This window comes from Miniopterus natalensis, chromosome 11 (genome assembly GCF_054644295.1).
Source record: "Miniopterus natalensis isolate mMinNat1 chromosome 11, mMinNat1.hap1, whole genome shotgun sequence".
NCBI lineage: Eukaryota > Metazoa > Chordata > Mammalia > Chiroptera > Miniopteridae > Miniopterus > Miniopterus natalensis.
In genome coordinates, this window is record NC_142091.1 from 887715 (window position 1) to 1031893 (window position 144179).

A 144179-nucleotide genomic window follows, 5' to 3' on the forward strand; every position below is an offset into this window, starting at 1 on the left:
CAACATAACCCTAACCCTAGGTCCAATCGGAACCCTAAAAGGATCTCTTCCCCAGCCCTCAACATAACCCTAACCCTAGGTCCAATCGGAACCCTTACTGGATCTCTACCCCTCGCCCTCAACATAACCCTAACCCTAGGTCCAATCGGAACCCTAACCGGATCTCTACCCCTCGCCCTCAACATAACTCTAACCCTTGGTCCAATCGGAACCCTAACCGAATATCTAACCCTAGCTCTCAACATAACCCTAACCCTAGGTCCAATCGGAACCCTAACCGGATCTCTATCCCTAGCCCTCAACATAACCCTAACCCTAGGTCCAATCGGAACCCTAACCGGATCTCTAACCCTAGCCCTCAACATAACCTTAACCCTAGGTCCAATCGGAACCCTAACCGGATCTCTAACCCTAGCCCTCAACATAACCCTAACCATAGGTCCTATCGGAACCCTAACCGGATATATAACCCTAGCCCTCAACATAACACTAACCCTAGGTCCAATCGGAACCCTAACCGGATCTCTAACCCTCGCCCTCAACATAACACTAACCCTAGGTCCTATCCGAACCCTAACCGGATCTCTAAACCTAGCCCTCAACATAACCCTAACACTATGTCCAATCGGAACCCTAGCCGGATCTCTAACCCTAGCCCTCAACATAACCCTAACACTATGTCCAATCGGAACCCTAACCGGATCTCTACCCCTCGCCCTCAACATAACCCTAACCCTTGGTCCAATCGGAACCCTAACCGGATCTCTACCCCTCGCCCTCAACATAACCCTAACCCTTGGTCCAATCGGAACCCTAACCGGATCTCTACCCCTCGCCCTCAACATAACCCTAACCCTAGGTCCAATCGGAACCCTAACCGGATCTCTAACCCTCGCCCTCAACATAACACTAACCCTAGGTCCTATCCGAACCCTAACCGGATCTCTAAACCTAGCCCTCAACATAACCCTAACACTATGTCCAATCGGAACCCTAACCGGATCTCTACCCCTCGCCCTCAACATAACCCTAACCCTAGGTCCAATCGGAACCCTAACCGGATCTCTACCCCTCGCCCTCAACATAACCCTAACCCTTGGTCCAATCGGAACCCTAACCGGATCTCTACCCCTCGCCCTCAACATAACCCTAACCCTTGGTCCAATCGGAACCCTAACCGGATATCTAACCCTAGCCCTCAACATAACCCTAACCCTAGGTCCAATAGAAACCCTAACCGGATCTCTAACCCTAGCCCTCAACATAACCCTAACCATAGGTCCTATCGGAACCCTAACCGGATCTCTAACCCTAGCCCTAAACATAACCCTAATCGTAGGTCCAATCGGAACCCTAACCGGATCTCTAACCCTCGCCCTCAACATAACACTAACCCTAGGTCCTATCGGAACCCTAACCGGATCTCTAAACCTAGCCCTCAACATAACCCTAACCCTAGGTCCAATCGGAACCCTAACCGGATCTCTAACCCTAGCCCTCAACATAACCCTAACCCTAGGTCCAATTGGAACCGAAAACGGATATCTAAACCACGCCCTCAACATAACCCTAACCCTAGGTCCAATCGGAACCCTAACCGGATCTCTAACCCTAGCCCTCAACATAACCCTAACCCTAGGTCCAATCGGAACCCTAACTGGATTTCTAACCCTAGCCCTCAACATAACCCTAACCCTAGGTCCAATCGGAACCCTAACAGGATCTCTACCCCAGCCCTCAACATAACCCTAACCCTAGGTCCAATCGGAACCCTTACTGGATCTCTACCCCTCGCCCTCAACGTAACCCTAACCCTAGGTCCAATCGGAACCCTAACCGGATCTCTACCCCTCGCCCTCAACATAACCCTAACCCTTGGTCCAATCGGAACCCTAACCGGATCTCTAACCCTAGCCCTCAACATAACCCTAACCATAGGTCCTATCGGAACCCTAACCAGATCTCTAACCCTAGCCCTAAACATAACCCTAACCCTAGGTCCAATCGGAACCCTAACCGGATCTCTAACCCTCGCCCTCAACATAACACTAACCCTAGGTCCTATCCGAACCCTAACCGGATCTCTAAACCTAGCCCTCAACATAACGCTAACCCTAGGTCCAATCGGAACCCTAACCGGATCTCTAACCCTAGCCCTCAACCTAACCTTAACCCTAGGTCCAATCGGAACCCAAAACGGATATCTAACCCTAGCCCTCAACATAACCCTAACCCTAGGTCCAATCGGAAACCTAACCGGATATCTAACCCTCGCCCTCAACATAACCCTAACCCTAGGTCCAATCGGAACCCTAACCGGATCTCTAACCCTAGCCCTCAAAATAACCCTAACCCTAGGTCCAATCGGAACCCTAACCGGATATCTAACCCTAGCCCTCAACATAACCCTAACCCTAGGTCCAATCGGAACCCTAAAAGGATCTCTTCCCCAGCCCTCAACATAACCCTAACCCTAGGTCCAATCGGAACCCTTACTGGATCTCTACCCCTCGCCCTCAACATAACCCTAACCCTAGGTCCAATCGGAACCCTAACCGGATCTCTACCCCTCGCCCTCAACATAACTCTAACCCTTGGTCCAATCGGAACCCTAACCGAATATCTAACCCTAGCTCTCAACATAACCCTAACCCTAGGTCCAATCGGAACCCTAACCGGATCTCTATCCCTAGCCCTCAACATAACCCTAACCCTAGGTCCAATCGGAACCCTAACCGGATCTCTAACCCTAGCCCTCAACATAACCTTAACCCTAGGTCCAATCGGAACCCTAACCGGATCTCTAACCCTAGCCCTCAACATAACCCTAACCATAGGTCCTATCGGAACCCTAACCGGATATATAACCCTAGCCCTCAACATAACACTAACCCTAGGTCCAATCGGAACCCTAACCGGATCTCTAACCCTCGCCCTCAACATAACACTAACCCTAGGTCCTATCCGAACCCTAACCGGATCTCTAAACCTAGCCCTCAACATAACCCTAACACTATGTCCAATCGGAACCCTAACCGGATCTCTAACCCTAGCCCTCAACATAACCCTAACACTATGTCCAATCGGAACCCTAACCGGATCTCTACCCCTCGCCCTCAACATAACCCTAACCCTTGGTCCAATCGGAACCCTAACCGGATCTCTACCCCTCGCCCTCAACATAACCCTAACCCTTGGTCCAATCGGAACCCTAACCGGATATCTAACCCTAGCCCTCAACATAACCCTAACCCTAGGTCCAATAGAAACCCTAACCGGATCTCTAACCCTAGCCCTCAACATAACCCTAACCATAGGTCCTATCGGAACCCTAACCGGATCTCTAACCCTAGCCCTAAACATAACCCTAATCGTAGGTCCAATCGGAACCCTAACCGGATCTCTAACCCTCGCCCTCAACATAACACTAACCCTAGGTCCTATCGGAACCCTAACCGGATCTCTAAACCTAGCCCTCAACATAACCCTAACCCTAGGTCCAATCGGAACCCTAACCGGATCTCTAACCCTAGCCCTCAACATAACCCTAACCCTAGGTCCAATTGGAACCGAAAACGGATATCTAAACCACGCCCTCAACATAACCCTAACCCTAGGTCCAATCGGAACCCTAACCGGATCTCTAACCCTAGCCCTCAACATAACCCTAACCCTAGGTCCAATCGGAACCCTAACTGGATTTCTAACCCTAGCCCTCAACATAACCCTAACCCTAGGTCCAATCGGAACCCTAACAGGATCTCTACCCCAGCCCTCAACATAACCCTAACCCTAGGTCCAATCGGAACCCTTACTGGATCTCTACCCCTCGCCCTCAACGTAACCCTAACCCTAGGTCCAATCGGAACCCTAACCGGATCTCTACCCCTCGCCCTCAACATAACCCTAACCCTTGGTCCAATCGGAACCCTAACCGGATCTCTAACCCTAGCCCTCAACATAACCCTAACCATAGGTCCTATCGGAACCCTAACCAGATCTCTAACCCTAGCCCTAAACATAACCCTAACCCTAGGTCCAATCGGAACCCTAACCGGATCTCTAACCCTCGCCCTCAACATAACACTAACCCTAGGTCCTATCCGAACCCTAACCGGATCTCTAAACCTAGCCCTCAACATAACCCTAACACTATGTCCAATCGGAACCCTAACCGGATCTCTAACCCTAGCCCTCAACATAACCCTAACACTATGTCCAATCGGAACCCTAACCGGATCTCTACCCCTCGCCCTCAACATAACCCTAACCCTTGGTCCAATCGGAACCCTAACCGGATCTCTACCCCTCGCCCTCAACATAACCCTAACCCTTGGTCCAATCGGAACCCTAACCGGATATCTAACCCTAGCCCTCAACATAACCCTAACCCTAGGTCCAATAGAAACCCTAACCGGATCTCTAACCCTAGCCCTCAACATAACCCTAACCATAGGTCCTATCGGAACCCTAACCGGATCTCTAACCCTAGCCCTAAACATAACCCTAATCGTAGGTCCAATCGGAACCCTAACCGGATCTCTAACCCTCGCCCTCAACATAACACTAACCCTAGGTCCTATCGGAACCCTAACCGGATCTCTAAACCTAGCCCTCAACATAACCCTAACCCTAGGTCCAATCGGAACCCTAACCGGATCTCTAACCCTAGCCCTCAACATAACCCTAACCCTAGGTCCAATTGGAACCGAAAACGGATATCTAAACCACGCCCTCAACATAACCCTAACCCTAGGTCCAATCGGAACCCTAACCGGATCTCTAACCCTAGCCCTCAACATAACCCTAACCCTAGGTCCAATCGGAACCCTAACTGGATTTCTAACCCTAGCCCTCAACATAACCCTAACCCTAGGTCCAATCGGAACCCTAACAGGATCTCTACCCCAGCCCTCAACATAACCCTAACCCTAGGTCCAATCGGAACCCTTACTGGATCTCTACCCCTCGCCCTCAACGTAACCCTAACCCTAGGTCCAATCGGAACCCTAACCGGATCTCTACCCCTCGCCCTCAACATAACCCTAACCCTTGGTCCAATCGGAACCCTAACCGGATCTCTAACCCTAGCCCTCAACATAACCCTAACCATAGGTCCTATCGGAACCCTAACCAGATCTCTAACCCTAGCCCTAAACATAACCCTAACCCTAGGTCCAATCGGAACCCTAACCGGATCTCTAACCCTAGCCCTCAAAATAACCCTAACCCTAGGTCCAATCGGAACCCTAACCGGATATCTAACCCTAGCCCTCAACATAACCCTAACCCTAGGTCCAATCGGAACCCTAAAAGGATCTCTTCCCCAGCCCTCAACATAACCCTAACCCTAGGTCCAATCGGAACCCTTACTGGATCTCTACCCCTCGCCCTCAACATAACCCTAACCCTAGGTCCAATCGGAACCCTAACCGGATCTCTACCCCTCGCCCTCAACATAACTCTAACCCTTGGTCCAATCGGAACCCTAACCGAATATCTAACCCTAGCTCTCAACATAACCCTAACCCTAGGTCCAATCGGAACCCTAACCGGATCTCTATCCCTAGCCCTCAACATAACCCTAACCCTAGGTCCAATCGGAACCCTAACCGGATCTCTAACCCTAGCCCTCAACATAACCTTAACCCTAGGTCCAATCGGAACCCTAACCGGATCTCTAACCCTAGCCCTCAACATAACCCTAACCATAGGTCCTATCGGAACCCTAACCGGATATATAACCCTAGCCCTCAACATAACACTAACCCTAGGTCCAATCGGAACCCTAACCGGATCTCTAACCCTCGCCCTCAACATAACACTAACCCTAGGTCCTATCCGAACCCTAACCGGATCTCTAAACCTAGCCCTCAACATAACCCTAACACTATGTCCAATCGGAACCCTAACCGGATCTCTAACCCTAGCCCTCAACATAACCCTAACACTATGTCCAATCGGAACCCTAACCGGATCTCTACCCCTCGCCCTCAACATAACCCTAACCCTTGGTCCAATCGGAACCCTAACCGGATCTCTACCCCTCGCCCTCAACATAACCCTAACCCTAGGTCCAATCGGAACCCTAACCGGATCTCTAACCCTCGCCCTCAACATAACACTAACCCTAGGTCCTATCCGAACCCTAACCGGATCTCTAAACCTAGCCCTCAACATAACCCTAACACTATGTCCAATCGGAACCCTAACCGGATCTCTACCCCTCGCCCTCAACATAACCCTAACCCTAGGTCCAATCGGAACCCTAACCGGATCTCTACCCCTCGCCCTCAACATAACCCTAACCCTTGGTCCAATCGGAACCCTAACCGGATCTCTACCCCTCGCCCTCAACATAACCCTAACCCTTGGTCCAATCGGAACCCAAACCGGATATCTAACCCTAGCCCTCAACATAACCCTAACCCTAGGTCCAATAGAAACCCTAACCGGATCTCTAACCCTAGCCCTCAACATAACCCTAACCATAGGTCCTATCGGAACCCTAACCGGATCTCTAACCCTAGCCCTAAACATAACCCTAATCGTAGGTCCAATCGGAACCCTAACCGGATCTCTAACCCTCGCCCTCAACATAACACTAACCCTAGGTCCTATCGGAACCCTAACCGGATCTCTAAACCTAGCCCTCAACATAACCCTAACCCTAGGTCCAATCGGAACCCTAACCGGATCTCTAACCCTAGCCCTCAACATAACCCTAACCCTAGGTCCAATTGGAACCGAAAACGGATATCTAAACCACGCCCTCAACATAACCCTAACCCTAGGTCCAATCGGAACCCTAACCGGATCTCTAACCCTAGCCCTCAACATAACCCTAACCCTAGGTCCAATCGGAACCCTAACTGGATTTCTAACCCTAGCCCTCAACATAACCCTAACCCTAGGTCCAATCGGAACCCTAACAGGATCTCTACCCCAGCCCTCAACATAACCCTAACCCTAGGTCCAATCGGAACCCTTACTGGATCTCTACCCCTCGCCCTCAACGTAACCCTAACCCTAGGTCCAATCGGAACCCTAACCGGATCTCTACCCCTCGCCCTCAACATAACCCTAACCCTTGGTCCAATCGGAACCCTAACCGGATCTCTAACCCTAGCCCTCAACATAACCCTAACCATAGGTCCTATCGGAACCCTAACCAGATCTCTAACCCTAGCCCTAAACATAACCCTAACCCTAGGTCCAATCGGAACCCTAACCGGATCTCTAACCCTCGCCCTCAACATAACACTAACCCTAGGTCCTATCCGAACCCTAACCGGATCTCTAAACCTAGCCCTCAACATAACGCTAACCCTAGGTCCAATCGGAACCCTAACCGGATCTCTAACCCTAGCCCTCAACCTAACCTTAACCCTAGGTCCAATCGGAACCCAAAACGGATATCTAACCCTAGCCCTCAACATAACCCTAACCCTAGGTCCAATCGGAAACCTAACCGGATATCTAACCCTCGCCCTCAACATAACCCTAACCCTAGGTCCAATCGGAACCCTAACCGGATCTCTAACCCTAGCCCTCAAAATAACCCTAACCCTAGGTCCAATCGGAACCCTAACCGGATATCTAACCCTAGCCCTCAACATAACCCTAACCCTAGGTCCAATCGGAACCCTAAAAGGATCTCTTCCCCAGCCCTCAACATAACCCTAACCCTAGGTCCAATCGGAACCCTTACTGGATCTCTACCCCTCGCCCTCAACATAACCCTAACCCTAGGTCCAATCGGAACCCTAACCGGATCTCTACCCCTCGCCCTCAACATAACTCTAACCCTTGGTCCAATCGGAACCCTAACCGAATATCTAACCCTAGCTCTCAACATAACCCTAACCCTAGGTCCAATCGGAACCCTAACCGGATCTCTATCCCTAGCCCTCAACATAACCCTAACCCTAGGTCCAATCGGAACCCTAACCGGATCTCTAACCCTAGCCCTCAACATAACCTTAACCCTAGGTCCAATCGGAACCCTAACCGGATCTCTAACCCTAGCCCTCAACATAACCCTAACCATAGGTCCTATCGGAACCCTAACCGGATATATAACCCTAGCCCTCAACATAACACTAACCCTAGGTCCAATCGGAACCCTAACCGGATCTCTAACCCTCGCCCTCAACATAACACTAACCCTAGGTCCTATCCGAACCCTAACCGGATCTCTAAACCTAGCCCTCAACATAACCCTAACACTATGTCCAATCGGAACCCTAGCCGGATCTCTAACCCTAGCCCTCAACATAACCCTAACACTATGTCCAATCGGAACCCTAACCGGATCTCTACCCCTCGCCCTCAACATAACCCTAACCCTTGGTCCAATCGGAACCCTAACCGGATCTCTACCCCTCGCCCTCAACATAACCCTAACCCTTGGTCCAATCGGAACCCTAACCGGATCTCTACCCCTCGCCCTCAACATAACCCTAACCCTAGGTCCAATCGGAACCCTAACCGGATCTCTAACCCTCGCCCTCAACATAACACTAACCCTAGGTCCTATCCGAACCCTAACCGGATCTCTAAACCTAGCCCTCAACATAACCCTAACACTATGTCCAATCGGAACCCTAACCGGATCTCTACCCCTCGCCCTCAACATAACCCTAACCCTAGGTCCAATCGGAACCCTAACCGGATCTCTACCCCTCGCCCTCAACATAACCCTAACCCTTGGTCCAATCGGAACCCTAACCGGATCTCTACCCCTCGCCCTCAACATAACCCTAACCCTTGGTCCAATCGGAACCCTAACCGGATATCTAACCCTAGCCCTCAACATAACCCTAACCCTAGGTCCAATAGAAACCCTAACCGGATCTCTAACCCTAGCCCTCAACATAACCCTAACCATAGGTCCTATCGGAACCCTAACCGGATCTCTAACCCTAGCCCTAAACATAACCCTAATCGTAGGTCCAATCGGAACCCTAACCGGATCTCTAACCCTCGCCCTCAACATAACACTAACCCTAGGTCCTATCGGAACCCTAACCGGATCTCTAAACCTAGCCCTCAACATAACCCTAACCCTAGGTCCAATCGGAACCCTAACCGGATCTCTAACCCTAGCCCTCAACATAACCCTAACCCTAGGTCCAATTGGAACCGAAAACGGATATCTAAACCACGCCCTCAACATAACCCTAACCCTAGGTCCAATCGGAACCCTAACCGGATCTCTAACCCTAGCCCTCAACATAACCCTAACCCTAGGTCCAATCGGAACCCTAACTGGATTTCTAACCCTAGCCCTCAACATAACCCTAACCCTAGGTCCAATCGGAACCCTAACAGGATCTCTACCCCAGCCCTCAACATAACCCTAACCCTAGGTCCAATCGGAACCCTTACTGGATCTCTACCCCTCGCCCTCAACGTAACCCTAACCCTAGGTCCAATCGGAACCCTAACCGGATCTCTACCCCTCGCCCTCAACATAACCCTAACCCTTGGTCCAATCGGAACCCTAACCGGATCTCTAACCCTAGCCCTCAACATAACCCTAACCATAGGTCCTATCGGAACCCTAACCAGATCTCTAACCCTAGCCCTAAACATAACCCTAACCCTAGGTCCAATCGGAACCCTAACCGGATCTCTAACCCTCGCCCTCAACATAACACTAACCCTAGGTCCTATCCGAACCCTAACCGGATCTCTAAACCTAGCCCTCAACATAACGCTAACCCTAGGTCCAATCGGAACCCTAACCGGATCTCTAACCCTAGCCCTCAACCTAACCTTAACCCTAGGTCCAATCGGAACCCAAAACGGATATCTAACCCTAGCCCTCAACATAACCCTAACCCTAGGTCCAATCGGAAACCTAACCGGATATCTAACCCTCGCCCTCAACATAACCCTAACCCTAGGTCCAATCGGAACCCTAACCGGATCTCTAACCCTAGCCCTCAAAATAACCCTAACCCTAGGTCCAATCGGAACCCTAACCGGATATCTAACCCTAGCCCTCAACATAACCCTAACCCTAGGTCCAATCGGAACCCTAAAAGGATCTCTTCCCCAGCCCTCAACATAACCCTAACCCTAGGTCCAATCGGAACCCTTACTGGATCTCTACCCCTCGCCCTCAACATAACCCTAACCCTAGGTCCAATCGGAACCCTAACCGGATCTCTACCCCTCGCCCTCAACATAACTCTAACCCTTGGTCCAATCGGAACCCTAACCGAATATCTAACCCTAGCTCTCAACATAACCCTAACCCTAGGTACAATCGGAACCCTAACCGGATCTCTATCCCTAGCCCTCAACATAACCCTAACCCTAGGTCCAATCGGAACCCTAACCGGATCTCTAACCCTAGCCCTCAACATAACCTTAACCCTAGGTCCAATCGGAACCCTAACCGGATCTCTAACCCTAGCCCTCAACATAACCCTAACCATAGGTCCTATCGGAACCCTAACCGGATATATAACCCTAGCCCTCAACATAACACTAACCCTAGGTCCAATCGGAACCCTAACCGGATCTCTAACCCTCGCCCTCAACATAACACTAACCCTAGGTCCTATCCGAACCCTAACCGGATCTCTAAACCTAGCCCTCAACATAACCCTAACACTATGTCCAATCGGAACCCTAACCGGATCTCTAACCCTAGCCCTCAACATAACCCTAACACTATGTCCAATCGGAACCCTAACCGGATCTCTACCCCTCGCCCTCAACATAACCCTAACCCTTGGTCCAATCGGAACCCTAACCGGATCTCTACCCCTCGCCCTCAACATAACCCTAACCCTTGGTCCAATCGGAACCCTAACCGGATATCTAACCCTAGCCCTCAACATAACCCTAACCCTAGGTCCAATAGAAACCCTAACCGGATCTCTAACCCTAGCCCTCAACATAACCCTAACCATAGGTCCTATCGGAACCCTAACCGGATCTCTAACCCTAGCCCTAAACATAACCCTAATCGTAGGTCCAATCGGAACCCTAACCGGATCTCTAACCCTCGCCCTCAACATAACACTAACCCTAGGTCCTATCGGAACCCTAACCGGATCTCTAAACCTAGCCCTCAACATAACCCTAACCCTAGGTCCAATCGGAACCCTAACCGGATCTCTAACCCTAGCCCTCAACATAACCCTAACCCTAGGTCCAATTGGAACCGAAAACGGATATCTAAACCACGCCCTCAACATAACCCTAACCCTAGGTCCAATCGGAACCCTAACCGGATCTCTAACCCTAGCCCTCAACATAACCCTAACCCTAGGTCCAATCGGAACCCTAACTGGATTTCTAACCCTAGCCCTCAACATAACCCTAACCCTAGGTCCAATCGGAACCCTAACAGGATCTCTACCCCAGCCCTCAACATAACCCTAACCCTAGGTCCAATCGGAACCCTTACTCTATCTCTACCCCTCGCCCTCAACGTAACCCTAACCCTAGGTCCAATCGGAACCCTAACCGGATCTCTACCCCTCGCCCTCAACATAACCCTAACCCTTGGTCCAATCGGAACCCTAACCGGATCTCTAACCCTAGCCCTCAACATAACCCTAACCATAGGTCCTATCGGAACCCTAACCAGATCTCTAACCCTAGCCCTAAACATAACCCTAACCCTAGGTCCAATCGGAACCCTAACCGGATCTCTAACCCTCGCCCTCAACATAACACTAACCCTAGGTCCTATCCGAACCCTAACCGGATCTCTAAACCTAGCCCTCAACATAACCCTAACACTATGTCCAATCGGAACCCTAACCGGATCTCTAACCCTAGCCCTCAACATAACCCTAACACTATGTCCAATCGGAACCCTAACCGGATCTCTACCCCTCGCCCTCAACATAACCCTAACCCTTGGTCCAATCGGAACCCTAACCGGATCTCTACCCCTCGCCCTCAACATAACCCTAACCCTTGGTCCAATCGGAACCCTAACCGGATATCTAACCCTAGCCCTCAACATAACCCTAACCCTAGGTCCAATAGAAACCCTAACCGGATCTCTAACCCTAGCCCTCAACATAACCCTAACCATAGGTCCTATCGGAACCCTAACCGGATCTCTAACCCTAGCCCTAAACATAACCCTAATCGTAGGTCCAATCGGAACCCTAACCGGATCTCTAACCCTCGCCCTCAACATAACACTAACCCTAGGTCCTATCGGAACCCTAACCGGATCTCTAAACCTAGCCCTCAACATAACCCTAACCCTAGGTCCAATCGGAACCCTAACCGGATCTCTAACCCTAGCCCTCAACATAACCCTAACCCTAGGTCCAATTGGAACCGAAAACGGATATCTAAACCACGCCCTCAACATAACCCTAACCCTAGGTCCAATCGGAACCCTAACCGGATCTCTAACCCTAGCCCTCAACATAACCCTAACCCTAGGTCCAATCGGAACCCTAACTGGATTTCTAACCCTAGCCCTCAACATAACCCTAACCCTAGGTCCAATCGGAACCCTAACAGGATCTCTACCCCAGCCCTCAACATAACCCTAACCCTAGGTCCAATCGGAACCCTTACTGGATCTCTACCCCTCGCCCTCAACGTAACCCTAACCCTAGGTCCAATCGGAACCCTAACCGGATCTCTACCCCTCGCCCTCAACATAACCCTAACCCTTGGTCCAATCGGAACCCTAACCGGATCTCTAACCCTAGCCCTCAACATAACCCTAACCATAGGTCCTATCGGAACCCTAACCAGATCTCTAACCCTAGCCCTAAACATAACCCTAACCCTAGGTCCAATCGGAACCCTAACCGGATCTCTAACCCTAGCCCTCAAAATAACCCTAACCCTAGGTCCAATCGGAACCCTAACCGGATATCTAACCCTAGCCCTCAACATAACCCTAACCCTAGGTCCAATCGGAACCCTAAAAGGATCTCTTCCCCAGCCCTCAACATAACCCTAACCCTAGGTCCAATCGGAACCCTTACTGGATCTCTACCCCTCGCCCTCAACATAACCCTAACCCTAGGTCCAATCGGAACCCTAACCGGATCTCTACCCCTCGCCCTCAACATAACTCTAACCCTTGGTCCAATCGGAACCCTAACCGAATATCTAACCCTAGCTCTCAACATAACCCTAACCCTAGGTCCAATCGGAACCCTAACCGGATCTCTATCCCTAGCCCTCAACATAACCCTAACCCTAGGTCCAATCGGAACCCTAACCGGATCTCTAACCCTAGCCCTCAACATAACCTTAACCCTAGGTCCAATCGGAACCCTAACCGGATCTCTAACCCTAGCCCTCAACATAACCCTAACCATAGGTCCTATCGGAACCCTAACCGGATATATAACCCTAGCCCTCAACATAACACTAACCCTAGGTCCAATCGGAACCCTAACCGGATCTCTAACCCTCGCCCTCAACATAACACTAACCCTAGGTCCTATCCGAACCCTAACCGGATCTCTAAACCTAGCCCTCAACATAACCCTAACACTATGTCCAATCGGAACCCTAACCGGATCTCTAACCCTAGCCCTCAACATAACCCTAACACTATGTCCAATCGGAACCCTAACCGGATCTCTACCCCTCGCCCTCAACATAACCCTAACCCTTGGTCCAATCGGAACCCTAACCGGATCTCTACCCCTCGCCCTCAACATAACCCTAACCCTAGGTCCAATCGGAACCCTAACCGGATCTCTAACCCTCGCCCTCAACATAACACTAACCCTAGGTCCTATCCGAACCCTAACCGGATCTCTAAACCTAGCCCTCAACATAACCCTAACACTATGTCCAATCGGAACCCTAACCGGATCTCTACCCCTCGCCCTCAACATAACCCTAACCCTAGGTCCAATCGGAACCCTAACCGGATCTCTACCCCTCGCCCTCAACATAACCCTAACCCTTGGTCCAATCGGAACCCTAACCGGATCTCTACCCCTCGCCCTCAACATAACCCTAACCCTTGGTCCAATCGGAACCCTAACCGGATATCTAACCCTAGCCCTCAACATAACCCTAACCCTAGGTCCAATAGAAACCCTAACCGGATCTCTAACCCTAGCCCTCAACATAACCCTAACCATAGGTCCTATCGGAACCCTAACCGGATCTCTAACCCTAGCCCTAAACATAACCCTAATCGTAGGTCCAATCGGAACCCTAACCGGATCTCTAACCCTCGCCCTCAACATAACACTAACCCTAGGTCCTATCGGAACCCTAACCGGATCTCTAAACCTAGCCCTCAACATAACCCTAACCCTAGGTCCAATCGGAACCCTAACCGGATCTCTAACCCTAGCCCTCAACATAACCCTAACCCTAGGTCCAATTGGAACCGAAAACGGATATCTAAACCACGCCCTCAACATAACCCTAACCCTAGGTCCAATCGGAACCCTAACCGGATCTCTAACCCTAGCCCTCAACATAACCCTAACCCTAGGTCCAATCGGAACCCTAACTGGATTTCTAACCCTAGCCCTCAACATAACCCTAACCCTAGGTCCAATCGGAACCCTAACAGGATCTCTACCCCAGCCCTCAACATAACCCTAACCCTAGGTCCAATCGGAACCCTTACTGGATCTCTACCCCTCGCCCTCAACGTAACCCTAACCCTAGGTCCAATCGGAACCCTAACCGGATCTCTACCCCTCGCCCTCAACATAACCCTAACCCTTGGTCCAATCGGAACCCTAACCGGATCTCTAACCCTAGCCCTCAACATAACCCTAACCATAGGTCCTATCGGAACCCTAACCAGATCTCTAACCCTAGCCCTAAACATAACCCTAACCCTAGGTCCAATCGGAACCCTAACCGGATCTCTAACCCTCGCCCTCAACATAACACTAACCCTAGGTCCTATCCGAACCCTAACCGGATCTCTAAACCTAGCCCTCAACATAACGCTAACCCTAGGTCCAATCGGAACCCTAACCGGATCTCTAACCCTAGCCCTCAACCTAACCTTAACCCTAGGTCCAATCGGAACCCAAAACGGATATCTAACCCTAGCCCTCAACATAACCCTAACCCTAGGTCCAATCGGAAACCTAACCGGATATCTAACCCTCGCCCTCAACATAACCCTAACCCTAGGTCCAATCGGAACCCTAACCGGATCTCTAACCCTAGCCCTCAAAATAACCCTAACCCTAGGTCCAATCGGAACCCTAACCGGATATCTAACCCTAGCCCTCAACATAACCCTAACCCTAGGTCCAATCGGAACCCTAAAAGGATCTCTTCCCCAGCCCTCAACATAACCCTAACCCTAGGTCCAATCGGAACCCTTACTGGATCTCTACCCCTCGCCCTCAACATAACCCTAACCCTAGGTCCAATCGGAACCCTAACCGGATCTCTACCCCTCGCCCTCAACATAACTCTAACCCTTGGTCCAATCGGAACCCTAACCGAATATCTAACCCTAGCTCTCAACATAACCCTAACCCTAGGTCCAATCGGAACCCTAACCGGATCTCTATCCCTAGCCCTCAACATAACCCTAACCCTAGGTCCAATCGGAACCCTAACCGGATCTCTAACCCTAGCCCTCAACATAACCTTAACCCTAGGTCCAATCGGAACCCTAACCGGATCTCTAACCCTAGCCCTCAACATAACCCTAACCATAAGTCCTATCGGAACCCTAACCGGATATATAACCCTAGCCCTCAACATAACACTAACCCTAGGTCCAATCGGAACCCTAACCGGATCTCTAACCCTCGCCCTCAACATAACACTAACCCTAGGTCCTATCCGAACCCTAACCGGATCTCTAAACCTAGCCCTCAACATAACCCTAACACTATGTCCAATCGGAACCCTAACCGGATCTCTAACCCTAGCCCTCAACATAACCCTAACACTATGTCCAATCGGAACCCTAACCGGATCTCTACCCCTCGCCCTCAACATAACCCTAACCCTTGGTCCAATCGGAACCCTAACCGGATCTCTACCCCTCGCCCTCAACATAACCCTAACCCTTGGTCCAATCGGAACCCTAACCGGATCTCTACCCCTCGCCCTCAACATAACCCTAACCCTAGGTCCAATCGGAACCCTAACCGGATCTCTAACCCTCGCCCTCAACATAACACTAACCCTAGGTCCTATCCGAACCCTAACCGGATCTCTAAACCTAGCCCTCAACATAACCCTAACACTATGTCCAATCGGAACCCTAACCGGATCTCTACCCCTCGCCCTCAACATAACCCTAACCCTAGGTCCAATCGGAACCCTAACCGGATCTCTACCCCTCGCCCTCAACATAACCCTAACCCTTGGTCCAATCGGAACCCTAACCGGATCTCTACCCCTCGCCCTCAACATAACCCTAACCCTTGGTCCAATCGGAACCCTAACCGGATATCTAACCCTAGCCCTCAACATAACCCTAACCCTAGGTCCAATAGAAACCCTAACCGGATCTCTAACCCTAGCCCTCAACATAACCCTAACCATAGGTCCTATCGGAACCCTAACCGGATCTCTAACCCTAGCCCTAAACATAACCCTAATCGTAGGTCCAATCGGAACCCTAACCGGATCTCTAACCCTCGCCCTCAACATAACACTAACCCTAGGTCCTATCGGAACCCTAACCGGATCTCTAAACCTAGCCCTCAACATAACCCTAACCCTAGGTCCAATCGGAACCCTAACCGGATCTCTAACCCTAGCCCTCAACATAACCCTAACCCTAGGTCCAATTGGAACCGAAAACGGATATCTAAACCACGCCCTCAACATAACCCTAACCCTAGGTCCAATCGGAACCCTAACCGGATCTCTAACCCTAGCCCTCAACATAACCCTAACCCTAGGTCCAATCGGAACCCTAACTGGATTTCTAACCCTAGCCCTCAACATAACCCTAACCCTAGGTCCAATCGGAACCCTAACAGGATCTCTACCACAGCCCTCAACATAACCCTAACCCTAGGTCCAATCGGAACCCTTACTGGATCTCTACCCCTCGCCCTCAACGTAACCCTAACCCTAGGTCCAATCGGAACCCTAACCGGATCTCTACCCCTCGCCCTCAACATAACCCTAACCCTTGGTCCAATCGGAACCCTAACCGGATCTCTAACCCTAGCCCTCAACATAACCCTAACCATAGGTCCTATCGGAACCCTAACCAGATCTCTAACCCTAGCCCTAAACATAACCCTAACCCTAGGTCCAATCGGAACCCTAACCGGATCTCTAACCCTCGCCCTCAACATAACACTAACCCTAGGTCCTATCCGAACCCTAACCGGATCTCTAAACCTAGCCCTCAACATAACGCTAACCCTAGGTCCAATCGGAACCCTAACCGGATCTCTAACCCTAGCCCTCAACCTAACCTTAACCCTAGGTCCAATCGGAACCCAAAACGGATATCTAACCCTAGCCCTCAACATAACCCTAACCCTAGGTCCAATCGGAAACCTAACCGGATATCTAACCCTCGCCCTCAACATAACCCTAACCCTAGGTCCAATCGGAACCCTAACCGGATCTCTAACCCTAGCCCTCAAAATAACCCTAACCCTAGGTCCAATCGGAACCCTAACCGGATATCTAACCCTAGCCCTCAACATAACCCTAACCCTAGGTCCAATCGGAACCCTAAAAGGATCTCTTCCCCAGCCCTCAACATAACCCTAACCCTAGGTCCAATCGGAACCCTTACTGGATCTCTACCCCTCGCCCTCAACATAACCCTAACCCTAGGTCCAATCGGAACCCTAACCGGATCTCTACCCCTCGCCCTCAACATAACTCTAACCCTTGGTCCAATCGGAACCCTAACCGAATATCTAACCCTAGCTCTCAACATAACCCTAACCCTAGGTCCAATCGGAACCCTAACCGGATCTCTATCCCTAGCCCTCAACATAACCCTAACCCTAGGTCCAATCGGAACCCTAACCGGATCTCTAACCCTAGCCCTCAACATAACCTTAACCCTAGGTCCAATCGGAACCCTAACCGGATCTCTAACCCTAGCCCTCAACATAACCCTAACCATAGGTCCTATCGGAACCCTAACCGGATATATAACCCTAGCCCTCAACATAACACTAACCCTAGGTCCAATCGGAACCCTAACCGGATCTCTAACCCTCGCCCTCAACATAACACTAACCCTAGGTCCTATCCGAACCCTAACCGGATCTCTAAACCTAGCCCTCAACATAACCCTAACACTATGTCCAATCGGAACCCTAACCGGATCTCTAACCCTAGCCCTCAACATAACCCTAACACTATGTCCAATCGGAACCCTAACCGGATCTCTACCCCTCGCCCTCAACATAACCCTAACCCTTGGTCCAATCGGAACCCTAACCGGATCTCTACCCCTCGCCCTCAACATAACCCTAACCCTTGGTCCAATCGGAACCCTAACCGGATATCTAACCCTAGCCCTCAACATAACCCTAACCCTAGGTCCAATAGAAACCCTAACCGGATCTCTAACCCTAGCCCTCAACATAACCCTAACCATAGGTCCTATCGGAACCCTAACCGGATCTCTAACCCTAGCCCTAAACATAACCCTAATCGTAGGTCCAATCGGAACCCTAACCGGATCTCTAACCCTCGCCCTCAACATAACACTAACCCTAGGTCCTATCGGAACCCTAACCGGATCTCTAAACCTAGCCCTCAACATAACCCTAACCCTAGGTCCAATCGGAACCCTAACCGGATCTCTAACCCTAGCCCTCAACATAACCCTAACCCTAGGTCCAATTGGAACCGAAAACGGATATCTAAACCACGCCCTCAACATAACCCTAACCCTAGGTCCAATCGGAACCCTAACCGGATCTCTAACCCTAGCCCTCAACATAACCCTAACCCTAGGTCCAATCGGAACCCTAACTGGATTTCTAACCCTAGCCCTCAACATAACCCTAACCCTAGGTCCAATCGGAACCCTAACAGGATCTCTACCCCAGCCCTCAACATAACCCTAACCCTAGGTCCAATCGGAACCCTTACTGGATCTCTACCCCTCGCCCTCAACGTAACCCTAACCCTAGGTCCAATCGGAACCCTAACCGGATCTCTACCCCTCGCCCTCAACATAACCCTAACCCTTGGTCCAATCGGAACCCTAACCGGATCTCTAACCCTAGCCCTCAACATAACCCTAACCATAGGTCCTATCGGAACCCTAACCAGATCTCTAACCCTAGCCCTAAACATAACCCTAACCCTAGGTCCAATCGGAACCCTAACCGGATCTCTAACCCTCGCCCTCAACATAACACTAACCCTAGGTCCTATCCGAACCCTAACCGGATCTCTAAACCTAGCCCTCAACATAACGCTAACCCTAGGTCCAATCGGAACCCTAACCGGATCTCTAACCCTAGCCCTCAACCTAACCTTAACCCTAGGTCCAATCGGAACCCAAAACGGATATCTAACCCTAGCCCTCAACATAACCCTAACCCTAGGTCCAATCGGAAACCTAACCGGATATCTAACCCTCGCCCTCAACATAACCCTAACCCTAGGTCCAATCGGAACCCTAACCGGATCTCTAACCCTCGCCCTCAACATAACACTAACCCTAGGTCCTATCGGAACCCTAACCGGATCTCTAAACCTAGCCCTCAACATAACCCTAACCCTAGGTCCAATCGGAACCCTAACCGGATCTCTAACCCTAGCCCTCAACATAACCCTAACCCTAGGTCCAATTGGAACCAAAAACGGATATCTAACCCACGCCCTCAACATAACCCTAACCCTAGGTCCAATCGGAACCTTAACCGGATCTCTAACCCTAGCCCTCAACATAACCCTAACCCTAGGTCCAATCAGAACCCTAACTGGATTTCTAACCCTAGCCCTCAACATAACCCTAACCCTAGGTCCAATCGGAACCCTAACAAGATCTCTACCCCAGCCCTCAACATAACCCTAACCCTAGGTCCAATCGGAACCCTTACTGGATCTCTACCCCTCGCCCTCAACGTAACCCTAACCCTAGGTCCAATCGGAACCCTAACCGGATCTCTACCCCTCGCCCTCAACATAACCCTAACCCTTGGTCCAATCGGAACCCTAACCGGATCTCTACCCCTCGCCCTCAACATAACCCTAACCCTTGGTCCAATCGGAACCCTAACCGGATATCTAACCCTAGCCCTCAACATAACCCTAACCCTAGGTCCAATAGAAACCCTAACCGGATCTCTAACCCTAGCCCTCAACATAACCCTAACCATAGGTCCTATCGGAACCCTAACCGGATCTCTAACCCTAGCCCTAAACATAACCCTAATCGTAGGTCCAATCGGAACCCTAACCGGATCTCTAACCCTCGCCCTCAACATAACACTAACCCTAGGTCCTATCGGAACCCTAACCGGATCTCTAAACCTAGCCCTCAACATAACCCTAACCCTAGGTCCAATCGGAACCCTAACCGGATCTCTAACCCTAGCCCTCAACATAACCCTAACCCTAGGTCCAATTGGAACCGAAAACGGATATCTAAACCACGCCCTCAACATAACCCTAACCCTAGGTCCAATCGGAACCCTAACCGGATCTCTAACCCTAGCCCTCAACATAACCCTAACCTTAGGTCCAATCGGAACCCTAACTGGATTTCTAACCCTAGCCCTCAACATAACCCTAACCCTAGGTCCAATCGGAACCCTAACAGGATCTCTACCCCAGCCCTCAACATAACCCTAACCCTAGGTCCAATCGGAACCCTTACTGGATCTCTACCCCTCGCCCTCAACGTAACCCTAACCCTAGGTCCAATCGGAACCCTAACCGGATCTCTACCCCTCGCCCTCAACATAACCCTAACCCTTGGTCCAATCGGAACCCTAACCGGATCTCTAACCCTAGCCCTCAACATAACCCTAACCATAGGTCCTATCGGAACCCTAACCAGATCTCTAACCCTAGCCCTAAACATAACCCTAACCCTAGGTCCAATCGGAACCCTAACCGGATCTCTAACCCTCGCCCTCAACATAACACTAACCCTAGGTCCTATCCGAACCCTAACCGGATCTCTAAACCTAGCCCTCAACATAACGCTAACCCTAGGTCCAATCGGAACCCTAACCGGATCTCTAACCCTAGCCCTCAACCTAACCTTAACCCTAGGTCCAATCGGAACCCAAAACGGATATCTAACCCTAGCCCTCAACATAACCCTAACCCTAGGTCCAATCGGAAACCTAACCGGATATCTAACCCTCGCCCTCAACATAACCCTAACCCTAGGTCCAATCGGAACCCTAACCGGATCTCTAACCCTAGCCCTCAAAATAACCCTAACCCTAGGTCCAATCGGAACCCTAACCGGATATCTAACCCTAGCCCTCAACATAACCCTAACCCTAGGTCCAATCGGAACCCTAACCGGATCTCTATCCCTAGCCCTCAACATATCCCTAACTCTAGGTCCAATCGGAACCCTAACCGGATCTCTAACCCTAGGCCTCAACATAACCCTAACCCTAGGTCCAATCGGAACACTAACCGGATCTCTAACCCTAGCCCTCAACATTACCTTAACCCTAGGTCCAATCGGAACACTAACCGGATCTCTAACCCTAGCCCTCAACATTACCTTAACCCTAGGTCCAATCGGAACCCTACCCGGATCTCTAACCCTAGCCCTCAACATAACCTTAACCTTAGGTCCAATCGGAAACCTAACTGGATCTCTAACCCTAGCCCTCAACATAACCCTAACCCTAAGTCCAATTGGAACCCTAACCGGATCTCTAACCCTAGCCCTCAACATAACCCTAACCCTAGGTCCAATCGGAACCCTAAAAGGATCTCTTCCCCAGCCCTCAACATAACCCTAACCCTAGGTCCAATCGGAACCCTTACTGGATCTCTACCCCTCGCCCTCAACATAACCCTAACCCTAGGTCCAATCGGAACCCTAACCGGATCTCTACCCCTCGCCCTCAACATAACTCTAACCCTTGGTCCAATCGGAACCCTAACCGAATATCTAACCCTAGCTCTCAACATAACCCTAACCCTAGGTCCAATCGGAACCCTAACCGGATCTCTATCCCTAGCCCTCAACATAACCCTAACCCTAGGTACAATCGGAACCCTAACCGGATCTCTAACCCTAGCCCTCAACATAACCTTAACCCTAGGTCCAATCGGAACCCTAACCGGATCTCTAACCCTAGCCCTCAACATAACCCTAACCATAGGTCCTATCGGAACCCTAACCGGATATATAACCCTAGCCCTCAACATAACACTAACCCTAGGTCCAATCGGAACCCTAACCGGATCTCTAACCCTCGCCCTCAACATAACACTAACCCTAGGTCCTATCCGAACCCTAACCGGATCTCTAAACCTAGCCCTCAACATAACCCTAACACTATGTCCAATCGGAACCCTAACCGGATCTCTAACCCTAGCCCTCAACATAACCCTAACACTATGTCCAATCGGAACCCTAACCGGATCTCTAACCCTAGCCCTCAACATAACCCTAACCATAGGTCCTATCGGAACCCTAACCGGATCTCTACCCCTCGCCCTCAACGTAACCCTAACCCTTGGTCCAATCGGAACCCTAACCGGATCTCTAACCCTAGCCCTCAACATAACCCTAACCATAGGTCCTATCGGAACCCTAACCAGATCTCTAACCCTAGCCCTAAACATAACCCTAACCCTAGGTCCAATCGGAACCCTAACCGGATCTCTAACCCTCGCCCTCAACATAACACTAACCCTAGGTCCTATCCGAACCCTAACCGGATCTCTAAACCTAGCCCTCAACATAACGCTAACCCTAGGTCCAATCGGAACCCTAACAGGATCTCTAACCCTAGCCCTCAACCTAACCTTAACCCTAGGTCCAATCGGAACCCAAAACGGATATCTAACCCTAGCCCTCAACATAACCCTAACCCTAGGTCCAATCGGAAACCTAACCGGATATCTAACCCTCGCCCTCAACATAACCCTAACCCTAGGTCCAATCGGAACCCTAACCGGATCTCTAACCCTAGCCCTCAAAATAACCCTAACCCTAGGTCCAATCGGAACCCTAACCGGATATCTAACCCTAGCCCTCAACATAACCCTAACCCTAGGTCCAATCGGAACCCTAACCGGATCTCTATCCCTAGCCCTCAACATATCCCTAACTCTAGGTCCAATCGGAACCCTAACCGGATCTCTAACCCTAGGCCTCAACATAACCCTAACCCTAGGTCCAATCGGAACACTAACCGGATCTCTAACCCTAGCCCTCAACATTACCTTAACCCTAGGTCCAATCGGAACCCTAACCGGATCTCTATCCCTAGCCCTCAACCTAACACTAACCCTAGGTCCATTCGGAACCCTAACAGGATCTCTAACCCTAGCCCTCAACATAACCCTAACCCTAGGTTCAATCTGAACCCTAACCGGATCTCTAACCCTAGCACTCAACATAACCTTAACCCTAGGTCCAATCGGAAACCTAAACGGATATCTAACCCTAGCCCTCAACATAACCCTAACCCTAGGTCCAATCGGAACCCAAAACGGATATCTAACCCTAGCCCTCAACATAACCCTAACCCTAGGCCCAATCGGAAACCTAACCACATATCTAACCCACGCCCTCAACATAACCCTAACCCTAGGTCCAATCGGAACCCTAACCGGATCTTTATCCCTAGTCCTCAAAATATCCCTAACCCTAGGCCCAATCGGAAACCTAACCACATATCTAACCCACGCCCTCAACATAACCCTAACCCTAGGTCCAATCGGAACACTAACCGGATATCTAACCCTAGCCGTCAACATAACCCTAACACTAGGTCCAATCGGAACCCTAACCGGATCTCTAACCCTAGTCCTCAACATAACCTTCACCCTAGGTCCAATCGGAACCCTAAGCGGATCTCTAACCCTAGCCCTCAACATAAACCTAACCCTAGGTCCAATCGGAACCCTAACTGGATTTCTAACCCTAGCCCTCAACATAACCCTAACCCTAGGTCCAATCGGAACCCTAACAGGATCTCTACCCCAGCCCTCAACATAACCCTAACCCTAGGTCCAATCGGAACCCTTACTGGATCTCTACCCCTCGCCCTCAACATAAACCTAACCCTAGGTCCAATCGGAACCCTAACCGGATCTCTACCCCTCGCCCTCAACATAACCCTAACCCTTGGTCCAATCGGAACCCTAACCGGATATCTAACCCTAGCCCTCAACATAACCCTAACCCTAGGTTCAATAGAAACCCTAACCGGATCTCTAACCCTAGCCCTCAACATAACCCTAACCATAGGTCCTATCGGAACCCTAACCGGATCTCTAACCCTAGCCCTAAACATAACCCTAATCGTAGGTCCAATCGGAACCCTAACCGGATCTCTAACCCTCGCCCTCAACATAACACTAACCCTAGGTCCTATCGGAACCCTAACCGGATCTCTAAACCTAGCCCTCAACATAACCCTAACCCTAGGTCCAATCGGAACCCTAACCGGATCTCTAACCCTAGCCCTCAACATAACCCTAACCCTAGGTCCAATTGGAACCGAAAACGGATATCTAACCCACGCCCTCAACATAACCCTAACCCTAGGTCCAATCGGAACACTAACCGGATCTCTAACCCTAGCCCTCAACATTACCTTAACCCTAGGTCCAATCGGAACACTAACCGGATCTCTAACCCTAGCCCTCAACATTACCTTAACCCTAGGTCCAATCGGAACCCTACCCGGATCTCTAACCCTAGCCCTCAACATAACCTTAACCTTAGGTCCAATCGGAAACCTAACTGGATCTCTAACCCTAGCCCTCAACATAACCCTAACCCTAAGTCCAATTGGAACCCTAACCGGATCTCTAACCCTAGCCCTCAACATAACCCTAACCCTAGGTCCAATCGGAACCCTAAAAGGATCTCTTCCCCAGCCCTCAACATAACCCTAACCCTAGGTCCAATCGGAACCCTTACTGGATCTCTACCCCTCGCCCTCAACATAACCCTAACCCTAGGTCCAATCGGAACCCTAACCGGATCTCTACCCCTCGCCCTCAACATAACTCTAACCCTTGGTCCAATCGGAACCCTAACCGAATATCTAACCCTAGCTCTCAACATAACCCTAACCCTAGGTCCAATCGGAACCCTAACCGGATCTCTATCCCTAGCCCTCAACATAACCCTAACCCTAGGTCCAATCGGAACCCTAACCGGATCTCTAACCCTAGCCCTCAACATAACCTTAACCCTAGGTCCAATCGGAACCCTAACCGGATCTCTAACCCTAGCCCTCAAAATAACCCTAACCATAGGTCCTATCGGAACCCTAACCGGATATATAACCCTAGCCCTCAACATAACACTAACCCTAGGTCCAATCGGAACCCTAACCGGATCTCTAACCCTCGCCCTCAACATAACACTAACCCTAGGTCCTATCCGAACCCTAACCGGATCTCTAAACCTAGCCCTCAACATAACCCTAACACTATGTCCAATCGGAACCCTAACCGGATCTCTAACCCTAGCCCTCAACATAACCCTAACACTATGTCCAATCGGAACCCTAACCGGATCTCTAACCCTAGCCCTCAACATAACCCTAACCCTAGGTCCAATCGGAACCCTAACTGGATTTCTAACCCTAGCCCTCAACATAACCCTAACCCTAGGTCCAATCGGAACCCTAACAGGATCTCTACCCCAGCCCTCAACATAACCCTAACCCTAGGTCCAATCGGAACCCTTACTGGATCTCTACCCCTCGCCCTCAACGTAACCCTAACCCTAGGTCCAATCGGAACCCTAACCGGATCTCTACCCCTCGCCCTCAACGTAACCCTAACCCTTGGTCCAATCGGAACCCTAACCGGATCTCTAACCCTAGCCCTCAACATAACCCTAACCATAGGTCCTATCGGAACCCTAACCAGATCTCTAACCCTAGCCCTAAACATAACCCTAACCCTAGGTCCAATCGGAACCCTAACCGGATCTCTAACCCTCGCCCTCAACATAACACTAACCCTAGGTCCTATCCGAACCCTAACCGGATCTCTAAACCTAGCCCTCAACATAACGCTAACCCTAGGTCCAATCGGAACCCTAACAGGATCTCTATCCCTAGCCCTCAACATAACCCTAACCCTAGGTCCAATCGGAACCCTAACCGGATCTCTAACCCTAGCCCTCAACATAACCTTAACCCTAGGTCCAATCGGAACCCTAACCGGATCTCTAACCCTAGCCCTCAACATAACCCTAACCATAGGTCCTATCGGAACCCTAACCGGATATATAACCCTAGCCCTCAACATAACACTAACCCTAGGTCCAATCGGAACCCTAACCGGATCTCTAACCCTCGCCCTCAACATAACACTAACCCTAGGTCCTATCCGAACCCTAACCGGATCTCTAAACCTAGCCCTCAACATAACCCTAACACTATGTCCAATCCGAACCCTAACCGGATCTCTAACCCTAGCCCTCAACATAACCCTAACACTATGTCCAATCGGAACCCTAACCGGATCTCTAACCCTAGCCCTCAACATAACCCTAACCCTAGGTCCAATCGGAACCCTAACTGGATTTCTAACCCTAGCCCTCAACATAACCCTAACCCTAGGTCCAATCGGAACCCTAACAGGATCTCTACCCCAGCCATCAACATAACCCTAACCCTAGGTCCAATCGGAACCCTTACTGGATCTCTACCCCTCGCCCTCAACGTAACCCTAACCCTAGGTCCAATCGGAACCCTAACCGGATCTCTACCCCTCGCCCTCAACATAACCCTAACCCTTGGTCCAATCGGAACCCTAACCGGATCTCTAACCCTAGCCCTCAACATAACCCTAACCATAGGTCCTATCGGAACCCTAACCAGATCTCTAACCCTAGCCCTAAACATAACCCTAACCCTAGGTCCAATCGGAACCCTAACCGGATCTCTAACCCTCGCCCTCAACATAACACTAACCCTAGGTCCTATCCGAACCCTAACCGGATCTCTAAACCTAGCCCTCAACATAACGCTAACCCTAGGTCCAATCGGAACCCTAACCGGATCTCTAACCCTAGCCCTCAACCTAACCTTAACCCTAGGTCCAATCGGAACCCAAAACGGATATCTAACCCTAGCCCTCAACATAACCCTAACCCTAGGTCCAATCGGAAACCTAACCGGATATCTAACCCTCGCCCTCAACATAACCCTAACCCTAGGTCCAATCGGAACCCTAACCGGATCTCTAACCCTAGCCCTCAAAATAACCCTAACCCTAGGTCCAATCGGAACCCTAACCGGATATCTAACCCTAGCCCTCAACATAACCCTAACCCTAGGTCCAATCGGAACCCTAACCGGATCTCTATCCCTAGCCCTCAACATATCCCTAACTCTAGGTCCAATCGGAACCCTAACCGGATCTCTAACCCTAGGCCTCAACATAACCCTAACCCTAGGTCCAATCGGAACACTAACCGGATCTCTAACCCTAGCCCTCAACATTACCTTAACCCTAGGTCCAATCGGAACACTAACCGGATCTCTAACCCTAGCCCTCAACATTACCTTAACCCTAGGTCCAATCGGAACCCTACCCGGATCTCTAACCCTAGCCCTCAACATAACCTTAACCTTAGGTCCAATCGGAAACCTAACTGGATCTCTAACCCTAGCCCTCAACATAACCCTAACCCTAAGTCCAATTGGAACCCTAACCGGATCTCTAACCCTAGCCCTCAACATAACCCTAACCCTAGGTCCAATCGGAACCCTAAAAGGATCTCTTCCCCAGCCCTCAACATAACCCTAACCCTAGGTCCAATCGGAACCCTTACTGGATCTCTACCCCTCGCCCTCAACATAACCCTAACCCTAGGTCCAATCGGAACCCTAACCGGATCTCTACCCCTCGCCCTCAACATAACTCTAACCCTTGGTCCAATCGGAACCCTAACCGAATATCTAACCCTAGCTCTCAACATAACCCTAACCCTAGGTCCAATCGGAACCCTAACCGGATCTCTATCCCTAGCCCTCAACATAACCCTAACCCTAGGTCCAATCGGAACCCTAACCGGATCTCTAACCCTAGCCCTCAACATAACCTTAACCCTAGGTCCAATCGGAACCCTAACCGGATCTCTAACCCTAGCCCTCAACATAACCCTAACCATAGGTCCTATCGGAACCCTAACCGGATATATAACCCTAGCCCTCAACATAACACTAACCCTAGGTCCAATCGGAACCCTAACCGGATCTCTAACCCTCGCCCTCAACATAACACTAACCCTAGGTCCTATCCGAACCCTAACCGGATCTCTAAACCTAGCCCTCAACATAACCCTAACACTATGTCCAATCGGAACCCTAACCGGATCTCTAACCCTAGCCCTCAACATAACCCTAACACTATGTCCAATCGGAACCCTAACCGGATCTCTAACCCTAGCCCTCAACATAACCCTAACCCTAGGTCCAATCGGAACCCTAACTGGATTTCTAACCCTAGCCCTCAACATAACCCTAACCCTAGGTCCAATCGGAACCCTAACAGGATCTCTACCCCAGCCCTCAACATAACCCTAACCCTAGGTCCAATCGGAACCCTTACTGGATCTCTACCCCTCGCCCTCAACGTAACCCTAACCCTAGGTCCAATCGGAACCCTAACCGGATCTCTACCCCTCGCCCTCAACATAACCCTAACCCTTGGTCCAATCGGAACCCTAACCGGATCTCTAACCCTAGCCCTCAACATAACCCTAACCATAGGTCCTATCGGAACCCTAACCAGATCTCTAACCCTAGCCCTAAACATAACCCTAACCCTAGGTCCAATCGGAACCCTAACCGGATCTCTAACCCTCGCCCTCAACATAACACTAACCCTAGGTCCTATCCGAACCCTAACCGGATCTCTAAACCTAGCCCTCAACATAACGCTAACCCTAGGTCCAATCGGAACCCTAACAGGATCTCTAACCCTAGCCCTCAACCTAACCTTAACCCTAGGTCCAATCGGAACCCAAAACGGATATCTAACCCTAGCCCTCAACATAACCCTAACCCTAGGTCCAATCGGAAACCTAACCGGATATCTAACCCTCGCCCTCAACATAACCCTAACCCTAGGTCCAATCGGAACCCTAACCGGATCTCTAACCCTAGCCCTCAAAATAACCCTAACCCTAGGTCCAATCGGAACCCTAACCGGATATCTAACCCTAGCCCTCAACATAACCCTAACCCTAGGTCCAATCGGAACCCTAACCGGATCTCTATCCCTAGCCCTCAACATATCCCTAACTCTAGGTCCAATCGGAACCCTAACCGGATCTCTAACCCTAGGCCTCAACATAACCCTAACCCTAGGTCCAATCGGAACACTAACCGGATCTCTAACCCTAGCCCTCAACATTACCTTAACCCTAGGTCCAATCGGAACCCTAACCGGATCTCTATCCCTAGCCCTCAACCTAACACTAACCCTAGGTCCATTCGGAACCCTAACAGGATCTCTAACCCTAGCCCTCAACATAACCCTAACCCTAGGTTCAATCTGAACCCTAACCGGATCTCTAACCCTAGCACTCAACATAACCTTAACCCTAGGTCCAATCGGAAACCTAAACGGATATCTAACCCTAGCCCTCAACATAACCCTAACCCTAGGTCCAATCGGAACCCAAAACGGATATCTAACCCTAGCCCTCAACATAACCCTAACCCTAGGCCCAATCGGAAACCTAACCACATATCTAACCCACGCCCTCAACATAACCCTAACCCTAGGTCCAATCGGAACACTAACCGGATATCTAATCCTAGCCCTCAACATAACCCTAACCCTAGGTCCAATCGGAACCCTAACCGGATCTTTATCCCTAGTCCTCAAAATATCCCTAACCCTAGGTCCAATCGGAACCCTAACCGGATATCTAACCCTAGCCGTCAACATAACCCTAACACTAGGTCCAATCGGAACCCTAACCGGATCTCTAACCCTAGTCCTCAACATAACCTTCACCCTAGGTCCAATCGGAACCCTAAGCGGATCTCTAACCCTAGCCCTCAACATAAACCTAACCCTAGGTCCAATCGGAACCCTAACTGGATTTCTAACCCTAGCCCTCAACATAACCCTAACCCTAGGTCCAATCGGAACCCTAACAGGATCTCTACCCCAGCCCTCAACATAACCCTATCCCTAGGTCCAATCGGAACCCTTACTGAATCTCTACCCCTCGCCCTCAACATAAACCTAACCCTAGGTCCAATCGGAACCCTAACCGGATCTCTACCCCTCGCCCTCAACATAACCCTAACCCTTGGTCCAATCGGAACCCTAACCGGATATCTAACCCTAGCCCTCAACATAACCCTAACCCTAGGTTCAATAGAAACCCTAACCGGATCTCTAACCCTAGCCCTCAACATAACCCTAACCATAGGTCCTATCGGAACCCTAACCGGATCTCTAACCCTAGCCCTAAACATAACCCTAATCGTAGGTCCAATCGGAACCCTAACCGGATCTCTAACCCTCGCCCTCAACATAACACTAACCCTAGGTCCTATCGGAACCCTAACCGGATCTCTAAACCTAGCCCTCAACATAACCCTAACCCTAGGTCCAATCGGAACCCTAACCGGATCTCTAACCCTAGCCCTCAACATAACCCTAACCCTAGGTCCAATTGGAACCGAAAACGGATATCTAACCCACGCCCTCAACATAACCCTAACCCTAGGTCCAATCGGAACCTTAACCGGATCTCTAACCCTAGCCCTCAACATAACCCTAACCCTAGGTCCAATCGGAACCCTAACTGGATGTCTAACCCTAGCCCTCAACATAACCCTAACCCTAGGTCCAATCGGAACCCTAACAGGATCTCTACCCCAGCCCTCAACATAACCCTAACCCTAGGTCCAATCGGAACCCTTACTGGATCTCTACCCCTCGCCCTCAACGTAACCCTAACCCTAGGTCCAATCGGAACCCTAACCGGATCTCTACCCCTCGCCCTCAACATAACCCTAACCCTTGGTCCAATCGGAACCCTAACCGGATCTCTACCCCTCGCCCTCAACATAACCCTAACCCTTGGTCCAATCGGAACCCTAACCGGATATCTAACCCTAGCCCTCAACATAACCCTAACCCTAGGTCCAATAGAAACCCTAACCGGATCTCTAACCCTAGCCCTCAACATAACCCTAACCATAGGTCCTATCGGAACCCTAACCGGATCTCTAACCCTAGCCCTAAACATAACCCTAATCGTAGGTCCAATCGGAACCCTAACCGGATCTCTAACCCTCGCCCTCAACATAACACTAACCCTAGGTCCTATCGGAACCCTAACCGGATCTCTAAACCTAGCCCTCAACATAACCCTAACCCTAGGTCCAATCGGAACCCTAACCGGATCTCTAACCCTAGCCCTCAACATAACCCTAACCCTAGGTCCAATTGGAACCGAAAACGGATATCTAAACCACGCCCTCAACATAACCCTAACCCTAGGTCCAATCGGAACCCTAACCGGATCTCTAACCCTAGCCCTCAACATAACCCTAACCCTAGGTCCAATCGGAACCCTAACTGGATTTCTAACCCTAGCCCTCAACATAACCCTAACCCTAGGTCCAATCGGAACCCTAACAGGATCTCTACCCCAGCCCTCAACATAACCCTAACCCTAGGTCCAATCGGAACCCTTACTGGATCTCTACCCCTCGCCCTCAACGTAACCCTAACCCTAGGTCCAATCGGAACCCTAACCGGATCTCTACCCCTCGCCCTCAACATAACCCTAACCCTTGGTCCAATCGGAACCCTAACCGGATCTCTAACCCTAGCCCTCAACATAACCCTAACCATAGGTCCTATCGGAACCCTAACCAGATCTCTAACCCTAGCCCTAAACATAACCCTAACCCTAGGTCCAATCGGAACCCTAACCGGATCTCTAACCCTCGCCCTCAACATAACACTAACCCTAGGTCCTATCCGAACCCTAACCGGATCTCTAAACCTAGCCCTCAACATAACGCTAACCCTAGGTCCAATCGGAACCCTAACCGGATCTCTAACCCTAGCCCTCAACCTAACCTTAACCCTAGGTCCAATCGGAACCCAAAACGGATATCTAACCCTAGCCCTCAACATAACCCTAACCCTAGGTCCAATCGGAAACCTAACCGGATATCTAACCCTCGCCCTCAACATAACCCTAACCCTAGGTCCAATCGGAACCCTAACCGGATCTCTAACCCTCGCCCTCAACATAACACTAACCCTAGGTCCTATCGGAACCCTAACCGGATCTCTAAACCTAGCCCTCAACATAACCCTAACCCTAGGTCCAATCGGAACCCTAACCGGATCTCTAACCCTAGCCCTCAACATAACCCTAACCCTAGGTCCAATTGGAACCAAAAACGGATATCTAACCCACGCCCTCAACATAACCCTAACCCTAGGTCCAATCGGAACCTTAACCGGATCTCTAACCCTAGCCCTCAACATAACCCTAACCCTAGGTCCAATCGGAACCCTAACTGGATTTCTAACCCTAGCCCTCAACATAACCCTAACCCTAGGTCCAATCGGAACCCTAACAGGATCTCTACCCCAGCCCTCAACATAACCCTAACCCTAGGTCCAATCGGAACCCTTACTGGATCTCTACCCCTCGCCCTCAACGTAACCCTAACCCTAGGTCCAATCGGAACCCTAACCGGATCTCTACCCCTCGCCCTCAACATAACCCTAACCCTTGGTCCAATCGGAACCCTAACCGGATCTCTACCCCTCGCCCTCAACATAACCCTAACCCTTGGTCCAATCGGAACCCTAACCGGATATCTAACCCTAGCCCTCAACATAACCCTAACCCTAGGTCCAATAGAAACCCTAACCGGATCTCTAACCCTAGCCCTCAACATAACCCTAACCATAGGTCCTATCGGAACCCTAACCGGATCTCTAACCCTAGCCCTAAACATAACCCTAATCGTAGGTCCAATCGGAACCCTAAACGGATCTCTAACCCTCGCCCTCAACATAACACTAACCCTAGGTCCTATCGGAACCCTAACCGGATCTCTAAACCTAGCCCTCAACATAACCCTAACCCTAGGTCCAATCGGAACCCTAACCGGATCTCTAACCCTAGCCCTCAACATAACCCTAACCCTAGGTCCAATTGGAACCGAAAACGGATATCTAAACCACGCCCTCAACATAACCCTAACCCTAGGTCCAATCGGAACCCTAACCGGATCTCTAACCCTAGCCCTCAACATAACCCTAACCCTAGGTCCAATCGGAACCCTAACTGGATTTCTAACCCTAGCCCTCAACATAACCCTAACCCTAGGTCCAATCGGAACCCTAACAGGATCTCTACCCCAGCCCTCAACATAACCCTAACCCTAGGTCCAATCGGAACCCTTACTGGATCTCTACCCCTCGCCCTCAACGTAACCCTAACCCTAGGTCCAATCGGAACCCTAACCGGATCTCTACCCCTCGCCCTCAACATAACCCTAACCCTTGGTCCAATCGGAACCCTAACCGGATCTCTAACCCTAGCCCTCAACATAACCCTAACCATAGGTCCTATCGGAACCCTAACCAGATCTCTAACCCTAGCCCTAAACATAACCCTAACCCTAGGTCCAATCGGAACCCTAACCGGATCTCTAACCCTCGCCCTCAACATAACACTAACCCTAGGTCCTATCCGAACCCTAACCGGATCTCTAAACCTAGCCCTCAACATAACGCTAACCCTAGGTCCAATCGGAACCCTAACCGGATCTCTAACCCTAGCCCTCAACCTAACCTTAACCCTAGGTCCAATCGGAACCCAAAACGGATATCTAACCCTAGCCCTCAACATAACCCTAACCCTAGGTCCAATCGGAAACCTAACCGGATATCTAACCCTCGCCCTCAACATAACCCTAACCCTAGGTCCAATCGGAACCCTAACCGGATCTCTAACCCTAGCCCTCAAAATAACCCTAACCCTAGGTCCAATCGGAACCCTAACCGGATATCTAACCCTAGCCCTCAACATAACCCTAACCCTAGGTCCAATCGGAACCCTAACCGGATCTCTATCCCTAGCCCTCAACATATCCCTAACTCTAGGTCCAATCGGAACCCTAACCGGATCTCTAACCCTAGGCCTCAACATAACCCTAACCCTAGGTCCAATCGGAACACTAACCGGATCTCTAACCCTAGCCCTCAACATTACCTTAACCCTAGGTCCAATCGGAACACTAACCGGATCTCTAACCCTAGCCCTCAACATTACCTTAACCCTAGGTCCAATCGGAACCCTACCCGGATCTCTAACCCTAGCCCTCAACATAACCTTAACCTTAGGTCCAATCGGAAACCTAACTGGATCTCTAACCCTAGCCCTCAACATAACCCTAACCCTAAGTCCAATTGGAACCCTAACCGGATCTCTAACCCTAGCCCTCAACATAACCCTAACCCTAGGTCCAATCGGAACCCTAAAAGGATCTCTTCCCCAGCCCTCAACATAACCCTAACCCTAGGTCCAATCGGAACCCTTACTGGATCTCTACCCCTCGCCCTCAACATAACCCTAACCCTAGGTCCAATCGGAACCCTAACCGGATCTCTACCCCTCGCCCTCAACATAACTCTAACCCTTGGTCCAATCGGAACCCTAACCGAATATCTAACCCTAGCTCTCAACATAACCCTAACCCTAGGTCCAATCGGAACCCTAACCGGATCTCTATCCCTAGCCCTCAACATAACCCTAACCCTAGGTCCAATCGGAACCCTAACCGGATCTCTAACCCTAGCCCTCAACATAACCTTAACCCTAGGTCCAATCGGAACCCTAACCGGATCTCTAACCCTAGCCCTCAACATAACCCTAACCATAGGTCCTATCGGAACCCTAACCGGATATATAACCCTAGCCCTCAACATAACACTAACCCTAGGTCCAATCGGAACCCTAACCGGATCTCTAACCCTCGCCCTCAACATAACACTAACCCTAGGTCCTATCCGAACCCTAACCGGATCTCTAAACCTAGCCCTCAACATAACCCTAACACTATGTCCAATCGGAACCCTAACCGGATCTCTAACCCTAGCCCTCAACATAACCCTAACACTATGTCCAATCGGAACCCTAACCGGATCTCTAACCCTAGCCCTCAACATAACCCTAACCCTAGGTCCAATCGGAACCCTAACTGGATTTCTAACCCTAGCCCTCAACATAACCCTAACCCTAGGTCCAATCGGAACCCTAACAGGATCTCTACCCCAGCCCTCAACATAACCCTAACCCTAGGTCCAATCGGAACCCTTACTGGATCTCTACCCCTCGCCCTCAACGTAACCCTAACCCTAGGTCCAATCGGAACCCTAACCGGATCTCTACCCCTCGCCCTCAACGTAACCCTAACCCTTGGTCCAATCGGAACCCTAACCGGATCTCTAACCCTAGCCCTCAACATAACCCTAACCATAGGTCCTATCGGAACCCTAACCAGATCTCTAACCCTAGCCCTAAACATAACCCTAACCCTAGGTCCAATCGGAACCCTAACCGGATCTCTAACCCTCGCCCTCAACATAACACTAACCCTAGGTCCTATCCGAACCCTAACCGGATCTCTAAACCTAGCCCTCAACATAACGCTAACCCTAGGTCCAATCGGAACCCTAACAGGATCTCTAACCCTAGCTCTCAACCTAACCTTAACCCTAGGTCCAATCGGAACCCAAAACGGATATCTAACCCTAGCCCTCAACATAACACTAACCCTAGGTCCAATCGGAAACCTAACCGGATATCTAACCCTCGCCCTCAACATAACCCTAACCCTAGGTCCAATCGGAACCCTAACCGGATCTCTAACCCTAGCCCTCAAAATAAACCTAACCCTAGGTCCAATCGGAACCCTAACCGGATATCTAACCCTAGCCCTCAACATAACCCTAACCCTAGGTCCAATCGGAACCCTAACCGGATCTCTATCCCTAGCCCTCAACATATCCCTAACTCTAGGTCCAATCGGAACCCTAACCGGATCTCTAACCCTAGGCCTCAACATAACCCTAACCCTAGGTCCAATCGGAACACTAACCGGATCTCTAACCCTAGCCCTCAACATTACCTTAACCCTAGGTCCAATCGGAACCCTAACCGGATCTCTATCCCTAGCCCTCAACCTAACACTAACCCTAGGTCCATTCGGAACCCTAACAGGATCTCTAACCCTAGCCCTCAACATAACCCTAACCCTAGGTCCAATCGGAACCCAAAACGGATATCTAACCCTAGCCCTCAACATAACCCTAACCCTAGGCCCAATCGGAAACCTAACCACATATCTAACCCACGCCCTCAACATAACCCTAACCCTAGGTCCAATCGGAACCCTAACCGGATCTTTATCCCTAGTCCTCAAAATATCCCTAACCCTAGGCCCAATCGGAAACCTAACCACATATCTAACCCACGCCCTCAACATAACCCTAACCCTAGGTCCAATCGGAACACTAACCGGATATCTAACCCTAGCCGTCAACATAACCCTAACACTAGGTCCAATCGGAACCCTAACCGGATCTCTAACCCTAGTCCTCAACATAACCTTCACCCTAGGTCCAATCGGAACCCTAAGCGGATCTCTAACCCTAGCCCTCAACATAAACCTAACCCTAGGTCCAATCGGAACCCTAACTGGATTTCTAACCCTAGCCCTCAACATAACCCTAACCCTAGGTCCAATCGGAACCCTAACAGGATCTCTACCCCAGCCCTCAACATAACCCTAACCCTAGGTCCAATCGGAACCCTTACTGGATCTCTACCCCTCGCCCTCAACATAAACCTAACCCTAGGTCCAATCGGAACCCTAACCGGATCTCTACCCCTCGCCCTCAACATAACCCTAACCCTTGGTCCAATCGGAACCCTAACCGGATATCTAACCCTAGCCCTCAACATAACCCTAACCCTAGGTTCAATAGAAACCCTAACCGGATCTCTAACCCTAGCCCTCAACATAACCCTAACCATAGGTCCTATCGGAACCCTAACCGGATCTCTAACCCTAGCCCTAAACATAACCCTAATCGTAGGTCCAATCGGAACCCTAACCGGATCTCTAACCCTCGCCCTCAACATAACACTAACCCTAGGTCCTATCGGAACCCTAACCGGATCTCTAAACCTAGCCCTCAACATAACCCTAACCCTAGGTCCAATCGGAACCCTAACCGGATCTCTAACCCTAGCCCTCAACATAACCCTAACCCTAGGTCCAATTGGAACCGAAAACGGATATCTAACCCACGCCCTCAACATAACCCTAACCCTAGGTCCAATCGGAACACTAACCGGATCTCTAACCCTAGCCCTCAACATTACCTTAACCCTAGGTCCAATCGGAACACTAACCGGATCTCTAACCCTAGCCCTCAACATTACCTTAACCCTAGGTCCAATCGGAACCCTACCCGGATCTCTAACCCTAGCCCTCAACATAACCTTAACCTTAGGTCCAATCGGAAACCTAACTGGATCTCTAACCCTAGCCCTCAACATAACCCTAACCCTAAGTCCAATTGGAACCCTAACCGGATCTCTAACCCTAGCCCTCAACATAACCCTAACCCTAGGTCCAATCGGAACCCTAAAAGGATCTCTTCCCCAGCCCTCAACATAACCCTAACCCTAGGTCCAATCGGAACCCTTACTGGATCTCTACCCCTCGCCCTCAACATAACCCTAACCCTAGGTCCAATCGGAACCCTAACCGGATCTCTACCCCTCGCCCTCAACATAACTCTAACCCTTGGTCCAATCGGAACCCTAACCGAATATCTAACCCTAGCTCTCAACATAACCCTAACCCTAGGTCCAATCGGAACCCTAACCGGATCTCTATCCCTAGCCCTCAACATAACCCTAACCCTAGGTCCAATCGGAACCCTAACCGGATCTCTAACCCTAGCCCTCAACATAACCTTAACCCTAGGTCCAATCGGAACCCTAACCGGATCTCTAACCCTAGCCCTCAAAATAACCCTAACCATAGGTCCTATCGGAACCCTAACCGGATATATAACCCTAGCCCTCAACATAACACTAACCCTAGGTCCAATCGGAACCCTAACCGGATCTCTAACCCTCGCCCTCAACATAACACTAACCCTAGGTCCTATCCGAACCCTAACCGGATCTCTAAACCTAGCCCTCAACATAACCCTAACACTATGTCCAATCGGAACCCTAACCGGATCTCTAACCCTAGCCCTCAACATAACCCTAACACTATGTCCAATCGGAACCCTAACCGGATCTCTAACCCTAGCCCTCAACATAACCCTAACCCTAGGTCCAATCGGAACCCTAACTGGATTTCTAACCCTAGCCCTCAACATAACCCTAACCCTAGGTCCAATCGGAACCCTAACAGGATCTCTACCCCAGCCCTCAACATAACCCTAACCCTAGGTCCAATCGGAACCCTTACTGGATCTCTACCCCTCGCCCTCAACGTAACCCTAACCCTAGGTCCAATCGGAACCCTAACCGGATCTCTACCCCTCGCCCTCAACGTAACCCTAACCCTTGGTCCAATCGGAACCCTAACCGGATCTCTAACCCTAGCCCTCAACATAACCCTAACCATAGGTCCTATCGGAACCCTAACCAGATCTCTAACCCTAGCCCTAAACATAACCCTAACCCTAGGTCCAATCGGAACCCTAACCGGATCTCTAACCTCGCCCTCAACATAACACTAACCCTAGGTCCTATCCGAACCCTAACCGGATCTCTAAACCTAGCCCTCAACATAACGCTAACCCTAGGTCCAATCGGAACCCTAACAGGATCTCTAACCCTAGCCCTCAACCTAACCTTAACCCTAGGTCCAATCGGAACCCAAAACGGATATCTAACCCTAGCCCTCAACATAACCCTAACCCTAGGTCCAATCGGAAACCTAACCGGATATCTAACCCTCGCCCTCAACATAACCCTAACCCTAGGTCCAATCGGAACCCTAACCGGATCTCTAACCCTAGCCCTCAAAATAACCCTAACCCTAGGTCCAATCGGAACCCTAACCGGATATCTAACCCTAGCCCTCAACATAACCCTAACCCTAGGTCCAATCGGAACCCTAACCGGATCTCTATCCCTAGCCCTCAACATATCCCTAACTCTAGGTCCAATCGGAACCCTAACCGGATCTCTAACCCTAGGCCTCAACATAACCCTAACCCTAGGTCCAATCGGAACACTAACCGGATCTCTAACCCTAGCCCTCAACATTACCTTAACCCTAGGTCCAATCGGAACCCTAACCGGATCTCTATCCCTAGCCCTCAACCTAACACTAACCCTAGGTCCATTCGGAACCCTAACAGGATCTCTAACCCTAGCCCTCAACATAACCCTAACCCTAGGTTCAATCTGAACCCTAACCGGATCTCTAACCCTAGCACTCAACATAACCTTAACCCTAGGTCCAATCGGAAACCTAAACGGATATCTAACCCTAGCCCTCAACATAACCCTAACCCTAGGTCCAATCGGAACCCAAAACGGATATCTAACCCTAGCCCTCAACATAACCCTAACCCTAGGCCCAATCGGAAACCTAACCACATATCTAACCCACGCCCTCAACATAACCCTAACCCTAGGTCCAATCGGAACACTAACCGGATATCTAATCCTAGCCCTCAACATAACCCTAACCCTAGGTCCAATCGGAACCCTAACCGGATCTTTATCCCTAGTCCTCAAAATATCCCTAACCCTAGGCCCAATCGGAAACCTAACCACATATCTAACCCACGCCCTCAACATAACCCTAACCCTAGGTCCAATCGGAACACTAACCGGATATCTAACCCTAGCCGTCAACATAACCCTAACACTAGGTCCAATCGGAACCCTAACCGGATCTCTAACCCTAGTCCTCAACATAACCTTCACCCTAGGTCCAATCGGAACCCTAAGCGGATCTCTAACCCTAGCCCTCAACATAAACCTAACCCTAGGTCCAATCGGAACCCTAACTGGATTTCTAACCCTAGCCCTCAACATAACCCTAACCCTAGGCCCAATCGGAACCCTAACAGGATCTCTACCCCAGCCCTCAACATAACCCTAACCCTAGGTCCAATCGGAACCCTTACTGGATCTCTACCCCTCGCCCTCAACATAAACCTAACCCTAGGTCCAATCGGAACCCTAACCGGATCTCTACCCCTCGCCCTCAACATAACCCTAACCCTTGGTCCAATCGGAACCCTAACCGGATATCTAACCCTAGCCCTCAACATAACCCTAACCCTAGGTTCAATAGAAACCCTAACCGGATCTCTAACCCTAGCCCTCAACATAACCCTAACCACAGGTCCTATCGGAACCCTAACCGGATCTCTAACCCTAGCCCTAAACATAACCCTAATCGTAGGTCCAATCGGAACCCTAACCGGATCTCTAACCCTCGCCCTCAACATAACACTAACCCAAGGTCCTATCGGAACCCTAACCGGATCTCTAAACCTAGCCCTCAACATAACCCTAACCCTAGGTCCAATCGGAACCCTAACCGGATCTCTAACCCTAGCCCTCAACATAACCCTAACCCTAGGTCCAATCGGAACCCTAACTGGATTTCTAACCCTAGCCCTCAACATAACCCTAACCCTAGGTCCAATCGGAACCCTAACAGGATCTCTACCCCAGCCCTCAACATAACCCTAACCCTAGGTCCAATCGGAACCCTTACTGGATCTCTACCCCTCGCCCTCAACGTAACCCTAACCCTAGGTCCAATCGGAACCCTAACCGGATCTCTACCCCTCGCCCTCAACATAACCCTAACCCTTGGTCCAATCGGAACCCTAACCGGATCTCTACCCCTCGCCCTCAACATAACCCTAACCCTTGGTCCAATCGGAACCCTAACCGGATATCTAACCCTAGCCCTCAACATAACCCTAACCCTAGGTCCAATAGAAACCCTAACCGGATCTCTAACCCTAGCCCTCAACATAACCCTAACCATAGGTCCTATCGGAACCCTAACCGGATCTCTAACCCTAGCCCTAAACATAACCCTAATCGTAGGTCCAATCGGAACCCTAACCGGATCTCTAACCCTCGCCCTCAACATAACACTAACCCTAGGTCCTATCGGAACCCTAACCGGATCTCTAAACCTAGTCCTCAACATAACCCTAACCCTAGGTCCAATCGGAACCCTAACCGGATCTCTAACCCTAGCCCTCAACATAACCCTAACCCTAGGTCCAATTGGAACCGAAAACGGATATCTAAACCACGCCCTCAACATAACCCTAACCCTAGGTCCAATCGGAACCCTAACCGGATCTCTAACCCTAGCCCTCAACATAACCCTAACCCTAGGACCAATCGGAACCCTAACTGGATTTCTAACCCTAGCCCTCAACATAACCCTAACCCTAGGTCCAATCGGAACCCTAACAGGATCTCTACCCCAGCCCTCAACATAACCCTAACCCTAGGTCCAATCGGAACACTTACTGGATCTCTACCCCTCGCCCTCAACGTAACCCTAACCCTAGGTCCAATCGGAACCCTAACCGGATCTCTACCCCTCGCCCTCAACATAACCCTAACCCTTGGTCCAATCGGAACCCTAACCGGATCTCTAACCCTAGCCCTCAACATAACCCTAACCATAGGTCCTATCGGAACCCTAACCAGATCTCTAACCCTAGCCCTAAACATACCCCTAACCCTAGGTCCAATCGGAACCCTAACCGGATCTCTAACCCTCGCCCTCAACATAACACTAACCCTAGGTCCTATCCGAACCCTAACCGGATCTCTAAACCTAGCCCTCAACATAACGCTAACCCTAGGTCCAATCGGAACCCTAACCGGATCTCTAACCCTAGCCCTCAACCTAACCTTAACCCTAGGTCCAATCGGAACCCAAAACGGATATCTAACCCTAGCCCTCAACATAACCCTAACCATAGGTCCAATCGGAAACCTAACCGGATATCTAACCCTCGCCCTCAACATAACCCTAACCCTAGGTCCAATCGGAACCCTAACCGGATCTCTAACCCCAGCCCTCAAAATAACCCTAACCCTAGGTCCAATCGGAACCCTAACCGGATATCTAACCCTAGCCCTCAACATAACCCTAACCCTAGGTCCAATCGGAACCCTAACCGGATCTCTATCCCTAGCCCTCAACATATCCCTAACTCTAGGTCCAATCGGAACCCTAACCGGATCTCTAACCTTGGCCTCAACATAACCCTAACCCTAGGTCCAATCGGAACACTAACCGGATCTCTAACCCTAGCCCTCAACATTACCTTAACCCTAGGTCCAATCGGAACCCTAACCGGATCTCTATCCCTAGCCCTCAACCTAACACTAACCCTAGGTCCATTCGGAACCCTAACCGGATCTCTAACCCTAGCCCTCAACATAACCCTAACCCTAGGTTCAATCTGAACCCTAACCGGATCTCTAACCCTAGCACTCAACATAACCTTAACCCTAGGTCCAATCGGAAACCTAAACGGATATCTAACCCTAGCCCTCAACATAACCCTAACCCTAGGTCCAATCGGAACCCAAAACGGATATCTAACCCTAGCCCTCAACATAACCCTAACCCTAGGCCCAATCGGAAACCTAACCACATATCTAACCCACGCCCTCAACATAACCCTAACCCTAGGTCCAATCGGAACACTAACCGGATATCTAATCCTAGCCCTCAACATAACCCTAACCCTAGGTCCTATCGGAACCCTAACCGGATCTCTAAACCTAGCCCTCAACATAACCCTAACCCTAGGTCCAATCGGAACCCTAACCGGATCTCTAACCCTAGCCCTCAACATAACCCTAACCCTAGGTCCAATCGGAACCCTAACCGGATCTCTAACCCTAGCCCTCAACATAACCCTAACCCTAGTTCCAATCGGAACCCTAACAGGATCTCTACCCCAGCCCTAAACATAACCCTAACCCTAGGTCCAATCGGAACCCTTACTTGATCTCTACCCCTCGCCCTCAACATAACCCTAACCCTAGGTCCAATCGGAACCCTAACCGGATCTCTACCCCTCACCCTCAACATAACCCTAACCCTTGGTCCAATCGGAACCCTAACCGAATATCTAAACCTAGCCCTCAACATAACCCTAACCCTAGGTCCAATCGGAACCCTAACCGGATCTCTACCCCTCGCCCTCAACATAACCCTAACCCTAGGTCCAATTGGAACTCTAACCGGAACTCTAAACCTAGCCCTCAACATAACCCTAACCCTAGGTCCAATCGGAACCCTAACCGGATATCTAACCCTAGCCCTCAACATAACCCTAACCCTAGGTCCAATCGGAACCCTAACCGGATCTCTATCCCTAGCCCTCAACATAACCCTAACCCTAGGTCCAATAGGAACCCTAACCGGATCTCTAACCCTAGCCCTCAACATAACCCTAACGCTAGGTCCAATCTGAACCCTAACCGGATCTCTAACGTAGCCCTCAACATAACCTTAACCCTAGGTCCAATCGGAACCCTAAACGGATATCTAAACCTAGCCCTCAACATAACCCTAACCCTAGGTCCAATCGGAACCCAAAACGGATCTCTAACCCTAGCCCTCAACATAACCCTATCCCTAGGTCCAATCGGAAACCTAACCGCATATCTAACCCACGCCCTCAACATAACCCTAACCGTAGGTCCAATCGGAACCCTAACCGGATCTCTAACCTTAGCCCTCAAAATAACCCTAACCCTAGGTCCAATCGGAACCCTAACCGGATATCTAACCCTAGCCCTCAACATAACCCTAACCCTAGGTCCAATCGGAAGCCTAACCGGATCTTTATCCCTAGCCCTCAACATATCCCTGACCCTAGGTCCAATCGGAACCCTAACCGGATGTCTAACCCTAGCCCTCAACATAACCCTAACCCTAGGTCCAATCTGAACCCTAACCGGATCTCTAACCCTAGCCCTCAACATAACCTTAACCCTAGGTCCAATCGGAACCCTAACCGGATCTCTACCCCTCGCCCTCAACATAACCCTAACCCTTGGTCCAATCGGAACCCTAACCGGATATCTAACCCTAGCCCTCAACATAACCCTAACCCTAGGTCCAATAGGAACCCTAACCGGATCTCTAACCCTAGCCCTCAACATAACCCTAACCATAGGTCCTATCGGAACCCTAACCGGATCTCTAAACCTAGCCCTAAACATAACCCTAACCCTAGGCCCAATCGGAAACCTAACCACATATCTAACCCACGCCCTCAACATAACCCTAACCCTAGGTCCAATCGGAACCCTAACCGGATCTTTATCCCTAGCCCTCAAAATATCCCTAACCCTAGGTCCAATCGGAACCCTAACCGGATCTCTAACCCTAGCCGTCAACATAACCCTAACACTAGGTCCAATCGGAACCCTAACCGGATCTCTAACCCTAGTCCTCAACAAAACCTTCACCCTAGGTCCAATCGGAACCCTAAGCGGATCTCTAACCCTAGCCCTCAACATAAACCTAACCCTAGGTCCAATCGGAACCCTAACTGGATTTCTAACCCTAGCCCTCAACATAACCCTAACCCTAGGTCCAATCGGAACCCTAACAGGATCTCTACCCCAGCCCTCATCATAACCCTAACCCTAGGTCCAATCGGAACCCTTACTGGATCTCTACCCCTCGCCCTCAACATAACCCTAACCCTAGGTCCAATCGGAACCCTAACCGGATCTCTACCCCTCGCCCTCAACATAACCCTAACCCTTGGTCCAATCGGAACCCTAACCGGATATCTAACCCTAGCCCTCAACATAACCCTAACCCTAGGTCCAATAGAAACCCTAACCGGATCTCTAACCCTAGCCCTCAACATAACCCTAACCATAGGTCCTATCGGAACCCTAACCGGATCTCTAACCCTAGCCCTAAACATAACCCTAATCGTAGGTCCAATCGGAACCCTAACCGGATCTCTAACCCTCGCCCTCAACATAACACTAACCCTAGGTCCTATCGGAACCCTAACCGGATCTCTAAACCTAGCCCTCAACATCACCCTAACCCTAGGTCCAATCGGAACCCTAACCGGATCTCTAACCCTAGCCCTCAACATAACCCTAACCCTAGGTCCAATTGGAACCGAAAACGGATATCTAACCCACGCCCTCAACATAACCCTAACCCTAGGTCCAATCGGAACCCTAACCGGATCTCTAACCCTAGCCCTCAACATAACCCTAACCCTAGGTCCAATCGGAACCCTAACCGGATCTCTAACCCTAGCCCTCAACATAACCCTAACCCTAGTTCCAATCGGAACCCTAACAGGATCTCTACCCCAGCCCTAAACATAACCCTAACCCTAGGTCCAATCGGAACCCTTACTTGATCTCTACCCCTCGCCCTCAACATAACCCTAACCCTAGGTCCAATCGGAACCCTAACCGGAACTCTACCCCTCACCCTCAACATAACCCTAACCCTTGGTCCAATCGGAACCCTAACCGAATATCTAAACCTAGCCCTCAACATAACCCTAACCCTAGGTCCAATCGGAACCCTAATCGGATCTCTACCCCTCGCCCTCAACATAACCCTAACCCTAGGTCCAATTGGAACTCTAACCGGAACTCTAAACCTAGCCCTCAACATAACCCTAACCCTAGGTCCAATCGGAACCCTAACCGGATATCTAACCCTAGCCCTCAACATAACCCTAACCCTAGGTCCAATCGGAACCCTAACCGGATCTCTATCCCTAGCCCTCAACATAACCCTAACCCTAGGTCCAATAGGAACCCGAACCGGATCTCTAACCCTAGCCCTCAACATAACCCTAACGCTAGGTCCAATCTGAACCCTAACCGGATCTCTAACGTAGCCCTCAACATAACCTTAACCCTAGGTCCAATCGGAACCCTAAACGGATATCTAAACCTAGCCCTCAACATAACCCTAACCCTAGGTCCAATCGGAACCCAAAACGGATCTCTAACCCTAGCCCTCAACATAACCCTATCCCTAGGTCCAATCGGAAACCTAACCGCATATCTAACCCACGCCCTCAACATAACCCTAACCCTAGGTCCAATCGGAACCCTAACCGGATCTCTAAACTTAGCCCTCAAAATAACCCTAACCCTAGGTCCAATCGGAACCCTAACCGGATATCTAACCCTAGCCCTCAACATAACCCTTACCCTAGGTCCAATCGGAAGCCTATCCGGATCTTTATCCCTAGCCCTCAACATATCCCTGACCTTAGGTCCAATCGGAAACCTAACCGGATCTCTAACCCTAGCCCTCAACATAACCCTAACCCTAGGTCCAATCTGAACCCTAACCGGATCTCTAACCCTAGCCCTCAACATAACCTTAACCCTAGGTCCAATCGGAACCCTAACCGGATCTCTACCCCTCGCCCTCAACATAACCCTAACCCTTGGTCCAATCGGAACCCTAACCGGATATCTAACCCTAGCCCTCAACATAACCCTAACCCTAGGTCCAATAGGAACCCTAACCGGATCTCTAACCCTAGCCCTCAACATAACCTTAACCATAGGTCCTATCGGAACCCTAACCGGATCTCTAACCCTAGCCCTAAACATAACCCTAACCGCAGGTCCAATCGGAACCGTAACCGGATCTCTAACCCTCGCCCTCAACATAACACTAACCCTAGGTCCTATCGGAACCCTAACCGGATCTCTAAACCTAGCCCTCAACATAACCCTAACCCAAGTCCAATCGGAACCCTAACCGGATCTCTACCCCTCGCCCTCAACATAACCCTAACCCTAGGTCCAATCGGAACTCTAACCGGAACTCTAAACCTAGCCCTCAACATAACCCTAACCCTAGGTCCAATCGGAACCCTAACCGGATATCTAACCATAGCCCTCAACATAACCCTAACCCTAGGTCCAATCGGAACCCTAACCGGATCTCTATCCCTAGCCCTCAACATAACCCTAACCCTAGGTCCAATCGGAACCCTAACCGGATCTCTAAACCTAACCCTCAACATAACCCTAACCCTAGGTCCAATCGGAACCCTAACCGGATCTCTAACCCTAGCCCTCAACATAACCCTAACCCTAGGTCCAATCTGAACCCTAACCGGAACTCTAACCCTAGCCCTCAACATAACCTTAACCCTAGTTCCAATCGGAACCCTAACCGGATCTCTAACCGTAGCCCTCAACATAACCCTAACCCTAGGACCAATCGGAACACTAACCGGATATCTAATCCTAGCCCTCAACATAATCCTAACCCTAGGTCCAATCGGAACCCTAACCGGATCTTTATCCCTAGCCCTCAACATATCCCTAACCCTAGGTCCAATCGGAACCCTAACCGGATCTCTAACCCTAGCCGTAAACATAACCCTAACACTAGGTCCAATCGGAACCCTAACCGGATCTCTAACCCTAGTCCTCAACATAACCTTAACCCTAGGTCCAATTGGAACCCTAACCGGATCTCTAAGCCTAGCCCTCAACGTAACCCTAACCCTAGGTCCAATCGGAACCCTAACTGGATTTCTAACCCTAGCCCTCAACAGAACCCTAACCCTAGGTCCAATCGGAACCCTAACAGGATCTCCACCCCAGCCCTCAACATAACCCTAACCCTAGGTCCAATCGGAACCCTTACTGGATCTCTACCCCTCGCCCTCAACATAACCCTAACCCTAGGTCCAATCGGAACCCTAACCGGATCTCTACCCCTCGCCCTCAACATAACCCTAACCCTTGGTCCAATCGGAACCCTAACCGGATATCTAACCCTAGCCCTCAACATAACCCTAACCATAGGTCCTATCGGAACCCTAACCGGATCTATAACCCTAGCCATAAACATAACCCTAATCGTAGGTCCAATCGGAACCCTAACCGGATCTCTAACCCTCGCCCTCAACATAACACTAACCCTAGGTCCAATCGGAACCCTAACTGGATCTCTAACCCTAGCCCTCAACATAACCCTAACCCTAGGTCCAATCGGAACCCAAAACGTATATCTAACCCACGCCCTCAACATAACCCTAACCCTAGGTCCAATCGGAACCCTAACCGGATCTCTAACCCTAGCCCTCAACATAACCCTAACCCTAGGTCCAATCGGAACATTAACCGGATATCTAATTCTAGCCCTCAACATAACCCTAACCCTAGGTCCAATTGGAACCCTAACCGGATCTTTATCCCTAGCCCTCAACATATCCCTAAACCTAGGTCCAATCGGAACCCTAACCGGATCTCTAACCCTAGCCCTCAACATAACCCTAACACTAGGTCCATTCGGAACCCTAACCGGATCTCTAACCCTAGTCCTCAACATAACCTTAACCCTAGGTCCAATCGGAACCCTAACCGGATATCTAACCCTAGCCCTCAACATAACCCTAACCCTCGGTCCAATCGGAACCCTAACCGAATCTCTAACCCTAGCCCTCAAAATAACCCTAACCCTAGGTCCAATCGGAACCCTAACTGGATATCTAAACCTAGCCCTCAACATAACCCTAACCCTAGGTCCAATCGGAACCCTAACCGGATATCTAACCCTAGCCCTCAACATAACCCTAACCCTAGGTCCAATCGGAACCCTAACCGGATCTCTAACCCTAGCCCTCAACATAACCCTAACCCTAGGTCCAATCGGAACCCTAACCGGATCTCTAACCCTAGCCCTCAACATAACCCTAACCCTAGTTCCAATCGGAACCCTAACAGGATCTCTACCCCAGCCCTCAACATAACCTTAACCCTAGGTCCAATCGGAACCCTTACTTGATCTCTACCCCTCGCCCTCAACATAACCCTAACCCTAGGTCCAATCGGAACCCTAACCGGATCTCTATCCCTAGCCCTCAACATAACCCTAACCCTAGGTCCAATCTGAACCCTAACCGGATCTCTAACCCTAGCCCTCAACATAACACTAACCCTAGGTCCAATCGGAACCCTAACCGGATATCTAACCCTAGCCCTCAACATAACCCTAACCCTAGGTCCAATCGGAACCCTAACCGGATCTCTATCCCTAGCCCTCAACATAACCCTAACCCTAGGTCCAATCGGAACCCTAACCGGATCTCTAACCCTAGCCCTCAACATAACCCTAACCCTAGGTCCAATCTGAACCCTAACCGGATCTCTAACCCTAGCCCTCAACATAACCTTAACCCTAGGTCCAATCGGAACCCTAACCGGATCTCTAACCCTAGCCCTCAACATAACCCTAACCCTAGGTCCAATCGGAACCCTAAACGGATCTCTAACCCTAGCCCTCAACATAACCCTAACCCTAGGTCCAATCGGAACCCAAAACGGATATCTAACCCTAGCCCTCAACATAACCCTATCCCTAGGTCCAATCGGAAACCTAACCGCATATCTAACCCACGCCCTCAACATAACCCTAACCCTAGGTCCAATCGGAACCCTAACCGGATCTCTAACCCTATCGCTCAAAATAACCCTAACCCTAGGTCCAATCGGAACCCTAACCGGATCTCTAACCCTAGCCCTCAACAGAACCCTAACCCTAGGTCCAATCGGAGGCCTAACCGGATCTTTATCCCTAGCCATCAACATATCCCTAACCCTAGGTCCAATCGGAACCCTAACCGGATCTCTAACCCTAGCCCTCAACATAACCCTAACCCTAGGTCCAATCTGAACCCTAACCGGATCTCTAACCCTAGCCCTCAACATAACCTTAACCCTAGGTCCAATCGGAACCCTAACCGGATCTCTACCCCTCGCCCTCAACATAACCCTAACCCTTGGTCCAATCGGAACCCTAACCGGATATCTAACCCTAGCCCTCAACATAACCCTAACCCTAGGTCCAATAGGAACCCTAACCGTATCTCTAACCCTAGCCCTCAACATAACCCTAACCCTAGGTCCAATCGGAACCCTAACCGGATCTCTACCCCTCGCCCTCAACATAACTCTAACCCTTGGTCCAATCGGAACCCTAACCGAATATCTAACCCTAGCCCTCAACATAACCCTAACCCTAGGTCCAATCGGAACCCTAACCGGATCACTACCCCTCGCCCTCAACATAACCCTAACCCTAGGTCCAATCGGAACTCTAACCGGAACTCTAAACCTAGCCCTCAACATAACCCTAACCCTAGGTGCAATCGGAACCCTAACCGGATATCTAAACCTAGCCCTCAACATAACCCTAACCCTAGGTCCAATCGGAACCATAACCGGATCTCTAACCCTAGCCCTCAACATAACCCTAACCATAGGTCCAATCTGATCCCTAACCGGATCTCTAACCCTAGCCCTCAACATAACCTTAACCCTAGGTCCAATCGGAACCCTAACCGGATCTCTAACCCTAGCCCTCAACAAAACCCTAACCCTAGGTCCAATCGGAACCCTAAACAAATCTCTAAACCTAGCCCTCAACATAACCCTAACCCTAGGTCCAATCAGAACCCAAAATGGATATCTAACCCTAGCCCTCAACATAACCCTAACCCTAGGTCCAATCGGAACCCTAACCGCATCTCTAACCCTCGCCCTCAACATAACCCTAACCCTAGGTCCAATCGGAACCCTAACCGGATCTCTAACCCTAGCCCTCAAAATAACCCTAACCTTAGGTCCAATCGGAACCCTAACCGGATCTTTATCCCTAGCCCTCAACATATCCCTAACCCTAGGTCCAATCGGAACCCTAACCGGATCTCTAACCCTAGCCCTCAACATAACACTAACACTATGTCCAATCGGAACCCTAACCGGATCTCTAACACTAGCCCTCAACATAACCCTAACCCTAGGTCCAATCGGAACCCTAACTGGATTTCAAACCCTAGCCCTCAACATAACCCTAACCCTAGGTCCAATCGGAACCCTAACAGGATCTCTACCCCAGCCCTCAACATAACCCTAACCCTAGGTCCAATCGGCACCCTTACTGGATCTCTACCCCTCGCCTTCAACATAACCCTAACCCTAGGTCCAATCGGAACCCTAACCGGATCTCTACCCCTCGCCCTCAACATAACCCTAACCCTTGGTCCAATCGGAACCCTAACCGGATCTCTAACCCTAGCCCTCAACATAACCCTAACCATAGGTCCTATCGGAACCCTAACCAGATCTCTAACCCTAGCCCTAAACATAACCCTAACCCTAGGTCCAATCGGAACCCTAACCGGATCTCTAACCCTCGCCCTCAACATAACACTAACCCTAGGTCCTATCGGAACCCTAACCGGATCTCTAACCCTAGCCGTCAACATAACCCTAACACTAGGTCCAATCGGAACCCTAACCGGATCTCTAAACCTAGTCCTCAACATAACCTTAACCCTAGGTCCAATCGGAACCCTAACCGGATCTCTAACCCTAGCCCTCAACATAACCCTAACCCTAGGTCCAATCGGAACCCTAACTGGATTTCTAACCCTAGCCCTCAACATAACCCTAACCCTAGGTCCAATCGGAACCCTAACAGGATCTCTACCCCAGCCGTCAACATAACCCTAACCCTAGGTCCAATCGGAACCCTTACTGGATCTCTACCCCTCGCCCTCAACATAACCCTAACCCTAGGTCCAATCGGAACCCTAACCGGATCTCTACCCCTCGCCCTCAACATAACCCTAACCCTTGGTCTAATCGGAACCCTAACCGGATATCTAACCCACGCCCTCAACATAACCCTAACCCTAGGTCCAATCGGAACCCTAACTGGATTTCTAACCCTAGCCCTCAACATAACCCTAACCCTAGGTCCAATCGGAACCCTGACAGGATCTCTACCCCAGCCCTCAACATAACCCTAACCCTAGGTCCAATCGGAACCCTTACTGGATCTCTACCCCTCGCCCTCAACATAACCCTAACCCTAGGTCCAATCGGAACCCTAACCGGATCTCTACCCCTCGCCCTCAACATAACCCTAACCCTTGGTCCAATCGGAACCCTAACCGGATATCTAACCCTAGCCCTCAACATAACCCTAACCCTAGGTCCAATAGGAACCCTAACCGGATCTCTAACCCTAGCCCTCAACATAACCGTAACCATAGGTCCTATCGGAACCCTAACCGGATCTCTAACCCTAGCCATAAACATAACCCTAATCGTAGGTCCAATCGGAACCCTAACTGGATCTCTAACCCTCGCCCTCAACATAACACTAACCCTAGGTCCTATCGGAACCCTTACCGGATCTCTAAACCTAGCCCTCAACATAACCCTAACCCTAGGTCCAATCGGAACCCTAAACGGACCTCTAACCCTAGCCCTCAACATAACCCTAACCCTAGGTCCAATCTGAACATTAACCGGATATCTAATTCTAGCCCTCAACATAACCCTAACCTAAGTCCAATTGGAACCCTAACCGGATCTTTATCCCTAGCCCTCAACATATCCCTAAACCTAGGTCCAATCGGAACCCTAACCGGATCTCCAACCCTAGCCCTCAACATAACCCTAACACTAGGTCCAATCGGAACCCTAACCGGATCTCAAACCCTAGCCCTCAACATAACCCTAACCCTAGGTCCAATCGGAACATTAACCGGATATCTAATTCTAGCCCTCAACATAACCCTAACCCTAGGTCCAATTGGAACCCTAACCGGATCTTTATCCCTAGCCCTCAACATATCCCTAAACCTAGGTCCAATTGGAACCCTAACCGGATCTCTAAATCTAGCCCTCAACATAACCCTAACACTAGGTCCAATCGGAACCCTAACCGGATCTCTAACCCTAGTCCTCAACATAACCTTAACCCTAGGTCCAATCGGAACCCTAACCGGATCTCTACCCATCGCCCTCAACATAACTCTAACCCTTGGTCCTATCGGAACCCTAACCGAATATCTAACCCTAGCCCTCAACATAACCCTAACCCTAGGTCCATTCGGAACCCTAACCGGATCTCTACCCCTCGCCCTCAACATAACCCTAACCCTAGGTCCAATCGGAACTCTAACCGGAACTCTAAACCTAACCCTCAACATAACCCTAACCCTAGGTCCAATCGGAACCTTAACCGGATATCTAACCCTAGCCCTCAACATAACCCTAACCCTAGGTCCAATCGGAACCCTAACCGGATCTCTATCCCTAGCCCTCAACATAACCCTAACCCTAGGTCCAATCGGAACCCTAACCGGATCTCTAACCCTAGCCCTCAACATAACCCTAACCCTAGGTCCAATCTGAACCCTAACCGGATCTCTAACCCTAGCCCTCAACATAACCTTAACCCTAGGTCCAATCGGAACCCTAACCGGATCTCTAACCCTAGCCCTCAACATAACCCTAACCCTAGGTCCAATCGGAACCCTAAACGGATATCTAAACCTAGCCCTCAACATAACCCTAACCCTAGGTCCAATCGGAACCCAAAACAGATATCTAACCCTAGCCCTCAACATAACCCTATCCCTAGGTCCAATCGGAAACCTAACCGCATATCTAACCCACGCCCTCAACATAACCCTAACCCTAGGTCCAATCGGAACCCTAACCGGATCTCTAACCCTAGGCCTCAACATAACCCTAACCCTAGGTCCAATCGGAACCCTAACCGGATCTCTAACCCTAGCCCTCAACATAACCCTAACCCTAGGTTCAATCTGAACCCTAACCGGATCTCTAACCCTAGCATTCAACATAACCTTAACCCTAGGTCCAATCGGAAACCTAAACGGATATCTAACCCTACCCCTCAACATAACCCTAACCCTAGGTCCAATCGGAACCCAAAACGGATATCTAACCCTAGCCCTCAACATAACCCTAACCCTAGGCCCAATCGGAAACCTAACCACATATCTAACCCACGCCCTCAACATAACCCTAACCCTAGGTCCAATCGGAACCCTAACCGGATCTCTAACCCTAGCCCTCAAAATAACCCTAACCCTAGGTCCAATCGGAACCCTAACCGGATCTTTATCCCTAGCCCTCAACATATCCCTAACCCTAGGTCCAATCGGAACCCTAACCGGATCTCTAACCCTAGCCCTCAACATAACCCTAACACTATGTCCAATCGGAACCCTAACCGGATCTCTAACCCTAGCCCTCAACATAACCCTAACCCTAGGTCCAATCGGAACCCTAACTGGATTTCTAACCCTAGCCCTCAACATATCCCTAACCCTAGGTCCAATCGGAACCCTAACAGGATCTCTACCCCAGCCCTCAACATAACCCTAACCCTAGGTCCAATCGGAACCCTTACTGGATCTCTACCCCTCGCCTTCAACATAACCCTAACCCTAGGTCCAATCGGAACCCTTACCGGATCTCTACCCCTCGCCCTCAACATAACCCTAACCCTTGGTCCAATCGGAACCCTAACCGGATCTCTAACCCTAGCCCTCAACATAACCCTAACCATAGGTCCTATCGGAACCCTAACCAGATCTCTAACCCTAGCCCTAAACACAACCCTAACCCTAGGTCCAATCGGAACCCTAACCGGATCTCTAACCCTCGCCCTCAACATAACACTAACTCTAGGTCCTATCGGAACCCTAACCGGATCTCTAAACCTAGCCCTCAACATAACCCTAACCTTAGGTCCAATCGGAACCCTAACCGAATCTCTAACCCTAGCCCTCAACATAACCTTAACCCTAGGTCCAATCGGAACCCAAAACGGATATCTAACCCTAGCCCTCAACATAACCCTAACCCTAGGTCCAATCGGATACCTAACCAGATATCTAACCATCGCCCTCAACATAACCCTAACCCTAGGTCCAATCGGAACCCTAACCGGATCTCTAACCCTAGCCCTCAAAATAACCCTAACCCTAGGTCCAATCGGAACCCTAACCGGATATCTAACCCTAGCCCTCAACATAACCCTAACCCTCGGTCCAATCGGAACCCTAACCGAATCTCTAACCCTAGCCCTCAACATAACCCTAACCCTAGGTCCAATCGGAACCCTAACCGGATCTCTAACCCTAGCCCTCAACATAACCCTAACCCTAGGTCCAATCGGAACCCTAACCGGATCTCTAACCCTAGCCCTCAACATAACCCTAACCCTAGTTCCAATCGGAACCCTAACAGGATCTCTACCCCTCGCCCTCAGCATAACCCTAACCCTAGGTCCAATCGGAACCCTAACCGGATCTCTACCCCTCGCCCTCAACATAACTCTAACCCTTGGTCCAATCGGAACCCTAACCGAATATCTAACCCTAGCCCTCAACATAACCCTAACCCTAGGCCCATTCGGAACCCTAACCGGATCTCTACCCCTCGCCCTCAACATAACCCTAACCTTAGGTCCAATCGGAACTCTAACCGGAACTCTAAACCTAACCCTCAACATAACCCTAACCCTAGGTCCAATCGGACCCTAATCGGATCTCTAACCCTAGCCCTCAACATAACCCTAACCCTAGGTCCAATCTGAACCCTAACCGGATCTCTAACCCTAGCCCTCAACATAACCTTAACCCTAGGTCCAATCGGAACCCTAACCGGATCTCTAACCCTCGCCCTCAACATAACCCTAACCCTAGGTCCAATCGGAACCCTAAACGGATATCTAAACCTAGCCCTCAACATAACCCTAACCCTAGGTCCAATCAGAACGCAAAACGGATATCTAACCCTAGCCCTCAACATAACCCTAAACCTAGGTCCAATCGGAAACCTAACCGCATATCTAACCCACGCCCTCAACATAACCCTAACCCTAGGTCCAATCGGAACCCTAACCGGATCTCTAACCCTAGCCCTCAAAATAACCCTAACCCTAGGTCCAATCGGAACCCTAAACAGATATCTAACCCTAGCCCTGAACATAACACGAACCCTAGGTCCAATCGGAACCCTAACTGGATTTCTAACCCTAGCCCTCAACATAACCCTAACCCTAGGTCCAATCGGAACCCTAACAGGATCTATACCCCAGCCCTCAACATAACCCTAACCCTAGGTCCAATCGGAACCCTTACTGGATCTCTACCCCTCGCCTTCAACATAACCCTAACCCTAGGTCCAATCGGAACCCTAACCGGATCTCTACCCCTCGCCCTCAACATAACCCTAACCCTTGGTCCAATCGGAACCCTAACCGGATCTCTAACCCTAGCCCTCAACATAACCCTAACCATAGGTCCTATCGGAACCCTAACCAGATCTCTAACCCTAGCCCTAAACATAACCCTAACCCTAGGTCCAATCGGAACCCTAACCGGATCTCTAACCCTCGCCCTCAACATAACACTAACCCTAGGTCCTATCGGAACCCTAACCGGATCTCTAAACCTAGCCCTCAACATAACCCTAACCTTAGGTCCAATCGGAACCCTAACCGGATCTCTAACCCTAGCCCTCAACATAACCTTAACCCTAGGTCCAATCGGAACCCAAAACGGATATCTAACCCTAGCCCTCAACATAACCCTAACCCTAGGTCCAATCGGAAACCTAACCAGATATCTAACCATCGCCCTCAACATAACCCTAACCCTAGGTCCAATCGGAACCCTAACCGGATCTCTAACCCTAGCCCTCAAAATAACCCTAACCCTAGGTCCAATCGGAACCCTAACCGGATATCTAACCCTAGCCCTCAACATAACCCTAACCCTCGGTCCAATCGGAACCCTAACCGAATCTCTAACCCTAGCCCTCAACATAACCTTAACCCTAGGTCCAATCGGAACCCAAAACGGATATCTAACCCTAGCCCTCAACATAACCCTAACCCTAGGTCCAATCGGAAACCTAACCAGATATCTAACCCTAGCCATAAACATAACCCTAACCCTAGGTCCAATCGGAACCCTAACCGGATCTCTAACCCTAGCCCTCAACATAATCCTAACCCTAGGTCCAATCGGAACCCTAACAGGATCTCTACCCCAGCCCTCAACATAACCTTAACCCTAGGTCCAATCGGAACCCTTACTTGATCTCTACCCCTCGCCCTCAACATAACCCTAACCCTAGGTCCAATCGGAACCCTAACCGGATCTCTACCCCTCGCCCTCAACATAACTCTAACCCTTGGTCCAATCGGAACCCTAACCGAATATCTAACCTTAGCCCTCAACATAACCCTAACCCTAGGTCCATTCGGAACCCTAACCGGATCTCTACCCCTCGCCCTCAACATAACCCTAACCCTAGGTCCAATCGGAACTCTAACCGGAACTCTAAACCTAACCCTCAACATAACCCTAACCCTAGGTCCAATCGGAACCCTAACCGGATATCTAACCCTAGCCCTCAACATAACCCTAACCCTAGGTCCAATCGGAACCCTAACCGGATCTCTATCCCTAGCCCTCAACATAACCCTAACCCTAGGTCCAATCTGAACCCTAACCGGATCTCTAACCCTAGCCCTCAACATAACCCTAACCCTAGGTCCAATCGGAACCCTAACCGGATCTCTAACCCTAGCCCTCAACATAACCCTAACCCTAGGTCCAATCGGAACCCTAACCGGATCTCTAAACCTCGCCCTCAACATAACACTAACCCTAGGTCCTATCGGAACCCTAACCGGATCTCTAAACCTAGCCCTCAACATAACCCTAACCTTAGGTCCAATCGAAACCCTAACCGGATCTCTAACCCTAGCCCTCAACATAACCTTAACCCTAGGTCCAATCGGAACCCAAAACGGATATCTAACCCTAGCCCTCAACATAACCCTAACCCTAGGTCCAATCGGAAACCTAACCAGATATCTAACCATCGCCCTCAACATAACCCTAACCCTAGGTCCAATCGGAACCCTAACCGGATCTGTAACCCTAGCCCTCAACATAACCCTAACCCTAGGTCCAATCGGAACCCTAACCGGATCTCTAACCCAAGCCCTCAACATAACCCTAACCCTAGGGCCAATCGGAACCCTAACAGGATCTCTACCCCAGCCCTCAACATAACCTTAACCCTAGGTCCAATCGGAACCCTTACTTGATCTCTACCCCTCGCCCTCAACATAACCCTAACCCTAGGTACAATCGGAACCCTAACCGGATCTCTACCCCTCGCCCTCAACATAACTCTAACCCTTGGTCCAATCGGAACCCTAACCGAATATCTAACCCTAGCCCTCAACATAACCCTAACCCTAGGCCCATTCGGAACCCTAACCGGATCTCTACCCCTCGCCCTCAACATAACCCTAACCCTAGGTCCAATCGGAACTCTAACCGGAACTCTAAACCTAACCCTCAACATAACCCTAACCCTAGGTCCAATCGGAACCCTAACCGGATATCTAACGCTAGCCCTCAACATAACCCTAACCCTAGGTCCAATCGGAACCCTAACCGGATCTATCCCTAGCCCTCAACATAACCCTAACCCTAGGTCCAATCGGAACCCTAACCGGATCTCTAACCCTAGCCCTCAACATAACCCTAACCCTAGGTCCAATCTGAACCCTAACCGGATCTCTAACCCTAGCCCTCAACATAACCCTAACCCTAGGTCCAATCGGAACCCAAAACGGACATCTAAACCTAGCCCTCAACATAACCCTAACACTAGGTCCAATCAGGACGCAAAACGAATATCTAACCCTAGCCCTCAACATAACCCTAACCCTAGGTCCAATCGGAAACCTAACCGCATATCTAACCCACGCCCTCAACATAACCCTAACCCTAGGTCCAATCGGAACCCTAACGGGATCTCTAACCCTAGCCCTCAAAATAACCCTAACCCTAGGTCCAATCGGAACCCTAACCGGATATCTAACCCTAGCCCTCAACATAACACTAACCCTAGGTCCAATCGGAACCCTAACCGGATCTTTATCCCTAGCCCTCAACATATCCCTAACCCTAGGTCCAATCGGAACCCTAACCGGATCTCTAACCCTAGCCCTCAACATAACCCTAACACTATGTCCAATCGGAACCCTAACTGGATTTCTAACCCTAGCCCTCAACATAACCCTAACCCTAGGTCCAATCGGAACCCTAACAGGATCTCTACCCCAGCCCTCAACATAACCCTAACCCTAGGTCCAATTGGAACCCTTACTGGATCTCTACCCCTCCTCTTCAACATAACCCTAACCCTAGGTCCAATCGGAACCCTAACCGGATCTCTACCCCTCGCCCTCAACATAACCCTAACCCTTGGTCCAATCGGAACCCTAACCGGATCTCTAACCCTAGCCCTCAACATAACCCTAACCATAGGTCCTATCGGAACCCTAACCAGATCTCTAACCCTAGCCCTAAACATAACCCTAACCCTAGGTCCAATCGGAACCCTAACCGGATCTCTAACCCTCGCCCTCAACAAAACACTAACCGTAGGTCCTATCGGAACCCTAACCGGATCTCTAAACCTAGCCCTCAACATAACCCTAACCTGAGGTCCAGTCGGAACCCTAACCGGATCTCTAACCCTAGCCCTCAACATAACCTTAACCCTAGGTCCAATCGGAACCCAAAACGGATATCTAACCCTAGCCCTCAACATAACCCTAACCCTAGGTCCAATCGGAAACCTAACCAGATATCTAACCATCGCCCTCAACATAACCCTAACCCTAGGTCCAATCGGAACCCTAACCGGATCTCTAACCCTAGGCCTCAACATAACCCTAACCCTAGGTCCAATCGGAACCCTAACCGGATCTCTAACCCTAGCCCTCAACATAACCCTAACCCTAGGTTCAATCTGAACCCTAACCGGATCTCTAACCCTAGCATTCAACATAACCTTAACCCTAGGTCCAATCGGAAACCTAAACGGATATCTAACCCTACCCCTCAACATAACCCTAACCCTAGGTCCAATCGGAACCCAAAACGGATATCTAACCCTAGCCCTCAACATAACCCTAACCCTAGGCACAATCGGAAACCTAACCACATATCTAACCCACGCCCTCAACATAACCCTAACCCTAGGTCCAAACGGAACCCTAACCGGATCTCTAACCCTAGCCCTCAAAATAACCCTAACCCTAGGTCCAATCGGAACCCTAACCGGATATCTAACCCTAGCCCTCAACATAACAGTAACCCTAGGTCCAATCGGAACCCTAACCGGATCTTTATCCCTAGCCCTCAACATATCCCTAACCCTAGGTCCAATCGGAACCCTAACCGGATCTCTAACCCTAGCCCTCAACATAACCCTAACACTATGTCCAATCGGAACCCTAACCGGATCTCTAACCCTAGCCCTCAACATAACCCTAACCCTAGGTCCAATCGGAACCCTTACTGGATCTCTACCCCTCGCCTTCAACATAACCCTAACCCTAGGTCCAATCGGAACCCTAACCGGATCTCTACCCCTCGCCCTCAACATAACCCTAACCCTTGGTCCAATCGGAACCCTAACCGGATCTCTAACCCTAGCCCTCAACATAACCCTAACCATAGGTCCTATCGGAACCCTAACCAGATCTCTAACCCTAGCCCTAAACACAACCCTAACCCTAGGTCCAATCGGAACCCTAACCGGATCTCTAATCCTCGCCCTCAACATAACACTAACTCTAGGTCCAATCGGAACCCTAACCGGATTTCTAACCCTAGCCCTCAACATAACCTTAACCCTAGGTCCAATCGGAACCCAAAACGGATATCTAACCCTAGCCCTCAACATAACCCTAACCCTAGGTCCAATCGGATACCTAACCAGATATCTAACCATCGCCCTCAACATAACCCTAACCCTAGGTCCAATCGGAACCCTAACCGGATCTCTAACCCTAGCCCTCAAAATAACCCTAACCCTAGGTCCAATCGGAACCCTAACCGGATATCTAACCCTAGCCCTCAACATAACCCTAACCCTCGGTCCAATCGGAACCCTAACCGAATCTCTAACCCTAGCCCTCAACATAACCCTAACCCTAGGTCCAATCGGAACCCTAACCGGATCTCTAACCCTAGCCCTCAACATAACCCTAACCCTAGGTCCAATCGGAACCCTAACCGGATCTCTAACCCTAGCCCTCAACATAACCCTAACCCTAGTTCCAATCGGAACCCTAACAGGATCTCTACCCCAGCCCTCAACATAACCTTAACCCTAGGTCCAATCGGAACCCTTACTTGATCTCTACCCCTCGCCCTCAACATAACCCTAACCCTAGGTCCAATCGGAACCCTAACCGGATCTCTACCCCTCGCCCTCAACATAACTCTAACCCTTGGTCCAATCGGAACCCTAACCGAATATCTAACCCTAGCCCTCAACATAACCCTAACCCTAGGCCCATTCGGAACCCTAACCGGATCTCTACCCCTCGCCCTCAACATAACCCTAACCCTAGGTCCAATCGGAACTCTAACCGGAACTCTAAACCTAACCCTCAACATAACCCTAACCCTAGGTCCAATCGGACCCTAATCGGATCTCTAACCCTAGCCCTCAACATAACCCTAACCCTAGGTCCAATCTGAACCCTAACCCTATCTCTAACCCTAGCCCTCAACATAACCTTAACCCTAGGTCCAATCGGAACCCTAACCGGATCTCTAACCCTCGCCCTCAACATAACCCTAACCCTAGGTCCAATCGGAACCCTTACTGGATCTCTACCCCTCGCCTTCAACATAACCCTAACCCTAGGTCCAATCGGAACCCTAACCGGATCTCTACCCCTCGCCCTCAACATAACCCTAACCCTTGGTCCAATCGGAACCCTAACCGGATCTCTAACCCTAGCCCTCAACATAACCCTAACCATAGGTCCTATCGGAACCCTAACCAGATCTCTAACCCTAGCCCTAAACATAACCCTAACCCTAGGTCCAATCGGAACCCTAACCGGATCTCTAACCCTCGCCCTCAACATAACACTAACCCTAGGTCCTATCGGAACCCTAACCGGATCTCTAAACCTAGCCCTCAACATAACCCTAACCTTAGGTCCAATCGGAACCCTAACCGGATCTCTAACCCTAGCCCTCAACATAACCTTAACCCTAGGTCCAATCGGAACCCAAAACGGATATCTAACCCTAGCCCTCAACATAACCCTAACCCTAGGTCCAATCGGAAACCTAACCAGATATCTAACCATCGCCCTCAACATAACCCTAACCCTAGGTCCAATCGGAACCCTAACCGGATCTCTAACCCTAGCCCTCAAAATAACCCTAACCCTAGGTCCAATCGGAACCCTAACCGGATATCTAACCCTAGCCCTCAACATAACCCTAACCCTCGGTCCAATCGGAACCCTAACCGAATCTCTAACCAGAGCCCTCAAAATAACCCTAACCCTAGGTCCAATCGGAACCCTAACCGGATATCTAACCCTAGCCCTCAACATAACCCTAACCCTAGGTCCAATCGGAACCCTAACCGGATATCTAACCCTAGCCATAAACATAACCCTAACCCTAGGTCCAATCGGAACCCTAACCGGATCTCTAACACTAGCCCTCAACATAACCATAACCCTAGGTCCAATCGGAACCCTAACAGGATCTCTACCCCAGCCCTCAACATAACCTTAACCCTAGGTCCAATCGGAACCCTTACTTGATCTCTACCCCTCGCCCTCAACATAACCCTAACCCTAGGTCCAATCGGAACCCTAACCGGATCTCTACCCCTCGCCCTCAACATAACTCTAACCCTTGGTCCAATCGGAACCCTAACCGAATATCTAACCTTAGCCCTCAACATAACCCTAACCCTAGGTCCATTCGGAACCCTAACCGGATCTCTACCCCTCGCCCTCAACATAACCCTAACCCTAGGTCCAATCGGAACTCTAACCGGAACTCTAAACCTAACCCTCAACATAACCCTAACCCTAGGTCCAATCGGAACCCTAACCGGATATCTAACCCTAGCCCTCAACATAACCCTAACCCTAGGTCCAATCGGAACCCTAACCGGATATCTAACCCTAGCCCTCAACATAACAGTAACCCTAGGTCCAATCGGAACCCTAACCGGATCTTTATCCCTAGCCCTCAACATATCCCTAACCCTAGGTCCAATCGGAACCCTAACCGGATCTCTAACCCTAGCCCTCAACATAACCCTAACACTATGTCCAATCGGAACCCTAACCGGATCTCTAACCCTAGCCCTCAACATAACCCTAACCCTAGGTCCAATCGGAACCCTTACTGGATCTCTACCCCTCGCCTTCAACATAACCCTAACCCTAGGTCCAATCGGAACCCTAACCGGATCTCTACCCCTCGCCCTCAACATAACCCTAACCCTTGGTCCAATCGGAACCCTAAACGGATCTCTAACCCTAGCCCTCAACATAACCCTAACCATAGGTCCTATCGGAACCCTAACCAGATCTCTAACCCTAGCCCTAAACACAACCCTAACCCTAGGTCCAATCGGAACCCTAACCGGATCTCTAATCCTCGCCCTCAACATAACACTAACTCTAGGTCCAATCGGAACCCTAACCGGATCTCTAACCCTAGCCCTCAACATAACCTTAACCCTAGGTCCAATCGGAACCCAAAACGGATATCTAACCCTAGCCCTCAACATAACCCTAACCCTAGGTCCAATCGGATACCTAACCAGATATCTAACCATCGCCCTCAACATAACCCTAACCCTAGGTCCAATCGGAACCCTAACCGGATCTCTAACCCTAGCCCTCAAAATAACCCTAACCCTAGGTCCAATCGGAACCCTAACCGGATATCTAACCCTAGCCCTCAACATAACCCTAACCCTCGGTCCAATCGGAACCCTAACCGAATCTCTAACCCTAGCCCTCAACATAACCCTAACCCTAGGTCCAATCGGAACCCTAACCGGATCTCTAACCCTAGCCCTCAACATAACCCTAACCCTAGGTCCAATCGGAACCCTAACCGGATCTCTAACCCTAGCCCTCAACATAACCCTAACCCTAGTTCCAATCGGAACCCTAACAGGATCTCTACCCCAGCCCTCAACATAACCTTAACCCTAGGTCCAATCGGAACCCTTACTTGATCTCTACCCCTCGCCCTCAACATAACCCTAACCCTAGGTCCAATCGGAACCCTAACCGGATCTCTACCCCTCGCCCTCAACATAACTCTAACCCTTGGTCCAATCGGAACCCTAACCGAATATCTAACCCTAGCCCTCAACATAACCCTAACCCTAGGCCCATTCGGAACCCTAACCGGATCTCTACCCCTCGCCCTCAACATAACCCTAACCCTAGGTCCAATCGGAACTCTAACCGGAACTCTAAACCTAACCCTCAACATAACCCTAACCCTAGGTCCAATCGGACCCTAATCGGATCTCTAACCCTAGCCCTCAACATAACCCTAACCCTAGGTCCAATCTGAACCCTAACCCTATCTCTAACCCTAGCCCTCAACATAACCTTAACCCTAGGTCCAATCGGAACCCTAACCGGATCTCTAACCCTCGCCCTCAACATAACCCTAACCCTAGGTCCAATCGGAACCCTTACTGGATCTCTACCCCTCGCCTTCAACATAACCCTAACCCTAGGTCCAATCGGAACCCTAACCGGATCTCTACCCCTCGCCCTCAACATAACCCTAACCCTTGGTCCAATCGGAACCCTAACCGGATCTCTAACCCTAGCCCTCAACATAACCCTAACCATAGGTCCTATCGGAACCCTAACCAGATCTCTAACCCTAGCCCTAAACATAACCCTAACCCTAGGTCCAATCGGAACCCTAACCGGATCTCTAACCCTCGCCCTCAACATAACACTAACCCTAGGTCCTATCGGAACCCTAACCGGATCTCTAAACCTAGCCCTCAACATAACCCTAACCTTAGGTCCAATCGGAACCCTAACCGGATCTCTAACCCTAGCCCTCAACATAACCTTAACCCTAGGTCCAATCGGAACCCAAAACGGATATCTAACCCTAGCCCTCAACATAACCCTAACCCTAGGTCCAATCGGAAACCTAACCAGATATCTAACCATCGCCCTCAACATAACCCTAACCCTAGGTCCAATCGGAACCCTAACCGGATCTCTAACCCTAGCCCTCAAAATAACCCTAACCCTAGGTCCAATCGGAACCCTAACCGGATATCTAACCCTAGCCCTCAACATAACCCTAACCCTCGGTCCAATCGGAACCCTAACCGAATCTCTAACCCTAGCCCTCAAAATAACCCTAACCCTAGGTCCAATCGGAACCCTAACCGGATATCTAACCCTAGCCCTCAACATAACCCTAACCCTAGGTCCAATCGGAACCCTAACCGGATATCTAACCCTAGCCATAAACATAACCCTAACCCTAGGTCCAATCGGAACCCTAACCGGATCTCTAACCCTAGCCCTCAACATAACCATAACCCTAGGTCCAATCGGAACCCTAACAGGATCTCTACCCCAGCCCTCAACATAACCTTAACCCTAGGTCCAATCGGAACCCTTACTTGATCTCTACCCCTCGCCCTCAACATAACCCTAACCCTAGGTCCAATCGGAACCCTAACCGGATCTCTACCCCTCGCCCTCAACATAACTCTAACCCTTGGTCCAATCGGAACCCTAACCGAATATCTAACCTTAGCCCTCAACATAACCCTAACCCTAGGTCCATTCGGAACCCTAACCGGATCTCTACCCCTCGCCCTCAACATAACCCTAACCCTAGGTCCAATCGGAACTCTAACCGGAACTCTAAACCTAACCCTCAACATAACCCTAACCCTAGGTCCAATCGGAACCCTAACCGGATATCTAACCCTAGCCCTCAACATAACCCTAACCCTAGGTCCAATCGGAACCCTAACCGGATCTCTATCCCTAGCCCTCAACATAACCCTAACCCTAGGTCCAATCGGAACCCTAACAGGATCTCTAACCCTAGCCCTCAACATAACCCTAACCCTAGGTCCAATCTGAACCCTAACCGGATCTCTAACCCTAGCCCTCAACATAACCCTAACCCTAGGTCCAATCGGAACCCTAACCGGATCTCTAACCCTAGCCCTCAACATAACCCTAACCCTAGGTCCAATCGGAACCCTAACCGGATCTCTAACCCTCGCCCTCAACATAACACTAACCCTAGGTCCTATCGGAACCCTAACCGGATCTCTAAACCTAGCCCTCAACATAACCCTAACCTTAGGTCCAATCGGAACCCTAACCGGATCTCTAACCCTAGCCCTCAACATAACCTTATCCCTAGGTCCAATCGGAACCCAAAACGGATATCTAACCCTAGCCCTCAACATAACCCTAACCCTAGGTCCAATCGGAAACCTAACCAGATATCTAACCATCGCCCTCAACATAACCCTAACCCTAGGTCCAATCGGAACCCTAACCGGATCTCTAACATTAGCCCTCAACATAACCCTAACCCTAGGTCCAATCGGAACCCTAACCGGATCTCTAACCCAAGCCCTCAACATAACCCTAACCCTAGGGCCAATCGGAACCCTAACAGGATCTCTACCCCAGCCCTCAACATAACCTTAACCCTAGGTCCAATCGGAACCCTTACTTGATCTCTACCCCTCGCCCTCAACATAACCCTAACCCTAGGTACAATCGGAACCCTAACCGGATCTCTACCCCTCGCCCTCAACATAACTCTAACCCTTGGTCCAATCGGAACCCTAACCGAATATCTAACCCTAGCCCTCAACATAACCCTAACCCTAGGCCCATTCGGAACCCTAACCGGATCTCTACACCTCGCCCTCAACATAACCCTAACCCTAGGTCCAATCGGAACTCTAACCGGAACTCTAAACCTAACCCTCAACATAACCCTAACCCTAGGTCCAATCGGAACCCTAACCGGATCTATCCCTAGCCCTCAACATAACCCTAACCCTAGGTCCAATCGGAACCCTAACCGGATCTCTAACCCTAGCCCTCAACATAACCCTAACCCTAGGTCCAATCTGAACCCTAACCGGATCTCTAACCCTAGCCCTCAACATAACCTTAACCCTAGGTCCAATCGGAACCCTAACCGGATCTCTAACCCTAGCCCTCAACATAACCCTAACCCTAGGTCCAATCGGAACCCTAAACGGACATCTAAACCTAGCCCTCAACATAACCCTAACCCTAGGTCCAATCAGAACCCAAAACGGATATCTAACCCTAGCCCTCAACATAACCCTAACCCTAGGTCCAATCGGAAACCTAACCGCATATCTAACCCACGCCCTCAACATAACCCTAACCCTAGGTCCAATCGGAACCCTAACCGGATCTCTAACCCTAGCCCTCAAAATGACCCTAACCCTAGGTCCAATCGGAACCCTAACCGGATATCTAACCCTAGCCCTCAACATAACACTAACCCTAGGTCCAATCGGAACCCTAACCGGATCTTTATCCCTAGCCCTCAACATATCCCTAACCCTAGGTCCAATCGGAACCCTAACCGGATCTCTAAGCCTAGCCCTCAACATAACCCTAACACTATGTCCAATCGGAACCCTAACTGGATTTCTAACCCTAGCCCTCAACATAACCCTAACCCTAGGTCCAATCGGAACCCTAACAGGATCTCTACCCCAGCCCTCAACATAACCCTAACCCTAGGTCCAATCGGAACCCTTACTGGATCTCTACCCCTCCTCTTCAACATAACCCTAACCCTAGGTCCAATCGGAACCCTAACCGGATCTCTACCCCTCGCCCTCAACATAACCCTAACCCTTGGTCCAATCGGAACCCTAACCGGATCTCTAACCCTAGCCCTCAACATAACCCTAACCATAGGTCCTATCGGAACCCTAACCAGATCTCTAACCCTAGCCCTAAACATAACCCTAACCCTAGGTCCAATCGGAACCCTAACCGGATCTCTAACCCTCGCCCTCAACAAAACACTAACCGTAGGTCCTATCGGAACCCTAACCGGATCTCTAAACCTAGCCCTCAACATAACCCTAACCTTAGGTCCAGTCGGAACCCTAACCGGATCTCTAACCCTAGCCCTCAACATAACCTTAACCCTAGGTCCAATCGGAACCCAAAACGGATATGTAACCCTAGCCCTCAACATAACCCTAACCCTAGGTCCAATCGGAAACCTAACCAGATATCTAACCATCGCCCTCAACATAACCCTAACCCTAGGTCCAATCGGAACCCTAACCGGATCTCTAACCCTAGGCCTCAACATAACCCTAACCCTAGGTCCAATCGGAACCCTAACCGGATCTCTAACCCTAGCCCTCAACATAACCCTAACCCTAGGTTCAATCTGAACCCTAACCGGATCTCTAACCCTAGCATTCAACATAACCTTAACCCTAGGTCCAATCGGAAACCTAAACGGATATCTAACCCTACCCCTCAACATAACCCTAACCCTAGGTCCAATCGGAACCCAAAACGGATATCTAACCCTAGCCCTCAACATAACCCTAACCCTAGGCACAATCGGAAACCTAACCACATATCTAACCCACGCCCTCAACATAACCCTAACCCTAGGTCCAATCGGAACCCTAACCGGATCTCTAACCCTAGCCCTCAAAATAACCCTAACCCTAGGTCCAATCGGAACCCTAACCGGATATCTAACCCTAGCCCTCAACATAACAGTAACCCTAGGTCCAATCGGAACCCTAACCGGATCTTTATCCCTAGCCCTCAACATATCCCTAACCCTAGGTCCAATCGGAACCCTAACCGGATCTCTAACCCTAGCCCTCAACATAACCCTAACACTATGTCCAATCGGAACCCTAACCGGATCTCTAACCCTCGCCCTCAACATAACACTAACCCTAGGTCCTATCGGAACCCTAACCGGATTTCTAAACCTAGCCCTCAACATAACCCTAACCTTAGGTCCAATCGGAACCCTAACCGGATCTCTAACCCTAGCCCTCAACATAACCTTAACCCTAGGTCCAATCGGAACCCAAAACGGATATCTAACCCTAGCCCTCAACATAGCCCTAACCCTAGGTCCAATCGGATACCTAACCAGATATCTAACCATCGCCCTCAACATAACCCTAACCCTAGGTCCAATCGGAACCCTAACCGGATCTCTAACCCTAGCCCTCAAAATAACCCTAACCCTAGGTCCAATCGGAACCCTAACCGGATATCTAACCCTAGCCCTCAACATAACCCTAACCCTCGGTCCAATCGGAACCCTAACCGAATCTCTAACCCTAGCCCTCAACATAACCCTAACCCTAGGTCCAATCGGAACCCTAACCGGATCTCTAACCCTAGCCCTCAACATAACCCTAACCCTAGGTCCAATCGGAACCCTAACCGGATCTCTAACCCTAGCCCTCAACATAACCCTAACCCTAGTTCCAATCGGAACCCTAACAGGATCTCTACCCCAGCCCTCAACATAACCTTAACCCTAGGTCCAATCGGAACCCTTACTTGATCTCTACCCCTCGCCCTCAACATAACCCTATCCCTAGGTCCAATCGGAACCCTAACCGGATCTCTACCCCTCGCCCTCAACATAACTCTAACCCTTGGTCCAATCGGAACCCTAACCGAATATCTAACCCTAGCCCTCAACATAACCCTAACCCTAGGCCCATTCGGAACCCTAACCGGATCTCTACCCCTCGCCCTCAACATAACCCTAACCCTAGGTCCAATCGGAACTCTAACCAGAACTCTAAACCTAACCCTCAACATAACCCTAACAATAGGTCCAATCGGACCCTAATCGGATCTCTAACCCTAGCCCTCAACATAACCCTAACCCTAGGTCCAATCTGAACCCTACCGGATCTCTAACCCTAGCCCTCAACATAACCCTAACCCTAGGTCCAATCGGAACCCTAAACGGATATCTAAACCTAGCCCTCAACATAACCCTAACCCTAGGTCCAATCAGAACGCAAAACGGATATCTAACCCTAGCCCTCAACATAACCCTAAACCTAGGTCCAATCGGAAACCTAACCGCATATCTAACCCACGCCCTCATCATAACCCTAACCCTAGGTCCAATCGGAACCCTAACCGGATCTCTAAACCTAGCCCTCAAAATAACCCTAACCCTAGGTCCAATCGGAACCCTAACCGGATATCTAACCCTAGCCCTCAACATAACCCTAACCCTCGGTCCAATCGGAACCCTAACCGAATCTCTAACCCTAGACCTCAAAATAACCCTAACCCTAGGTCCAATCGGAACCCTAACCGGATATCTAACCCTAGCCCTCAACATAACCCTAACCCTAGGTCCAATCGGAACCCTAACCGGATATCTAACCCTAGCCCTCAACATAACCCTAACCCTAGGTCCAATCGGAACCCTAACCGGATCTCTAACCCTAGCCCTCAACATAACCCTAACCCTAGGTCCAATCGGAACCCTAACAGGATCTCTACCCCAGCCCTCAACATAACCTTAACCCTAGGTCCAATCGGAACCCTTACTTGATCTCTACCCCTCGCCCTCAACATAACCCTAACCCTAGGTCCAATCGGAACCCTAACCGGATCTCTACCCCTCGCCCTCAACATAACTCTAACCCTTGGTCCAATCGGAACCCTAACCGAATATCTAACCCTAGCCCTCAACATAACCCTAACCCTAGGTCCATTCGGAACCCTAACCGGATCTCTACCCCTCGCCCTCAACATAACCCTAACCCTAGGTCCAATCGGAACTCTAACCGGAACTCTAAACCTAACCCTCAACATAACCCTAACCCTAGGTCCAATCCGAACCCTAACCGGATATCTAACCCTAGCCCTCAACATAACCCTAACCCTAGGTCCAATCGGAACCCTAACCGGATCTCTATCCCTAGCCCTCAACATAACCCTAACCCTAGGTCCAATCGGAACCCTAACAGGATCTCTAACCCTAGCCCTCAACATAACCCTAACCCTAGGTCCAATCTGAACCCTAACCGGATCTCTAACCCTAGCCCTCAACATAACCGTAACCCTAGGTCCAATCGGAACCCTAACCGGATCTCTAACCCTAGCCCTCAACATAACCCTAACCCTAGGTCCAATCGGAACCCTAACCGGATCTCTAACCCTCGCCCTCAACATAACACTAACCCTAGGTCCTATCGGAACCCTAACCGGATCTCTAAACCTAGCCCTCAACATAACCCTAACCTTAGGTCCAATCGGAACCCTAACCGGATCTCTAACCCTAGCCCTCAACATAACCTTAACCCTAGGTCCAATCGGAACCCAAAACGGATATCTAACCCTAGCCCTCAACATAACCCTAACCCTAGGTCCAATCGGAAACCTAACCAGATATCTAACCATCGCCCTCAACATAACCCTAACCCTAGGTCCAATCGGAACCCTAACCGGATCTCTAACCCTAGCCCTCAACATAACCCTAACCCTAGGTCCAATCGGAACCCTAACCGGATATCTAACCCTAGCCCTCAACATAACCCTAACCCTCGGTCCAATTGGAACCCTAACCGAATCTCTAACCCTAGCCCTCAAAATAACCCTAACCCTAGGTCCAATCGGAACCCTAACCGGATATCTAACCCTAGCCCTCAACATAACCCTAACCCTAGGTCCAATCGGAACCCTAACCGGATATCTAACCCTAGCCCTCAACATAACCCTAACCCTAGGTCCAATCGGAACCCTAACCGGATCTCTAACCCTAGCCCTCAACATAACCCTAACCCTAGGTCCAATCGGAACCCTAACCGGATCTCTAACCCTAGCCCTCAACATAACCCTAACCCTAGTTCCAATCGGAACCCTAACAGGATCTCTACCCCAGCCCTCAACATAACCTTAACCCTAGGTCCAATCGGAACCCTTACTTGATCTCTACCCCTCGCCCTCAACATAACCCTAACCCTAGGTCCAATCGGAACCCTAACCGGATCTCTACCCCTCGCCCTCAACATAACTCTAACCCTTGGTCCAATCGGAACCCTAACCGAATATCTAACCCTAGCCCTCAACATAACCCTAACCCTAGGCCCATTCGGAACCCTAACCGGATCTCTACCCCTCGCCCTCAACATAACCCTAACCCTAGGTCCAATCGGAACTCTAACCGGAACTCTAAACCTAACCCTCAACATAACCCTAACCCTAGGTCCAATCGGAACCCTAACCGGATATCTAACGCTAGCCCTCAACATAACCCTAACCCTAGGTCCAATCGGAACCCTAACCGGATCTCTATCCCTAGCCCTCAACATAACCCTAACCCTAGGTCCAATCGGAACCCTAACCGGATCTCTAACCCTAGCCCTCAACATAACCCTAACCCTAGGTCCAATCTGAACCCTAACCGGATCTCTAACCCTAGCCCTCAACATAACCTTAACCTTAGGTCCAATCGGAACCCTAACCGGATCTCTAACCCTAGCCCTCAACATAACCCTAACCCTAGGTCCAATCGGAACCCTAAACGGACATCTAAACCTAGCCCTCAACATAACCCTAACCCTAGGTCCAATCAGAACGCAAAACGGATATCTAACCCTAGCCCTCAACATAACCCTAACCCTAGGTCCAATCGGAAACCTAACCGCATATCTAACCCACGCCCTCAACATAACCCTAACCCTAGGTCCAATCGGAACCCTAACCGGATCTCTCACCCTAGCCCTCAAAATAACCCTAACCCTAGGTCCAATCGGAACCCTAACCGGATATCTAACCCTAGCCCTCAACATAACACTAACCCTAGGTCCAATCGGAACCCTAACCGGATCTTTATCCCTAGCCCTCAACATATCCCTAACCCTAGGTCCAATCGGAACCCTAACCGGATCTCTAACCCTAGCCCTCAACATAACCCTAACACTATGTCCAATCGGAACCCTAACTGGATTTCTAACCCTAGCCCTCAACATAACCCTAACCCTAGGTCCAATCGGAACCCTAACAGGATCTCTACCCCAGCACTCAACATAACCCTAACCCTAGGTCCAATCGGAACCCTTACTGGATCTCTACCCCTCCTCTTCAACATAACCCTAACCCTAGGTCCAATCGGAACCCTAACCGGATCTCTACCCCTCGACCTCAACATAACCCTAACCCTTGGTCCAATCGGAACCCTAACCGGATCTCTAACCCTAGCCCTCAACATAACCCTAACCATAGGTCCTATCGGAACCCTAACCAGATCTCTAACCCTAGCCCTAAACATAACCCTAACCCTAGGTCCAATCGGAACCCTAACCGGATCTCTAACCCTCGCCCTCAACAAAACACTAACCGTAGGTCCTATCGGAACCCTAACCGGATCTCTAAACCTAGCCCTCAACATAACCCTAACCTTAGGTCCAATCGGAACCCTAACCGGATCTCTAACTCTAGCCCTCAACATAACCTTAACCCTAGGTCCAATCGGAACCCAAAACGGATATCTAACCCTAGCCCTCAACATAACCCTAACCCTAGGTCCAATCGGAAACCTAACCAGATATCTAACCATCGCCCTCAACATAACCCTAACCCTAGGTCCAATCGGAACCCTAACCGGATCTCTAACCCTAGCCCTCAAAATAACCCTTACCCTAGGTCCAATCGGAACCCTAACCGGATATCTAACCCTAGCCCTCAACATAACCCTAACCCTCGGTCCAATCGGAACCCTAACCGAATCTCTAACCCTAGCCCTCAAAATAACCCTAACCCTAGGTCCAATCGGAACCCTAACCGCATATCTAACCCTAGCCCTCAACATAACCCTACCCTAGGTCCAATCGGAACCCTAACCGGATATCTAACCCTAGCCCTCAACATAACCCTAACCCTAGGTCCAATCGGAACCCTAACCGGATCTCTACCCCTCGCCCTCAACATAACTCTAACCCTTGGTCCAATCGGAACCCTAACCGAATATCTAACCCTAGCCCTCAACATAACCCTAACCCTAGGTCCAATCGGAACCCTAACCGGAACTCTACCCCTAGCCCTCAACATAACCCTAACCCTAGGTTCAATCGGAACTCTAACCGGAACTCTAAACCTAGCCCTCAACATAACCCTAACCCTAGGTCCAATCGAAACCCTAACCGGATATCTAACCCTAGCCCTCAACATAACCCTAACCCTAGGTCCAATCGGAACCCTAACCGGATCTCTATCCCTAGCCCTCAACATAACCCTAACCCTAGGTCCAATCGGAACCATAACCGGATCTCTAACCCTAGCCCTCAACATAACCCTAACCCTAGGTCCAATCTGAACCCTAACCGGATCTCTAACCCTAGCCCTCAACATAACCTTAACCCTAGGTCCAATCGGAACCCTAACCGGATCTCTTACCCTAGCCCTCAACATAACCCTAACCCTAGGTCCAATCGGAACCCTAAACGGATATCTAAACCTAGCCCTCAACATAACCCTAACCCTAGGTCCAATCAGAACCCAAAACGGATATCTAACCCTAGCCCTCAACATAACCCTAACCCTAGGTCCAATCGGAAACCTAACCGCATATCTAACCCACGCCCTCAACATAACCCTAACCCTAGGTCCAATCGGAACCCTAACCGGATCTCTAACCCTAGCCCTCAAAATAACCCTAACCCTAGGTCCAATCGGAACCCTAACCGGATCTTTATCCCTAGCCCTCAACATATCCCTAACCCTAGGTCCAATCGGAACCCTAACCGGATCTCTAACCCTAGCCCTCAACATAACCCTAACACTATGTCCAATCGGAACCCTAACCGGATCTCTAACCCTAGCCCTCAACATAACCCTAACCCTAGGTCCAATCGGAACCCTAACTGGATTTCTAACCCTAGCCCTCAACATAACCCTAACCCTAGGTCCAATCGGAACCCTAACAGGATCTCTACCCCAGCCCTCAACATAACCCTAACCCTAGGTCCAATCGGAACCCTTACTGGATCTCTACCCCTCGCCTTCAACATAACCCTAAACCTAGGTCCAATCGGAACCCTAACCGGATCTCTACCACTCGCCCTCAACATAACCCTAACCCTTGGTCCAATCGGAACCCTAACCGGATCTCTAACCCTAGCCCTCAACATAACCCTAACCATAGGTCCTATCGGAACCCTAACCAGATCTCTAACCCTAGCCCTAAACATAACCCTAACCCTAGGTCCAATCGGAACCCTAACCGGATCTCTAACCCTCGCCCTCAACATAACACTAACCCTAGGTCCTATCGGAACCCTAACCGGATCTCTAAACCTAGCCCCCAACATAACCCTAACCTTAGGTCCAATCGGAACCCTAACCGGATCTCTAACCCTAGTCCTCAACATAACCTTAACCCTAGGTCCAATCGGAACCCAAAACGGATATCTAACCCTAGCCCTCAACATAACCCTAACCCTAGGTCCAATCGGAAACCTAACCAGATATCTTACCATCGCCCTCAACATAACCCTAACCCTAAGTCCAATCGGAACCCTAACCGGATCTCTAACCCTAGCCCTCAAAATAACCCTAACCCTAGGTCCAATCGGAACCCTAACCGGATCTTTATCCCTAGCCCTCAACATATCCCTAACCCTAGGTCCAATCGGAACCCTAACCGGATCTCTAACCCTAGCCGTCTACATAACCCTAACACTAGGTCCAATCGGAACCCTAACCGGATCTCTAACCCAAGTCCTCAACATAACCTTAACCTTAGGTCCAATCGGAACCCTAACCCGATCTCTAACCCTAGCCCTCAACATAACCCTAACCCTAGGTCCAATCGGAACCCTAACTGGATTTCTAACCCTAGCCCTCAACATAACCCTAACCCTAGGTCCAATCGCAACCCTAACAGGATCTCTACCCCAGCCCTCAACATAACCCTAACACTAGGTCCAATCGGAACCCTTACTGGATCTCTACCCCTCGCCCTCAACATAACCCTAACCCTGGGTCCAATCGGAACCCTAACCGGATCTCTACCCCTCGCCCTCAACATAACCCTAACCCTTGGTCCAATCGGAACCATAACCGGATATCTAACCCTAGCCCTCAACATAACCCTAACCCTAGGTCCAATAGGAACCCTAACCGGATCTCTAACCCTAGCCCTCAATATAACCCTAACCATAGGTCCTATCGGAACCCTAACCGGATCTCTAACCCTAGCCATAAACATAACCCTAATCCTAGGTCCAATCGGAACCCTAACCGGATCTAACCCTCGCCCTCAACATAACACTAACCCTAGGTCCTATCGGAACCCTAACCGGATCTCTAAACCTAGCCCTCAACATAACCCTAACCCTAGGTCCAATCGGAACCCTAAACGGATCTCTAACCCTAGCCCTCAACATAACCCTAACCCTAGGTCCAATCGGAACCCAAAACGGATATCTAACCCACGCCCTCAACATAACCCTAACCCTAGGTCCAATCGGAACCTTAACCGGATCTCTAACCCTAGCCCTCAACATAACCCTAACCCTAGGTCCAATCGGAACATTAACCGGATATCTAATTCTAGCCCTCAACATAACCCTAACCCTCGGTCCAATCGGAACCCTAACCGAATCTCTAACCCTAGCCCTCAACATAACCCTAACCCTAGGTCCAATCGGAACCCTAACCGGATATCTAACCCTAGCCCTCAACATAACCCTAACCCTCGGTCCAATCGGAACCCTAACCGAATCTCTAACCCTAGCCCTCAACATAACCCTAACCCTAGGTCCAATCGGAACCCTAACCGAATCTCTAACCCTAGCCCTCAACATAACCCTAACCCTAGTTCCAATCGGAACCCTAACAGGATCTCTACCCCAGCCCTCAACATAACCCTAACCCTAGGTCCAATCGGAACCCTTACTTGATCTCTACCCCTCGCCCTCAACATAACCCTAACCCTAGGTCCAATCGGAACCCTAAACGGATATCTAAACCTAGCCCTGAACATAACCATAACCCTAGGTCCAATCGGAATCCAAAACGGATATCTAACCCTAGACCTCAACATAACCCTATCCCTAGGTACAATCGGAAACCTAACCGCATATCTAACCCACGCCCTCAACATAACCCTAACCCTAGGTCCAATCGGAACCCTAACCGGATCTCTAACCCTAGCCCTCAAAATAACCCTAACCCTAGGTCCAATCGGAACCCTAACCGGATCTCTATCCCTCGCCCTCAACATAACCCTAACTCTTGGTCCAATCGGAACCCTAACCGGATATCTAACCCTAGCCCTCAACATAACCCTAACCCTAGGTCCAATAGGAACCCTAACCGGATCTCTATCCCTAGCCCTCAACATAACCCTAACCCTAGGTCCAATCGGAACTCTAACCGGAACTCTAAACCTAACCCTCAACATAACCCTAACCCTAGGTCCAATCGGAACCCTAACCGGATATCTAACCCTAGCCCTCAACATAACCCTAACCCTAGGTCCAATCGGAACCCTAACCGGATCTCTATCCCTAGCCCTCAACATAACCCTAACCCTAGGTCCAATCGGAACCCTAACAGGATCTCTAACCCTAGCCCTCAACATAACCCTAACCCTAGGTCCAATCTGAACCCTAACCGGATCTCTAACCCTAGCCCTCAACATAACCCTAACCCTAGGTCCAATCGGAACCCTAACCGGATCTGTAACCCTAGCCCTCAACATAACCCTAACCCTAGGTCCAATCGGAACCCTAACCGGATCTCTAACCCTCGCCCTCAACATAACCCTAACCCTAGGTCCTATCGGAACCCTAACCGGATCTCTAAACCTAGCCCTCAACATAACCCTAACCTTAGGTCCAATCGGAACCCTAACCGGATCTCTAACCCTAGCCCTCAACATAACCTTATCCCTAGGTCCAATCGGAACCCAAAACGGATATCTAACCCTAGCCCTCAACATAACCCTAACCCTAGGTCCAATCGGAAACCTAACCAGATATCTAACCATCGCCCTCAACATAACCCTAACCCTAGGTCCAATCGGAACCCTAACCGGATCTCTAACATTAGCCCTCAACATAACCCTAACCCTAGGTCCAATCGGAACCCTAACCGGATCTCTAACCCAAGCCCTCAACATAACCCTAACCCTAGGGCCAATCGGAACCCTAACAGGATCTCTACCCCAGCCCTCAACATAACCTTAACCCTAGGTCCAATCGGAACCCTTACTTGATCTCTACCCCTCGCCCTCAACATAACCCTAACCCTAGGTACAATCGGAACCCTAACCGGATCTCTACCCCTCGCCCTCAACATAACTCTAACCCTTGGTCCAATCGGAACCCTAACCGAATATCTAACCCTAGCCCTCAACATAACCCTAACCCTAGGCCCATTCGGAACCCTAACCGGATCTCTACACCTCGCCCTCAACATAACCCTAACCCTAGGTCCAATCGGAACTCTAACCGGAACTCTAAACCTAACCCTCAACATAACCCTAACCCTAGGTCCAATCGGAACCCTAACCGGATATCTAACGCTAGCCCTCAACATAACCCTAACCCTAGGTCCAATCGGAACCCTAACCGGATCTATCCCTAGCCCTCAACATAACCCTAACCCTAGGTCCAATCGGAACCCTAACCGGATCTCTAACCCTAGCCCTCAACATAACCCTAACCCTAGGTCCAATCTGAACCCTAACCGGATCTCTAACCCTAGCCCTCAACATAACCTTAACCCTAGGTCCAATCGGAACCCTAACCGGATCTCTAACCCTAGCCCTCAACATAACCCTAACCCTAGGTCCAATCGGAACCCTAAACGGACATCTAAACCTAGCCCTCAACATAACCCTAACACTAGGTCCAATCAGAACCCAAAACGGATATCTAACCCTAGCCCTCAACATAACCCTAACCCTAGGTCCAATCGGAAACTTAACCGCATATCTAACCCACGCCCTCAACATAACCCTAACCCTAGGTCCAATCGGAACCCTAACCGGATCTCTAACCCTAGCCCTCAAAATAACCCTAACCCTAGGTCCAATCGGAACCCTAACCGGATATCTAACCCTAGCCCTCAACATAACACTAACCCTAGGTCCAATCGGAACCCTAACCGGATCTTTATCCCTAGCCCTCAACATATCCCTAACCCTAGGTCCAATCGGAACCCTAACCGGATCTCTAACCCTAGCCCTCAACATAACCCTAACACTATGTCCAATCGGAACCCTAACTGGATTTCTAATCCTAGCCCTCAACATAACCCTAACCCTAGGTCCAATCGGAACCCTAACAGGATCTCTACCCCAGCCCTCAACATAACCCTAACCCTAGGTCCAATCGGAACCCTTACTGGATCTCTACCCCTCCTCTTCAACATAACCCTAACCCTAGGTCCAATCGGAACCCTAACCGGATCTCTACCCCTCGCCCTCAACATAACCCTAACCCTTGGTCCAATCGGAACCCTAACCGGATCTCTAACCCTAGCCCTCAACATAACCCTAACCATAGGTCCTATCGGAACCCTAACCAGATCTCTAACCCTAGCCCTAAACATAACCCTAACCCTAGGTCCAATCGGAACCCTAACCGGATCTCTAACCCTCGCCCTCAACAAAACACTAACCGTAGGTCCTATCGGAACCCTAACCGGATCTCTAAACCTAGCCCTCAACATAACCCTAACCTTAGGTCCAGTCGGAACCCTAACCGGATCTCTAACCCTAGCCCTCAACATAACCTTAACCCTAGGTCCAATCGGAACCCAAAACGGATATGTAACCCTAGCCCTCAACATAACCCTAACCCTAGGTCCAATCGGAAACCTAACCAGATATCTAACCATCGCCCTCAACATAACCCTAACCCTAGGTCCAATCGGAACCCTAACCGGATCTCTAACCCTAGGCCTCAACATAACCCTAACCCTAGGTCAAATCGGAACCCTAACCGGATCTCTAACCCTAGCCCTCAACATAACCCTAACCCTAGGTTCAATCTGAACCCTAACCGGATCTCTAACCCTAGCATTCAACATAACCTTAACCCTAGGTCCAATCGGAAACCTAAACGGATATCTAACCCTACCCCTCAACATAACCCTAACCCTAGGTCCAATCGGAACCCAAAACGGATATCTAACCCTAGCCCTCAACATAACCCTAACCCTAGGCACAATCGGAAACCTAACCACATATCTAACCCACGCCCTCAACATAACCCTAACCCTAGGTCCAATCGGAACCCTAACCGGATCTCTAACCCTAGCCCTCAAAATAACCCTAACCCTAGGTCCAATCGGAACCCTAACTGGATATCTAACCCTAGCCCTCAACATAACAGTAACCCTAGGTCCAATCGGAACCCTAACCGGATCTTTATCCCTAGCCCTCAACATATCCCTAACCCTAGGTCCAATCGGAACCCTAACCGGATCTCTAACCCTAGCCCTCAACATAACCCTAACACTATGTCCAATCGGAACCCTAACCGGATCTCTAACCCTAGCCCTCAACATAACCCTAACCCTAGGTCCAATCGGAACCCTAACTGGATTTCTAACCCTAGCCCTCAACATAACCCTAACCCTAGGTCCAATCGGAACCCTAACAGGATCTCTACCCCAGCCCTCAACATAACCCTAACCCTAGGTCCAATCGGAACCCTTACTGGATCTCTACCCCTCGCCTTCAACATAACCCTAACCCTAGGTCCAATCGGAACCCTAACCGGATCTCTACACCTCGCCCTCAACATAACCCTAACCCTTGGTCCAATCGGAACCCTAACCGGATCTCTAACCCTAGCCCTCAACATAACCCTAACCATAGGTCCTATCGTAACCCTAACCAGATCTCTAACCCTAGCCCTAAACACAACCCTAACCCTAGGTCCAATCGGAACCCTAACCGGATCTCTAACCCTCGCCCTCAACATAACACTAACCCTAGGTCCTATCGGAACCCTAACCGGATCTCTAAACCTAGCCCTCAACATAACCCTAACCTTAGGTCCAATCGGAACCCTAACCGGATCTCTAACCCTAGCCCTCAACATAACCTTAACCCTAGGTCCAATCGGAACCCAAAACGGATATCTAACCCTAGCCCTCAACATAGCCCTAACCCTAGGTCCAATCGGATACCTAACCAGATATCTAACCATCGCCCTCAACATAACCCTAACCCTAGGTCCAATCGGAACCCTAACCGGATCTCTAACCCTAGCCCTCAAAATAACCCTAACCCTAGGTCCAATCGGAACCCTAACCGGATATCTAACCCTAGCCCTCAACATAACCCTAACCCTCGGTCCAATCGGAACCCTAACCGAATCTCTAACCCTAGCCCTCAACATAACCCTAACCCTAGGTCCAATCGGAACCCTAACCGGATCTCTAACCCTAGCCCTCAACATAACCCTAACCCTAGGTCCAATCGGAACCCTAACCGGATCTCTAACCCTAGCCCTCAACATAACCCTAACCCTAGTTCCAATCGGAACCCTAACAGGATCTCTACCCCAGCCCTCAACATAACCTTAACCCTAGGTCCAATCGGAACCCTTACTTGACCTCTACCCCTCGCCCTCAACATAACCCTATCCCTAGGTCCAATCGGAACCCTAACCGGATCTCTACCCCTCGCCCTCAACATAACTCTAACCCTTGGTCCAATCGGAACCCTAACCGAATATCTAACCCTAGCCCTCAACATAACCCTAACCCTAGGCCCATTCGGAACCCTAACCGGATCTCTACCCCTCGCCCTCAACATAACCCTAACCCTAGGTCCAATCGGAACTCTAACCAGAACTCTAAACCTAACCCTCAACATAACCCTAACCCTAGGTCCAATCTGAACCCTAACCGGATCTCTAACCCTAGCCCTCAACATAACCTTAACCCTAGGTCCAATCGGAACCCTAACCGGATCTCTAACCCTCGCCCTCAACATAACCCTAACCCTAGGTCCAATCGGAACCCTAAACGGATATCTAAACCTAGCCCTCAACATAACCCTAACCCTAGGTCCAATCAGAACGCAAAACGGATATCTAACCCTAGCCCTCAACATAACCCTAAACCTAGGTCCAATCGGAAACCTAACCGCATATCTAACCCACGCCCTCAACATAACCCTAACCCTAGGTCCAATCGGAACCCTAACCGGATCTCTAAACCTAGCCCTCAAAATAACCCTAACCCTAGGTCCAATCGGAACCCTAACCGGATATCTAACCCTAGCCCTCAACATAACCCTAACCCTCGGTCCAATCGGAACCCTAACCGAATCTCTAACCCTAGACCTCAAAATAACCCTAACCCTAGGTCCAATCGGAACCCTAACCGGATATCTAACCCTAGCCCTCAACATAACCCTAACCCTAGGTCCAATCGGAACCCTAACCGGATATCTAACCCTAGCCCTCAACATAACCCTAACCCTAGGTCCAATCGGAACCCTACCCGATCTCTAACCCTAGCCCTCAACATAACCCTAACCCTAGGTCCAATCGGAACCCTAACAGGATCTCTACCCCAGCCCTCAACATAACCTTAACCCTAGGTCCAATCGGAACCCTTACTTGATCTCTACCCCTCGCCCTCAACATAACCCTAACCCTAGGTCCAATCGGAACCCTAACCGGATCTCTACCCCTCGCCCTCAACATAACTCTAACCCTTGGTCCAATCGGAACCCTAACCGAATATCTAACCCTAGCCCTCAACATAACCCTAACCCTAGGTCCATTCGGAACCCTAACCGGATCTCTACCCCTCGCCCTCAACATAACCCTAACCCTAGGTCCAATCGGAACTCTAACCGGAACTCTAAACCTAACCCTCAACATAACCCTAACCCTAGGTCCAATCCGAACCCTAACCGGATATCTAACCCTAGCCCTCAACATAACCCTAACCCTAGGTCCAATCGGAACCCTAACCGGATCTCTATCCCTAGCCCTCAACATAACCCTAACCCTAGGTCCAATCGGAACCCTAACAGGATCTCTAACCCTAGCCCTCAACATAACCCTAACCCTAGGTCCAATCTGAACCCTAACCGGATCTCTAACCCTAGCCCTCAACATAACCGTAACCCTAGGTCCAATCGGAACCCTAACCGGATCTCTAACCCTAGCCCTCAACATAACCCTAACCCTAGGTCCAATCGGAACCCTAACCGGATCTCTAACCCTCGCCCTCAACATAACACTAACCCTAGGTCCTATCGGAACCCTAACCGGATCTCTAAACCTAGCCCTCAACATAACCCTAACCTTAGGTCCAATCGGAACCCTAACCGGATCTCTAACCCTAGCCCTCAACATAACCTTAACCCTAGGTCCAATCGGAACCCAAAACGGATATCTAACCCTAGCCCTCAACATAACCCTAACCCTAGGTCCAATCGGAAACCTAACCAGATATCTAACCATCGCCCTCAACATAACCCTAACCCTAGGTCCAATCGGAACCCTAACCGGATCTCTAACCCTAGCCCTCAACATAACCCTAACCCTAGGTCCAATCGGAACCCTAACCGGATATCTAACCCTAGCCCTCAACATAACCCTAACCCTCGGTCCAATTGGAACCCTAACCGAATCTCTAACCCTAGCCCTCAAAATAACCCTAACCCTAGGTCCAATCGGAACCCTAACCGGATATCTAACCCTAGCCCTCAACATAACCCTAACCCTAGGTCCAATCGGAACCCTAACCGGATATCTAACCCTAGCCCTCAACATAACCCTAACCCTAGGTCCAATCGGAACCCTAACCGGATCTCTAACCCTAGCCCTCAACATAACCCTAACCCTAGGTCCAATCGGAACCCTAACCGGATCTCTAACCCTAGCCCTCAACATAACCCTAACCCTAGTTCCAATCGGAACCCTAACAGGATCTCTACCCCAGCCCTCAACATAACCTTAACCCTAGGTCCAATCGGAACCCTTACTTGATCTCTACCCCTCGCCCTCAACATAACCCTAACCCTAGGTCCAATCGGAACCCTAACCGGATCTCTACCCCTCGCCCTCAACATAACTCTAACCCTTGGTCCAATCGGAACCCTAACCGAATATCTAACCCTAGCCCTCAACATAACCCTAACCCTAGGCCCATTCGGAACCCTAACAGTATCTCTACCCCTCGCCCTCAACATAACCCTAACCCTAGGTCCAATCGGAACTCTAACCGGAACTCTAAACCTAACCCTCAACATAACCCTAACCCTAGGTCCAATCGGAACCCTAACCGGATATCTAACGCTAGCCCTCAACATAACCCTAACCCTAGGTCCAATCGGAACCCTAACCGGATCTCTATCCCTAGCCCTCAACATAACCCTAACCCTAGGTCCAATCGGAACCCTAACCGGATCTCTAACCCTAGCCCTCAACATAACCCTAACCCTAGGTCCAATCTGAACCCTAACCGGATCTCTAACCCTAGCCCTCAACATAACCTTAACCCTAGGTCCAATCGGAACCCTAACCGGATCTCTAACCCTAGCCCTCAACATAACCCTAACCCTAGGTCCAATCGGAACCCTAAACGGACATCTAAACCTAGCCCTCAACATAACCCTAACCCTAGGTCCAATCAGAACGCAAAACGGATATCTAACCCTAGCCCTCAACATAACCCTAACCCTAGGTCCAATCGGAAACCTAACCGCATATCTAACCCACGCCCTCAACATAACCCTAACCCTAGGTCCAATCGGAACCCTAACCGGATCTCTAACCCTAGCCCTCAAAATAACCCTAACCCAGGTCCAATCGGAACCCTAACCGGATATCTAACCCTAGCCCTCAACATAACACTAACCCTAGGTCCAATCGGAACCCTAACCGGATCTTTATCCCTAGCCCTCAACATATCCCTAACCCTAGGTCCAATCGGAACCCTAACCGGATCTCTAACCCTAGCCCTCAACATAACCCTAACACTATGTCCAATCGGAACCCTAACTGGATTTCTAACCCTAGCCCTCAACATAACCCTAACCCTAGGTCCAATCGGAACCCTAACAGGATCTCTACCCCAGCCCTCAACATAACCCTAACCCTAGGTCCAATCGGAACCCTTACTGGATCTCTACCCCTCCTCTTCAACATAACCCTAACCCTAGGTCCAATCGGAACCCTAACCGGATCTCTACCCCTCGACCTCAACATAACCCTAACCCTTGGTCCAATCGGAACCCTAACCGGATCTCTAACCCTAGCCCTCAACATAACCCTAACCATAGGTCCTATCGGAACCCTAACCAGATCTCTAACCCTAGCCCTAAACATAACCCTAACCCTAGGTCCAATCGGAACCCTAACCGGATCTCTAACCCTCGCCCTCAACAAAACACTAACCGTAGGTCCTTTCGGAACCCTAACCGGATCTCTAAACCTAGCCCTCAACATAACCCTAACCTTAGGTCCAATCGGAACCCTAACCGGATCTCTAACCCTAGCCCTCAACATAACCTTAACCCTAGGTCCAATCGGAACCCAAAACGGATATCTAACCCTAGCCCTCAACATAACCCTAACCGTAGGTCCAATCGGAAACCTAACCAGATATCTAACCATCGCCCTCAACATAACCCTAACCCTAGGTCCAATCGGAACCCTAACCGGATCTCTAACCCTAGCCCTCAAAATAACCCTTACCCTAGGTCCAATCGGAACCCTAACCGGATATCTAACCCTAGCCCTCAACATAACCCTAACGCTCGGTCCAATCGGAACCCTAACCGAATCTCTAACCCTAGCCCTCAAAATAACCCTAACCCTAGGTCCAATCGGAACCCTAACCGCATATCTAACCCTAGCCCTCAACATAACCCTACCCTAGGTCCAATCGGAACCCTAACCGGATATCTAACCCTAGCCCTCAACATAACCCTAACCCTAGGTCCAATCGGAACCCTAACCGGATCTCTACCCCTCGCCCTCAACATAACTCTAACCCTTGGTCCAATCGGAACCCTAACCGAATATCTAACCCTAGCCCTCAACATAACCCTAACCCTAGGTCCAATCGGAACCCTAACCGGAACTCTACCCCTAGCCCTCAACATAACCCTAACCCTAGGTTCAATCGGAACTCTAACCGGAACTCTAAACCTAGCCCTCAACATAACCCTAACCCTAGGTCCAATCGAAACCCTAACCGGATATCTAACCCTAGCCCTCAACATAACCCTAACCCTAAGTCCAATCGGAACCCTAACCGGATCTCTATCCCTAGCCCTCAACATAACCCTAACCCTAGGTCCAATCGGAACCATAACCGGATCTCTAACCCTAGCCCTCAACATAACCCTAACCCTAGGTCCAATCTGAACCCTAACCGGATCTCTAACCCTAGCCCTCAACATAACCTTAACCCTAGGTCCAATCGGAACCCTAACCGGATCTCTTACCCTAGCCCTCAACATAACCCTAACCCTAGGTCCAATCGGAACCCTAAACGGATATCTAAACCTAGCCCTCAACATAACCCTAACCCTAGGTCCAATCAGAACCCAAAACGGATATCTAACCCTAGCCCTCAACATAACCCTAACCCTAGGTCCAATCGGAAACCTAACCGCATATCTAACCCACGCCCTCAACATAACACTAACCCTAGGTCCAATCGGAACCCTAACCGGATCTCTAACCCTAGCCCTCAAAATAACCCTAACCCTAGGTCCAATCGGAACCCTAACCGGATATCTAACCCTAGCCCTCAACATAACACTAACCCTAGGTCCAATCGGAACCCTAACCGGATCTTTATCCCTAGCCCTCAACATATCCCTAACCCTAGGTCCAATCGGAACCCTAACCGGATCTCTAACCCTAGCCCTCAACATAACCCTAACACTATGTCCAATCGGAACCCTAACCGGATCTCTAACCCTAGCCCTCAACATAACCCTAACCCTAGGTCCAATCGGAACCCTAACTGGATTTCTAACCCTAGCCCTCAACATAACCCTAACCCTAGGTCCAATCGGAACCCTAACAGGATCTCTACCCCAGCCCTCAACATAACCCTAACCCTAGGTCCAATCGGAACCCTTACTGGATCTCTACCCCTCGCCTTCAACATAACCCTAAACCTAGGTCCAATCGGAACCCTAACCGGATCTCTACCACTCGCCCTCAACATAACCCTAACCCTTGGTCCAATCGGAACCCTAACCGGATCTCTAACCCTAGCCCTCAACATAACCCTAACCATAGGTCCTATCGGAACCCTAACCAGATCTCTAACCCTAGCCCTAAACATAACCCTAACCCTAGGTCCAATCGGAACCCTAACCGGATCTCTAACCCTCGCCCTCAACATAACACTAACCCTAGGTCCTATCGGAACCCTAACCGGATCTCTAAACCTAGCCCCCAACATAACCCTAACCTTAGGTCCAATCGGAACCCTAACCGGATCTCTAACCCTAGTCCTCAACATAACCTTAACCCTAGGTCCAATCGGAACCCAAAACGGATATCTAACCCTAGCCCTCAACATAACCCTAACCCTAGGTCCAATCGGAAACCTAACCAGATATCTAACCATCGCCCTCAACATAACCCTAACCCTAAGTCCAATCGGAACCCTAACCGGATCTCTAACCCTAGCCCTCAAAATAACCCTAACCCTAGGTCCAATCGGAACCCTAACCGGATCTTTATCCCTAGCCCTCAACATATCCCTAACCCTAGGTCCAATCGGAACCCTAACCGGATCTCTAACCCTAGCCGTCTACATAACCCTAACACTAGGTCCAATCGGAACCCTAACCGGATCTCTAACCCAAGTCCTCAACATAACCTTAACCCTAGGTCCAATCGGAACCCTAACCCGATCTCTAACCCTAGCCCTCAACATAACCCTAACCCTAGGTCCAATCGGAACCCTAACTGGATTTCTAACCCTAGCCCTCAACATAACCCTAACCCTAGGTCCAATCGGAACCCTAACAGGATCTCTACCCCAGCCCTCAACATAACCCTAACACTAGGTCCAATCGGAACCCTTACTGGATCTCTACCCCTCGCCCTCAACATAACCCTAACCCTGGGTCCAATCGGAACCCTAACCGGATCTCTACCCCTCGCCCTCAACATAACCCTAACCCTTGGTCCAATCGGAACCATAACCGGATATCTAACCCTAGCCCTCAACATAACCCTAACCCTAGGTCCAATAGGAACCCTAACCGGATCTCTAACCCTAGCCCTCAATATAACCCTAACCATAGGTCCTATCGGAACCCTAACCGGATCTCTAACCCTAGCCATAAACATAACCCTAATCCTAGGTCCAATCGGAACCCTAACCGGATCTAACCCTCGCCCTCAACATAACACTAACCCTAGGTCCTATCGGAACCCTAACCGGATCTCTAAACCTAGCCCTCAACATAACCCTAACCCTAGGTCCAATCGGAACCCTAAACGGATCTCTAACCCTAGCCCTCAACATAACCCTAACCCTAGGTCCAATCGGAACCCAAAACGGATATCTAACCCACGCCCTCAACATAACCCTAACCCTAGGTCCAATCGGAACCTTAACCGGATCTCTAACCCTAGCCCTCAACATAACCCTAACCCTAGGTCCAATCGGAACATTAACCGGATATCTAATTCTAGCCCTCAACATAACCCTAACCCTCGGTCCAATCGGAACCCTAACCGAATCTCTAACCCTAGCCCTCAACATAACCCTAACCCTAGGTCCAATCGGAACCCTAACCGGATATCTAACCCTAGCCCTCAACATAACCCTAACCCTCGGTCCAATCGGAACCCTAACCGAATCTCTAACCCTAGCCCTCAACATAACCCTAACCCTAGGTCCAATCGGAACCCTAACCGAATCTCTAACCCTAGCCCTCAACATAACCCTAACCCTAGTTCCAATCGGAACCCTAACAGGATCTCTACCCCAGCCCTCAACATAACCCTAACCCTAGGTCCAATCGGAACCCTTACTTGATCTCTACCCCTCGCCCTCAACATAACCCTAACCCTAGGTCCAATCGGAACCCTAAACGGATATCTAAACCTAGCCCTGAACATAACCATAACCCTAGGTCCAATCGGAATCCAAAACGGATATCTAACCCTAGACCTCAACATAACCCTATCCCTAGGTCCAATCGGAAACCTAACCGCATATCTAACCCACGCCCTCAACATAACCCTAACCCTAGGTCCAATCGGAACCCTAACCGGATCTCTAACCCTAGCCCTCAAAATAACCCTAACCCTAGGTCCAATCGGAACCCTAACCGGATATCTAACCCTAGCCCTCAACATAACCCTAACCCTAGGTCCAATCGGAAGCCTAACAGGATCTTTATCCCTAGCCCTCAACATATCCCTAATCCTAGGTCCAATCGGAACCCTAACCGGATCTCTAACCCTAGCCTTCAACATAACCCTAACCCTAGGTCCAATCTGAACCCTAACCGGATCTCTAACCCTAGCCTTCAACATAACCTTAACCCTAGGTCCAATCGGAACCCTAACCGGATCTCTACCCCTCGCCCTCAACATAACCCTAAACCTTGGTCCAATCGGAACCCTAACCGGATATCTAACCCTAGCCCTCAACATAACCCTAACCCTAGGTCCAATAGGAACCCTAACCGGATCTCTAACCCTAGCCCTCAACATAACCCTAACCATAGGTCCAATCGGAACCCTAACCGGATATCTAAACCTAGCCCTCAACATAACCCTAACCCTAGGTCCAATCGGAACCCTAACCGGATCTCTAAACCTAGCCCTCAACATAACCCTAACCCTAGGTCCAATCGGAACCCTAACCGGATCTCTAACCCTAGCCCTCAACATAACCCTAACCCTAGGTCCAATCGGAACCCTAACCGGATCTCTAACCCTAGCCCTCAACATAACCCTAACCCTAGTTCCAATCGGAACCCTAACAGGATCTCTACCCCAGCCCTCAACATAACCTTAACCCTAGGTCCAATCGGAACCCTTACTTGATCTCTACCCCTCGCCCTCAACATAACCCTAACCCTAGGTCCAATCGGAACCCTAACCGGATCTCTATCCCTCGCCCTCAACATAACCCTAACTCTTGGTCCAATCGGAACCCTAACCGGATATCTAACCCTAGCCCTCAACATAACCCTAACCCTAGGTCCAATAGGAACCCTAACCGGATCTCTAACCCTAGCCCTCAACATAACCCTAACCATAGGTCCTATCGGAACCCTAACCGGATCTCTAACCCTAGCCATAAACATAACCCTAATCGTAGGTCCAACCGGAACCCTAACCGGATCTCTAACCCTCGCCCTCAACATAACACTAACCCTCGGTCCTATCGGAACCCTAACCGGATCTCTAAACCTAGCCCTCAACATAACCCTAACCCTAGGTCCAATCGGAACCCTAACCGGATCTCTAACCCTAGCCCTCAACATAACCCTAACCCTAGGTCCAATCGGAACCCTAACCGGATATCTAACCCTAGCCCTGAACATAACCCTAACCCTAGGTCCAATCGGAACCCTAACCGGATCTCTAACCCTAGCCCTCAACATAACCCTAACCCTAGGTCCATTCGGAACCCTAACCGGATCTCTAACCCTAGCCCTCAACATAACCCTAACCCTAGTTCCAATCGGAACCCTAACAGGATCTCTACCCCAGCCCTCAACATAACCCTAACCCTAGGTCCAATCGGAACCCTTACTTGATCTCTACCCCTCGCCCTCAACATAACCCTAACCCTAGGTCCAATCGGAACCCTAACCGGATATCTAAACCTAGCCCTCAACATAACCATAACCCTAGGTCCAATCGGAATCCAAAACGGATATCTAACCCTAGACCTCAACATAACCCTATCCCTAGGTCCAATCGGAAACCTAACCGCATATCTAACCCACGCCCTCAACATAACCCTAACCCTAGGTCCAATCGGAACCCTAACCGGATCTCTAACCCTAGCCCTCAAAATAACCCTAACCCTAGGTCCAATCGGAACCCTAACCGGATATCTAACCCTAGCCCTCAACATAACCCTAACCCTAGGTCCAATCGGAAGCCTAACCGGATCTCTAACCCTAGCCTTCAACATAACCCTAACCCTAGGTCCAATCTGAACCCTAACCGGATCTCTAACCCTAGCCTTCAACATAACCTTAACCCTAGGTCCAATCGGAACCCTAACCGGATCTCTACCCCTCGCCCTCAACATAACCCTAAACCTTGGTCCAATCGGAACCCTAACCGGATATCTAACCCTAGCCCTCAACATAACCCTAACCCTAGGTCCAATAGGAACCCTAACCGGATCTCTAACCCTAGCCCTCAACATAACCCTAACCATAGGTCCAATCGGAACCCTAACCGGATATCTAAACCTAGCCCTCAACATAACCCTAACCCTAGGTCCAATCGGAACCCTAACCGGATCTCTAACCCTAACCCTCAACATAACCCTAACCCTAGGTCCAATCGGAACCCTAACCGGATCTCTACCCCAGCCCTCAACATAACCTTAACCCTAGGTCCAATCGGAACCCTTACTTGATCTCTACCCCTCGCCCTCAACATAACCCTAACCCTAGGTCCAATCGGAACCCTAACCGGATCTCTATCCCTCGCCCTCAACATAACCCTAACTCTTGGTCCAATCGGAACCCTAACCGGATATCTAACCCTAGCCCTCAACATAACCCTAACCCTAGGTCCAATAGGAACCCTAACCGGATCTCTAACCCTAGCCCTCAACATAACCCTAACCATAGGTCCTATCGGAACCCTAACCGGATCTCTAACCCTAGCCATAAACATAACCCTAATCGTAGGTCCAACCGGAACCCTAACCGGATCTCTAACCCTCGCCCTCAACATAACACTAACCCTAGGTCCTATCGGAACCCTAATCGGATCTCTAAACCTAGCCCTCAACATAACCCTAACCCTAGGTCCAATCGGAACCCTAAACGGATCTCTAACCCTAGCCCTCAACATAACCCTAACCCTAGGTCCAATCGGAACCCAAAACGGATATCTAACCCACGCCCTCAACATAACCCTAACCCTAGGTCCAATCGGAACCCTAACCGGATCTCTAATCCTAGCCCTCAACATAACCCTAACCCTAGGTCCAATCGGAACATTAACCGGATATCTAATTCTAGCCCTCAACATAACCCTAACCCTAGGTCCAATTGGAACCCTAACCGGATCTTTATCCCTAGCCCTCAACATATCCCTAAACCTAGGTCCAATCGGAACCCTAACCGGATCTCTAACCCTAGCCCTCAACATAACCCTAACACTAGGTCCAATCGGAACCCTAACCGCATCTCTAACCCTAGTCCTCAACATAACCTTAACCCTAGGTCCAATCGGAACCCTAACCGGATCTCTAACCCTAGCCCTCAACATAACCCTAACCCTCGGTCCAATCGGAACCCTAACCGAATCTCTAACCCTAGCCCTCAAAATAACCCTAACCCTAGGTCCAATCGGAACCCTAACCGGATATCTAACCCTAGCCCTCAACATAACCCTAACCCTAGGTCCAATCGGAACCCTAACCGGATATCTAACCCTAGCCCTGAACATAACCCTAACCCTAGGTCCAATCGGAACCCTAACCGGATCTCTAACCCTAGCCCTCAACATAACCCTAACCCTAGGTCCAATCGGAACCCTAACCGGATCTCTAACCCTAGCCCTCAACATAACCCTAACCCTAGTTCCAATCGGAACCCTAACAGGATCTCTACCCCAGCCCTCAACATAACCCTAACCCTAGGTCCAATCGGAACCCTTACTTGATCTCTACCCCTCGCCCTCAACATAACCCTAACCCTAGGTCCAATCGGAACCCTAACCGGATCTCTACCCCTCGCCCTCAACATAACTCTAACCCTTGGTCCAATCGGAACCCTAACCGAATATCTAACCCTAGCCCTCAACATAACCCTAACCCTAGGTCCATTCGGAACCCTAACCGGATCTCTACCCCTCGCCCTCAACATAACCCTAACCCTAGGTCCAATCGGAACTCTAACCGGAACTCTAAACCTAACCCTCAACATAACCCTAACCCTAGGTCCAATCGGAACCCTAACCGGATATCTAACCCTAGCCCTCAACATAACCCTAACCCTAGGTCCAATCGGAACCCTAACCGGATCTCTATCCCTAGCCCTCAACATAACCCTAACCCTAGGTCCAATCGGAAACCTAACCGGATCTCTAACCCTAGCCCTCAACATAACCCTAACCCTAGGTCCAATCTTAACCCTAACCGGATCTCTAACCCTAGCCCTCAACATAACCTTAACCCTAGGTCCAATCGGAACCCTAACCGGATCTCTAACCCTAGCCCTCAACATAACCCTAACCCTAGGTCCAATCGGAACCCTAAACGGGTATCTAAACCTAGCCCTCAACAGAACCCTAACCCTAGGTCCAATCGGAACCCAAAACGGATATCTAACCCTAGCCCTCAACATAACCCTATCCCTAGGTCCAATCGGAAACCTAACCGCATATCTAACCCACGCCCTCAACATAACCCTAACCCTAGGTCCAATCGGAACCCTAACCGGATCTCTAACCCTAGCCCTCAAAATAACCCTAACCCTAGGTCCAATCGGAACCCTAACCGGATATCTAACCCTAGCCCTCAACATAACCCTAACCCTAGGTCCAATCGGAAGCCTAACCGGATCTTTATCCCTAGCCCTCAACATATCCCTAACCCTAGGTCCAATCGGAACCCTAACCGGATCTCTAACCCTAGCCTTCAACATAACCCTAACCCTAGGTCCAATCGGAACCCTAACCGGATCTCTATCCCTAGCCCTCAACATAACCCTAACCCTAGGTCCAATCGGAACCATAACCGGATCTCTAACCCTAGCCCTCAACATAACCCTAACCCTAGGTCCAATCTGAACCCTAACCGGATCTCTAACCCTAGCCCTCAACATAACCTTAACCCTAGGTCCAATCGGAACCCTAACCGGATCTCTAACCCTAGCCCTCAACATAACCCTAACCCTAGGTCCAATCGGAACCCTAAACGGATATCTAAACCTAGCCCTCAACATAACCCTAACCCTAGGTCCAATCAGAACCCAAAACGGATATCTAACCCTAGCCCTCAACATAACCCTAACCCTAGGTCCAATCGGAAACCTAACCGCATATCTAACCCACGCCCTCAACATAACCCTAACCCTAGGTCCAATCGGAACCCTAACCGGATCTCTAACCCTAGCCCTCAAAATAACCCTAACCCTAGGTCCAATCGGAACCCTAACCGGATATCTAACCCTAGCCCTCAACATAACACTAACCCTAGGTCCAATCGGAACCCTAACCGGATCTTTATCCCTAGCCCTCAACATATCCCTAACCCTAGGTCCAATCGCAACCCTAACCGGATCTCTAACCCTAGCCCTCAACATAACCCTAACACTATATCCAATCGGAACCCTAACCGGATCTCTAACCCTAGCCCTCAACGTAACCCTAACCCTAGGTCCAATCGGAACCCTAACTGGATTTCTAACCCTAGCCCTCAACATAACCCTAACCCTAGGTCCAATCGGAACCCTAACAGGATCTCTACCCCAGCCCTCAACATAACCCTAGCCCTCGGTCCAATCGGAACCCTTACTGGATCTCTACCCCTCGCCTTCAACATAACCCTAACCCTAGGTCCAATCGGAACCCTAACCGGATCTCTACCCCTCGCCCTCAACATAACCCTAACCCTTGGTCCAATCGGAACCCTAACCGGATCTCTAACCCTAGCCCTCAACATAACCCTAACCATAGGTCCTATCGGAACCCTAACCAGATCTCTAACCCTAGCCCTAAACATAACCCTAACCCTAGGTCCAATCGGAACCCTAACCGGATCTCTAACCCTCGCCCTCAACATAACACTAACCCTAGGTCCTATCGGAACCCTAACCGGATCTCTAAACCTAGCCCTCAACATAACCCTAACCTTAGGTCCAATCGGATCCCTAACCGTATCTCTAACCCTAGCCCTCAACATAACCTTAACCTTAGGTCCAATCGGAACCCAAAACGGATATCTAACCCTCGCCCTCAACATAACCCTAACCCTAGGCCCAATCGGAAACCTAACCACATATCTAACCCACGCCCTCAACATAACCCTAACCCTAGGTCCAATCGGAACACTAACCGGATATCTAATCCTAGCCCTCAACATAACCCTAACCCTAGGTCCAATCGGAACCCTAACCGGATCTTTATCCCTAGCACTCAACATATCCCTAACCCTAGGTCCAATCGGAACCCTAACCGGATCTCTAACCCTAGCCGTCAACATAACCTTAACACTAGGTCCAATCGGAACCCTAACCGGATCTCTAACCCAAGTCCTCAACATAACCTTAACCCTAGGTCACTCGGAACCCTAACCGGATCTCTAACCCTAGCCCTCAACATAACCCTAACCCTAGGTCCAATCGGAACCCTAACTGGATTTCTAACCCTAGCCCTCAACATAACCCTAACCCTAGGTCCAATCGGAACCCTAACAGGATCTCTACCCCAGCCCTCAACATAACCCTAACCCTAGGTCCAATCGGAACCCTTACTGGATCTCTACCCCTCGCCCTCAACATAACCCTAACCCTGGGTCCAATCGGAACCCTAACCGGATCTCTACCCCTCGCCCTCAACATAACCCTAACCCTTGGTCCAATCGGAACCATAACCGGATATCTAACCCTAGCCCTCAACATAACCCTAACCATAGGTCCTGTCGGAACCCTAACCGGATCTCTAACCCTAGCCATAAACATAACCCTAATCGTAGGTCCAATCGGAACCCTAACCGGATCTCTAACCCTCGCCCTCAACATAACACTAACCCTAGGTCCTATCGGAACCCTAACCGGATCTCTAAACCTAGCCCTCAACATAACCCTAACCCTAGGTCCAATCGGGACCCTAAACGGATCTCTAACCCTAGCCCTCAACATAACCCTAACCCTAGGTCCAATCGGAACCCAAAACGGATATCTAACCCACGCCCACAACATAACCCTAACCCTAGGTCCAATCGGAACCCTAACCGGATCTCCAACCCTAGCCCTCAACATAACCCTAACCCTAGGTCCAATCGGAACATTAACCGGATATCTAATTCTAGCACTCAACATAACCCTAACCCTAGGTCCAATTGGAACCCTAAACGGATCTTTATCCCTAGCCCTCAACATATCCCTAAACCTAGGTCCAATCGGAACCCTAACCGGATCTCTAACCCTAGCCCTCAACATAACCCTAACACTAGGTCCAATCGGAACCCTAACCGGATCTCTAACCCTAGTCCTCAACATAACCTTAACCCTAGGTCCAATCGGAACCCTAACCGGATATCTAACCCTAGCCCTCAACATAACCCTAACCCTCGGTCCAATCGGAACCCTAACCGGATCTCTAACCCTAGCCCTCAAAATAACCCTAACCCTAGGTCCAATCGGAACCCTAACCGGATATCTAACCCTAGCCCTCAACATAACCCTAACCCTCGGTCCAATCGGAACCCTAACCGAATCTCTAACCCTAGCCCTCAACATAACCCTAACCCTAGGTCCAATCGGAACCCTAACCGGATCTCTAACCCTAGCCCTCAACATAACCCTAACCCTAGTTCCAATCGGAACCCTAACAGGATCTCTACCCCAGCCCTCAACATAACCCTAACCCTAGGTCCAATCGGAACCCTTACTTGATCTCTACCCCTCGCCCTCAACATAACCCTAACCCTAGGTCCAATCGGAACCCTAAACGGATATCTAAACCTAGCCCTCACCATAACCCTATCCTAGGTCCAATCGGAACCCAAAACGGATATCTAACCCTAGACCTCAACATAACCCTATCCCTAGGTCCAATCGGAAAGCTAACCGCATATCTAACCCACGCCCTCAACATAACCCTAACCCTAGGTCCAATCGGAACCCTAACCGGATCTCTAACCCTAGCCCTCAAAATAACCCTAACCCTAGGTCCAATCGGAACCCTAACCGGATATCTAACCCTAGCCCTCAACATAACCCTAACCCTAGGTCCAATCGGAAGCATAACCGGATCTTTATCCCTAGCCCTCAACATATCCCTAACCCTAGGTCCAATCGGAACCCTAATCGGATCTCTAACCCTAGCCTTCAACATAACCCTAACCCTAGGTCCAATCTGAACCCTAACCGGAAATCTAACCCTAGCCCTCAACATAACATTAACTCTAGGTCCAATCGGTACCCTAACCGGATCTCTACCCCTCGCCCTCAACATAACCCTAAACCTTGGTCCAATCGGAACCCTAACCGGATATCTAACCCTAGCCCTCAACATAACCCTAACCCTAGGTCCAATAGGAACCCTAACCGGATCTCTAACCCTAGCCCTCAACATAACCCTAACCATAGGTCCTATCGGAACCCTAACCGTATCTCTAACCCTAGCCCTAAACATAACCCTAACCGTAGGTCCAATCGGAACCGTAACCGGATCTCTAACCCTCGCCCTCAACATAACACTAACCCTAGGTCCTATCGGAACCCTAACCGGATCTCTAAACCTAGCCCTCAACATAACCCTAACCCTAGGTGCAATCTGAACCCTAACCGGATCTCTAACCCTAGCGCTCAACATAACCTTAACCCTAGGTCCAATCGGAACCCTAACCGGATCTCTAACCCTAGCCCTCAACATAACCTTAACCCTAGGTCCAATCGGAACCCTAACCGGATCTCTAACCCTAGCCCTCAACATAACCCTAACCCTAGGTCCAATCGGAACCCTAAACGGATATCTAAACCTAGCCATCAACATAACCCTAACCCTAGGTCCAATCGGAACACAAAACGGATATCTAACCCACGCCCTCAACATAACCCTAACCCTAGGTCCAATCGGAACCGTAACCGAATCCCTAACCCTAGCCCTCAAAATAACCCTAACCCTAGGTCCAATCGGAACCCTAACCGGATATCTAAACCTAGCCCTCAACATAACCCTAACCCTAGGTCCAATCGGAACCCTAACCGGATATCTAAACCTAGCCCTCAACATAACCCTAACCCTAGGTCCAATCGGAACCCTAACCGGATCTCTAACCCTAGCCCTCAACATTACCCTAACCCTAGGTCCAATCGGAACCCTAACCGGATCTCTAACCCTAGCCCTCAACATAACCCTAACCCTAGTTCCAATCGGAACCCTAACAGGATCTCTACCCCAGACCTCAACATAACCTTAACCCTAGGTCCAATCGGAACCCTTACTTGATCTCTACCCCTCGCCCTCAACATAACCCTAACCCTAGGTCCAATCGGAACCCTAACCGGATCTCTACCCCTCGCCCTCAACATAACTCTAACCCTTGGTCCAATCGGAACCCTAACCGAATATCTAACCCTAGACCTCAACATAACCCTAACCCTAGGTCCATTCGGAACCCTAACCGGATCTCTACCCCTCGCCCTCAACATAACCCTAACCCTAGGTCCAATCGGAACTCTAACCGGAACTCTAAACCTAGCCCTCAACATAACCCTAACCCTAGGTCCAATCGGAACCCTAACAGGATCTCTACCCCAGCCCTCAACATAACCCTAACCCTAGGTCCAATCGGAACCCTTACTGGATCTCTACCCCTCGCCTTCAACATAACCCTAACCCTAGGTCCAATCGGAACCCTAACCGGATATCTACCCCTCGCCCTCAACATAACCCTAACCCTTGGTCCAATCGGAACCCTAACCGGATCTCTAACCCTCGCCCTCAACATAACACTAACCCTAGGTCCTATCGGAACCCTAACCGGATCTCTAAACCTAGCCCTCAACATAACCCTAACCCTAGGTCCAATGGGAACCCTAACCGGATCTCTACCCCTCGCCCTCAACATAACCCTAACCCTAGGTCCAATCGGAACCCTAACCGGATCTCTACCCCTCGCCCTCAACATAACCCTAACCCTTGGTCCAATCGGAACCCTAACCGGATCTCTAACCCTCGCCCTCAACATAACACTAACCCTAGGTACTATCGGAACCCTAACCGGATCTCTAAACCTAGCCCTCAACATAACCCTAACCCTACGTCCAATCGGAACCCTAACCGGATCTCTACCCCTCGCCCTCAACATAACTCTAACCCTTGGTTCAATCGGAACCCTAACCGAATATCTAACCCTAGCCCTCAACATAACCCTAACCCTAGGTCCAATCGGAACCCTAACCGGATCTCTACCCCTCGCCCTCAACATAACCCTAACCCTAGGTCCAATCGGAACTCTAACCGGAACTCTAAACCTAGCCCTCAACATAACCCTAACCCTAGGTCCAATCGGAACCCTAACCGGATATCTAACCCTAGCCCTCAACATAACCCTAACCCTAGGTCCAATCGGAACCCTAACCGGATCTCTATCCCTAGCCCTCAACACAACCCTAACCCTAGGTCCAATCGGAACCATAACCGGATCTCTAACCCTAGCCCTCAACATAACCCTAACCCTAGGTCCAATCTGAACCCTAACCGGATCTCTAACCCTAGCCCTCAACATAACCTTAACCCTAGGTCCAATCGGAACCCTAACCTGATCTCTAACCCTAGCCCTCAACAAAACCCTAACCCTAGGTCCAATCGGAACCCTAAACGGATATCTAAACCTAGCCATCAACATAACCCTAACCCTAGGTCCAATCGGAACACAAAACGGATATCTAACCCTAGCCCTCAACATAACCCTAACCCTAGGTCCAATCGGAAACCTAACCGTATCTTTATCCCTAGCCTCAACATATCCCTAACCCTAGGTCCAATCGGAACCCTAACCGGATCTCTAACCCTAGCCCTCAACATAACCCTAACCCTAGGTCCAATCTGAACCCTAACCGGATCTCTAACCCTAGCCCTCAACATAACCTTAACCCTAGGTCCAATCGGAACCCTAACCTGATCTCTAACCCTAGCCCTCAACAAAACCCTAACCCTAGGTCCAATCGGAACCCTAAACGGATATCTAAACCTAGCCATCAACATAACCCTAACCCTAGGTCCAATCGGAACACAAAACGGATATCTAACCCTAGCCCTCAACATAACCCTAACCCTAGTTCCAATCGGAAGCCTAACCGTATCTTTATCCCTAGCCCTCAACATATCCCTAACCCTAGGTCCAATCGGAACCCTAACCGGATCTCTAACCCTAGCCCTCAACATAACCCTAACCCTAGGTCCAATCTGAACCCTAACCGGATCTCTAACCCTAGCCCTCAACATAACCTTAACCCTAGGTCCAATCGGAAACCTAACCGGATCTCTACCCCTCGCCCTCAACATAACCCTAACCCTTGGTCCAATCGGAACCCTAACCGGATATCTAACCCTAGCCCTCAACATAACCGTAACCCTAGGTCCAATAGGAACCCTAACCGGATCTCTAACCCTAGCCCTAAACATAACCCTAACCGTAGGTCCAATCGGAACCCTAACCGGATCTCTAACCCTCGCCCTCAACATAACCCTAACCCTTGGTCCAATCGGAACCCTAACCGGATCTCTAACCCTCGCCCTCAACATAACCCTAACCCTTGGTCCAATCGGAACCCTAACCGGATATCTAACCATAGCCCTCAACATAACCCTAACCCTAGGTCCAATAGGAACCCTAACCGGATCTCTAACCCTAGCCCTCAACATAACCCTAACCCTAGGTCCAAACGGAAGCCTAACCGGATCTTTATCCCTAGCCCTCAACATATCCCTAACCCTAGGTCCAATCGGAACCCTAACAGGATCTCTAACCCTAGCCCTCAACATAACCCTAACCCTAGGTCCAACCTGAACCCTAACCGGATCTCTAACCCTAGCCCTCAACATAACCTTAACCCTAGGTCCAATCGAAACCCTAACCGGATCTCTACCCCTCGCCCTCAACATAACCCTAACCCTAGGTCCAATCGGAACCCTAACCGGATATCTAACCCTAGCCCTCAACATAACCCTAACCCTAGGTCCAATAGGAACCCTAACCGGATCTCTAACCCTAGCCCTAAACATAACCCTAACCGTAGGTCCAATAGAACCCTAACCGAATCTCTAACCCTCGCCCTCAACATAACCCTAACCCTTGGTCCAATCGGAACCCTAACCGGATCTCTAACCCTCGCCCTCAACATAACCCTAACCCTTGGTCCAATCGGAACCCTAACCGGATATCTAACCCTAGCCCTCAACATAACCCTAACCCTAGGTCCAATCTGAACCGTAACCGGATCTCTAACCCTAGCCCTCAACATAACCCTAACCCTAGGTCCAATCGGAACCCTAACCGGATCTCTAACCCAAGCCCTCAACATAACCCTAACCCTAGGTCCAATCGGAACCCTAACCGGATCTCTAACCCTAGCCCTCAACATAACCCTAACCCTAGTTCCAATCGGAACCCTAACAGGATCTCTACCCCAGCCCTCAACATAACCCTAACCTTAGGTCCAATCGGAACCCTTACTTGATCTCTACCCCTCGCCCTCAACATAACCCTAACCCTAGGTCCAATCGGAACCCTAACCGGATCTCTTCCCCTCGCCCTCAACATAACTCTAACCCTTGGTCCAATCGGAACCCTAACCGAATATCTAACCCTAGCCCTCAACATAACCCTAACCCTAGGTCCTATCGAAACCTAACCGGATCTCTAAACCTAGCCCTCAACATAACCCTAACCCTAGGTCCTATCGGAAACCTAACCGGATCTCTAAACCTAGCCCTCAACATAACCCTAACCCTAGGTCCAATCGGAACCCTAACCGGATCTCTTCCCCTCGCCCTCAACATAACTCTAACCCTTGGTCCAATCGGAACCCTAACCGAATATCTAACCCTAGCCCTCAACATAACCCTAACCCTAGGTCCTATCGGAAACCTAACCGGATCTCTAACCCTAGCCCTCAACATAACCCTAACCCTAGGTCCTATCGGAAACCTAACCGGATCTCTAAACCTAGCCCTCAACATAACCCTAACCCTAGGTCCAATCGGAACCCTAACCGGATCTCTAATCCTAGCCTTCAACATAACCTTAACCCTAGGTCCAATCGGAACCCAAAACGGATATCTAACCCTAGCCCTCAACATAACCCTAACCCTAGGTCCAATCGGAAACCTAACCGGATATCTAACCCTCGCCCTCAACATAACCCTAACCCTAGGTCCAATCGGAACCCTAACTGGATTTCTAACCCTAGCCCTCAACATAACCCTAACCCTAGGTCCAATCGGAACCCTAACAGGATCTCTACCCCAGCCCTCAACATAACCCTAACCCTAGGTCCAATCGGAACACTTACTGGATCTCTACCCCTCGCCCTCAACATAACCCTAACCCTAGGTCCAATCGGAACCCTAACCGGATCTCTACCCCTCGCCCTCAACATAACCCTAACCCTTGGTCCAATAGGAACCCTAACCGGATCTCTAACCCTAGCCCTCAACATAACCCTAACCATAGGTCCTATCGGAACCCTAACCGGATCTCTAACCCTAGCCCTCAACATAACCCTAACCCTAGGTCCAATCGGAACCCTAACCGGATATCTAACCCTAGCCCTCAACATAACCCTAACCCTAGGTCCAATCGGAACCCTAACCGGATCTCTACCCCTCGCCCTCAACATAACCCTAACCCTAGGTCCAATCGGAACCCTAACCGGATATCTAACCCTAGCCCTCAACATAACCCTAACCCTAGGTCCTATCGGAACCCTAACAGGATCTCTACCCCAGCCCTCAACATAACCCTAACCCTAGGTCCAATCGGAACACTTACTGGATCTCTACCCCTCGCCCTCAACATAACCCTAACCCTAGGTCCAATCGGAACCCTAACCGGATCTCTACCCCTCGCCCTCAACATAACCCTAACCCTTGGTCCAATAGGAACCCTAACCGGATCTCTAACCCTAGCCCTCAACATAACCCTAACCATAGGTCCTATCGGAACCCTAACCGGATCTCTAACCCTAGCCTTCAACATAACCCTAACCCTAGGTCCAATCGGAACCCTAACCGGATATCTAACCCTAGCCCTCAACATAACCCTAACCCTAGGTCCAATCGGTACCCTAACCGGATATCTAACCCTAGCCCTCAACATAACCCTAACCCTAGGTCCTATCGGAACCCTAACCGGATCTCTAAACCTAGCCCTCAACATAACCCTAACCCTAGGTCCAATCGGAACCCTAACCGGATCTCTAACCCTAGCCTTCAACATAACCTTAACCCTAGGTCCAATCGGAAACCTAACCGGATCTCTATCCCTAGCCCTCAACCTAACACTAACCCTAGGTCCAATCGGAACCCTAACCGGATCTCTAACCCTAGCCCTCAACATAACCCTAACCCTAGGTTCAATCTGAATCCTAACCGGATCTCTAACCCTAGCACTCAACATAACCTTAACCGTAGGTCCAATCGGAAACTTAAACGGATATCTAACCCTAGCCCTCAACATAACCCTAACCCTAGGTCCAATCGGAACCCAAAACGGATATCTAACCCTAGCCCTCAACATAACCCTAACCCTAGGCCCAATCGGAAACCTAACCACATATCTAACCCACGCCCTCAACATAACCCTAACCCTTGGTCCAATCGGAACCCTAACCGGATATCTAACCCTAGCCCTCAACATAACCCTAACCCTAGGTCCAATAGGAACCCTATCCGGATCTCTAAACCTAGCCCTCAACATAACCCTAACCCTAGGTCCAATCGGAACCCTAACCGGATCTTTATCCCTAGCCCTCAACATATCCCTAACCCTAGGTCCAATCGGAACACTAACCGGATCTCTAACCCTAGCCCTCAACATAACCCTAACCCTAGGTCCAATCGGAACCCTAACCGGATCTCTAACCCTAGCCCTCAACATAACCCTAACCCTAGGTCCAATCGGAACCCTAACCGGATCTCTACCCCTCGCCCTCAACATAACCCTAACCCTAGGTCCAATCGGAACCCTAACCGGATATCTAACCCTAGCCCTCAACATAACCCTAACCCTAGGTCCTATCGGAACCCTAACAGGATCTCTACCCCAGCCCTCAACATAACCCTAACCCTAGGTCCAATCGGAACACTTACTGGATCTCTACCCCTCGCCCTCAACATAACCCTAACCCTAGGTCCAATCGGAACCCTAACCGGATCTCTACCCCTCGCCCTCAACATAACCCTAACCCTTGGTCCAATAGGAACCCTAACCGGATCTCTAACCCTAGCCCTCAACATAACCCTAACCATAGGTCCTATCGGAACCCTAACCGGATCTCTAAACCTAGCCCTCAACATAACCCTAACACTAGGTCCAATCGGATCCCTAACCGGATCTGTAACCCTAGCCTTCAACATAACCTTAACCCTAGGTCCAATCGGAACCCAAATTGGATATCTAACCCTAGCCCTCAACATAACCCTAACCCTAGGTCTAATCGGAAACCTAACCGGATATCTAACCCTCGCCCTCAACATAACCCTAACCCTAGGTCCAATCGGAACCCTAACCGGATCTCTAACCCTAGCCCTCAAAATAACCCTAACCCTAGGTCCAATCGGAACCCTAACCGGATATCTAACCCTAGCCCTCAACATAACCCTAACCCTAGGTCCAATCGGAACCCTAACCGGATGTCTATCCCTAGCCCTCAACATATCCGTAACCCTAGGTCCAATCGGAACCCTAACCAGATCTCTAACCCTAGGCCTCAACATAACCCTAACCCTAGGTCCAATCGGAACCCTAACCGGATCTCTAACCCTAGCCCTCAACATAACCTTAACCCTAGGTCCAATCAGAACCCTAACCGGATCTCTATCCCTAGCCCTCAACCTAACACTAACCCTAGGTCCAATCGGAACCCTAACCGGATCTCTAACCCTAGCCCTCAACATAACCCTAACCCTAGGTTCAATCTGAACCCTAACCGGATCTCTAACCCTTGCACTCAACATAACCTTAACCCTAGGACCAATCGGAAACCTAAACGGATATCTAACCCTAGCCCTCAACATAACCCTAACCCTAGGTCCAATCGAAACCCAAAACAGATATCTAACCCTAGCCCTCAACATAACCCTAACCCTAGGTCCAATCGGAACCCAAAACGGATATCTAACCCACGCCCTCAACATAACCCTAACCCTAGGTCCAATCGGAACCCTAACCGGATATCTAACCCTAGCCCTCAACATAACCCTAACCCTAGGTCCTATCGGAACCCTAACCGGATCTCTAAACCTAGCCCTCAACATAACCCTAACCCTAGGTCCAATCGGAACCCTAACCGGATCTCTAACCCTAGCCTTCAACATAACCTTAACCCTAGGTCCAATCGGAACCCAAAACGGATATCTAACCCTAGCCCTCAACATAACCCTAACCCTAGGTCCAATCGGAAACCTAACCGGATATCTAACCCTCGCCCTCAACATAACCCTAACCCTAGGTCCAATCGGAACCCTAACTGGATTTCTAACCCTAGCCCTCAACATAACCCTAACCCTAGGTCCAATCGGAACCCTAACAGGATCTCTACCCCAGCCCTCAACATAACCCTAACCCTAGGTCCAATCGGAACACTTACTGGATCTCTACCCCTCGCCCTCAACATAACCCTAACCCTAGGTCCAATCGGAACCCTAACCAGATCTCTACCCCTCGCCCTCAACATAACCCTAACCCTAGGTCCAATCGGAACCCTAACCGGATATCTAACCCTAGCCCTCAACATAACCCTAACCCTAGGTCCAATCGGAACCCTAACCGGATCTCTACCCCTCGCCCTCAACATATCCCTAACCCTAGGTCCAATCGGAACCCTAACCGGATATCTAACCCTAGCCCTCAACATAACCCTAACCCTAGGTCCTATCGGAACCCTAACAGGATCTCTACCCCAGCCCTCAACATAACCCTAACCCTAGGTCCAATCGGAACCCTTACTGGATCTCTACCCCTCGCCCTCAACATAACCCTAACCCTGGGTCCAATCGGAACCCTAACCGGATCTCTACCCCTCGCCCTCAACATAACCCTAACCCTTGGTCCAATCGGAACCATAACCGGATATCTAACCCTAGCCCTCAACATAACCCTAACCATAGGTCCTATCGGAACCCTAACCGGATCTCTAACCCTAGCCATAAACATAACCCTAATCGTAGGTCCAATCGGAACCCTAACCGGATCTCTAACCCTCGCCCTCAACATAACACTAACCCTAGGTCCTATAGGAACCCTAACCGGATCTCTAAACCTAGCCCTCTACATAACCCTAACCCTAGGTCCAATCGGGACCCTAAACGGATCTCTAACCCTAGCCCTCAACATGACCCTAACCCTAGGTCCAATCGGAACCCAAAACGGATATCTAACCCACGCCCACAACATAACCCTAACCCTAGGTCCAATCGGAACCCTAACCGGATCTCTAACCCTAGCCCTCAACATAACCCTAACCCTAGGTCCAATCGGAACATTAACCGGATATCTAATTCTAGCACTCAACATAACCCTAACCCTAGGTCCAATTGGAACCCTAACCGGATCTTTATCCCTAGCCCTCAACATATCCCTAAACCTAGGTCCAATCGGAACCCTAACCGGATCTCTAACCCTAGCCCTCAACATAACCCTAACACTAGGTCCAATCGGAACCCTAACCGGATCTCTAACCCTAGTCCTCAACATAACCTTAACCCTAGGTCCAATCGGAACCCTAACCGGATATCTAACCCTAGCCCTCAACATAACCCTAACCCTCGGTCCAATCGGAACCCTAACCGAATCTCTAACCCTAGCCCTCAAAATAACCCTAACCCTAGGTCCAATCGGAACCCTAACCGGATATCTAACCCTAGCCCTCAACATAACCCTAACCCTCGGTCCAATCGGAACCCTAACCGAATCTCTAACCCTAGCCCTCAACATAACCCTAACCCTAGGTCCAATCGGAACCCTAACCGGATCTCTAACCCTAGCCCTCAACATAACCCTAACCCTAGTTCCAATCGGAACCCTAACAGGATCTCTACCCCAGCCCTCAACATAACCCTAACCCTAGGTCCAATCGGAACCCTTACTTGATCTCTACCCCTCGCCCTCAACATAACCCTAACCCTAGGTCCAATCGGAACCCTAAACGGATATCTAAACCTAGCCCTCACCATAACCCTAACCCTAGGTCCAATCGGAACCCAAAACGGATATCTAACCCTAGACCTCAACATAACCCTATCCCTAGGTCCAATCGGAAACCTAACCGCATATCTAACCCACGCCCTCAACATAACCCTAACCCTAGGTCCAATCGGAACCCTAACCGGATCTCTAACCCTAGCCCTCAAAATAACCCTAACCCTAGGTCCAATCGGAACCCTAACCGGATATCTAACCCTAGCCCTCAACATAACCCTAACCCTAGGTCCAATCGGAAGCATAACCGGATCTTTATCCCTAGCCCTCAACATATCCCTAACCCTAGGTCCAATCGGAACCCTAACCGGATCTCTAACCCTAGCCTTCAACATAACCCTAACCCTAGGTCCAATCTGAACCCTAACCGGATCTCTAACCCTAGCCCTCAACATAACCTTAACTCTAGGTCCAATCGGTACCCTAACCGGATCTCTACCCCTCGCCCTCAACATAACCCTAAACCTTGGTCCAATCGGAACCCTAACCGGATATCTAACCCTAGCCCTCAACATAACCCTAACCCTAGGTCCAATAGGAACCCTAACCGGATCTCTAACCCTAGCCCTCAACATAACCCTAACCATAGGTCCTATCGGAACCCTAACCGTATCTCTAACCCTAGCCCTAAACATAACCCTAACCGTAGGTCCAATCGGAACCGTAACCGGATCTCTAACCCTCGCCCTCAACATAACACTAACCCTAGGTCCTATCGGAACCCTAACCGGATCTCTAAACCTAGCCCTCAACATAACCCTAACCCTAGGTCCAATCGGAACCCTAACCGGATCTCTACCCCTCGCCCTCAACATAACTCTAACCCTTGGTCCAATCGGAACCCTAACCGAATATCTAACCCTAGCCCTCAACATAACCCTAACCCTAGGTCCAATCGGAACCCTAACCGGATCTCTACCCCTCGCCCTCAACATAACCCTAACCCTAGGTCCAATCGGAACTCTAACCGGAACTCTAAACCTAGCCCTCAACATAACCCTAACCTTAGGTCCAATCGGAACCCTAACCGGATATCTAACCCTAGCCCTCAACATAACCCTAACCCTAGGTCCAATCGGAACCCTAACCGGATCTCTATCCCTAGCCCTCAACATAACCCTAACCCTAGGTAAAATCGGAACCATAACCGGATCTCTAACCCTAGCCCTCAACATAACCCTAACCCTAGGTGCAATCTGAACCCTAACCGGATCTCTAACCCTAGCGCTCAACATAACCTTAACCCTAGGTCCAATCGGAACCCTAACCGGATCTCTAACCCTAGCCCTCAACATAACCTTAACCCTAGGTCCAATCAGAACCCTAACCGGATCTCTAACCCTAGCCCTCAACATAACCCTAACCCTAGGTCCAATAGGAACCCTAAACGGATATCTAAACCTAGCCATCAACATAACCCTAACCCTAGGTCCAATCGGAACACAAAACGAATATCTAACCCACGCCCTCAACATAACCCTAACCCTAGGTCCAATCGGAACCGTAACCGAATCTCTAACCCTAGCCCTCAAAATAACCCTAACCCTAGGTCCAATCGGAACCCTAACCGGATATCTAAACCTAGCCCTCAACATAACCCTAACCCTAGGTCCAATCGGAACCCTAACCGGATATCTAAACCTAGCCCTCAACATAACCCTAACCCTAGGTCCAATCGGAACCCTAACCGGATCTCTAACCCTAGCCCTCAACATAACCCTAACCCTAGGTCCAATCGGAACCCTAACCGGATCTCTAACCCTAGCCCTCAACATAACCCTAACCCTAGTTCCAATCGGAACCCTAACAGGATCTCTACCCCAGACCTCAACATAACCTTAACCCTAGGTCCAATCGGAACCCTTACTTGATCTCTACCCCTCGCCCTCAACATAACCCTAACCCTAGGTCCAATCGGAACCCTAACCGGATCTCTACCCCTCGCCCTCAACATAACTCTAACCCTTGGTCCAATCGGAACCCTAACCGAATATCTAACCCTAGACCTCAACATAACCCTAACCCTAGGTCCATTCGGAACCCTAACCGGATCTCTACCCCTCGCCCTCAACATAACCCTAACCCTAGGTCCAATCGGAACTCTAACCGGAACTCTAAACCTAGCCCTCAACATAACCCTAACCCTAGGTCCAATCGGAACCCTAACAGGATCTCTACCCCAGCCCTCAACATAACCCTAACCCTAGGTCCAATCGGAACCCTTACTGGATCTCTACCCCTCGCCTTCAACATAACCCTAACCCTAGGTCCAATCGGAACCCTAACCGGATATCTACCCCTCGCCCTCAACATAACCCTAACCCTTGGTCCAATCGGAACCCTAACCGGATCTCTAACCCTCGCCCTCAACATAACACTAACCCTAGGTCCTATCGGAACCCTAACCGGATCTCTAAACCTAGCCCTCAACATAACCCTAACCCTAGGTCCAATGGGAACCCTAACCGGATCTCTACCCCTCGCCCTCAACATAACCCTAACCCTAGGTCCAATCGGAACCCTAACCGGATCTCTACCCCTCGCCCTCAACATAACCCTAACCCTTGGTCCAATCGGAACCCTAACCGGATCTCTAACCCTAGCCCTCAACATAACCTTAACCCTAGGTCCAATCGGAACCCTAACCTGATCTCTAACCCTAGCCCTCAACAAAACCCTAACCCTAGGTCCAATCGGAACCCTAACCGGATATCTAAACCTAGCCATCAACATAACCCTAACCCTAGGTCCAATCGGAACACAAAACGGATATCTAAACCTAGCCCTCAACATAACCCTAACCCTAGGTCCAATCGGAAACCTAACCGCATATCTAACCCACGCCCTCAACATAACCCTAACCCTAGGTCCAATCGGAACCCTAACGGGATCTCTAACCCTAGCCCTCAAAATAACCCTAACCCTAGGTCCAATCGGAACCCTAACCGGATATCTAACCCTAGCCCTCAACATAACCCTAACCCTAGTTCCAATCGGAAGCCTAACCGTATCTTTATCCCTAGCCCTCAACATATCCCTAACCCTAGGTCCAATCGGAACCCTAACCGGATCTCTAACCCTAGACCTCAACATAACCCTAACCCTAGGTCAAATCTGAACCCTAACCGGATCTCTAACCCTAGCCCTCAACATAACCTTAACCCTAGGTCCAATCGGAAACCTAACCGGATCTCTACCCCTCGCCCTCAACATAACCCTAACCCTTGGTCCAATCGGAACCCTAACCGGATATCTAACCCTAGCCCTCAACATAACCCTAACCCTAGGTCCAATAGGAACCCTAACCGGATCTCTAACCCTAGCCCTAAACATAACCCTAACCGTAGGTCCAATCGGAACCCTAACCGGATCTCTAACCCTCGCCCTCAACATAACCCTAACCCTTGGTCCAATCGGAACCCTAACCGGATCTCTAACCCTCGCCCTCAACATAACCCTAACCCTTGGTCCAATCGGAACCCTAACCGGATATCTAACCATAGCCCTCAACATAACCCTAACCCTAGGTCCAATAGGAACCCTAACCGGATCTCTAACCCTAGCCCTCAACATAACCCTAACCCTAGGTCCAAACGGAAGCCTAACCGGATCTTTATCCCTAGCCCTCAACATATCCCTAACCCTAGGTCCAATCGGAACCCTAACCGGATCTCTAACCCTAGCCCTCAACATAACCCTAACCCTTGGTCCAATCGGAACCCTAACCGGATCTCTAACCCTCGCCCTCAACATAACCCTAACCCTTGGTCCAATCGGAACCCTAACCGGATATCTAACCATAGCCCTCAACATAACCCTAACCCTAGGTCCAATAGGAACCCTAACCGGATCTCTAACCCTAGCCCTCAACATAACCCTAACCCTAGGTCCAAACGGAAGCCTAACCGGATCTTTATCCCTAGCCCTCAACATATCCCTAACCCTAGGTCCAACCGGAACCCTAACCGGATCTCTAACCCTAGCCCTCAACATAACCCTAACCCTAGGTCCAACCTGAACCCTAACCGGATCTCTAACCCTAGCCCTCAACATAACCTTAACCCTAGGTCCAATCGAAACCCTAACCGGATCTCTACCCCTCGCCCTCAACATAACCCTAACCCTAGGTCCAATCGGAACCCTAACCGGATATCTAACCCTAGCCCTCAACATAACCCTAACCCTAGGTCCAATAGGAACCCTAACCGGATCTCTAACCCTAGCCCTAAACATAACCCTAACCGTAGGTCCAATAGAACCCTAACCGAATCTCTAACCCTCGCCCTCAACATAACCCTAACCCTTGGTCCAATCGGAACCCTAACCGGATCTCTAACCCTCGCCCTCAACATAACCCTAACCCTTGGTCCAATCGGAACCCTAACCGGATATCTAACCCTAACCCTCAACATAACCCTAACCCTAGGTCCAATCTGAACCCTAACCGGATCTCTAACCCTAGCCCTCAACATAACCTTAACCCTAGGTCCAATCGGAACCCTAACCGGATCTCTAACCCTAGCCCTCAACATAACCCTAACCCTAGGTCCAATCGGAACCCTAACCGGATATCTAACCCTAGCCCTCAACATAACCCTAACCCTAGGTCCAATCGGAACCCTAACCGGATCTCTAACCCAAGCCCTCAACATAACCCTAACCCTAGGTCCAATCGGAACCCTAACCGGATCTCTAACCCTAGCCCTCAACATAACCCTAACCCTAGTTCCAATCGGAACCCTAACAGGATCTCTACCCCAGCCCTCAACATAACCCTAACCTTAGGTCCAATCGGAACCCTTACTTGATCTCTACCCCTCGCCCTCAACATAACCCTAACCCTAGGTCCAATCGGAACCCTAACCGGATCTCTTCCCCTCGCCCTCAACATAACTCTAACCCTTGGTCCAATCGGAACCCTAACCGAATATCTAACCCTAGCCCTCAACATAACCCTAACCCTAGGTCCTATCGAAACCTAACCGGATCTCTAAACCTAGCCCTCAACATAACCCTAACCCTAGGTCCTATCGGAAACCTAACCGGATCTCTAAACCTAGCCCTCAACATAACCCTAACCCTAGGTCCAATCGGAACCCTAACCGGATCTCTTCCCCTCGCCCTCAACATAACTCTATCCCTTGGTCCAATCGGAACCCTAACCGAATATCTAACCCTAGCCCTCAACATAACCCTAACCCTAGGTCCTATCGGAAACCTAACCGGATCTCTAAACCTAGCCCTCAACATAACCCTAACCCTAGGTCCAATCGGAAACCTAACCGGATATCTAACCCTCGCCCTCAACATAACCCTAACCCTAGGTCCAATCGGAACCCTAACTGGATTTCTAACCCTAGCCCTCAACATAACCCTAACCCTAGGTCCAATCGGAACCCTAACAGGATCTCTACCCCAGCCCTCAACATAACCCTAACCCTAGGTCCAATCGGAACACTTACTGGATCTCTACTCCTCGCCCTCAACATAACCCTAACCCTAGGTCCAATCGGAACCCTAACCGGATCTCTACCCCTCGCCCTCAACATAACCCTAACCCTTGGTCCAATAGGAACCCTAACCGGATCTCTAACCCTAGCCCTCAACATAACCCTAACCATAGGTCCTATCGGAACCCTAACCGGATCTCTAACCCTAGCCCTCAACATAACCCTAACCCTAGGTCCAATCGGAACCCTAACCGGATATCTAACCCTAGCCCTCAACATAACCCTAACCCTAGGTCCAATCGGAACACTTACTGGATCTCTACCCCTCGCCCTCAACATAACCCTAACCCTAGGTCCAATCGGAACCCTAACCGGATCTCTACCCCTCGCCCTCAACATAACCCTAACCCTTGGTCCAATAGGAACCCTAACCGGATCTCTAACCCTAGCCATCAACATAACCCTAACCATAGGTCCTATCGGAACCCTAACCGGATCTCTAACCCTAGCCTTCAACATAACCCTAACCCTAGGTCCAATCGGAACCCTAACCGGATATCTAACCCTAGCCCTCAACATAACCCTAACCCTAGGTCCAATCGGTACCCTAACCGGATATCTAACCCTAGCCCTCAACATAACCCTAACCCTAGGTCCTATCGGAACCCTAACCGGATCTCTAAACCTAGCCCTCAACATAACCCTAACCCTAGGTCCAATCGGAACCCTAACCGGATCTCTAACCCTAGCCTTCAACATAACCTTAACCCTAGGTCCAATCGGAAACCTAACCGGATCTCTATCCCTAGCCCTCAACCTAACACTAACCCTAGGTCCAATCGGAACCCTAACCGGATCTCTAACCCTAGCCCTCAACGTAACCCTAACCCTAGGTTCAATCTGAATCCTAACCGGATCTCTAACCCTAGCACTCAACATAACCTTAACCGTAGGTCCAATCGGAAACTTAAACGGATATCTAACCCTAGCCCTCAACATAACCCTAACCCTAGGTCCAATCGGAACCCAAAACGGATATCTAACCCTAGCCCTCAACATAACCCTAACCCTAGGCCCAATCGGAAACCTAACCACATATCTAACCCACGCCCTCAACATAACCCTAACCCTTGGTCCAATCGGAACCCTAACCGGATATCTAACCCTAGCCCTCAACATAACCCTAACCCTAGGTCCAATAGGAACCCTATCCGGATCTCTAACCCTAGCCCTCAACATAACCCTAACCCTAGGTCCAATCGGAACCCTAACCGGATCTTTATCCCTAGCCCTCAACATATCCCTAACCCTAGGTCCAATCGGAACACTAACCGGATCTCTAACCCTAGCCCTCAACATAACCCTAACCCTAGGTCCATTCTGAACCCTAACCTGATCTCTAACCCTAGCCCTCAACATAACCTTAACCCTAGGTCCAATCGGAACCCTAACCGGATCTCTAAACCTAGCCCTCAACATAACCCTAACCCTAGGTCCAATCGGAACCCTAACCGGATATCTAACCCTAGCTCTCAACATAACCCTAACCATAGGTCCTATCGGAACCCTAACCAGATCTCTAACCCTAGCCCTAAACATAACCCTAACCCTAGGTCCAATCGGAACCCTAACCGGATCTCTAACCCTCGCCCTCAACATAACACTAACCCTAGGTCCTACCGGAACCCTAACCGGATCTCTAAACCTAGCCCTCAACATAACCCTAACACTAGGTCCAATCGGAACCCTAACCGGATCTGTAACCCTAGCCTTCAACATAACCTTAACCCTAGGTCCAATCGGAACCCAAATTGGATATCTAACCCTAGCCCTCAACATAACCCTAACCCTAGGTCTAATCGGAAACCTAACCGGATATCTAACCCTCGCCCTCAACATAACCCTAACCCTAGGTCCAATCGGAACCCTAACCGGATCTCTAACCCTAGCCCTCAAAATAACCCTAACCCTAGGTCCAATCGGAACCCTAACCGGATATCTAACCCTAGCCCTCAACATAACCCTAACCCTAGGTCCAATCGGAACCCTAACCGGATGTCTATCCCTAGCCCTCAACATATCCGTAACCCTAGGTCCAATCGGAACCCTAACCAGATCTCTAACCCTAGGCCTCAACATAACCCTAACCCTAGGTCCAATCGGAACCCTAACCGGATCTCTAACCCTAGCCCTCAACATAACCTTAACCCTAGGTCCAATCGGAACCCTAACCGGATCTCTATCCCTAGCCCTCAACCTAACACTAACCCTAGGTCCAATCGGAACCCTAACCGGATCTCTAACCCTAGCCCTCAACATAACCCTAACCCTAGGTTCAATCTGAACCCTAACCGGATCTCTAACCCTTGCACTCAACATAACCTTAACCCTAGGTCCAATCGGAACCCTAACCGGATCTCTTCCCCTCGCCCTCAACATAACTCTAACCCTTGGTCCAATCGGAACCCTAACCGAATATCTAACCCTAGCCCTCAACATAACCCTAACCCTAGGTCCTATCGAAACCTAACCGGATCTCTAAACCTAGCCCTCAACATAACCCTAACCCTAGGTCCTATCGGAAACCTAACCGGATCTCTAAACCTAGCCCTCAACATAACCCTAACCCTAGGTCCAATCGGAACCCTAACCGGATCTCTTCCCCTCGCCCTCAACATAACTCTATCCCTTGGTCCAATCGGAACCCTAACCGAATATCTAACCCTAGCCCTCAACATAACCCTAACCCTAGGTCCTATCGGAAACCTAACCGGATCTCTAAACCTAGCCCTCAACATAACCCTAACCCTAGGTCCAATCGGAAACCTAACCGGATATCTAACCCTCGCCCTCAACATAACCCTAACCCTAGGTCCAATCGGAACCCTAACTGGATTTCTAACCCTAGCCCTCAACATAACCCTAACCCTAGGTCCAATCGGAACCCTAACAGGATCTCTACCCCAGCCCTCAACATAACCCTAACCCTAGGTCCAATCGGAACACTTACTGGATCTCTACTCCTCGCCCTCAACATAACCCTAACCCTAGGTCCAATCGGAACCCTAACCGGATCTCTACCCCTCGCCCTCAACATAACCCTAACCCTTGGTCCAATAGGAACCCTAACCGGATCTCTAACCCTAGCCCTCAACATAACCCTAACCATAGGTCCTATCGGAACCCTAACCGGATCTCTAACCCTAGCCCTCAACATAACCCTAACCCTAGGTCCAATCGGAACCCTAACCGGATATCTAACCCTAGCCCTCAACATAACCCTAACCCTAGGTCCAATCGGAACACTTACTGGATCTCTACCCCTCGCCCTCAACATAACCCTAACCCTAGGTCCAATCGGAACCCTAACCGGATCTCTAACCCTAGCCCTCAACATAACCCTAACCCTAGGTTCAATCTGAACCCTAACCGGATCTCTAACCCTTGCACTCAACATAACCTTAACCCTAGGTCCAATCGGAACCCTAACCGGATCTCTTCCCCTCGCCCTCAACATAACTCTAACCCTTGGTCCAATCGGAACCCTAACCGAATATCTAACCCTAGCCCTCAACATAACCCTAACCCTAGGTCCTATCGAAACCTAACCGGATCTCTAAACCTAGCCCTCAACATAACCCTAACCCTAGGTCCTATCGGAAACCTAACCGGATCTCTAAACCTAGCCCTCAACATAACCCTAACCCTAGGTCCAATCGGAACCCTAACCGGATCTCTTCCCCTCGCCCTCAACATAACTCTAACCCTTGGTCCAATCGGAACCCTAACCGAATATCTAACCCTAGCCCTCAACATAACCCTAACCCTAGGTCCTATCGGAAACCTAACCGGATCTCTAACCCTAGCCCTCAACATAACCCTAACCCTAGGTCCTATCGGAAACCTAACCGGATCTCTAAACCTAGCCCTCAACATAACCCTAACCCTAGGTCCAATCGGAACCCTAACCGGATCTCTAACCCTAGCCTTCAACATAACCTTAACCCTAGGTCCAATCGGAACCCAAAACGGATATCTAACCCTAGCCCTCAACATAACCCTAACCCTAGGTCCAATCGGAAACCTAACCGGATATCTAACCCTCGCCCTCAACATAACCCTAACCCTAGGTCCAATCGGAACCCTAACTGGATTTCTAACCCTAGCCCTCAACATAACCCTAACCCTAGGTCCAATCGGAACCCTAACAGGATCTCTACCCCAGCCCTCAACATAACCCTAACCCTAGGTCCAATCGGAACACTTACTGGATCTCTACTCCTCGCCCTCAACATAACCCTAACCCTAGGTCCAATCGGAACCCTAACCGGATCTCTACCCCTCGCCCTCAACATAACCCTAACCCTTGGTCCAATAGGAACCCTAACCGGATCTCTAACCCTAGCCCTCAACATAACCCTAACCATAGGTCCTATCGGAACCCTAACCGGATCTCTAACCCTAGCCCTCAACATAACCCTAACCCTAGGTCCAATCGGAACCCTAACCGGATATCTAACCCTAGCCCTCAACATAACCCTAACCCTAGGTCCAATCGGAACCCTAACCGGATCTCTACCCCTCGCCCTCAACATAACCCTAACCCTAGGTCCAATCGGAACCCTAACCGGATATCTAACCCTAGCCCTCAACATAACCCTAACCCTAGGTCCTATCGGAACCCTAACAGGATCTCTACCCCAGCCCTCAACATAACCCTAACCCTAGGTCCAATCGGAACACTTACTGGATCTCTACCCCTCGCCCTCAACATAACCCTAACCCTAGGTCCAATCGGAACCCTAACCAGATCTCTACCCCTCGCCCTCAACATAACCCTAACCCTTGGTCCAATAGGAACCCTAACCGGATCTCTAACCCTAGCCCTCAACATAACCCTAACCATAGGTCCTATCGGAACCCTAACCGGATCTCTAACCCTAGCCTTCAACATAACCCTAACCCTAGGTCCAATCGGAACCCTAACCGGATATCTAACCCTAGCCCTCAACATAACCCTAACCCTAGGTCCAATCGGTACCCTAACCGGATATCTAACCCTAGCCCTCAACATAACCCTAACCCTAGGTCCTATCGGAACCCTAACCGGATCTCTAAACCTAGCCCTCAACATAACCCTAACCCTAGGTCCAATCGGAACCCTAACCGGATCTCTAACCCTAGCCTTCAACATAACCTTAACCCTAGGTCCAATCGGAAACCTAACCGGATCTCTATCCCTAGCCCTCAACCTAACACTAACCCTAGGTCCAATCGGAACCCTAACCGGATCTCTAACCCTAGCCCTCAACATAACCCTAACCCTAGGTTCAATCTGAATCCTAACCGGATCTCTAACCCTAGCACTCAACATAACCTTAACCGTAGGTCCAATCGGAAACTTAAACGGATATCTAACCCTAGCCCTCAACATAACCCTAACCCTAGGTCCAATCGGAACCCAAAACGGATATCTAACCCTAGCCCTCAACATAACCCTAACCCTAGGCCCAATCGGAAACCTAACCACATATCTAACCCACGCCCTCAACATAACCCTAACCCTTGGTCCAATCGGAACCCTAACCGGATATCTAACCCTAGCCCTCAACATAACCCTAACCCTAGGTCCAATAGGAACCCTATCCGGATCTCTAACCCTAGCCCTCAACATAACCCTAACCCTAGGTCCAATCGGAACCCTAACCGGATCTTTATCCCTAGCCCTCAACATATCCCTAACCCTAGGTCCAATCGGAACACTAACCGGATCTCTAACCCTAGCCCTCAACATAACCCTAACCCTAGGTCCATTCTGAACCCTAACCTGATCTCTAACCCTAGCCCTCAACATAACCTTAACCCTAGGTCCAATCGGAACCCTAACCGGATCTCTAACCCTAGCCCTCAACATAACCCTAACCCTAGGTCCAATCGGAACCCTAACCGGATATCTAACCCGAGCTCTCAACATAACCCTAACCATAGGACCTATCGGAACCCTAACCAGATCTCTAACCCTAGCCCTAAACATAACCCTAACCCTAGGTCCAATCGGAACCCTAACCGGATCTCTAACCCTCGCCCTCAACATAACACTAACCCTAGGTCCTACCGGAACCCTAACCGGATCTCTAAACCTAGCCCTCAACATAACCCTAACACTAGGTCCAATCGGAACCCTAACCGGATCTGTAACCCTAGCCTTCAACATAACCTTAACCCTAGGTCCAATCGGAACCCAAATTGGATATCTAACCCTAGCCCTCAACATAACCCTAACCCTAGGTCTAATCGGAAACCTAACCGGATATCTAACCCTCGCCCTCAACATAACCCTAACCCTAGGTCCAATCGGAACCCTAACCGGATCTCTAACCCTAGCCCTCAAAATAACCCTAACCCTAGGTCCAATCGGAACCCTAACCGGATATCTACCCTAGCCCTCAACATAACCCTAACCCTAGGTCCAATCGGAACCCTAACCGGATGTCTATCCCTAGCCCTCAACATATCCGTAACCCTAGGTCCAATCGGAACCCTAACCAGATCTCTAACCCTAGGCCTCAACATAACCCTAACCCTAGGTCCAATCGGAACCCTAACCGGATCTCTAACCCTAGCCCTCAACATAACCTTAACCCTAGGTCCAATCGGAACCCTAACCGGATCTCTATCCCTAGCCCTCAACCTAACACTAACCCTAGGTCCAATCGGAACCCTAACCGGATCTCTAACCCTAGCCCTCAACATAACCCTAACCCTAGGTTCAATCTGAACCCTAACCGGATCTCTAACCCTTGCACTCAACATAACCTTAACCCTAGGACCAATCGGAAACCTAAACGGATATCTAACCCTAGCCCTCAACATAACCCTAACCCTAGGTCCAATCGAAACCCAAAACAGATATCTAACCCTAGCCCTCAACATAACCCTAACCCTAGGTCCAATCGGAACCCAAAACGGATATCTAACCCACGCCCTCAACATAACCCTAACCCTAGGTCCAATCGGAACCCTAACCGGATATCTAACCCTAGCCCTCAACATAACCCTAACCCTAGGTCCTATCGGAACCCTAACCGGATCTCTAAACCTAGCCCTCAACATAACCCTAACCCTAGGTCCAATCGGAACCCTAACCGGATCTCTAACCCTAGCCTTCAACATAACCTTAACCCTAGGTCCAATCGGAACCCAAAACGGATATCTAACCCTAGCCCTCAACATAACCCTAACCCTAGGTCCAATCGGAACCCTAACCGGATATCTAACCCTAGCCCTCAACATAACCCTAACCCTAGGTCCTATCGGAACCCTAACAGGATCTCTACCCCAGCCCTCAACATAACCCTAACCCTAGGTCCAATCGGAACACTTACTGGATCTCTACCCCTCGCCCTCAACATAACCCTAACCCTAGGTCCAATCGGAACCCTAACCGGATCTCTACCCCTCGCCCTCAACATAACCCTAACCCTTGGTCCAATAGGAACCCTAACCGGATCTCTAACCGTAGCCCTCAACATAACCCTAACCATAGGTCCTATCGGAACCCTAACCGGATCTCTAACCCTAGCCCTCAACATAACCCTAATCCTAGGTCCAATCGGAACCCTAACCGGATATCTAACCCTAGCTCTCAACATAACCCTAACCATAGGTCCTATCGGAACCCTAACCAGATCTCTAACCCTAGCCCTAAACATAACCCTAACCCTAGGTCCAATCGGAACCCTAACCGGATCTCTAACCCTCGCCCTCAACATAACACTAACCCTAGGTCCTACCGGAACCCTAACCGGATCTCTAAACCTAGCCCTCAACATAACCCTAACACTAGGTCCAATCGGAACCCTAACCGGATCTGTAACCCTAGCCTTCAACATAACCTTAACCCTAGGTCCAATCGGAACCCAAATTGGATATCTAACCCTAGCCCTCAACATAACCCTAACCCTAGGTCTAATCGGAAACCTAACCGGATATCTAACCCTCGCCCTCAACATAACCCTAACCCTAGGTCCAATCGGAACCCTAACCGGATCTCTAACCCTAGCCCTCAAAATAACCCTAACCCTAGGTCCAATCGGAACCCTAACCGGATATCTAACCCTAGCCCTCAACATAACCCTAACCCTAGGTCCAATCGGAACCCTAACCGGATGTCTATCCCTAGCCCTCAACATATCCGTAACCCTAGGTCCAATCGGAACCCTAACCAGATCTCTAACCCTATGCCTCAACATAACCCTAACCCTAGGTCCAATCGGAACCCTAACCGGATCTCTAACCCTAGCCCTCAACATAACCTTAACCCTAGGTCCAATCGGAAACCTAAACGGATATCTAACCATAGCCGTCAACATAACACTAACCCTAGGTCCAATCGGAACCCTAACCGGATCTCTAACCCTAGCCCTCAACATAACCCTAACCCTAGGTTCAATCTGAACCCTAACCGGATCTCTAACCCTTGCACTCAACATAACCTTAACCCTAGGACCAATCGGAAACCTAAACGGATATCTAACCCTAGCCCTCAACATAACCCTAACCCTAGGTCCAATCGAAACCCAAAACAGATATCTAACCCTAGCCCTCAACATAACCCTAACCCTAGGTCCAATCGGAACCCAAAACGGATATCTAACCCACGCCCTCAGCATAACCCTAACCCTAGGTCCAATCGGAACCCTAACCGGATATCTAACCCTAGCCCTCAACATAACCCTAACCCTAGGTCCTATCGGAACCCTAACAGGATCTCTAAACCTAGCCCTCAACATAACCCTAACCCTAGGTCCAATCGGAACCCTAACCGGATCTCTAACCCTAGCCTTCAACATAACCTTAACCCTAGGTCCAATCGGAACCCTAACCGGATCTCTAACCCTAGCCCTCAACATAACCCTAATCCTAGGTCCAATCGGAACCCTAACTGGATTTCTAACCCTAGCCCTCAACATAACCCTAACCCTAGGTCCAATCGGAACCCTAACAGGATCTCTACCCCAGCCCTCAACATAACCCTAACGCTAGGTCCAATCGGAACCCTTACTGGATCTCTACCCCTCGCCCTCAACATAACCCTAACCCTAGGTCCAATCGGAACCCTAACCGGATCTCTACCCCTCGCCCTCAACATAACCCTAACACTTGGTCCAATCGGAACCCTAACCGGATATCTAACCCTAGCCCTCAACATAACCCTAACCCTAGGTCCAATAGGAACCCTAACCGGATCTCTAACCCTAGCCCTCAACATAACCCTAACCATAGGTCCTATCGGAACCCTAACCGGATCTCTAACCCTAGCCCTAAACATAACCCTAATCGTAGGTCCAATCGGAACCCTAACCAGATCTCTAACCCTCGCCCTCAACATAACACTAACCCTAGGTCCTATCGGAACCCTAACCGGATCCCTAACCTAGCCCTCAACATAACCCTAACCCTAGGTCCAATCGGAACCCTAACCGGATCTCTAACCCTAGCCCTCAACATAACCCTAACCCTAGGTCCAATCGGAACCCAAAACGGATATCTAACCCACGCCCTCAACATAACCCTAACCCTAGGTCCAATCGGAACCCTAACCGGATCTCTAACCCTAGCCCTCAACATAACCCTAACCCTAGGTCCAATCGGAACACTAACCGGATATCTAACCCTAGCCCTCAACATAACCCTAACCCTAGGTCCAATCGGAACACTAACCGGATCTCTAACCCTAGCCCTCAACATAACCCTAACCCTAGGTCCATTCTGAACCCTAACCTGATCTATAACCCTAGCCCTCAACATAACCTTAACCCTAGGTCCAATCGGAACCCTAACCGGATCTCTAACCCTAGCCCTCAACATAACCCTAACCCTAGGTCCAATCGGAACCCTAACCGGATATCTAACCCTAGCTCTCAACATAACCCTAACCATAGGTCCTATCGGAACCCTAACCAGATCTCTAACCCTAGCCCTAAACATAACCCTAACCCTAGGTCCAATCGGAACCCTAACCGGATCTCTAACCCTCGCCCTCAACATAACACTAACCCTAGGTCCTACCGGAACCCTAACCGGATCTCTAACCCTAGCCCTCAACATAACCCTAACCATAGGTCCAATCGGAACCCAAATTGGATATCTAACCCTAGCCCTCAACATAACCCTAACCCTAGGTCTAATCGGAAACCTAACCGGATATCTAACCCTCGCCCTCAACATAACCCTAACCCTAGGTCCAATCGGAACCCTAACCGGATCTCTAACCCTAGCCCTCAACATAACCCTAACCCTAGGTCCAATCGGAACCCTAACCGGATCTCAACCTAGCCCTCAACATAACCCTAACCCTAGGTCCAATCGGAACCCTAACCGGATCTCTAACCCTAGCCTTCAACATAACCTTAACCCTAGGTCCAATCGGAACCCTAACCGGATCTCTATCCCTAGCCCTCAACCTAACACTAACCCTAGGTCCAATCGGAACCCTAACCGGATCTCTAACCCTAGCCCTCAACATAACCCTAACCCTAGGTTCAATCTGAATCCTAACCGGATCTCTAACCCTAGCACTCAACATAACCTTAACCGTAGGTCCAATCGGAAACTTAAACGGATATCTAACCCTAGCCCTCAACATAACCCTAACCCTAGGTCCAATCGGAACCCAAAACGGATATCTAACCCTAGCCCTCAACATAACCCTAACCCTAGGCCCAATCGGAAACCTAACCACATATCTAACCCACGCCCTCAACATAACCCTAACCCTTGGTCCAATCGGAACCCTAACCGGATATCTAACCCTAGCCCTCAACATAACCCTAACCCTAGGTCCAATAGGAACCCTATCCGGATCTCTAACCCTAGCCCTCAACATAACCCTAACCCTTGGTCCAATCGGAACCCTAACCGGATATCTAACCATAGCCCTCAACATAACCCTAACCCTAGGTCCAATAGGAACCCTAACCGGATCTCTAACCCTAGCCCTCAACATAACCCTAACCCTAGGTCCAAACGGAAGCCTAACCGGATCTTTATCCCTAGCCCTCAACATATCCCTAACCCTAGGTCCAATCGGAACCCTAACAGGATCTCTAACCCTAGCCCTCAACATAACCCTAACCCTAGGTCCAACCTGAACCCTAACCGGATCTCTAACCCTAGCCCTCAACATAACCCTAACCGTAGGTCCAATAGAACCCTAACCGAATCTCTAACCCTCGCCCTCAACATAACCCTAACCCTTGGTCCAATCGGAACCCTAACCGGATCTCTAACCCTCGCCCTCAACATAACCCTAACCCTTGGTCCAATCGGAACCCTAACCGGATCTCTAACCCTCGCCCTCAACATAACACAAACCCTAGGTCCTACCGGAACCCTAACCGGATCTCTAAACCTAGCCCTCAACATAAGCCTAACACTAGGTCCAATCGGAACCCTAACCGGATCTCTAACCCTAGCCTTCAACATAACCTTAACCCTAGGTCCAATCGGAACCCAAATTGTATATCTAACCCTAGCCCTCAACATAACCCTAACCCTAGGTCTAATCGGAAACCTAACCGGATATCTAACCCTCGCCCTCAACATAACCCTAACCCTAGGTCCAATCGGAACCCTAACCGGATCTCTAACCCTAGCCCTCAAAATAACCCTAACCCTAGGTCCAATCGGAACCCTAACCGGATATCTAACCCTAGCCCTCAACATAACCCTAACCCTAGGTCCAATCGGAACCCTAACCGGATGTCTATCCCTAGCCCTCAACATATCCGTAACCCTAGGTCCAATCGGAACCCTAACCAGATCTCTAACCCTAGGCCTCAACATAACCCTAACCCTAGGTCCAATCGGAACCCTAACCGGATCTCTAACCCTAGCCCTCAACATAACCTTAACCCTAGGTCCAATCGGAACCCTAACCGGATCTCTATCCCTAGCCCTCAACCTAACACTAACCCTAGGTCCAATCGGAACCCTAACCGGATCTCTAACCCTAGCCCTCAACATAACCCTAACCCTAGGTTCAATCTGAACCCTAACCGGAACTCTAACCCTTGCACTCAACATAACCTTAACCCTAGGACCAATCGGAAACCTAAACGGATATCTAACCCTAGCCCTCAACATAACCCTAACCCTAGGTCCAATCGGAACCCTAACCGGATCTCTAACCCTTGCACTCAACATAACCTTAACCCTAGGACCAATCGGAAACCTAAACGGATATCTAACCATAGCCGTCAACATAACCCTAACACTAGGTCCAATCGGAACCCTAACCTGATCTCTAACCCTAGTCCTCAACATAACCTTAACCCTAGGTCCAATCGGAACCCTAACCGGATCTCTAACCCTAGCCCTCAACATAACCCTAATCCTAGGTCCAATCGGAACCCTAACTGGATTTCTAACCCTAGCCCTCAACATAACCCTAACCCTAGGTCCAATCGGAACCCTAACAGGATCTCTACCCCAGCCCTCAACATAACCCTAACGCTAGGTCCAATCGGAACCCTTACTGGATCTCTACCCCTCGCCCTCAACATAACCTTAACCCTAGGTCCAATCGGAACCCTAACCGGATCTCTACCCCTCGCCCTCAACATAACCCTAACCCTTGGTACAATCGGAACCCTAACCGGATATCTAACCCTAGCCCTCAACATAACCCTAACCCTAGGTCCAATAGGAACCCTAACCGGATCTCTAACCCTAGCCCTCAACATAACCCTAACCATAGGTCCTATCGGAACCCTAACCGGATCTCTAACCCTAGCCCTAAACATAACCCTAATCGTAGGTCCAATCGGAACCCTAACCAGATCTCTAACCCTCGCCCTCAACATAACACTAACCCTAGGTCCTATCGGAACCCTAACCGGATCCCTAACCTAGCCCTCAACATAACCCTAACCCTAGGTCCAATCGGAACCCTAACCGGATCTCTAACCCTCGCCCTCAACATAACACTAACCCTAGGTCCTACCGGAACCCTAACCGGATCTCTAAACCTAGCCCTCAACATAACCCTAACACTAGGTCCAATCGGAACCCTAACCGGATCTCTAACCCTAGCCTTCAACATAACCTTAACCCTAGGTCCAATCGGAACCCAAATTGGATATCTAACCCTAGCCCTCAACATAACCCTAACCCTAGGTCTAATCGGAAACCTAACCGGATATCTAACCCTCGCCCTCAACATAACCCTAACCCTAGGTCCAATCAGAACCCTAACCGGATCTCTAACCCTAGCCCTCAAAATAACCCTAACCCTAGGTCCAATCGGAACCCTAACCGGATATCTAACCCTAGCCCTCAACATAACCCTAACCCTAGGTCCAATCGGAACCCTAACCGGATGTCTATCCCTAGCCCTCAACATATCCGTAACCCTAGGTCCAATCGGAACCCTAACCAGATCTCTAACCCTAGGCCTCAACATAACCCTAACCCTAGGTCCAATCGGAACCCTAACCGGATCTCTAACCCTAGCCCTCAACATAACCTTAACCCTAGGTCCAATCGGAACCCTAACCGGATCTCTAACCCTAGCCCTCAACATAACCCTAACCCTAGGTCCAATCGGAACCCTAACCGGATCTCAACCTAGCCCTCAACATAACCCTAACCCTAGGTCCAATCGGAACCCTAACCGGATCTCTAACCCTAGCCTTCAACATAACCTTAACCCTAGGTCCAATCGGAACCCTAACCGGATCTCTATCCCTAGCCCTCAACCTAACACTAACCCTAGGTCCAATCGGAACCCTAACCGGATCTCTAACCCTAGCCCTCAACATAACCCTAACCCTAGGTTCAATCTGAATCCTAACCGGATCTCTAACCCTAGCACTCAACATAACCTTAACCGTAGGTCCAATCGGAAACTTAAACGGATATCTAACCCTAGCCCTCAACATAACCCTAACCCTAGGTCCAATCGGAACCCAAAACGGATATCTAACCCTAGCCCTCAACATAACCCTAACCCTAGGCCCAATCGGAAACCTAACCACATATCTAACCCACGCCCTCAACATAACCCTAACCCTTGGTCCAATCGGAACCCTAACCGGATATCTAACCCTAGCCCTCAACATAACCCTAACCCTAGGTCCAATAGGAACCCTATCCGGATCTCTAACCCTAGCCCTCAACATAACCCTAACCCTTGGTCCAATCGGAACCCTAACCGGATATCTAACCATAGCCCTCAACATAACCCTAACCCTAGGTCCAATAGGAACCCTAACCGGATCTCTAACCCTAGCCCTCAACATAACCCTAACCCTAGGTCCAAACGGAAGCCTAACCGGATCTTTATCCCTAGCCCTCAACATATCCCTAACCCTAGGTCCAATCGGAACACTAACAGGATCTCTAACCCTAGCCCTCAACATAACCCTAACCCTAGGTCCAACCTGAACCCTAACCGGAACTCTAACCCTAGCCCTCAACATAACCTTAACCCTAGGTCCAATCGAAACCCTAACCGGATCTCTACCCCTCGCCCTCAACATAACCCTAACCCTAGGTCCAATCGGAACCCTAACCGGATATCTAACCCTAGCCCTCAACATAACCCTAACCCTAGGTCCAATAGGAACCCTAACCGGATCTCTAACCCTAGCCCTAAACATAACCCTAACCGTAGGTCCAATAGAACCCTAACCGAATCTCTAACCCTCGCCCTCAACATAACCCTAACCCTTGGTCCAATCGGAACCCTAACCGGATCTCTAACCCTCGCCCTCAACATAACCCTAACCCTTGGTCCAATCGGAACCCTAAACGGATCTCTAACCCTCGCCCTCAACATAACACAAACCCTAGGTCCTACCGGAACCCTAACCGGATCTCTAAACCTAGCCTTCAACATAACCCTAACACTAGGTCCAATCGGAACCCTAACCGGATCTCTAACCCTAGCCTTCAACATAACCTTAACCCTAGGTCCAATCGGAACCCAAATTGGATATCTAACCCTAGCCCTCAACATAACCCTAACCCTAGGTCTAATCGGAAACCTAACCGGATATCTAACCCTCGCCCTCAACATAACCCTAACCCTAGGTCCAATCGGAACCCTAACCGGATCTCTAACCCTAGCCCTCAAAATAACCCTAACCCTAGGTCCAATCGGAACCCTAACCGGATATCTAACCCTAGCCCTCAACATAACCCTAACCCTAGGTCCAATCGGAACCCTAACCGGATGTCTATCCCTAGCCCTCAACATATCCGTAACCCAAGGTCCAATCGGAACCCTAACCAGATCTCTAACCCTAGGCCTCAACATAACCCTAACCCTAGGTCCAATCGGAACCCTAACCGGATCTCTAACCCTAGCCCTCAACATAACCTTAACCCTAGGTCCAATCGGAACCCTAACCGGATCTCTATCCCTAGCCCTCAACCTAACACTAACCCTAGGTCCAATCGGAACCCTAACCGGATCTCTAACCCTAGCCCTCAACATAACCCTAACCCTAGGTTCAATCTGAACCCTAACCGGATCTCTAACCCTTGCACTCAACATAACCTTAACCCTAGGACCAATCGGAAACCTAAACGGATATCTAACCCTAGCCCTCAACATAACCCTAACCCTAGGTCCAATCGGAACCCAAAACAGATATCTAACCCTAGCCCTCAACATAACCCTAAACCTAGGCCCAATCAGAAACCTAACCACATATCTAACCCACGCCCTGAACATAACCCTAACCCTAGGTCCAATCGGAACACTAACCGGATATCTAATCCTAGCCCTCAACATAACCCTAACCCTAGGTCCAATCGGAACCCTAACCGGATCTTTATCCCTAGCCCTCAACATATCCCTAACCCTAGGTCCAATCGGAACCCTAACCGGATCTCTAACCCTAGCCGTCAACATAACCCTAACACTAGGTCCAATCGGAACCCTAACCGGATCTCTAACCCTAGTCCTCAACATAACCTTAACCCTAGGTCCAATCGGAACCGTAACCGGATCTCTAACCCTAGCCCTCAACATAACCCTAACCCTAGGTCCAATCAGAACCCTAACCGGATTTCTAACCCTAGTCCTCAACATAACCCTAACCCTAGGTCCAATCGGAACCCTAACAGGATCTCTACCCCAGCCCTCAACATAACCCTAACCCTAGGTCCAATCGGAACACTTACTGGATCTCTACCCATCGCCCTCAACATAACCATAACCCTAGGTCCAATCGGAACCCTAACCGGATCTCTACCCCTCGCCCTCAACATAACCCTAACCCTTGGTCCAATCGGAACCCTAACCGGATATCTAACCCTAGCCCTCAACATAACCCTAACCCTAGGTCCAATAGGAACCCTAACCGGATCTCTAACCCTAGCCCTCAACATGACCCTAACCATAGGTCCTATCGGAACCCTAACCGGATCTCTAACCCTAGCCCTCAACATAACCCTAACCCTAGGTCCAATCGGAACCCTAACCGGATATCTAAGCCTAGCCCTCAACATAACCCTAACCCTAGGTCCAATCGGAACCCTAACCGGATCTCTAACCCTAGCCTTCAACATAACCTTAACCCTAGGTCCAATCGGAACCCAAAACGGATATCTAACCCTAGCCCTCAACATATCCCTAACCCTAGGTCTAATCGGAAACCTAACCGGATATCTAACCCTCGCCCTCAACATAACCCTACCCCTAGGTCCAATCGGAACCCTAACCGGATCTCTAACCCTAGCCCTCAAAATAACCCTAACCCTAGGTCCAATCGGAACCCTAACCGGATATCTAACCCTAGCCCTCAACATAACCCTAACCCTAGGACCAATCGGAACCCTAACCGGATCTCTATCCCTAGCCCTCAACATATCCCTAACCCTAGGTCCAATCGGAACCCTAACCGGATCTCTAACCCTAGGCCTCAACATAACCCTAACCCTAGGTCCAATCGGAACCCTAACCGGATCTCTAACCCTAGCCCTCAACATAACCTTAACCCTAGGTCCAATCGGAACCCTAACCGGATCTCTATCCCTAGCCCTCAACCTAACACTAACCCTAGGTCCAATCGGAACCCTAACCGGATATCTAACCCTAGCCCTCAACATAACCCTAACCCTAGGTCCAATCGGAACCCAAAACGGATATCTAACCCTAGCCCTCAACATAACCCTAACCCTAGGCCCAATCGGAAACCTAACCACATATCTAACCCACGCCCTCAACATAACCCTAACCCTAGGTCCAATCGGAACACTAACCGGATATCTAATCCTAGCCCTCAACATAACCCTAACCCTAGGTCCAATCGGAACCCTAACCGGATCTTTATCCCTAGCCCTCAACATATCCCTAACCCTAGGTCCAATCGGAACCCTAACCGGATCTCTAACCATAGCCGTCAACATAACCCTAACACTAGGTCCAATCGGAACCCTAACCTGATCTCTAACCCTAGTCCTCAACATAACCTTAACCCTAGGTCCAATCGGAACCCTAACCGGATCTCTAACCCTAGCCCTCAACATAACCCTAATCCTAGGTCCAATCGGAACCCTAACTGGATTTCTAACCCTAGCCCTCAACATAACCCTAACCCTAGGTCCAATCGGAACCCTAACAGGATCTCTACCCCAGCCCTCAACATAACCCTAACGGTAGGTCCAATCGGAACCCTTACTGGATCTCTACCCCTCGCCCTCAACATAACCCTAACCCTAGGTCCAATCGGAACCCTAACCGGATCTCTACCCCTCGCCCTCAACATAACCCTAACCCTTGGTCCAATCGGAACCCTAACCGGATATCTAACCCTAGCCCTCAACATAACCCTAACCCTAGGTCCAATAGGAACCCTAACCGGATCTCTAACCCTAGCCCTCAACATAACCCTAACCATAGGTCCTATCGGAACCCTAACCGGATCTCTAACCCTAGCCCTAAACATAACCCTAATCGTAGGTCCAATCGGAACCCTAACCGGATCTCTAACCCTCGCCCTCAACATAACACTAACCCTAGGTCCTATCGGAACCCTAACCGGATCCCTAACCTAGCCCTCAACATAACCCTAACCCTAGGTCCAATCGGAACCCTAACCGGATCTCTAACCCTAGCCCTCAACATAACCCTAACCCTAGGTCCAATCGGAACCCAAAACGGATATCTAACCCACGCCCTCAACATAACCCTAACCCTAGGTCCAATCGGAACCCTAACCGGATCTCTAACCCTAGCCCTCAACATAACCCTAACCCTAGGTCCAATCGGAACACTAACCGGATATCTAACCCTAGCCCTCAACATAACCCTAACCCTAGGTCCAATCGGAACCCTAACCGGATATCTAACCCTAGCCCTCAACATAACCCGAACCCTAGGTCCAATCGGAACCCTAACCGGATCTCTAACCCTAGCCCTCAACATAACCCTAACCCTAGGTCCAATCGGAACCCTAACCGGATCTCTAACCCTAGCCCTCAACATAACCCTAACCCTAGGTCCAATCGGAACCCTAACCGGATCTCTATCCCTAGCCCTCAACATATCCCTAACCCTAGGTCTAATCGGAACCCTAACCGGATCTCTAACCCTAGGCCTCAACATAACCCTAACCCTAGGTCCAATCGGAACCCTAACCGGATCTCTAACCCTAGCCCTCAACATAACCTTAACCCTAGGTCCAATCGGAACCCTAACCGGATCTCTATCCCTAGCCCTCAACCTAACACTAACCCTAGGTCCAATCGGAACCCTAACCGGATATCTAACCCTAGCCCTCAAGATAACCCTAACCCTAGGCCCAATCGGAAACCTAACCACATATCTAACCCACGCCCTCAACATAACCCTAACCCTAGGTCCAATCGGAACACTAACCGGATATCTAATCCTAGCCCTCAACATAACCCTAACCCTAGGTCCAATCGGAACCCTAACCGGATCTTTATCCCTAGCCCTCAACATATCCCTAACCCTAGATCCAATCGGAACCCTAACCGGATCTCTAACCATAGCCGTCAAAATAACCCTAACACTAGGTCCAATCGGAACCCTAACCTGATCTCTAACCCTAGTCCTCAACATAACATTAACCCTAGGTCCAATCGGAACCCTAACAGGATCTCTAACCCTAGCCCTCAACATAACCCTAATCCTAGGTCCAATCGGAACCCTAACTGGATTTCTAACCCTAGCCCTCAACATAACCCTAAGCCTAGGTCCAATCGGAACCCTAACAGGATCTCTACCCCTCGCCCTCAACATAACCCTAACCCTAGTTCCAATCGGAACCCTAACCGGATCTCTACCCCTCGCCCTCAACATAACCCTAACCCTTGGTCCAATCGGAACCCTAACCGGATATCTAACCCTAGCCCTCAACATAACCCTAACCCTAGGTCCAATAGGAACCCTAACCGGATCTCTAACCCTAGCCCACAACATAACCCTAACCATAGGTCCTATCGGAACCCTAACCGGATCTCTAACCCTAGCCCTAAACATAACCCTAATCGTAGGTCCAATCGGAACCCTAACCGGATCTCTAACCCTCGCCCTCAACATAACACTAACCCTAGGTCCTATCGGAACCCTAACCGGATCCCTAACCTAGCCCTCAACATAACCCTAACCCTAGGTCCAATCGGAACCCAAAACGGATATCTAACCCACGCCCTCAACATAACCCTAACCCTAGGTCCAATCGGAACCCTAACCGGATCTCTAACCCTAGCCCTCAACATAACCCTAACCGTAGGTCCAATCGGAACACTAACCGGATATCTAACCGTAGCCCTCAACATAACCCTAACCCTAGGTCCAATCGGAACCCTAACCGGATATCTAACCCTAGCCCTCAACATAACCCTAACCCTAGGTCCAATCGGAACCCTAACCGGATCTCTAACCCTAGCCCTCAACATAACCCTAACCCTAGGTCCAATCGGAACCCTAACCGGATCTCTAACCCTAGCCCTCAACATAACCCTAACCCTAGTTCCAATCGGAACCCTAACAGGATCTCTACCCCAGCCCTCAACATAACCCTAACCCTAGGTCCAATCGGAACCCTTACTTGATCTCTACCCCTCGCCCTCAACATAACCCTAACCCTAGGTCCAATCGGAACCCTAACCGGATCTCTACCCCTCGCCCTCAACATAACTCTAACCCTTGGTCCAATCGGAACCCTAACCGAATATCTAACCCTAGCCCTCAACATAACCCTAACCCTAGGTCCAATCGGAACCCTAACCGGATATCTAACCCTAGCCCTCAACATAACCCTAACCCTAGGTCCTATCAGAACCCTAACCGGATCTCTAAACCTAGCCCTCAACATAACCCTAACCCTAGGTCCAATCGGAACCCTAACCGGATCTCTAACCCTAGCCTTCAACATAACCTTAACCCTAGGTCCAATCGGAACCCAAAACGGATATCTAACCCTAGCCCTCAACATAACCCTAACCCTAGGTCCAATCGGAAACCTAACCGGATATCTAACCCTCGCCCTCAACATAACCCTAACCCTAGGTCCAATCGGAACCCTAACCGGATCTCTAACCCTAGCCCTCAAAATAACCCTAACCCTAGGTCCAATCGGAACCCTAACCGGATATCTAAACCTAGCACTCAACATAACCCTAACCCTAGGTCCAATCGGAACCCTAACCGGATCTCTATCCCTAGCCCTCAACATATCCCTAACCCTAGGTCCAATTCAAACCCTAACCGGATCTCTAACCCTAGGCCTCAACATAACCCTAACCCTAGGTTCAATCTGAACCCTAGCCGGATCTCTAACCCTAGCACTCAACATAACCTTAACCCTAGGACCAATCGGAAACCTAAACGGATATCTAACCCTAGCCCTCAACATAACCCTAACCCTAGGTCCAATCGGAACCCAAAACAGATATCTAACCCTAGCCCTCAACATAACCCTAACCCTAGGTCCAATCGGAACACTAACCGGATATCTAATCCTAGCCCTCAACATAACCCTAACCCTAGGTCCAATCGGAACCCTAACCGGACCTTTATCCCTAGCCCTCAACATATCCCTAACCCTAGGTCCAATCGGAACCCTAACCGGATGTCTATCCCTAGCCCTCAACATATCCGTAACCCTAGGTCCAATCGGAACCCTAACCGGATCTCTATCCCTAGCCCTCAACCTAACACTAACCCTAGGTCCAATCGGAACCCTAACCGGATCTCTTACCCTAGCCCTCAACATAACCCTAACCCTAGGTTCAATCTGAATCCTAACCGGATCTCTAACCCTAGCACTCAACATAACCTTAACCCTAGGTCCAATCGGAAACTTAAACGGATATCTAACCCTAGCCCTCAACATAACCCTAACCCTAGGTCCAATCGGAACCCAAAACGGATATCTAACCCTAGCCCTCAACATAACCCTAACCCTAGGCCCAATCGGAAACCTAACCACATATCTAACCCACGCCCTCAACATAACCCTAACCCTTGGTCCAATCGGAACCCTAACCGGATATCTAACCCTAGCCCTCAACATAACCCTAACCCTAGGTCCAATAGGAACACTAACCGGATCTCTAACCCTAGTCCTCAACATAACCCTAACCCTAGGTCCAATCGAAACCCTAACCGGATCTTTATCCCTAGCCCTCAACATATCCCTAACCCTAGGTCCAATCGGAACACTAACCGGATCTCTAACCCTAGCCCTCAACATAACCCTAACCCTAGGTCCATTCTGAACCCTAACCTGATCTCTAACCCTAGCCCTCAACATAACCTTAACCCTAGGTCCAATCGGAACCCTAACCGGATCTCTAACCCTAGCCCTCAACATAACCCTAACCCTAGGTCCAATCGGAACCCTAACCGGATATCTAACCCTAGCTCTCAACATAACCCTAACCATAGGTCCTATCGGAACCCTAACCAGATCTCTAACCCTAGTCCTAAACATAACCCTAACCCTAGGTCCAATCGGAACCCTAACCGGATCTCTAACCCTCGCCCTCAACATAACCCTAACCCTAGGTCCAATCGGAACCCTAACCGGATCTCTCACCCTCGGCCTCAACATAATCCTAACCCTAGGTCCAATCGGAACCCTAACCAGATCTCTAACCCTAGCCCTAAACATAACCCTAACCCTAGGTCCAATCGGAACCCTAACCGGATCTCTAACCCTCGCCCTCAACATAACCCTAACCCTAGGTCCAATCGGAACCCTAACCGGATCTCTAACCCTTGCCCTCAAAATAACCCTAACCCTATGTCCAATCGGAACCCTAACCGGATATCTAACCCTAGCCCTCAACATAACCCTAACCCTAGGTGCAATCGGAACCCTAACCGGATCTCTATCCCTAGCCCTCAACATATCCCTAACCCTAGGTCCAATCGAAACCCTAACCGGATCTCTAACCCTAGGCCTCAACATAACCCTAACCCTAGGTCCAATTGGAACCCTAACCGGATCTCTAACCCTAGCCCTCAACATAACCTTAACCCTAGGTCCAATCGGAACCCTAACCGGATCTCTATCCCTAGCCCTCAACCTAACACTAACCCTAGGTCCAATCGGAACACTAACCGGATATCTAACCCTAGCCCTCAACATAACCCTAACCCTAGGTTCAATCTGAATCCTAACCGGATCTCTAACCCTAGCACTCAACATAACCTTAACCCTTGGTCCAATCGGAAACTTAAACGGATATCTAACCCTAGCCCTCAACATAACCCTAACCCTAGGTCCAATCGGAACCCAAAACGGATATCTAACCCTAGCCCTCAACATAACCCTAACCCTAGGCCCAATCGGAAACCTAACCACATATCTAACCCACGCCCTCAACATAACCCTAACCCTTGGTCCAATCGGAACCCTAACCGGATATCTAACCCTAGACCTCAACATAACCCTAACCCTAGGTCCAATAGGAACCCTAACCGGATCTCTAACCCTAGCCCTCAACATAACCCTAACCCTAGGTCCAATCGGAACCCTAACCGGATCTTTATCCCTAGCCCTCAACATATCCCTAACCCTAGGTCCAATCGGAACCCTAACCGGATCTCTATCCCTAGCCCTCAACCTAACACTAACCCTAGGTCCAATCGGAACCCTAACCGGATCTCTAACCCTAGCCCTCAACATAACCCTAACCCTAGGTTCAATCTGAACCCTAGCCGGATCTCTAACCCTAGCACTCAACATAACCTTAACCCTAGGACCAATCGGAAACCTAAACGGAAATCTAACCCTAGCCCTCAACATAACCCTAACCCTAGGTCCAATCGGAACCCAAAACAGATATCTAACCCTAGCCCTCAACATAACCCTAACCCTAGGCCCAATCGGAAACCTAACCACATATCTAACCCACGCCCTCAACATAACCCTAACCCTAGGTCCAATCGGAACACTAACCGGATATCTAATCCTAGCCCTCAACATAACCCTAACCCTAGGTCCAATCGGAACCCAAACCGGATCTTTATCCCTAGCCCTCAACATATCCCTAACCCTAGGCCCAATCGGAACCCTAACCGGATCTCTAACCCTAGCCGTCAACATAACCCTAACACTAGGTCCAATCGGAACCCTAACCGGATCTCTAACCCTAGTCCTCCACATAACCTTAACCCTAGGTCCAATCGGAACCCTAACCGGATCTCTAACCCTAGCCCTCAACATAACCCTAACCCTAGGTCCAATCGGAACCCTAACTGGATTTCTAACCCTAGCCCTCAAAATAACCCTAACCCTAGGTCCAATCGGAACCCTAACAGGATCTCTACCCCAGCCCTCAACATAACCCTAACCCTAGGTCCAATCGGAACACTTACTGGATCTCTACCCCTCGCCCTCAACATAACCCTAACCCTAGGTCCAATCGGAACGCTAACCGGATCTCTACCCCTCGCCCTCAACATAACCCTAAACCTTGGTCCAATCGGAACCCTAACCGGATATCTAACCCTAGCCCTCAACATAACCCTAACCCTAGGTCCAATCGGAACCCTAACCGGATCTCTAACCCTAGCCCTCAACATAACCCTAACCATAGGTCCTATCGGAACCCTAACCGGATCTCTAACCCTAGCCCTAAACATAACCCTAATCGTAGGTCCAATCGGAACCCTAACCGGATCTCTAACCCTCGCCCTCAACATAACACTAACCCTAGGTCCTATCGGAACCCTAACCGGATCTCTAAACCTAGCCCTCAACATAACCCTAACCCTAGGTCCAATCGGAACCCTAACCGGATCTCTAACCCTAGCCCTCAACATAACCCTAACCCTAGGTCCAATCGGAACCTAAAACAGATATCTAACCCACGCCCTCAACATAACCCTAACCCTAGGTCCAATCGGAACCCTAACCGGATCTCTAACCCTAGCCCTCAACATAACCCTAACACTAGGTCCAATCGGAACCCTAACCGGATCTCTAACCCTAGTCATCAACATAACCTTAACCCTAGGTCCAATCGGAACCCTAACCGGATATCTAACCCTAGGCCTCAACATAACCCTAACCCTAGGTCCAATCGGAACCCTAACCGAATCTCTAACCCTAGCCCTCAAAATAACCCTAACCCTAGGTCCAATCGGAACCCAAACCGGATATCTAACCCTAGCCCTCAACATAACCCTAACCCTAGGTCCAATCGGAACCCTAACCGGATATCTAACCCTAGCCCTCAACATAACCCTAACCCTAGGTCCAATCGGAACCCTAACCGGATCTCTAAACCTAGCCCTCAACATAACCTTAACCCTAGGTCCAATCGGAACCCTAACCGGATCTCTAACCCTAGCCCTCAACATAACCCTAACCCTAGTTCCAATCGGAACCCTAACAGGATCTCTACCCCAGCCCTCAACATAACCCTAACCCTAGGTCCAATCGGAACCCTTACTTGATCTCTACCCCTCGCCCTCAACATAACCCTAACCCTAGGTCCAATCGGAACCCTAACCGGATCTCTACCCCTCGCCCTCAACATAACTCTAACCCTTGGTCCAATCGGAACCCTAACCGAATATCTAACCCTAGCCCTCAACATAACCCTAACCCTAGGTCCAATCGGAACCCTAACCGGATATCTAACCCTAGCCTTCAACATAACCCTAACCCTAGGTCCTATCGGAACCCTAACCGGATCTCTAAACCTAGCCCTCAACATAACCCTAACCCTAGGTCCAATCGGAACCCTAACCGGATCTCTAACCCTAGCCTTCAACATAACCTTAACCCTAGGTCCAATCGGAACCCAAATTGGATATCTAACCCTAGCCCTCAACATAACCCTAACCCTAGGTCCAATCGGAACCCTAACCGGATCTCTAACCCTAGCCCTCAAAATAACCCTAACCCTAGGTCCAATCGGAACCCTAACCGGATCTCTATCCCTAGCCCTCAACATATCCCTAACCCTAGGTCCAATCGGAACCCTAACCGGATCTCTAATCCTAGGCCTCAACATAACCCTAACCCTAGGTCCAGTCGGAACCCTAACCGGATCTCTAACCCTAGCCCTCAACATAACCTTAACCCTAGGTCCAATCGGAACCCTAACCGGATCTCTATCCCTAGCCCTCAACCTAACACTAACCCTAGGTCCAATCGGAACCCTAACCGGATCTCTAACCCTAGCCATCAACATAACCCTAACCCTAGGTTCAATCTGAACCCTAACCGGATCTCTAACCCTAGCACTCAACATAACCTTAACCCTAGGACCAATCGGAAACCTAAACGGATATCTAACCCTAGCCCTCAACATAACCCTAACCCTAGGTCCAATCGGAACCCAAAACGGATATCTAACCCTAGCCCTCAACATAACCCTAACCCTAGGCCCAATCGGAAACCTAACCACAAATCTAACCCACGCCCTCAACATAACCCTAACCCTAGGCCCAATCGGAACACTAACCGGATATCTAATCCTAGCCCTCAACATAACCCTAACCCTAGGTCCAATCGGAACCCTAACCGTATCTTTATCCCTAGCCCTCAACATATCCCTAACCCTAGGTCCAATCGGAACCCTAACCGGATCTCTAACCCTAGCCGTCAACATAACCCTAACACTAGGTCCAATCGGAACCCTAACCGGATCTCTAACCCTAGTCCTCAACATAACCTTAACCCTAGGTCCAATCGGAACCCTAACCGGATCTCTAACCCTAGCCCTCAACATAACCCTAACCCTAGGTCCAATCGGAACCCTAACTGGATTTCTAACCCTAGCCCTCAACATAACCCTAACTCTAGGTCCAATCGGAACCCTAACAGGATCTCTACCCCTCGCCCTCAACATAACCCTAACCCTAGGTCCAATCGGAACCCTAACCGGATCTCTACCCCTCGCCCTCAACATAACCCTAACCCTTGGTCCAATCGGAACCCTAACCGGATATCTAACCCTAGCCCTCAACATAACCCTAACCCTAGGTCCAATAGGAACCCTAACCGGATCTCTAACCCTAGCCCTCAACATAACCCTAACCATAGGTCCTATCGGAACCCTAACCGGATCTCTAACCCTAACCCTAAACATAACCCTAATCGTAGGTCCAATCGGAACCCTAACCGGATCTCTAACCCTCGCCCTCAACATAACACTAACCCTAGGTCCTATCGGAACCCTAACCGGATCTCTAAACCTAGCCCTCAACATAACCCTAACCCTAGGTCCAATCGGAACCCTAACCGGATCTCTAACCCTAGCCCTCAACATAACCCTAACCCTAGGTCCATTCGGAACCCAAAACGGATATCTAACCCACGCCCTCAACATAACCCTAACCCTAGGTCCAATCGGAACCCTAACCGGATCTCTAACCCTAGCCCTCAACCTAACCCTATTCCTAGGTCCAATCGGAACACTAACCGGATATCTAATCCTAGCCCTCAACATAACCCTAACCCTAGGTCCAATCGGAACCCTAACCGGATCTTTATCCCTAGCCCTCAACATATCCCTAACCCTAGGTCCAATCGGAACCCTAACCGGATCTCTAACCCTAGCCCTCAACATAACCCTAACACTAGGTCCAATCGGAACCCTAACCGGATCTCTAACCCTAGTCCTCAACATAACCTTAACCCTAGGTCCAATCGGAACCCTAACCGGATATCTAACCCTAGGCCTCAACATAACCCTAACCCTCGGTCCAATCGGAACCCTAACCGAATCTCTAACCCTGGCCCTCAAAATAACCCTAACCCTAGGTCCAATCGGAACCCTAACCGGATCTCTAACCCTAGCCCTCAACATAACCCTAACCCTAGGTCCAATCGGAACCCTAACCGGATATCTAACCCTAGCCCTCAACATAACCCTAACCCTAGGTCCAATCGGAACCCTAACCTGATCTCTAACCCTAGCCCTCAACATAACCCTAACCCTAGGTCCAATCGGAACCCTAACCGGATCTCTAACCCTAGCCCTCAACATAACCCTAACCCTAGTTCCAATCGGAACCCTAACAGGATCTCTACCCCAGCCCTCAACATAACCCTAACCCTAGGTCCAATCGGAATCCTTACTTGATCTCTACCCCTCGCCCTCAACATAACCCTAACCCTAGGTCCAATCGGAACCCTAACCGGATCTCTACCCCTCGCCCTCAACATAACTCTAACCCTTGGTCCAATCGGAACCCTAACCGAATATCTAACCCTAGCCCTCAACATAACCCTAACCCTAGGTCCAATCGGAACCCTAACCGGATATCTAACCCTAGCCCTCAACATAACCCTAACCCTAGGTCCTATCGGAACCCTAACCGGATCTCTAAACCTAGCCCTCAACATAACCCTAACCCTAGGTCCAATCGGAACCCTAACCGGATCTCTAACCCTAGCCTTCAACATAACCTTAACCCTAGGTCCAATCGGAACCCAAAACGGATATCTAACCCTAGCCCTCAACATAACCCTAACCCTAGGTCCAATCGGAAACCTAACCGGATATCTAACCCTCGCCCTCAACATAACCCTAACCCTAGGTCCAATCGGAACCCTAACCGGATCTCTAACCCTAGCCCTCAACATAACATTAACCCTAGGTCCAATCGGAACCATAACCGGATCTCTATCCCTAGCCCTCAACCTAACACTAACCCTAGGTCCAATCGGAACCCTAACCGGATCTCTAACCCTAGCCCTCAACATAACCCTAACCCTAGGTCCAATCGGAACCCAAAACGGATATCTAACCCTAGCCCTCAACATAACCCTAACCCTAGGCCCAATCGGAAACCTAACCACATATCTAACCCACGCCCTCAACATAACCCTAACCCTAGGTCCAATCGGAACACTAACCGGATATCTAATCCTAGCCCTCAACATAACCCTAACCCTAGGTCCAATCGGAACCCTAACCGGATCTTTATCCCTAGCCCTCAACATATCCCTAACCCTAGGTCCAATCGGAACCCTAACCGGATCTCTAACCCTAGCCGTCAACATAACCATAACACTAGGTCCAATCGGAACCCTAACCGGATCTCTAACCCTAGTCCTCAACATAACCTTAACCCTAGGTCCAATCGGAACCCTAACCGGATCTCTAACCCTAGCCCTCAACATAACCCTAACCCTAGGTCCAATCGGAACCCTAACTGGATTTCTAACCCTAGCCCTCAACATAACCCTAACCCTAGATCCAATCGGAACCCTAACAGGATCTCTACCCCAGCCCTCAACATAACCCTAACCCTAGGTCCTAACGGAACCCTTTCTGGATCTCTACCCCTCGCCCTCAACATAACCCTAACCCTAGGTCCAATCGGAACCCTAACCGGATCTCTACCCCTCGCCCTCAACATAACCCTAACCCTTGGTCCAATCGGAACCCTAACCGGATATCTAACCCTAGCCCTCAACATAACCCTAACCCTAGGTCCAATAGGAACCCTAACCGGATCTCCAACCCTAGCCCTCAACATAACCCTAACCATAGGTCCAATCGGAACCCTAACCGGATCTCTAACCCTAGCCCTAAACATAACCCTAATCGTAGGTCCAATCGGAACCCTAACCGGATCTCTAACCCTCGCCCTCAACATAACACTAACCCTAGGTCCTATCGGAACCCTAACCGGATCTCTAAACCTAGCCCTCAACATAACCCTAACCCTAGGTCCAATCGGAACCCTAACCGGATCTCTAACCCTAGCCCTCAACATAACCCTAACCCTAGGTCCAATCGGAACCCAAAACGGATATCTAACCCACGCCCTCAACATAACCCTAACCCTAGGTCCAATCGGAACCCTAACCGGATCTCTAACCCTAGCCCTCAACATAACCCTAACCCTAGGTCCAATCGGAACCCTAACCGGATCTTTATCCCTAGCCCTCAACATATCCCTAACCCTAGGTCCAATCGGAACCCTAACAGGATCTCTAACCCTAGCCCTCAACATAACCCTAACACTAGGTCCAATCGGAACCCTAACCGGATCTCTAACCCTAGTCCTCAACATAACCTTAACCCTAGGTCCAATCGGAACCCTAACCGGATATCTAACCCTAGCCCTCAACATAACCCTAACCCTCGGTCCAATCGGAACCCTAACCGAATCTCTAACCCTAGCCCTCAAAATAACCCTACCCTAGGTCCAATCGGAACCCTAACCGGATATCTAACCCTAGCCCTCAACATAACCCTAACCCTAGGTCCAATCGGAACCCTAACCGGATATCTAACCCACGCCCTCAACATAACCCTAACCCTAGGTCCAATCGGAACCCTAACCGGATCTCTAACCCTAGCCCTCAACATAACCCTAACCCTAGGTCCAATCGGAACCCAAAACGGATATCTAACCCACGCCCTCAACATAACCCTAACCCTAGGTCCAATCGGAACCCTAACCGGATCTCTAACCCTAGCCCTCAACATAACCCTAACCCTAGGTCCAATCGGAACACTAACCGGATATCTAATCCTAGCCCTCAACATAACCCTAACCCTAGGTCCAATCGGAACCCTAACCGGATCTTTATCCCTAGCCCTCAACATATCCCTAACCCTAGGTCCAATCGGAACCCTAACAGGATCTCTAACCCTAGCCCTCAACATAACCCTAACACTAGGTCCAATCGGAACCCTAACCGGATCTCTAACCCTAGTCCTCAACATAACCTTAATCCTAGGTCCAATCGGAACCCTCGCCGGATATCTAACCCTAGCCCTCAACATAACCCTAACCCTCGGTCCAATCGGAACCCTAACCGAATCTCTAACCCTAGCCCTCAAAATAACCCTAACCCTAGGTCCAATCGGAACCCTAACCGGATATCTAACCCTAGCCCTCAACATAACCCTAACCCTAGGTCCAATCGGAACCCTAACCGGATATCTAACCCTAGCCCTCAACATAACCCTAACCCTAGGTCCAATCGGAACCCTAACCGGATCTCTAACCCTAGCCCTCAACATAACCCTAACCCTAGGTCCAATCGGAACCCTAACCGGATCTCTAACCCTAGCCCTCAACATAACCCTAACCCTAGTTCCAATCGGAACCCTAACAGGATCTCTACCCCAGCCCTCAACATAACCCTAACCCTAGGTCCAATCGGAACCCTTACTTGATCTCTACCCCTCGCCCTCAACATAACCCTAACCCTAGGTCCAATCGGAACCCTAACCGGATCTCTACCCCTCGCCCTCAACATAACTCTAACCCTTGGTCCAATCGGAACCCTAACCGAATATCTAACCCTAGCCCTCAACATAACCCTAACCCTAGGTCCAATCGGAACCCTAACCGGATCTCTACCCCTCGCCCTCAACATAACCCTAATCCTAGGTCCAATCGGAACTCTAACCGGAACTCTAAACCTAGCCCTCAACATAACCCTAACCCTAGGTCCAATCGGAACCCTAACCGGATATCTAACCCTAGCCCTCAACATAACCCTAACCCTAGGTCCAATCGGAACCCTAACCGGATCTCTATCCCTAGCCCTCAACATAACCCTAACCCTAGGTCCAATCTGAACCCTAACCGGATCTCTAACCCTAGCCCTCAACATAACCTTAACCCTAGGTCCAATCGGAACCCTAACCGGATCTCTAACCCTAGCCCTCAACATAACCCTAACCCTAGGTCCAATCGGAACCCTAAACGGATATCTAAACCGAGCCCTCAACATAACCCTAACCCTAGGTCCAATCGGAACCCAAAACGGATATCTAACCCTAGCCCTCAACATAACCCTATCCCTAGGTCCAATCGGAAACCTAACCGCATATCTAACCCACGCCCTCAACATAACCCTAACCCTAGGTCCAATCGGAACCC